General features: G+C 34.3%; 2 protein-coding genes across 2 annotated transcripts; both read right to left on the reverse strand.

The window, feature by feature from the left end:
• Window positions 1-12,381: 12,381 nt before the first annotated feature.
• LOC145691753 (chymotrypsin inhibitor-like) lies at window positions 12,382-34,230 on the reverse strand. Its single transcript, XM_081767073.1, has 4 exons — window positions 34,101-34,230; window positions 27,265-27,300; window positions 22,091-22,265; window positions 12,382-13,324 (listed from the first exon to the last, which is right to left on the reverse strand). Exons 1-3 carry the CDS (start codon window positions 34,228-34,230, stop codon window positions 22,093-22,095), a joined length of 339 nt encoding a protein of 112 aa, XP_081623199.1. The 3' UTR covers window positions 12,382-13,324; window positions 22,091-22,092.
• A 942-nt stretch (window positions 34,231-35,172) lies between these two features.
• LOC145691754 (uncharacterized) lies at window positions 35,173-112,397 on the reverse strand. Its single transcript, XM_081767075.1, has 8 exons — window positions 112,264-112,397; window positions 70,433-70,525; window positions 68,406-68,459; window positions 67,600-67,662; window positions 51,296-51,340; window positions 46,477-46,653; window positions 43,498-43,509; window positions 35,173-35,189 (listed from the first exon to the last, which is right to left on the reverse strand). Exons 2-8 carry the CDS (start codon window positions 70,500-70,502, stop codon window positions 35,173-35,175), a joined length of 438 nt encoding a protein of 145 aa, XP_081623201.1. The 5' UTR covers window positions 70,503-70,525; window positions 112,264-112,397.
• Between the last annotated feature and the right edge of the window lie 31,782 nt (window positions 112,398-144,179).

The raw sequence follows: 144,179 nt of genomic DNA on the forward strand, positions 1-144,179 counted from the left end.
TAAGTGGTTTAATTTCACTATATTTTCCAATGTAAACATTTCACTAGGACTTATTTTCCACATACAAATCTTATTATATTTCTAAGTATAAAATAGTTTACATCAAGCGAAGATATAAGTGCACCAATTTTACATTTTAATTAACTTGATGCCACTACATATTATCAATATATTTAATTTACACTGTTAATATGAAATATACCATTCAATCTTTCGTATTTAGTTTTAAATCACACATAATTAGTTGCACAACAAGTATTACTTTCAATTGCATATTTAAAATTCATGAAATGTTGTTTTATGTGTTTCATTTACGCACTCATAATTATGACTCATAAGAATTTTGTTGATTGCAATTATTCTGTTATGGCCAACAATCTTTGGTTTATCTCATGGTAAGTGAAACTGAAATTATAATGTTGTTGCTCACAAAGGTTCTTCAGAAAACAAATGAAGTAAAACAAAAGTATGAAACGTTGAATATATTCATTAAAATGTATTGTTTGCTTTGAGTGAACTAAAGCACTTGAAGAGCCTTCAAAACGTTATATGGGTACTTTACACACACAAGTAAGTAAAATTATTTCAGCATGTATTAAACTTTATGAAAAAATTAGGTAACAATTTTGGAAGAGATCTTCACATATGTTTCTGAAGATACAAGTGTGATTCTTCGTATGGGGAAGTAAAGCTGATGATGATTACTTTTGGCAAAATCTAAGGATGATAGTAAAACGCACATAGTTTTTTGATGTGTAGAACTTGTCCAGAATTGGAAATATTATCACACCTAATAATCCTGTGTTTAGAACACCTCATACTGCACATTAGTATCCTGCCAACAACCATTGTAACTTTCGTTTTGATGTTCAAATTTCTTACATAGAATATAAACTACATTGTTTCTATTGTCGCCACGAGTAAAATACACAGATTGGAAAATATAGTAGATATGTACATTATTTACAAACCATATTATGTACTTTGTTTCTTGTATTGGATGAATCTAATTTAACTGATATTTATTCGCTATACATATTTAAAAGTCTTGTAGCATCAAGTAGTTAGGATACATAAAATGACATTATATTTCCAAATATTGAGGTATAAAATTGCGTTTTTGTGTGTAGAAAAAATGAAATGAAATCTTTAAGTTTAACGTCAAACGGTTATGCCGGTTAGGCTAAAGGAGACGGTGATAATGAGAGATGAGTGAAATGGTGGAATGAAAAAAGTGGGAGGAAACGGGAGAACCCCGAGAAAACCCACGAGTACGATGTTTGTCCACCACAAAGTCCACACGGCGCGAGCAGGGATCGAACCCAGGACCCCAAGCACCGGAGGTGAACGCTTTTTGTGTGTAGATTCGACGTGGAATAAATGATAGTGGAGACGCAGTAAAGACAAAACATTTCAAATATATCATGGGTTCTAATGAGCCGAATGTCTGTTACGCCCTTTAATCCGTTGTACATTATCTTAGTTCAATTTTTTATCTGAATCTTCTAAGAAAGTGTGAATGAAAAAAACAAACAAAGTGAAATTAATATTCACCTATTTGATTGGAATCTAATAATTTGTAATCGTTATTTACGTCGTGGTTCGGAACAACTTTTATTTCTCATATATCCCCTTTTGTAATCGTGATTCCCAGTTACACCATGACGTATACGATCACTCGCCCATGCCTGCAGTTCCACCTACGATGACTGGGACATGATAAGTGGAAATGCAAGCAACGTAAAGTTTGTTGTTTAGCTACACGTATAAAGAAAATTAAGTATTAAACATATAACAAATGATAGAGTCACTTTTCAATTAAAGAAATATAATGTTACTATAAAAGCATAAATATTACATACGTTGGTATTCGCAATATATTCACCATGAACAATCTAACACTGTTTTTACGCTAGTGGCTTTGTTTTAATAATAGACGAAGAGGTGGCATTAAAGGGTAATTAACTCACGTGTCTCTTCGGCTAGCCTGTTGATGCTGCGTCTTTGGGGTCCTGCACTACTCCTGAAGCTGAAATTTTAGGAATGAGTCCCACTCATGTCTCCTCCACTAATTATTCCGAATGACGCTGTGTGTTTGTTGTCAACTTTATGACCTCAATCAAGTCGTATTTTAAAGCTCCGCTTACGTTCACAATAATAAAGGATTTCACTTGACTAATAACATAACAAACGTTTAATTTTTAACACTGATGTATGAATTATTAAACTGATAGTTCAGGCTTCTTTGTCATAAACAAGCTACGACTCGAAACGAACGGGCTACATTCTAAGCAGCAGGGTACGCTGCTCTTGGGAGGAGGGCGCGCTACGGCGCGGAAACCGAGAGTAAGAAGGCTCCCTCAAACTGTCCACTGCAGACTGAGAGCTTTGTCCAGTTCGCTATCATATACATGTTTTTGGGTGTGGAGCTCTACGATGATGACGCATAATAACAAGTTCACACTCTTTGGCTAAAAGAGTGCGGACATTTTAAATAATCAAATCAACGTTGAGCATCGTCAAGAAGTAAAGTGTCTTTGCGATTTCCCCGTTCCTTTCGGGACTGAGAGCGTTCACAAAGGAAACCACTGTCTCTGCAACGCATGTCCATATAAGGTTACGAAATCTAACGGAAGTCTACTAACACAGATGAAAAGACACACCAAAGCGATGACAAAAGAGTTTCTAGAACAGTTGGATCTATACGAGGGTTGGTTATTAAAATTCAGGATAGGTTTATTTTTTCTATATTTCTTTTAAATTCGACAAAAATGAGCTGTAGGACGGTGACAACCTATTGGGGCCCGAGCAGTGTCCAAGCAAATTGTTTCAATTTGTGAAGAGAACCCTGGCCGTTGAAGGGTTAACGGTCCATACTGGAATATCACTCAAGGGTTATTGCATTTTGGAACGTCCTGTATATAAGTCAACTGTCACTAAGAGTTCACCATAAAGACTCGATATATCGGGAGTGTACTGTAGATAACGTACTTCACTAGTGTACTGAAGGGTTACTAAAAATCACTATATTATGGAACACACTGTATAGGAATCGAAGATCATTGGGGACTCACTGTGAAAATTCGACATATTGGGACTGCACTGTGTCTTTCGCACTTCACTTATTAACTGTGAGGTTGTTCACTCTGTATGACGACAAGCTACCTTTGCTAAATCCACCTATTATGTTCTTTAAAGCCACCTTTTATTTATATAAAGCCACCTGTAAGTCCGAATTAAGCCACTTTTAAGTTTTAGTTAAGCCACCTTTTGTTTAAACAAAGCCACCTTTGTGCCACCATTAATAAGTTGTTCATTTTTAATTTATTGATGTTTTTCAGTTTATAGTTCCTGTTATTTGTTTGTTCATTTTTTTTTTCTTTAACATTGGTTTCTCACCATAATTCGATGTACTTTAGTTTATCTTTCAATTATTTGTTATTGTTTTGCACTAAACACATAATATTTTCAAATATATTAAACCAAATAGATATACAAATAAACATTAATACAGAAAATACTTAACTACTAAACAATAATAAAATATGTATACCGATTTCGAAAGTGTAGCCTAACAACGGAATGAACGGTAATATCGAAATTCCTAATATGTAGTTTGTGTAGTGTAATGTGTGTATATGCACCTTTTACAACAAACTTAATTAATACTTAACTTTTCTAAAATAATATCAAAATAACTATATCAATATCAATAACAGTGTATATTCATAAATGCAAAATATTGATAATTCCAAAAATTTCAAAACAAGAATTCACAAAATGGTCATGACAGGAATCACATACTAGTTATTCGAGACACTACTTTCTCAATTTACTAAAATCAAAACTACTAAAAGAATGCAAAATCAAATATACTATCAAGTCTCAATAATTGTATTGCTCAAACGACAAACAAGAGATTCATCAAATTGTTTCAAATAATTTTGGGATTCACATGTCAACTCACTTTTTCTTTCTTTCTTAATTATCAGCATTACTCACAACAAACGTAAACTTTTATTTTACTTATTTATTTATTGCAATAAGTATGTGAGCATCACCACTAATGCACGAAACTTGTGTAACATTGGCGAACATACGACCTTTGGCTGATACAATCATTTTCTACTCTCATTTTCAACAAACATCTTATTGGCAAAGGCATATTACAACTCTATTTTATGGGCATTAATCACAAACGCATATCACATAATAAGAGGAATATACAATCCACCTCTAAACACATTAAACACTTTCCCTACTCATCTAGGAGCAATCTAGGTATTCAGGAAGTAACATCTCTGAACGTGAGTCGCCCTCTTAATGGCCTTTGACATCACGTTAAAATGCACGTACATAGTAACAATAAATTCATATAAGAATGCCGCTCTATACAGCCTTTGGCATCTCAAAATAGCCCTAACTTATTTGTAACGCTCAATTGCCATTCGATTGAAAAACGTATACAGCTCAAAGTACTTTGCACACAATCATTTTGTTCGCTCGATGATCATTATTAACATCAACGTGACTAACAGATTTAAACTTGATTTCCTCAACATACTATAAACGATGGAATCTATCAATTACTGTTAAATTGTACAACAAACCAAATTCTTTCCATTATTATTATTATTACTGTTATTTTCAAATTCTCAACTCTCAAATTCAAATTCAATCTAAAATTTGTTATAGTTGTGTGAGTTTATTGACAAGTGCTGATTCAAAACGATGTTCTCTCCTTTCGAACTTTTGAACATGAAAATAATCAGATAAACAACAAAGTAATTCGTTAATCATGATTCAAATGAAATATGTAGCGAAAGCTTTAACTAACACTTTCCTCATATTGACATAGATAAAAACTCTAATAAAGTGAATTAAACTAAACTTTTCCACCTGTATGAATTATTTAAAACAAACAAAACATAATTAGGTATTCTTTCCTTTGTGTGAGTCGTTGAGCAATAGATAAACTTGTAAAAAACTATAAAAGCAAACTTTTTTTTTTTTTTTTTTTTTTTTTTTTAAATATGTTTTCCACATTGAAACTACTTCTTCGTTTTAAATATCTGTTTTCCAGAATAATGATTGGAATATACGAACACAATATGTATAAACATAATACGATATATGAACGAAATCCGAATTCTGATTACATTTGTTCACTAAATATGCAAAATCTATTCATAAACTAATAAAGTTCAAAACTAAACAAGTCCTGCCTATACACTAATATTTTTACGGATTATATCATAATATGCAAAATAGTTAAAACATCAATCTATATACTTGCATTACATAACCGAACTAGTAAACCTTAAAACATTTTAATATATACATAAGTTAAACGGCAGTTAGGCCTTTCGAAGCGCCATCCTGCGTGCCATTGATTGACAAAGCAGGTCGTAAGTCATATATTAAACAAAATAGGTTAATGAGTTGATCCCGAAGATCAATGAGCGCTGACTTACTATTTTCCTCTTACAGCTCGAAGTATGCGGGATCGCCAAATTTCCCGACGATTTAGATAAAATCGCTTCTGCATGAAATCCTAATCCCTCCCAGCTAGATGCTTTATGCATCGTAGCTATGTCATAACCGGGTAAAATTTTCCAACCCCAATTGGGCTGCCAGTATCTAGACCTACAGAAGGTATTGAAAAAAAAAATATGAAAAGGACAAGAAGAATACCCTGGGGGAGGAGAGTTCGATACTACAGCCCTGTATCTTAGTACCATTAATCACTCATTAATTATTAATTATTTTAGGCCCGCTCCTACCTACAAAATTAGTAGGTTTACAAAGTGTTCTTCCACTAGCAAAGCGCTGGCCGATTCTAAATGTGCGGCCTACTGGCAAATATGCACTTATCAACATCAGTAATGTCGTCACATCCGGTATTAAGTCACAATCGGGAATAAGTCAATACATTTAGCCATATCGGGTGGTGATCATATCACTTACAATCAGAATGTTGTATTCGTTATTCAATTAATTTTACTTTAATAATTATTATTTACGTTCCCTCAATTTCTAAAATATGCTTATTTCAAAATTTAAAACAATATTTATCAAACTTTGTCTACAATTAAACCAATAATGTTAATGAATTCAAAGCTAATGATAAATTCAATTATCAAATTTCCATAATGTTTATAACTTGTTCATTAAACATTAATACAATTTAGCATCTGCTGTTACTTAATAAAGTTGATGTATTCTCATAACGTAAATTTAATTCTGAAAAAACATTGCTTGAAATCCCAACTTAACATCTTAAGTTTATTTATTTGCCTTAACCTGGCTATAATAATTTATCAACAACAATTTTGTGATGGACGTTTAATGGCAACTAACTGGGTTATGGGCACTTGCAACACTGGGCTAAAATAATTCATATTGCGGTTGTCTTTAAAAAGACACTTTACACAACATAGGGAGGATAAATTCACCTCAAAACATGGGCGTTTCTTAGAAATTTCTTCTGAGCATTCACAACATCACACATAAAGGGATATACATATCAACCTTATGGACCATTATCATCTAGTAGTATAAACACACAAAATATAGGCTTCTTGCCTCCTCCAGCACCCTTGGCTGGGAACTTAACAACGATAACGAGGGAAAAATCGACCTCGAAAAACACAGATGCGGCCTTTCATTGCCCTTTGCATCGTATATACTTTGTAATATACATAATTCATGGTCCTCAGTACAAGCGTTTGTCTCTCCATAGGCCTTATACGCTATGATCGCCTTGTATGCGAATATTATCGCTAATATCCTGAAACGCAACATCGGTGTCGCTCTTCAAAATAGCCTTTGACACCGGCATTAACCCGCAACATGGAACTGCTTATTAGCTTAATCCATTTTCGCCCAAATAAGTTCTTAAATTATCACTATTTTTTCGCCTTACATATCTCAGTTACTCACTGCCACTATACGTTCTTTTTTTTTTTTTTTTTTTTTTTTTTTCATCTCAAAGCATTTCAAATTGAACAAAACTAATTACCAAATCGTTTCGCTAAACTGAAATTGGTTTCTGATACAAACTTAAACAAATAACGAGAATACTTCAACATTGGATTCTTTACGATGCAAAATATTATTCATTTTTTTTTTTTTCATTTCCGAGAATAAATTTATTTTCAAAATTAAAACAACACTTATCAAATTTCGTTCAAAATTACCGATATTAATGAATTTCAAGGTTGATAATGCTTTTGATTATTCAGTTTCCATAATATTTTACGACCAATCTATATATATATATATATTATATATTTTCTCTTTTTATAAGCCAATTTTATCACAATTCCAATTTTACAATCCAAATTTATTATAGGTAATTGCTACCTAATTAAAAGAAAACATTTTATACTTCGATACCAAATTGTATCGGTGATCATTGGTAGTACAATTTTCCCGAAACATTATTATAAATACACGTAATATTTCGCGAAAAGAGTACTACAGGAAGAAAAGAAGAGAAATTATTTACCAAAAACCCAAATGAACGCAATTTATGATCTCTTTTTCGTCAATTAAAATGAATATCTAATAAAATGTGAAATTTTAAGCGTCAAATTAAATGTCTTGTTCTTAAATAAATAGATTTAGAATGTCATAAGCCGAAAAAGGAATTTAGAAGTGTGTGTGTATCAGCCAAATCACACACTAGCTGAGGCCCAACCGGATGCCAAGCCGATTTCGTCACTGTAATTTTGAAAGAAAGTAGTGACGCCTCTAAGGGTTGAATTATAATTTTCAACCTTTTTCCTCTTCTTAACTTGTAAAACAGTCTTTGTAATTAAATTCAATTAAGTTTCAAATTTCATTAATGTCGTAACAAATACCCATTGGCTTTACATAACGAACATTATACGTGAATAAATCCGTAGACAGATTTCTTAAATTCAACATTATTTCCAATTACTTTCAAAATCATAGTAAATAATATTTAGTTTTCAATGTTTCGACGCCTAACAAATTTTATATTACAAAACTCATTATACTTTTGCACATGCTTCATGACAAAGTCAGATGAAAAGATTCATTAACCAAGGAACACTTCTTTTTTTTTTTTTTTTTTTTTTTTTTTTCAAAATCCAAATTTCATAATTAATTATAACATTCGACAGTATTTCTCTAATTGAATTTTAAATATCTCTAATTGCCTAACATTTCTCTAAGTGCCTAATGTTATGGGGACAGCTAAATGTTTATGATCATGTAAGGTAAATGAATAAAAACTCAAAAGAAAATGGAATGGTAAAACTTTATTAATGGCATTTGGTTCCCAAAAGGCACCTGAAAAGAAATAAGACATACAAAACATAAACATCCTAACAAAAATTTGATACAGAAGTTCTGTATCCAAAACGGGATGACCATAGTTTTCAAAAGTGGTGGGGCCTTGTTAAAATTTTCAAAGTCCGAGATCGCGATCTAAATTGATTACCTATTTAAAATTTCCAATACTGTCCTTCCTCTGGTTTTCCTTTCATCTTTCATCTCCAAAAACTGTAAAGAAAGAATAAAACATGGTATTTAAATAAACGTACCTGATTATGAATGGATACTAGTGGTTCCTCTGGCTGGGCGCGTCGGTGACAGTGTGCACACACTTGAAGCTGAAAAACAAATTCCTAACTTTTCGAGATTCGAGGGGAAATAATTCAAATAAAAGAGTAACAATCTTTATTGTCATTCTCTATGAAAGCTTAAAAATCATATTCGGTATTCAATTTTGCGTTTCTTCCGGGATTTAATCCAAGTTCGGGCAAAGTTCGCGCTTTGGTTACGCTACAACTTTCATTTTCCACCGATGCCAATTGCACTTGTACGCCGTTAATTTCATACGCTTACGAGTACTCTTCCAGTTACTTCTTATGACTTGAGGGGTTTTTCTCTTCGCAGTGCATCTACTGAACTTCCACATAGTAACGCGTTTTCGTTTACGCCGCTTAAACTTAGGATCATGCACAACTTTTCTTTTAAGTTTACACTTACTATCAATGTATTTACCATATAACTTGCTGCACGAGGCTCGTACGTATCTGCGCTTGCGCCTTTTAGCATTCTTCGGAGCCGACATACACTTTTTTCGCGTTTTGGCTTTCTCACAAGTTTGTTGATACGCCGCTAACTTCGATTTGCACTTAAATTTCTTTCTCCCACGATTACTTTGTGCCAACTTTCGTTTTCGAGAACACTTTTGTTTTACTTTTGCCCTGCTATTCGCTGCATACTTAATGCAGGATTGTGCGCGCTGTTGAAGTTGACGAGCATGAACATGATCACAAACGATCAGCTGTTTTCGAGTAGATTTACGTTTGAACCTTCGTTTTCTACACTTTCGCAATGGTGACGTACTAGCTTGATAAAAGGTGACCATACTAGGATCTAATTTACGCCCTTCTACAGCATGTTTATTATTGATGCGCATTGGGACCGAATTCAGGTAAACTACCGAATTAACAAAATTCAACTGGTTATTGTGGACTATCTCACTGTTGTTCTTGACCTCGGTATTACATTTTAACTTTTTCACGGGTGACAATTTCCCTTTATCTGCATGCACTTGAGTAAGAATGTTACTTTTAAGCTCAACTACCGTAAACGTTTCTGACAAGTCATCCACAAATAAAGCGCTTAGCACGTAAAACACAATTCGCTGGATAGGCCTACACTTCAAATTATCAATCTGGAGTTGTCTCTTACTGCCGTATTCAAAGTTAGTAAAGTCGGAATGGATCTGCAGTATAAAAATGCAATTCACGTTGGCCATGTATGGTACTAAAGACAAATTTGAATCTGTTAAGTCGCGCAAGACCACTTGCCCGCGACGTAAAAACGACAACACTGTAACTACATCTTCACACAAAAACAACAATTCAACTCGCAAGCCTTCACTGGCTTCTTGGCGAGGGTGGGTACGCGTATTCCCAACGCTACCATTCATTGTGTGTGAGCCATCGGCATCCCTAGCCGGTAAATCAATAACGCTAAGTATACTAGAATCACAATTGTCTACGAATACACATAACAAGCTTTTGTTTACCGCTACCTCCACACTACGTATTTCCTTTTCCTGACTAGAACTAACTCTCTGACTTATGAGGCATCTATCTTCCGCAATGGGAGCCTGCGCGAATTCAAAAGTATTTAAGATTTCACTTTCGCCTTGCACTTTTTTGCATTCAAGTCGCGTCGTCTGCATGCATTCATGAAACTCAACGAGACTTTCCTTACATTTTGCTACACTATTTTTAAACTCAACAGTTCCTGCTTCAACTTGATTGGTCACATCAATTAGTCCAGAATGTACCTCGATAATGGAATTATTGGTAGTTGTAATACCGGTACTTAATTGGTCGAATTTGCAATCAAACTTATTTCCTAGTTCTGACTTATTCTTCGTGCACTCATTTGCCAATTCCTCTATTCGCTCGTTAGTACTATCAATTTTATGCTCTAATTTCTCAGACTGTTTCTCTAATAATGCTTGAATTTGTTCTAATGTAATACTACTCTCCATGTTTACTTAACTTACGAGTAACTAAATCACAATATAAAGCATGCAGCAACAAACACTTGAAGTAAATAACAATGTAAACAAACACTTTTCTAAAACCAGTATAATTTCAATTACACAACACTTACTTTAAATTTCCAGTAAATGAGATGTTTCACTAAAGGATTACACAAACATAAACAAATATCTTACACAAGATACGTTTTTTCATTCTTTACTCATGAAAGGTGCATATGTGACTACAACTGTGTGTGTATGTGTGTGTGTATGTGTAATCAGCTGTTCTGTGCTTCCATACTGTGAAAAGTTAGCGGAATAAAAGTTCGCGAATAGACAAAACGTTTTAATCTTGCATGAAACAAATGATGCTACTAATATTTCTGTGGTAATTGAATTTACTTTCTGTTTTCCTTTTTTTTTTCAAATCCTATTTATTATTTTCTTTCCTCTTGCTCTTTTCTTTTCACATGTTAAAACAATCTACGCATGATTCTGCGCCCGGTTGGCTGCTTGCAACTACGTAATTCAAATGTTTACTATTTTCGTATTTTAATAAATGAACTCTGAAATAATTAGATGTAGTTCTATCCGAAGATTAAAGTACGTCCTGTCACGGTCGCCATTTCGGGTGTAATCGTTATTTACGTCGTGGTTCGGAACAACTTTTATTTCTCATATATCCCCTTTTGTAATCGTGATTCCCAGTTACACCATGACGTATACGATCACTCGCCCATGCCTGCAGTTCCACCTACGATGACTGGGACATGATAAGTGGAAATGCAAGCAACGTAAAGTTTGTTGTTTAGCTACACGTATAAAGAAAATTAAGTATTAAACATATAACAAATGATAGAGTCACTTTTCAATTAAAGAAATATAATGTTACTATAAAAGCATAAATATTACATACGTTGGTATTCGCAATATATTCACCATGAACAATCTAACACTGTTTTTACGCTAGTGGCTTTGTTTTAATAATAGACGAAGAGGTGGCATTAAAGGGTAATTAACTCACGTGTCTCTTCGGCTAGCCTGTTGATGCTGCGTCTTTGGGGTCCTGCACTACTCCTGAAGCTGAAATTTTAGGAATGAGTCCCACTCATGTCTCCTCCACTAATTATTCCGAATGACGCTGTGTGTTTGTTGTCAACTTTATGACCTCAATCAAGTCGTATTTTAAAGCTCCGCTTACGTTCACAATAATAAAGGATTTCACTTGACTAATAACATAACAAACGTTTAATTTTTAACACTGATGTATGAATTATTAAACTGATAGTTCAGGCTTCTTTGTCATAAACAAGCTACGACTCGAAACGAACGGGCTACATTCTAAGCAGCAGGGTACGCTGCTCTTGGGAGGAGGGCGCGCTACGGCGCGGAAACCGAGAGTAAGAAGGCTCCCTCAAACTGTCCACTGCAGACTGAGAGCTTTGTCCAGTTCGCTATCATATACATGTTTTTGGGTGTGGAGCTCTACGATGATGACGCATAATAACAAGTTCACACTCTTTGGCTAAAAGAGTGCGGACATTTTAAATAATCAAATCAACGTTGAGCATCGTCAAGAAGTAAAGTGTCTTTGCGATTTCCCCGTTCCTTTCGGGACTGAGAGCGTTCACAAAGGAAACCACTGTCTCTGCAACGCATGTCCATATAAGGTTACGAAATCTAACGGAAGTCTACTAACACAGATGAAAAGACACACCAAAGCGATGACAAAAGAGTTTCTAGAACAGTTGGATCTATACGAGGGTTGGTTATTAAAATTCAGGATAGGTTTATTTTTTCTATATTTCTTTTAAATTCGACAAAAATGAGCTGTAGGACGGTGACAAATTTCTTCAAAATGATTGATTTTACACACTTTCTTTTTCATTTCACGCATTTTTAGACCTCTGAAAGTGTAAAAATAAGAATAAACGTGATGAGCAAAAATCACAACATGGCAGGAAATTTTATTTCACACATTAGGATGGCAACGGTCAGTCGAATAGATGCATGAGGTACAGTACAAAACTAGGTGTTGAATCATGGTAGTTTTGAAAACATACGGAAATAACATTCTGAAGTTTTGGTAAGAATGTTTAGTCTCCAAATCTCTGTTTCTGGATTTTCACAATGCTATGATAGTTGTTAAAATGGAATCTCTATGCTGATCTATTAAACGTCAAAAGTGCTCATACATATTTGTGATTTGCATTAATCAGTTAATTTCTATTACAATTTCCACATACTATTTCCATTGTACACAGAGCATATGAGATGTTTGTTTAATATTTCTTAAATCAACTACATATTTTATGTTCTTCATGAATCGTTTAGTCTCATGTTGAAAATCTCCATGGTCTAACAAAGTTCGTGTTTAGTATCATCACCACATTTTCTTTCAGTAACAAATTTAAAGAAAATTCTGTTTCCTTAGAATTCCAACAGCATCATGTCTTCTGCTTAAATTATCAGCAACATATCTAACATCATGAAATGATATAAAATATAATTTAATGTTTGATTTCCATTTAGCATATAGTGCTACAACTTGTATTGTAATTTGATCATTGTCCCACCTTTGCTATTATTTCTTTTATTATACCTGACACACCACCACATGGAATTTCCCCTTACTTTTGATGAAAAAATAAGATATTTCAATTTCATACATTTTTCAATGTTTGTATTTACTGCTGGAGACGTCATAAAATCAACATTTCCTTTGGGTGATATTAAAAATGTCCTTAAGGTGACATAGGCTGACAGTTGGATGACAGTGTTCTGAAAAAAATAGGCTGTTATAATTATGTGGTTCAAACTGTCACAATTATATAAATGGTGACTGCTGTCTGCTGTTGTGTGCAAGCAGAAAGAAAACATGCAAGAAACAATTATAAAGTATAATGTGTTGCCGACCAATGAGATTCTTAACAGCAAACTACAAAATGAAACTCAAATTTTCTGAGAAAACTCCACGAATAATATAGTGTTTGTCACGCTTCTGCTCTTAAAAATGAATAACCATCAAATTCGTCCAACAATCTCACAAACGAAATGAAATGCGGTAAAACGAAACACAATACAGTCCTTTGCGTTTCACATCCGTGTTCCTGAAATACAATGTCAATCCTAATAGAAAAACCTTAGATCAAATTTCTCCAAAATTCTTTAAGTTAGGAAATAAAAATAGCTAAAAGATTAATATGAGTAACTATTCAATTAAAAACCAATTAAATTCAATATAACAATGCATTTTCTTTAACAACATCAAGTAAAAATTAAAGGAAGAAATTATAAGGAAATTACTTTTTAATCAATCTATATATATATATATATATATATATATATATATATATATATATATATATATATATATTCTAATTCAGTATTATTCATTAAATAATATCAACAATTTCGATAATTAATTATTACTATTCTGACCAGAAACTGTTAAAAATTCTCAGTAAATGCTAGTGTGAATTAAATGCTTTCTTTACCAAACAGGAACCTGAACTACTGAAAATCTTTAATTTGAAAAAAATAAATAAATAAACACTGATGGAAAAGCCAATAATCAACTGATTAAACCAGAGTATATGTCAGAAGTCCTGTAACAAGTTGCTTCATTTAAAGTATTGCTAAACCTTTCCAATTAGTTATTAAAATCAACAAAACTTAACGTGAGGGCAAAAATTTAATCCTCGACTGGCTAACCACACCACAGTGAATTGGCTAAATTTAATTACATTAATCAGTAATCTATTTTTTAAAAAATCAACGAGTTACTTTTTCTTTCCAAAGGAAAATTCATATTAAATATTTAAATTGACGTGAGCAAAGATAAGTGAGAGGTGTTTGACTAACACTTTCAAAGGTTAGATTGTGACGCTACGTTCCAAATTAAAAAAGCCAATCAATCAAATTTCCAACCTCGAATGACTGTAAATATAAGAAAAATCACTCACCAACCTTGAACGAAGAGCAGAAATTATTAAGAATCCTTTTCATAGCAGATTATGGAGAAACCCAAAAATATGGTGCTGAATTACAAGTCAACCAGTTTAAAGGAAAACAGATTTAATCTTAGAAGACTGACAAATGCAGGATACTAAAAAAAAAAAATACAATTCTGAAGCTAACTGCTAACAAATAATTTCACCAAACAGCAATAATACTAGAGAGCTATTAAATCTCTGGTGAGAATGTAAAGACAAAATAATGTTAATTTACAAACAAACGAATAAAAACTCAAAGCCAAGAATAAAAACTCCCTATATGGCCACTAATCTGAAGCAAAATACTTAACACCAATAAAAAATACGAATCTAATGTAAACCAACAAAGACTATAAATTTCAATAAACAAATTTTAGTGGACCAATGTAACAATTACTAACTATAATCAAATTGGAACGCAAAATAACCAGCAACAACCAATAATGACACTAATGAACCGAGCAAACGTTTGCCTTAATAATTTAAATGAGTACAATAAGCTTCAACCAAAAAAAAAAAACTAACTAAAAAAGGAAAAAGCTACGACTTATAAAATATCACGGGGACGCTAAACTAATACGGAAGAAACGTTGAAACAATCAAACTAATGTGATAAAAATACTCTGAACTATAATGACTTAAGTGGGATGCAAACATAAAACAAAAGGAACCTTCAACTAACCAAACTAACAACACAAAAGTACTCGAAACCTTAACTTAAGCTGGACGCTAAAGAGAAGCCAACAACCCTTCAACAAACCAAACTGTATGCAAGTACTCCAAACTGTAACAACTTCAACAAACCAAATTAACGATGCAAAATAATTCAAAACTGTAACAACTTAAGTGAGACCCTAAAATTAAAAGAAAACAAACTTTCGACAAACCAGAAAGAAATCGAACTTTAAAATTAAAAAGAAAACGTTAAACTGAAACAACAAAAGCTAATTCATCCAACAGGATTTATACTGTAATAAGTTAACTTGAAGCAAAACTGACATAAAATCCTATTCTCTACATACACCAAACACTTGAACTGCTGACCTCGTCCACCCTTCTCATCAACGACAAGATCTTTAGGTCAAAGATACCGCTGCCTTAATATATTTAAACAGAAACAAATCATTCGAAGACTAATCGAAATATATTTAAAAATACCAAGATGTTTAACACAAATCTAAGCAATCAAGCTGTGAAAATCCACAAAATGAAAAGTGTTCAATTAGAAAGAACCCTCATTAGATTTAACACTCACTAGTGCTTACATATAGTAACCCTTTGACGTAATAAAGACAAAACGCACGATTGGGATTGCTTCAGTGCTAAAAAATAAAGTATCTCAGGCTACTTTGATTTTTTCCAAGTATCTGGCGGGAGTAACTACAGGCACAGCCATGAGAAAGAGCGCAAGGTTACTAGCGATGTCAAAACACATAATAATTACTACAGGACAACTAGATTACTTATTAAATTGTTATTTCGTTTCATTCTTTACATTTGGTGTTCATTTTCTATTATTTTCTTCTTGTTAGAAAAAATATAAAGTCCTTTATTTTCATAATAATTTCACACAAAATGTTCCATTCTACACCAGTTACTAAATGTCTCTCTTCAATCCAATAAAACTCCTTGGTTGTTGAGGCCAAACAGCAGCCTACACCAAAAGTCCGGATAAAAGAAATAGAAATCCATAGAAATTATTGTGGCGACAAGTCCAAATTCTCAAACGTTCAACATTTATGTTTCCTTCAAATGTTTTATATAGTTTGACATGTTTCAAATGTTTGCAACATCGTGACTGGTTTTCGGATCATACATTTATCAGAAATATTCACCCTTACATTATTTGCTGCATGGGTAATAGTAACTACTGCTCTTGAATGTACCAATCCACTGTTTGAATGCTGTCCTCACGAGAATCATTTAGAGGCTTGAAGAAAATTTCAGTTATTTTTTTCTAGGACTAATTTGTACATAATTGAACATACATGTTTAACGTTGAATCACTTAACATAGATGTTCGCTACTTGAGCCACTTTTGCTTTAAATTCTTTTTTTGACCTGTATTGATCCACGAAAACTCGAACGTTATTGTCATAACCTTAATATTATTTGGGTTCAGTTTTATTTACATATATTGAAAACAAAGCAAGGGGATTTTAGTAAAAAAATGGATACATGTAAGACTCGCGTTGGGCTATTTGAATCCACTTCTATATTTTCCTATAAATAACTATTGAAATCTGGTCTGGGATTAAGTAGGAATTAGGTGTTCCAAGAAAAACACATTTTATTTACTGCAAAATACAAAAACATTTTAAAAGGTACTATCAAATTAGCTATTAGATATTATCGTTAACTTGGGCTGTCGATCAAATATAACTTCAGCCAATATCGATCTGGAAGATTGTCTTTGAAAGCAATGACTGTTCGTCATGAATGGCTAAACAGGACTTCACAATAAATCTGAAATCAAGATCATCAATAAGAAATCCCAAATCATAGATTTTGTAAAGATGGCTAGCAAATTCTACTTCATCTTCTTCAGTGAATACTTTCGAATAACCCGAATTTTGCCTGTTCTGTTTTTCAATCTTCCTTTTATGTTGAACAACTTATCTTGGACTACTTCAGCTTCTATTAGCGACATTTTCGCCGGCCGAATTGCTGCTAAACATTCTTCAAACAATTGTTCTGTAAAATCAGCATTGTTTCGACTTCCAGGGAATCTTTCATAATGATGTACCATTATATACCAGTATCTGTAGGAAAACAATGAAAAATGGGAAGTAAAAAAAATGCATTGTATATGGGAGGTCAAAGAAAAGTTGATATGGGTCCAAGTAGCCCGCAGTCACGGTAAATAAGTGACACTGGATTAATACTTAGCAGTAATGTCGATAAATGAGATTCAAATTCTGATGTTCTAAACATACGAACATATGCGTACTCTACTCATGGATTTCCAGCTAGTATATATCATTTAGGGCATACTTCACTGCACTTTAAAAATCTAATATTGTATTCTGGATAACTTTCTTTGAATGATGCATGAAGTTTACTTAAGTAGGTTAGAATTAATTCTATTTATTTGTACACCTTTCCAGTATCTTTATACACGGTCATACTATGTCTTCTCAGTTGGCGAATACGTATCGTAACATCCTCATAAAATATCTAAACTAGATAAGATATACCAAGGTAAAGTTTTCCTTTACTTTTGGCAAAATATTAGGGACCTAAGACGTATTTTGTTATTATCTATATCAGAAATACGTCATCTATAAAACCAGAAAACATCCGTAGTTATTGATAGAATATTGAAGCACCGCACGACTATATTTTGTTAGCAAGATATTATTCTCTACACATCATTATTATCGGGAGCCAGGAGGATTGATTATGGCCATGTTCCACTTCTCAAAATTTTGTCCTTGTATTAAAGTTGCAATCCAATCTTTGCTCCAGTAATCCAGCAAGTATTTCACTTTTCAAAAATTACACTTACGCTATCAATCACAATCAACAAGATTCGTCTTTAATTGTCGTAAACTTCCAGTTCATTTATTTTCCGCATATAGTTAAATGCACTTTCCAGTGAGTTTACTGTACGTCTCGTAACTTCTACTCCTAAAAGAACACTTCAGATTTTTAATAACTCCTTAAATACATATGTATAGCCATTCATTCGCTAAGGATGGAAACGGCTTGATGTATGTATTCATACTTTCGTTTCCTTGATCTGACTTTGTTTGTAATTTTAATGTCCTATGTGATTGTTAATGTTTTCTTTTCAACTTCACATACCATGATTTACATTTCAGGTATTTTTGGTCATGATCTGAATATATTATACTTCTAATCATTTGCCCAATTCACGTGAGTGACTGCATTTAATCTATAATGTAACCAGAAAACTGCATTTATCATAATTCGAATAAATTGTAGGTTTCGTCACGACATATATTTAAAAATCAAAGGCATTAATGATGTTGAACTATGCAATCTAAGTTGCACATGTTATATAACTGGTAGCTTACAATGAATCTGTATTGAAATGTAATGTTCACGATGATTTAAAGTTGTCTTTTAAAATCAAACTAGTAGCATTGTTCCTAGTGCATATAAAATCTAGATATGAGTATTGATTGCTAATGACCATTCTATATTATTATTAATCAATATATAAATGAAATCCTCACAGTTAATTCCAATTATTTATGCACTGAAACATCAAAATTTCAGTGCAAGCGCACCGCAATTTGAATTTGTGTCTCTCATATATTTATATATCTCTCATATATATATATATATATATGAGAGATATAAATTCAAATTGCGGTGCGCATGCACTGAAATTTTGATTTTTTAGTGCATAAATAGTTGGAATTAACTGTGACGATTTCATTTATATATTGATTATTAATAATATAGAATGGTCATTAGCAATCAATACTCATATATAGATTTTATATGCACTAGGAACAATGCTACTAGTTTGATTTTAAAAGACAGCTTAATTACAGTCATTTTAAAGTCTTTTGTTTGTGTAATGTAGCAAGATCGTACAAAGGTTAAAAATATCCTTTAAATCTTCAGAACATGATATCCTATAAAATGTAAAAACGACGTAAAATAAAATCCATGCAAATAGTACTTGCTATAACACAATAACTTAATCTACTACTGTATTAACCCAGTACTGCATCTTCTTCCGTACTGTTTTTGTTTAATTCCATCTAGGGAGGAAAGTGCTTTCTTGCCTGAATGCATACATTAATATACATGAGTCATTCCTACTGGAATGTGATATGTGCTGTCAAGTAGTGGTGAATTGTGGAGATTTCTGCGCACAAAAATTCCGTTGTTCCGCTGCGAGCGCTCTGTCCTTTTATGTACATTATTAGAATTTTTTAAACGCTTAACTTATATATTTTTTTTCGCAAAAGTCGTTCCAAATTATATATTTTTTATTTTCTATTTTTGTTGTCCGTTGAAGGTAGAAGTACGTGAAAGCAAACATTACTAAAACTTTCTAAAATTTAGGCCAGAATTAGGCACTTGAAAATCACCGATTTTAAAACCACGAGTATATTCGTTCGTAATAAAAGCAGATGTATCTTATTCTTAGTCTTATTTTTTGGAACACTTTCTGTGTACATGAAGCGACAAGTAATCACATTGTTTTATTCAGTTCTTTCAATTTATTTGAACTTCAAGCTGATCAAAATTGAGATTTAAATTTTCCCGCAAGAAATATTAAAATTCCGAATATGTACGATGCACAATAAATATTACCAAATTACACTAGTATCTTGAGAAAACGAAAGAGTGAGGAAAATGAGTACAGTATAAGTAGATATGCTATTCAAGCTACTACGAATTTTTGTATTCTTTTTTTGCGAAAAATACCATTATTTCAAACAGAAATAACAGACAAACGATTTCTCGGTACAGTGTATATATGCTATTTCAGTTCTCTCATTTCGTCAATAAGCATTGGCCTCCAATGCAAAATATTAGCCGAAAATAGTTAAATGAATCTTACCCAAGGTCGCCGAACCTGGGGGGCCGGGCCCTCCCAAAGTTCAGGTAGGCTCCCGTAGTGTATTTATTATATACAATATTTGGCATAATTTGAATGCAATTTGTCTTAACATCCTCATATATACACCTTCTGTGTCTGGGTGGAGGCTCCCAAAAATTTACAGAGAAATCGGCGCCCTTTATATTACTCACATCTAGCGGACACCCATATACTTAGCTGCGTATGGCGAACGTAAGAAATCTCAATTTAAATTTATATTCAGATCTCTTTTCTTTGCACGAATATATTCGCGATCATAATTTTAGGGCAAAAAAAATAAATAAATAAATAAACCGTAATAATTCGTGGTTTTAAGTCAAGCGGTTAATTTGGCAACTGTGGACTGGTACTAAGAGTAAGATTATTAGCTTGAATAGTGAATACTGTTGAATTAGTTCCGAGTCCTTGTGTAAGTAATATTGATTATATAAACTGCTCATGTGACTTAATTGGTTTGTTCCATTTTTGTCACACTATGTAATTAGCATTTATTAAAAAACGACGAACATGGACCTACATACATTTTATGGACATAGAAGTGTTTTCATGCGAACGTTGGAAACGATATTCCTAGAAACGAGGATATGCTGGAGAATGATCAACTAGAAAGAAACGTAGCCAGTGAGGGACCTGTTGGTGAACGGAGTGACCTGGGTGACTCAGAACATTCCCGGTCTGAAGAAAGAAGACACATTTTGTGGAAACACAAAAATCTTCAGAAACAACCCAGTGAAACAGAATTTTCCGGTGCTACACAATTGTCTGAATCTATCAGTGAACCTAGAAGTCCTTTTGATTTTTTGTATTTTACACCTGAATGTAATGAGTGAAAAGGATCTCAAGAAGAAAGACAGGAGTTCGTATGAAGCCACTGCAGTGATAGATGGAAAACAAATTCCATGTGTACGTTGGTTCGACATCAAACCTGTAAATTTGAGTCAACCCGTAGGAGACTGTAGATGATTTCTTGAGAGAAGACGTTCAAAGGGATTAATTGTCCCAGCCCTGTGCTGGTTTACAACAGCATATGAGAATAGGTTGATTTACTAGATCCAGTACTGTTGTAGTTGTCGAAAATAAGAATTCGTTCAAGGAAATGATTTTTTCGATTTTTTACGCACACGCTAGATTTTTCCGTAGTTTTTGAATGTCTTTCGTAATGCCGGGTTATGATTCAGCAACGCAAACTCTTAAGTCGAATGCTGAAATTATTCAGTTCAGAACAGAAATTGCAGTGTCTTGTAATTTATAGGAAGACAAACTGAAAGAAAGGCCCAATCGTCCAAGTATAGGCACTGACGCACAGTTGGAAGCAAAGAGACACAAAGGACCAGCAGTAAGAGCACCAGTCTGAGATGTAAGGCTCGATACCATTGGACATCGGCTTGAAATAAGTGATGAACGTCAAAATTACAAGAAATCATCTGTTGTTCTGGAAAATCATCTGTTCGATATATGAGGCGTGCCGTGCAGCTGCCTTTGAACAAAAAAAAAAAAAAAAAAAAAAAAACAATTGGTTCTTAGAGTTTCACACTACATAGCGACTATTCTGAATTCTATTTGACTAGTGAATGAGTGATTAGTGCTTCTTATATTTCACTATGTAGCACTTACTGTGTATAAACACAATTGACATATATGGCTAAAATTTTCACACTATTTATCGTTTATGGAAGGTACAAGTTTCTGTTTAATATACAGTAGTTTTGAGGTACTTATTGCATATTGTCCCATATATGTCACATACTCTTAACTTGAATTCAAAAATATAAAAATTAGTTTCAGTGTAAATTCCTCGATCTCCACTGGAAAAGTGAATAAAATTTCGTAGTAAGTATTTTTTTGATTTCATTTTGGTAAGTCATGCAGTACCGGGTTAACACCGGTTATATAGTTCAAGTTCATAATGTCAGTAGATAGAAATGATCGACTACAAGTTCTATTATTAAATAAATACAAAAATACCTCTAACGACATTCACTTGTTTTAATGCATTGGTATGAACTCTCGTGTCGAACGTATCCTTCTATGCAAATACATCCAGCTATGCACATTCTAACGCAAGGTACACCGTCGGGGTGACTACATGTTCCCTGACAATGAGCTCTGCAGAGATCAAATTCTTCATTACGTCCACATTCTGAAATTTGAGGAACAAAAATGTATTACGAACATAACGCAACATTTATAGTGTCCGAATATTATTTTGTTACATATACTATAACTAACAAACATATATGTAGCATGTAGGTAGAAATATACGTGTTAAATGCTTTAATAGCTGCTATTCCAGTCGTGCATATTTTTGAATACTGTATTTATTATTTTCTATATTAGTATATTTTCAAGAGCTATAAGAACAGCAAATTACATATTGCTCATAACGATTACTACATGTTGCTCGTATTGACATTGCAAGGATAATCTCATAGACTATTTCTATATAGTTTCTCTACTGAACACAATAATAAGAAACGACAAATTAATTTTATTGTATTAAGATAACCAAACTATACCCTGTCACATAAAGTTTGAGTGATTAACTGTTACAAATATATTGTACAGGTAATTATCGATATCTATATTGCCTGTGCAACGGCATTCTACTATTCCGAAATTAACTTTCGCATATTAAGTTTATGTTCTGTTAATATTTTTTCATAGATAAATGTTACTCTTTAACGCATATGTATTAGTATTTCTTTATAACTGAATCGTTTTTTTATAAAACAACGCACATCAGAAAAAAAACAAGTTTTGAGAAAAATGAGAAAACCTATATTTTATGGTATAGTTTCTCCAAAATCAACTATTTTTTTATAATATACCAAATGTAAGCAACAGTTTGACAGTTGCAGATATCTCGTAAAATATGTATCTACGAATAGCAAACAGAATAGAACAGGAGCAGAAAATATATTCAATAAATGTTCTACTATAATTAAAATAATAAGTATTTCCGTTTGGATTGGATGCAGACATTTCTACAACAAGTTCCCATCTGTTAATCAAATATGTATTCTTTGACACTGGTTGCTGTTTCAAGTTTTTGTATCTGTCGAGTTTTGTGAGTGCAGGACAACATTGAACTAACGACAATACCTAATTCTAAGTGTGGATATAGAAGGCTTTAGTGTAGCTTTTAAAGAACTGTAGTTAAAAAGAAAATAATCTAAATATAATATACACAATAACATAATCAACAAAACATACAGACCACAATAACACGTAATAAGAACGTTAAATGAATGTTATAAATTTGGATTTCACGGAAAAGTGTTATAAGCTCACTAATTCCGCATTTCCCATCTATATCTGATAAATTCTTTAGGGATGCTACAATATTATATGATAACTTTCAGAATAATCAGTGTAACACTACAATTGACCATTTCAGATGATTAACATAATAGCAGTAAAATGTAATTTGTTAAATGTGATTTTGGAATGTGCAAGAAATTTAGGATCATGTTTGTCAGTAACGAATAGGAAGCTGTAAGTACTAATGACCAATAGACATTTTGTCGAGTAGAATTTTTTTAATCTACTAATAAATATATATTTGTCAATATCACCGCATATATTTGAGAAAATATATATTTAAGTAAACGCGTAAGTAATTGTGCTCTAATGAAAGCCACTGCATGGCGCGCTTTTCTCAGTTGAACTAACGAGTCTAAAATTTTGACATTCATTTCTGTCCAGGGAATAACTATGATGCAGATGCATTGTTGTAGGTCTTGAGAGCAGAACAATAACATCTAACAAAAAGACGTAATTACTAAATGTACTTTTCCCGGAGTTGGGAGTTCCATATTAATCATGCACACCTGAAGGTGATACTTAAATTCGCAATGAGAGAGGGACGGAATTTTAGAGTAAATGAATACCCTGTAACCTATAAACTTGAAAAAAATATCTGTTCTGGTTATTTGTATTTCTGATTTTCAAAGCTGAAAAGAACGAAATGTTTATCTTTTATCTAATATTACACATCGACCAGACCTAAACATTGGAGCTCATACTGAACCCAATTAAATAATATTTTTAGGCTAAAATTTACTTAACATTTTATATATTCTCTACTTTTTATACTATAACGATTCTCCATGGTTTTGCAAATTAACAGTCTTCTGAAGCACTATTTCCCAGGTGGAAACAACACATATAATCGCTTATCAGTTCAAGGGAAAAAGAAATTAAGAGATTTACGATTTGTGCCCCATTGTGAATGTAGCTTCGAATATCATATTGCATTACAGGTTCATTTATCATATACCTTCTTAGTCAAAAAATAAAGTAAACTCTGACCAAGTAATCAACTGCAACTAGTACTAATTCACCTATGAATTATAACAATACATTAAAAGGTCTTTATTCGCGCTTCCTTCATTCGCGTTTTCACTATTCGCGGATTAAAAAAATGCGACCCAATTCCTATGTTCGCGGCTAAAGATTTCTTTATTCGCGGATCTAATCAGTACGTACACACACAATAATAAAAAGAATTCCAGTAGGTATCCAACCCAATATCCTTTGTAAATGACGTCAAATGGACTAATAAAATGTAAAATAGACCTTATTACAACTTTGTCTAAAGTATGTTGTTAAATGATATCGCCGCTGTATTTTTTCGGACTTTGACATAAGCCGCCTTCGCCGCGATTGATGTTTTTGAGAATGTAAACAAACAGAATGAAAGCAACCTTATTACTCAATGAATAAAGTATATTTTTAAATGCCGCCACATTATTAGACGTTCCTTTCTTTGGTAAGAACCGCTTTGCGTGTTTTATTGTTTCGTCTTTCCATTCGTTACAAAAATTGTGATCGAGTAACACGTCTTTACCGTTGTCTTCCTAATTTATACAGTAATGTCAACTAAAAAAAAATGAGAAACGAGTTTCGAAACGAAAACAATCTGTGTTACCGCTTAAAGTGAAAATGGAAATGCTTGATCGTTTACACCTTGAAGAGTCGTTTGCATCCACATCACGCTCATTCAATGTCAACGAGTCAATTGTACGATCGGTAAAAAAATCCGAAGATAAAATAAGGTCATCTGTAGCTTCAACTTCACTGTCAGCAAGGAGGCGCGGTGGCTCAGTGATAGAGTGTTCACCTCTGGTGTTTGGGTTCGATCCGAGCCCCCGCCAAGTGAACATTGTGGTGGACAAACACCGTGCTCGTGAGTTTTCTTGGGGTTCTCCCGTTTCCTCCCACTTTCTTCATTCCACCATTTCACTCATCTCTCATCACCGTATCCTTGAGCCTAACCGGCATAACCGAGGGACGTAAAACTTACAGAGTTACAGAGTTCACTGTCAGCGAAAATTGTTCGTGATCCAGGAATAGAAGAAATGGAAGTGGCGTTGTCATTATAGATCGAAGACCGCAACCAAAAAAGGGTGCCCCTAAGTGGTCCAATGGTCCTGACGAAGGCAGAGCTACTTTACGCTCATTTTAAAGAACCTGATGGTAGTTGTAGTGGTGAATGTACAGATGGAGGATTTCATCATTGGAAGGTTGGTTCAATAAATTTAAGGTGAGACAATCATTGCATAACGTCAAAATCGTTGGAGAAGCTGCATCTGCAGACACTGTTGCAGCAGAACGATATACAGAAGAATTTGCAAACTTAGTAGCTGATGGAGGATACAAACCTGAGCAAGTATTTAATGCAGATGAAACTGCACTGTTTTGGAAGAGAATGCCAAATAAAACATTCATTTCTAAAAGCGAAACGTCTCCTCCTGGATTTAAGGCAGCAAAGGGTAGAGTTACACTGCTGCTATATTCTAATGCATCTGGAGATTGTGTCGTTAAACCACTGATGCTTTACAGATCGTTAAATCCTCGGGCTTTAAAAATCAAAACAAGGACCTCCTGCCAGTGTTTTGGCGTACTAATAAGAAAGCGTGGGTTACAAGCACTATTTTTTGTGACTGGTTCCCGAACTGTCTGTTTCCGAAGTTGAAACTTATTTTCAAAAACAGAATTTATACTTATAGCAGTTCAAGTTTTGGGCAATGCACCAGGTCATCCTCGTGAACTTGAAACTTTGCATTCAAATATAAAAGTGACATTTTTACCTCCCAACATGACGGCTTTGCTTCAACCTAGGGACGAAGCAATAATCCAGGTCTTTAAGATCTATTACATTAGACGAACCTTCAAAGTCACATTGGATAATATGGAATGTAATCCATATATGAATTTCATTGAATGCTGGAAGAAAAATGACGTAGCAAAATGCATCGTAAACATAAAAGAATCATGGGAAGAACTGAAGACACACACATTGAAGCCATGCTGGAAAAAACTGTGTCCTTCTCTGACTGCGGAAAATGACGAACAATGTGTGCAAATTAAAACTTTGACTGCAAACATAGCCGAAATTGCGAATGGAATAGGACGAGATGTGTTTGAACAGATAGAATCAAGTGACATCCAGGAATTGCTTGAATCGCAAGATGAAGATTTGACTGAAACCGACTTGGAGGAAATGTTAAATTCACAGCCCATTGAAGAAGAGGCTTCAACAAGCACTGGAAACGTGACATTTAATTTGAAAAATCTTAGTGAAGGATTAAGAATGGCAAATGAGCTTTGTGATTTCTTTATGAAAATTGATCCGTCTATGGAACGATGTCTTATTTTTGAGAGGCAAATTGCTAATGCCACTGCTGAACATCAGTCTGAATTGAAGGAGCTTTTAAAGACTGCCAAGCAAGAAAAAATTACAAAATTCTTCAAACCATTGCCTAAGCCTGAAGATAATAATTAATCAATATGGTCAAAAATTTCAATTATAATAGTAAATTGATTTTTATATATGTATTTGTTTTTTATTTTGTCACCTAATAACGTATCCGATATAATCCCATATAAATTACCATTCCGTATTCACGATTTCTGTATTCGCGGCATATTTATGGAACATATACCCCGCGAATAAAGAGCTTTCACTGTACATTAAATTTTTATAAATAAAACAGGAATTAATTTTAAATGCACTAGAAATTGAATGATGAGGTTGTATGAAAACATAAGCTAAATTATATACAACCTTAAAATATACATATTACAAACTACAAAGGAACATTCAATACGAGAAATTCAAAGAAAGTTGTACTTACGTACGTCGGATTCTGTTGTAAAAGTTAAAATAAAAACTCAAAAGGAACCAAATCAAAACAGTAGCTCGCTAAATAATATTATGTAAAATACAGTATGCATTACATTTAAAATAGTTACGCAATAGAGAACAAGATATTACAAAATTAACAACTGCGGAAATATATATTCCGAGATTGACGTTTATTTTCAAATTCTATATGTAATTTTAAAATTATAGTATACTGTTATGTTATTTTTCCTTAAAGGTTAACCTTCTCCTAAGAATGCGAAAATAGTGTCGCTTTTCATGTACATTAACTACTATTTTAATATTAACTGTACTAAAACAGTTTTAACACGAAGTAAACGAAACACTAAAAATATCAAGATCCAATTACATGGTGAGCTTGCAAAGAGTGGGAATATAAATGATAGAAGTCAAACTAGAAAATTACTTCACAATTTATTAATTTTCAATGATTGCTATTGATATGCACTTACAATATTTAAACTAATAGAAAGAAACGCGTAAATTGTTTACCTTGCAAATACCAGTAAGACGAAATTGTTTGAAATACTATGTAATGTCGTCAAATGAACAGTATTACCAACCGATCATGAATTCATATATCTTGATAAGACACGACAGCAGGTTACATATTTGAAATGTGCATGCTAAACGGTAAACTACTATATTAGAATTACTTTTTGTTGAAAGGTACAAAAGCCAAAGTATCATAAATGTGATCATTTGGGCCACTAAGGCGAAAGGACAATGCAACCATGATGATGAAATGACAGATAAAGAGGAAGATAGTAATGAAGAGCTAAAAATTTTTCTTTCAAAAAGCTTCGTTTTCAAAACTCGCTTAGATAGGTACCTGATGCAAATAAGTAGCTTTTTTAAAATATATGTGAAGATTGTGGTGCCCATTACAACAATTTTGTTCACGATTCCATTCTAGGAATACGGTAAATAGTGATCAAATTTGCTGCACTTCTTAAATTTATACTTTTCCGAAAATTATTATAATTATACCTACTAAGTATTTTTGTAATTTTAATAGTAGCCAAGAGAATCTAAATCTTTTTTCAAAGTTTTCAACAAGTATACGATTTTAACCCCCGGACGGATACCGTTTTTATCTTACACTTTTACTTATGTGCGGTGAATTTGACCATATGCAATTTTACATTGAAATGAGTACGACAGAGTGTACAGACTAATTTAAATTTGGTTAATTTAGGTTTAGTTATATCTAGTTAAGTTATTCTAGGATTTTTAGTTAGGTTAGGTTATATTTTAGGTTACGTTAAGTAAGTTGGGGGTAGGTTAAGTTACTATATGTCAGGTTATATTAAGCAAATATACAGTTTAGCTTAACATGTTTTATTTATCAATATGCTAAAAGTATAAAACAACTATAAATTACTTTTATATATGTTAATTGGTTTCACCTTCTGACAACACAGCTCAAAGCATTTCAGTATTTATCATACTAATATTTATTTCCAGTTCACTTTCAATAATCCAAACTGGAATTCAACACAATATAATTACTGGAGAAAAAAAAAACTTCTAAAGCAAGGCAAAATAACACTAAACATATAAAAATGCCTGTGTTTCTGCTCTGTCATACAAATACACTTCACTCACACTAGGAGTACACCACTAACGCACTGCTGTGAACTTTAAACACATACTTCTGACATCTGTTTCAACGTTGTGATTTCTTCCTGTCGTATTCTCTTGTGCAGATCTTACATCTTGTTCGAAGATGTATGGTCTGATACCTTTGTTTTCCTCTCGACACCGAAAGTTTCATTAATTAATTACTGGTTTCTTCAGATTCAGATTTCGGCATCTCAACGATGAACCTCAACGTGTGGCGATGAATTCGAAATATGGTTATCTTTGGCCTTATTTGAGTGCAGTTGAAAATTTGGATTAATAGACATTTTTCTCCTCTTGGTTGCTTCTGGGGTAGCAACAAAAGAAGAGAAATACACAAAACAATGAAAATAACTGATATTGGCATTACTGCACAATTTTTTTTAGGAAGTTTACTCAGTGAAGGTTATTGATGGTAAGCAAACAGGATACCCAATACTCAATCTTAACTTCAACAACGCAATAATGAGAGGAACGTTAATCAGTATTTAGACGTTAGAACCGCCTGTTACGCTTACAATACTGCGAGACACGAACGCCATCCTTATTCCGCTTTTGAATTGGCGTTTGGTAGAAAAGCTGTGTTAGGTATCGAACTCGAGACATCATGTCGAACCCCGTATGTGAAACTAGTGAAAAAGAATCTTAGTCGTATAAGAAAACTGGCTGAAAAGGCCTTAATTAATCAACAACAAAACAGAAGACCAAAATCGATAAACATAGGAAGGCCCATACTTTTAAAAACGATTTAGTTCTCATTAGAAATTTGGCAACTAAACCTTGATTATCTCCTAAATTAGTAAGAGCTCGATATGTAGGGCCATATAGAATTATACGCGTAAATCCGAAAAATGTGTTCGCAGTACAGAAGGTAAATGGAAAAGATCAGCCAAAGAAGGTTAATGTTGAACGAATGAAGTGATATTATCTAAGTTCTATGCTTCTATACCGGATCAATTTTGTTCGACTATCTCACACTGCAAGGTCTACTTAAAATAAGATTTACAATAATTTATTTTGATAGGCGTAGGAACTTCTAACGTGAAATTCAATTAAAAATCAGGCTTTATGAAAGAAATAATAGATTAATACATAAATAAGTAAATGCATAAAGAAGTAAATAAGTATATAAATAAGTAAATATATATATATATATATATACGTATAGAAGGAATAAATACTGAAGCGTTGTTGTGATAAGTACAATTTGTTGCGATAAGTTTTTTAATCCATATATGGTCGGAAACCCTGCTACAACAAATAAAAAAACTGATGGATATATACAACTAAGGAAGTTATTTCATTTCCTTAAGAAGGTATTACAATCGTGGTGTAGACAAACAGACCAATAGACAGACAGACTGACAGACAGAAAAAAGAACACTAAGTGAAAAAGAGGGTAGATAGAGAATTGCAGAGTTAAAAGATGAACAAAAAGATTCCGTTAGAGATGAGCAGCGTTAATGATAATTAAAACAGAATACGCCTTTCGTATTTGGTCCAGATAGGGTCAATAATATATCTGGCTACTTCTATCCTGCTGTCAAAGGAGCCAACAGCATTAGAAGTCCCATTAGGACGCGAAGTAAGTGTGATAAGCAGTGTTTGGAAAATCATTTTCCTTCTATTTCTCCCTTAAAAAGTAGAGCGCCTACTATAAAAGCTGAAGAAAAAACTAAAGTACGTTCAGAAATGGCTGGGTAACAGTAAATAATAAATTACCCTATACCACCATTCCCCCTTTTGTGGGAAATTACATGAGGACATATCTCAATTCCTTGACGCGTACAAAACTTGCGGGAATCTCTACCATTGGTCAGATAAAGAACAACGGAAATACTTGCCCGCGAACTTGCAAGGGAGTGCTGCTGATTGGTAACATATGAAGAAGGAGTCGCTATTGACTCCGACAAAATTTGAAGATCTGGAAGGTCAACTAGGAAACTCAGTCAGAAAGATATGGCGTTTGTGACTTTTCTAATTACTTGGCTCAGACCCGCTTTCAGATCCCGTATCTAAAAATTAAAACCGGAGCAGGTTATCGTCCTAGCTATTTCTTTTATATTTATTTATTTATTTATTTTGATATCCATTATTGTATTGTAAAATGGAAGACTAAACGGGGAAGAGAAGTAAAGGAAACAAAGAGCACAATAAAAATAAACTATGAAAAATAAAACGAAAACATTTCTAACCTAGTGCTATACTCATTTGACCTTCACTCCTAACTTCCTAACTAGTTCTGTCTACCTAATTACAGTAAACACCTGTCCTTATAATAAAATTACTATAAATCTATTCTAACCTAAAATAATCTTGTCTTATTTCATATATCGCAGTTAACCTAATCCTATTCCTTACACCTAATCTAATCTATTTTGAAACATTATATTGTTTAACACACTAGCTATTTATTTATTCTTCTGTTTATTAATATTTTATAGTGATCATTATCTGACTTATTGATATTTGTGATTATGGTTCTTAATTAATTTGTATCTTTGATTTTTACATAATTATTTGCATCAGTTCCTTGATTTATTAGTCCTATATATTATTTTACAATTCCTTCTTGATTAATTATTTGCAACTTCATTTATTTTTTATTTAATTTTAATAATTTTTATTTGTTTATTTATTTTCAATTTATTATTAGTTTTGATAATTTCTTTGATGAATGTCGAACTCGTCTTTTTTGGTTTTTCTATGTATGATCTTCTGGTTTCCCCTGTATGATTTTGGTTTCTCTCCTATGTTAAGTTATGCACTAACACTGACACTGATTAATCATATTACTGCACAAGTTTACATTTCGCATTATGTTGTTCTTCCACTGTTTGACGCACACTGTAATAGACATCCATGATAATTCATGATTTATATGGTCTCAAATGTACCTCGTTTCACCTGTTTTTTGCGGAAGTTCTCAGTTGAGTGTCCATATCGTATATCTCAGTGAGGATCAGGGCCCAATCAGAGCACTTAGTGCAAGTGGAGCCCTTGTGTCCTTCCACCTATCCCGGTCTGATCGACTGGACATGATCCTGTTCTGGCCTTTATGGCGAGAAATTCACAGTTGAGATAACAATTATAACGGACGACACTACGAGCAAGAAACGAGCACAACATCTCACTCACACGCACACACAAGTGACCAGCGTATTCGGAGTTCCGATCCAGATCATAAAGCCCGGGAATCCACTGGTTCTTCGACACGGCCTCCCGGGTAAAGCACGGTAATCTGGCGCCATCCTGAAGATACGAATCTTGAGGCCAAGGAAGGTTCACATTCATGAATCAATCATTCCTGAATTCATATTCTTTTGTCCTGTATTTCCAACTGTAGACACTATTCTTTCTGTTTTGCGAGTATGTGTTTGCAAATTTTCTAAGATTGAAATAGTAGTTCTCATTTCTTAGTATCTCATTCATCGTTTTTGCTCTTATATTATCTCTTTCTGGAAGTGTGCCTCCCATTAGTGGGTATGGGCACCAAAGTATATGATGTTCCAAAGTCCCTAACACACATTTCCTCTTCTACAAAATACTGTTGAATAAGGGATGTTACTATGTTTTCGTCTTTTACATCTGCAGGTTTTCCATAAATGATCATGAGGGGAATGCTTGTTTCTTTTTTCCTCAAATTTAAAGACATTTCATCTGTTCTTCTGCCACTATTTTATGTATGTCCTCCTTAGAGTCTGTTTCTAGGACGACATATCTTTTCTACTTCGCACAGTCATTATTTTTAATTTATCCTTTCTCGGGTCTATTGTCTCCGTTAATCTTCTTGCTGTTTGTTTAGAAGTTTCGCCCTCATTGGGTCTGAAGATAAGCACAGTTTCGCTTTTTGCCATGACTTCCATTATTTTTCTCTCTCTCTCTCTCTCGAGACCCGGGTTCGATTCCCGGCGGGAGCTCATGTGGTTCGGATTCCACGTTAATCAGTAGGTCCACGTCTCATATAGCCTCGCTGCTGAAAGGGACGCTAAACTAAAACTCAACTCAACTCCTTTGTGGCCGGACATCATTTCCATCTCGGTCACTAACTTTTCCTTCTGCAAAGTATCATATCCTTCCTGCTTCCTCATGTTAATTTTTTCGAGTTGTTCCAATCTTCCCATTAGTAGAGAACGCTCTTTCACCCAGACCACGATCATCTTTTTTTTTAGCTTTTCCTGGTGACCGCCATATTTCCTTCCAGTTTAAGAAATTTTCTGTATACGCCATTTCCTTATCCAATTGGCCCATTTTATCAAAGCCTACGTCTTCTGTTATTGCTCTCTTCAGTTGTTGGTTTGGAGAAAAAGGAAAACACGTTTCCTCTGTACGTTGCTTTCATCCATCTTGGTTTGTCGTACAGTTGGAGACTAACCCCTCGACGAAGTACCCAGTGGGGTTTATACAATGCCATGATTAGCTTTCAAACGTATAGTTATAAAGCTTAGTATGGTTATGTCACAAATCGTGGTATTTTTGTGCACCGGCAAAGAGTTCCAATAGGTAATCTTTTTTATTTCTAACGCAATATGACTAAAATTTTGGATTGACACTTAGGATATTCTTCCCGATCGAAGGGATCAGAGAGGGGTAAGTTGTTGTGGGACAGGAGGGAAGGAGACGGGGAGGAGAGGAGATCACCAATATTCTTCCAAAAATGGGGTCAAAGAACGAGACCTACCCCATTCTTGGTCAAATATAACTTAAGAGTGTGAGGGGAGAGGGAGGGCTCATGGGTAAGAAGTGGGGGGTAGATGACTGACCTACAAGGTTTCGGGCCCTGGTCCCCTCGGTCCAGGTGCCATAGTGTCCCAAAGTTGGTTTAAAAACCCATGCTGCACCACATATTGACCGTTGAAAAATTTTCCAACTTCGAAATAATAGAAATAATAGTTCTTACTCACTAATATATGATGGTTCAGTCGCACTTGAACAGTTTAAAAGTTCATTCACTGGGTTAACTGATGAATAGATAGGAAATGCTGATGTTGTAGCTATTACTTTTCAGAAAGGAAAAAATCTTCACTTATTCCATTTATATATGATTACAATGTATTTAAATGGACATATTTCGTTCCGGTTTTACTTTATATTTTTGGAACCACTGCACGGTGTTGTGCGAAGCAGTTTGGTAAGTGTTTGATGCTTTGCTTTTCCATTCAATTCCGTTCTTTGATATCATACTGAAAGGCGCTTGCCCATCCGTTGCATCCTCCTCTTCGTCATCTTCATTACTAGTATCGATTTCAAAATCACTGCCTTTGTTCGGATTTTCCTCATCTTCTGAAAAACCATTAGCTTTCAACAGCAGCATTATCATCGTCTTCTAGCAGTTCGTTTATTTCATTCGGAGATAATCCTCTTCTTCTCATAATTTAGTCAATGTCACTATCACTCTAATAAATAGGTTTTTGTAGAAGCACGTAAATATACGTTCACGTCAATAAAAGCGCACTTGTTCAAAGTATAATACGTCGTCCTACTATACACAGTCTCCAAATGTTTTCATAACACAAAGAAACGTGAGACCGGAGTACTGAGAAAATGCCCTCCGACTCTACACGGCACCTGTTACACTACAACTTGTTGCAGTGTAGTCAGGTTACAGAGGAAAACAATTACTTGAAAGTAAAGTATGGCCCAGTTTTATTCGCAAGAATTCTTTACCCTAATTGATGTACACGTTGTCTCATAAAGCTTGGCCGCATTCTTTATTGCTATTTTGACGAATTTCAACTCCGGGTATCTTCGGGAAAGACGTAAACCAGGTTTAAGGCTCCAAGCCAAGCTTTGCAATCGGGAAATTTTGCAAATGTGGTTTACTTCTTTTAAACAAAATAAGATGTGTTACCAAGTATAGAAAAAAGCAACACCGATTGAAATATTTAATGATACAGTATTTAGAAACCATGTATTAATGTCAGCAAATGCTTGCTTATCATTTAGTTCTCCATATGCAAAAGGATATTTCTTTTCGGAATGTAAAGAAATATCTCTTTATGTAAACGAATAGAGTTGAGAGATAATGCTCAAAGTTAAGAGATAGAACATAATTATCGCTTGAAGTACTAAAATAAAAGTCAAAGTAGAACAAAAACAGCGTTTGGAGGGGATATGAATGTTATAGTTATCTTGAGAGCCCGTTACACATAGCTAGAAGCAAGTTTCGAAGAATATTTGTGTTAGCTCAGTGGCAACAAGTTGGATTTCAGAACGTAAGCTCGTGAGTTCGATTCCTATCTGGGTCAATGCTTTTTTATGAAATTCTATCTTCTGCAATGCAAGAGAAAATATATAAAATAATTATATTAAAATACATCAGTTATATATAAAACATCTAATCATTAGAGAACATAGTAATTATTATGTTTAAAATATAATCTCTGAGATAATTGTTCACATTACGTAGATATTCTATATGTGAATGTTAAATACAAATTAAGAAAATAACATCATCACAATAAATAGCTTATATAGTGTATTTATTTGCATCCATCTGTCATAAGGAGGGTACTTCTCAATATTCTCATTACAGCAAGTGATTTACGTTCTTGAAAGGTAAAGAGAATGTACGTTTATAAACAGAAATTATTATACAAACTCGAATCTTGGTTCCAGACACAAAACTGAAGAACCCCAAAACCATGTAAACAGGAAATCTACGAACACGAAGTCATGTCTGAGAGATTTTTTGTACTTTAGAAAGAAGAGAGAACAGGATTTTTTCCGAAAGGTTTCGCAATGCTTTTGTGTATGGAAGTGGTTTCTTTCTCTCCGCCTCTTATATATATATGTGTGTTATATGTGTGATAATTATGTGTTTTGGTGGGGGATATACGTATATCATATATATATATATATATATATATATATATATATATATATATATATATATATATATATACATATATATATAGTAAAAGCGATTGATGTTACTGTTGGTTACATAGTTCTTGTTGTTGCAGATAATAATAATTACATCTCGTATAGAGTTAAAGTCCAAATTTAACTAGCACCGTAAACCTTTGTGGCTAAGCCTATTAGGTACACGCTTTCGGCATGGGAGACCCAGGTTCGGACAGTAGCGAGAGCTCATGTAGTTCGGATTCTACGTTAATTAGTAGGCCTACGTCTCATATAACCTCACTGCTGAACGTGACGTTCAACTCAAAATCAAATCAATTGATTCAAACCCCATCGTCATGGTGGGCGATAAAGGATGAAAAATTAAGTGTCTGAAGTGACTGAGATTAGTTTGAAATCCATAGTTAGGGTTCGTCAAACTATTACAATCGCAATGGCATTTAATGCCACATTTTCACATGATCGACTGTCACTGGATTTTGAATTTACAGGGACAATATGAAAAACGTTGCTCATACACCTCTAAATATTTTAATGTATGTATGATTGTATATATTCCCGTGAAAATCTGGAATGTCTGCGGCAAAATTTTGCCAAGAGTGGGACACATTATTTTCAGGCTAAGAAAAAAATATTGTGGAAGTCAGATACACCAAGGCATGGAAGTTGGGAGGTATGACATGTAAAAGCTGTGTAGAACTACTGATCGTAGAGTGTTATCCATTGTTTTCTGTGTCGTTGAGATGAATAGCGAGGCACCTATTGACATTAACGTCCAAACTCATCCCATCTTCTCTGGATGAGGGGCTCGGAAATATAATCAATAAAATGTAAAAACTTACTTAAATATTGATAGTTTTCTGGGGCTGAGAAAGTGTTTCTAGTTAATTTCGAATATAGTTTGTACCCACTTCAAGATGGACTTTTTAATCGAATCAATTTCTCATTTTAAGAAGAAATAACCATTTCAACTAGTATATGTATCAAGCCAGATTTCGCAATCATTAAACAATTGTGTAGATGAATGTTTGGCCTTCAAATGTTATAATACATGTTAAAGTCAGAGATTGAGTGGGACAATGGGTCAAATGGGTGAAAATTTCTGAATATGTCAGTGGATCGTAGGTCAACGAAACGTGGCCCACTGCGAAACACTACTCAGTGTGACTTACACTGACCCACCGACTCATTCTGCTCAGTACCTCGCAGACACCATTTTCTAAACACTGCTCAGTTTGTCTACGTTTTACTTTCAAGATCTCCAATTTCCTTCTTTTCTCATTTGGTTTTAATCAAAGAAGTTCAGGCTCCTTTGGATTCAGCCTATGAATTTTTAGAGGTGCTGACTAGTGGAAAATATTGGTTTATTACAAATATACCCTTTGTAGTCTGTAGAGAGAATGGCATGGATCATGGATCAAAGTTAATGATGATGTATTTTTGTGGGTCGGAGATGGTCACAATTGTTCACAGTTGTTTATAATTGGTGGTGGGTTAGAATGGGTGATGGTGTGTCAATGGGTCACGTTTTGGTGGTGAGTCATTGTGGATCATGGTGAGTAGTATGTCACGATATGTGGTGGGTCAATGAGTTGGGAATCAAGGTTTCATTAAGCAGCGCCATCTCTAGTTAATATTGTATTAAAAAGGAGTGCCTCCGAATGTGTGCGTCGGCGATTTTCTCAAATTTTGCACATATGTAGTACCCAACCAGAAAGCAATAAAGCTCGAAACGGTTCACAGTCCCATCTTACAGAACTCGAGATAGAGGGATTTGTTTGATTGGCTAAATTAAGAACTCAACAATTTATCCTTCTACAAGGGAGATTTACTTCATCGTTTCCGTTGTGAAGTCCGAAAAATATGCGGCTAGTAAACTTAAGGTTGAATGTTCGCGCCCACCTCTGGGTATTTGCTTTTTCCTAGTGTTTTCTACACTGACCTGAATATAAACAAATCAGGCATATAGGCGATTTAACACATTTTAGGTTAGTAATTCAGTTGTTTGTTAGCGTTTTGTCGAGTCTCTGCTGCTGGGGTATAATTTTCAAAACGGAAGTGGGGCCACCACGAATCTCTGCTGCGGGATCACCAACTTTTGGCGAGAGATCGTCAGTTGCCGATCGGTGGTCCAATGATGCTTACGGCATGGGGGTTTGTATCTGAAAACTAACAGAATAAAGAAGCGTGATATCCATGAAGCCCGTTGGCACTCCTAAAAGTCTTAAACGATGAAACAGATGTCAAAACCGGAAACACTAATTTCTAAGGTACTCCGTATCGAGGTAAAAGCTTTGCACCAAGGTCACCCGGAGGGTATCAAAAGGGGTGCACATTTGAAAATGGCAAGGGAATCAAGTAGTATATAATTTAGAAGTATTACTAAAATTTGAAGTAAGATGGGAAGAGTCTCGATTATTTATGGTAAACTTGTGAAAATAGAGAGCGTTCAAGATGATAATAAATCCATCACTGAAACTCCGTGACTATCTCTAGAAATGTGAAACTGTGAAACTGATATCAGAAGAGGTCAACACTTGTCTTACCATTACAAAAGTATAATGCGCCAAGGTAAAACAAGAAATGCTCCATTATGGGTTTATTACATTACTAATATTAAATTCTACGATCCACGGTTGTGTTTTTAGACTAAGGCAGGGTGATTGTGAATTATGAAATCAATAGTAGAATACAGAAATGAAAGGAATGTCGTGCTCAGAATCAATCTTGCTGGGGCTAGCTCCTAGGAAAAAGCAAACCAAACAAAAACAAACTGTGGATTTTGTCAAAGTTTATGACGAACTGTCAACTTTATTTGTAACTAAATGTCATCTGGCCCATTATTATTTCCATTTCTATATTCTAGCATGAATTACATGATCCATAATCACTTGTCCTTAAGCCTAAAGGACATAACCGTGGAACATAGAATTCAACATTACTCATACAATAAAACTACAATGTGGCACTGTTTGTTCTACATTGGTGCATTATACTTTGCAATGATAATACAAGTGTTAACATCGTCTGATATCGGTTTCAGAGTTTCACATTTATGGAGGTGGCCACGAGGTTTTCAATGAAGGATTTATTACCATCTTGAACACTCGCCATTTTGCACAAATTTAGCATAGGGACTCGAGACTTATAAAATATTTCTTCTTCTAGCAATATTTTCAAATAATGTACTACTTAATTCCCCTTGCCATCTTGAAATTTTGAGTTGGACTTCTCCTGGGACAATCCGGGGGGCCATCGGCAAAGGTTTTTACCTCGACAGGGGATACCTTTGAAAATATTAAATATGTGTTTTCCGGTTTGAACATTTGTTTCACCGTTTCAGACTTTTAAAGGTGCAAACAGACTTCACGGATACTATGCTTTAAGCGTCGTTGGACCACCAATGGGCAACTAACAACCTCTGGTCAAAAATGGAAGGTCACTCACCGACGATCTTCGATTGCTCCACTTCCGTTTGACAATTATAACACCAGCGGCAGAGACACAACGGAACGCCAACGAACCACAACTTTACATCCCCAAAATACGTTTAATTGCCTATATGCATGAATTGTTTATATTTAATTGAGTCGAGAAAAAACTAAAAGAAATACCCCGGGGTGGGCGCGAACTATCAACGTTACGATTACTAGACACATGTTTTTTTGACTTCCCCACGGAAACAATGATAAAAAGGTTGCTTGTTGAAGGATCAATCATTGAGGGCTTCATATAGCCAATCTGACATATCTTGTGTTCTAGGAGATGTTACCGTGAACCGTTTCGGATTTATTGCTTTCTGGTGGGGAAAATTTGAGCATAATTTGAGCATAATCGCCTACGTACACATTCGGTGCCTCTTCTCCTTAGTACAATTTCAAAAAGAAATGTGTGGGTCAATGAAAATTTTATCCACGACCCACCATGACCCACTATCACCCGCCACCCAAATGACCCATTGACCCATTGAGACCTACCACCCATCGTGATCCACTCTGACCCACCACCAACTATTAACCACTCTAAACCATTGTGACCAACTCCGACCCACCAAAACCTATGAACTCTGATCCACGTGCTCCTCTCCATTGACTAAAGATGTTACTCTTGTAATAAAACAAGACTGTGAAATTGAATTTCTACCGTCAATCTCTCAAGCACCCCTCTGTTACAATACCGATGGAATTGACCTTTACGATATACAATGCTAAAATGTTTCTGATCTTAAGAATTAAAATGAATTTAAATTTATCATATATAATTATTTCTCTTTTCGCTTACTGATACATTGCAGTAAAAGATAGGATGAAATTTGAGGTTTCAAATCAAGGTAAAGTAGACCAACGTAAAAAAGAAAAACTAGTTTTCTGTATAATTAAGCATGCCGTACTAATGGAAAATACCCATATAATTAAGCTTGCAATACAAACTTTATGGGTATTTTTCTCACAATTTTAGAGCTTGATTGCCTTATGCTCTGAACGCTCCATATATTAAACACCAGCTTCAGGAATTATTGTAATAGGAAGCAGTAGGTATAAAATGCGAAGAACTGTAGTTTTAATTTCTCAATTTGTGTCTCAACAAATATCGATCGTTTTCGATTATTTTTACAAATGAACCCACTATGAATTTAAAATATATATAGATTTCCCCCAGCTCATAAAATATCACTTTAAAAAATGTCAGGGCATGTTCTGTTAATTTTTAATAAATAGTTATGTACCGAATTTCAGTTCTCTAGGTTGAGCGGCTTCTGAGATACTCAATGTTTCGCAAAAATTCGGACCCCTACTTCCCCTAAGGATATGTATTATAATGAATGTGATACGCGTATGATAACTTCCCAGTTGGGATTGGGGCCTGACTATATACCAAACGTCATTTCATTTCACCTTTCAATTTAACCGTGATGATCACGCAGACTTGGTTACTTTCAATATTTTATGTAATAGCTCATATCTTACAGGTGACTCAAAAGTATTTTTCCAACAGTTAGCTCCTCTAAAAGCTCACATGCTGCATCTAAAAATCAAACTCCTATCGTTATTGCCACTCTTACTATTGCAAAATCAAAATACAAAACCGACTGAACTTTTTCATTAGAAACAAATGAAAAAGAAGAAGTAATGGAGATCTTGAAAGTAAATCGTAAACAACGTCACCAGTGTTCAGAAGATGCTGTTTACAATGCACTAAACAGAATGTGTAGGTGAGTCAGTGCGAGTCACGATCAGTTGTGAGTGAAGTAAGTCACGTCGTTTTGACCCACGATCCACTGACCCACTCAAAAATCTTGACCCATTTCACCTACTTAGCATCCGACCCATTGACCCATCTAATTAGTGAATTTATTACAGTTAAATACCACTCAGTAGATGGTACAACCAAGCAACTAAAATAGCAGATGGGAAACATGTTCTAAATTATTTTGATATTTCTTACACTATCATTAAACATATTAGAATAGTAAAAGAGGATTGTTCATATAATAGTATATTTGGTCTTGATTTTTTAAGTTTCACACAAAAAATTAAAATATTATTTAATTTTTAAACTTTCCACTCTTCAAATATGTTGCCACTAGGCACGGGTCTAGTTGGACTAAATGATTTGACTCTAATATCGGTTGATTTCTATATTTTTAAGTCGCTACGTAACCACCTAAGTGCTAATGGGGGCTTAATTGGACTTGAATTGAAAGGAGAACTATTTACCTAAGCGACCACGAAACTATGGATTCGATACTAATATCCGTCATTTTCTAGCATTTTCGAAATGCATCCCGACAGCACTCTTTTCCAGACGTAAGAAATATGGTTGAAATTGCTCTTGACGTACCAGAATTATATTGAAACACACACATACATCCACTTTTATATATATGAATACAGAATGATCGAGACAGCGAGTGAGCGAGAGAGGGAGAGAGAGAGAGACTCAAGGCATAGCCACGTCCACATTGCAAAAGCATATATCAGGTATTGAATTGAAAATCTATCTAAAGACTTTCTGCTGTGGCATGCTTCACAAGAACAATCCCAGGCTGGTTACGTAACATTTGGGGTTCATAAATTTCTTGCGACTTTGGATTATCTGTTTATACCCTCTCTTTATGCCTCGGATAATCTTTCAAGAACATAAATGACATGCGGTAATATGAATGTTGAGAAGTAACCTCTACATGACAAATAGTTGCAAATAAATACACTCCATAATTTATTTATTGCTATTAAACGGTTTTCTTAATTTGTATTTAACATTCTCATATATAATACCAACGTACTGTGAACACCTATCTCAGATGTTATATTTTAAACATAATAATTATTAATAACACATATGCACTCGCTAAATTACACAGGCCTGCATTATTTCGATAATGTCATGTTTTTCGACATTGGACGATGGATTCCTATGTATCCTGGTGTAGTCAATCCAAAAATGATCTCAGTTCTGTCCATCACGTTAGAATTGTTTGCAAATCGCAAGTGTCACAATGTGTTATATGTCTAAAACCATCACAAATATGAGACGTATGTACAGATATCAGGACATAGGAAATGTTGTCATTTGTTTGTTTGTGATAACAACGAATCGTTTGTGACATAAACTGGCAGATGCAGCACTTCAATCATTAAACGTGGTGCACACTGCAACTGTTAATTCTGGTGCAACCATATATCTTGCGTATTTCGGTGTACAAGTATGACATCAAGACAAAATTTGGGCACCCCACTATGTTTGCTATACATGTGTTGAAGACGGTGGTTAAAAGGAGAACAACAGGCTTTCAGATTTCGCGCTCAGATGGTCTGGCGCGAGGCACAAAATCACAGTCCTGATTGTGATGTTTGTTCAACCAATGTTTACGGTTTCAATATCAAGACTAAAAGGAACATCGTCTATCCAAAGTGCCATCGGCGTCATGTCCTGTCCCTCATGGTCCAGACGTGTCCGTGCTAGTGCAACCAGAACGTTTGTCGAATAGTTCCGAAAATGACGGTCGTGAAGTCACCGACGAGAACAACGAGGCTTTGGAACCTGGCACGTCTGCACCACAACCATTTACATAATCGGAACTGAACGATGTAATTCGTGACTTACATCTCACCAAACAAAGGACAGAACTACTTGGTTCCAAGCCAAAAGAAAAAAACTGTTCGCAACTGGCACTTCGTTGTTCTGGTCCAGACACAAAAACAACAATTTCTTCCAGACTTGTCGGAAGGAGGAGACTTAGCAATCTGGTATGATGTGTGTAAACTGTTTCAGACATTTAACATTCCATACGAAAGCACTGATTGTAGGGTACTCATTTATTCCTAGAAACAAAGCCTAGCAGTTGGCCTGCTTCACAACGAAACCAGTTATGCATTAATACCCATAAAACATTCTGTACACTTAGAAGATCGTTACGAAAATTTACCATTTATGCTTCAGGAAATGAAGTAGGACGATCATTAATGGGTCATGTGTGGTGATTTTAAGTTAATATCGATTATACAACTACGTCATTAAGTCGCAATTTGTGATAGTATTTCGACATATACTACATTTGGTGCATTGCGATTTACAAATGTTGAAAAATATAACCATTGCAAGCTAGTGTTATTTGATACTTGAGTTAATAAATAACAGTATTTCAAATAAATGAAAACTGAGAAATATATTCCAGCGTTATTTCTATTTTTGCTTGCTTTAATGTTCAACTTACCTGTTATATTACCTGCAAAATAAATTTGAAAATAAATATTAAAAGGAATACCAAACACTAAAGAAAAATGGTGATCTATTTTATGTTACGAACACGATTTAAAAATGGTACATATTCTGTTAAATTTCCGTTGCGAATAATGCAAGTAACATAAGAACAATGAGGTATATATCAAGAGTTCTCTATTATCATTTAAGTTAATATTTCCCATTGTAGGTCTGTAACAACTCAAATCATTTCTGTAAAATTTTAGGAAGTATATATTGCTTTATTTCACACTTAAAATTACATACCAATACAAAATCGCATACAGATTTTAAAAGCTTATACTTGTGTATTATATTCAAGAAATCAGTTCTTTTATGTAATGCCAAATTTTTGTAAATAACCTTGGGATTATATACATCGATAAGATAAAAGAGGTGAAATATTTCATTTTTCCATAGTTAACTTAAATCTTAAACTGCAACCACCTGTAAATGTATGTATTATAAGTTAACTTGATTCCTTGCCGCACAGAAGTTATCACAAATGACTTACAACCTCTAGTTATGCTTTCTCCTATCACTTTGTATACAAATTTTTAATTGTAGTTTGAGTGTTGTACTAAACTGAGTATGCTGAGCTTTGTTCGCTTTAAACCTACTACGTTCTTTTATGTGCCCCTCCTAACAAGTGTAAATTTTCCGCATGCAAAACTTACGCGCTGCTCTTAATAGGTACTTGTCGATACTTGCTATAGCGACATGCGGTTCCTAATAAGAACACGTCATAAATAATTGTTACTAATATTAACTTTAGATATGGAAGGCAGAAAAATATGGAAGGTCATGAAAGTAGAATAAATTATGGCGGAACTATAACACCCGATCTCTTCTTTGAGAGAAAATAAAGGAAGTCCTCGTCATTCGGTCTGATGAAGAGTTGGTCGTGAGTGCGTTTTGCAATGATGATAATGACGCTGTTTATGCTCCATCTGACATTAATAAAAGTTGTATTTGTTTATGTTTCCTTCAAAAGCAACCCATGAATATTTACCTCCAAGAAATTATACCGAATGGCAATATTATAAACATTTCAATACAATTATTAAAATGTGGTTTGATTTTAAGAAACATCTGCACTAAATGTGGATTATTCCTGCAGATTTAGGTGCTAAATCAGAGATTTAATGCGATAATAAACATTGATTTTTAATTTCCTTATAAGACAGTTGTTGAGTTTTGGGAAGTGGAAGACAGCATGAGTATAGAATTGCTATCAGACTTACTACGTGTACGCATGAAAACCACTATTCATTTCACGTTTTGATACATGTAATTAAAGCGAATAATCCATAATAAGATTTAATTACTTTTACTCACATAAATTCATGTCTGTGAGCCACAAATCCCGCATACTTGAAATATTATGTCTTTATGCCGTCCTTTGAATAATATTATTAATCGGAGGCGCGGTGGCTAAGTGGTGCCGGTGGGTGTAGCCGAGCGGTCTGAGGCGTTAGGCTGATGATCGTGAGGTGAAGCCCATTGGGGGTTCGAGTCCCTCTGTAGTAGCAAGGGTGGAATTTTAACTGTCCTCGATGTTTCTGTGTTCGTATCCCTGTTGTGTCTAGTAGTCCTGAAAAGTGGTTGAAGTAGAAAATAAGTCAGGAAGTTTTTATAAAAAAAAGTGGTAGAGCTTTCATCTCCGGTGCTTGGGGTCCCTGGTTCGATCCCAGCACGCGCCGTGTGGACTTTGTTGTGTACACACACCGTGCTCGTGGCTTTTCTCGGGGTTCTCCCGTTTCCTCCTACTTTCTTCATTCCGCCATTTCACTCATTTCTCACCATCACCGTCTCCGTTAGGCTAACCGGCATAATCGTTGGACGTAAAACTTAAAGATTTCATTTCATTTTCATATTATTAACCATTATATGATAGCAATCGTTTCAATAATAGAAAATATTACGTTTGTTCTTGTGTATGATACTTTCATAGTAAACCGTTATGTAACTTTGGAAACAACAATAGATCTTCTTTGACTAAAGATGAAACATGTTACAAAAATATATTAATGACATGATAATATCTGTAAAATGCCATTAAAATTACCTGATATTCGTATACATTCGAAGCAATGTACTATAACAAATATATATTTTTCTTTAATCTTAAAAATAACAATGTAAGATAACCAAAGTATATTTAATCCACATTAGAAATTTCCTTCTCAAGTTGCTTCCATATAATTTTTTACTTGAGTAGTGTAGACTGCTTGTACACTCGTTAAGTTTTAAAGTTAACAAAAGATATTGAAAAATAGATTTTCGAATTAAGGTTACCTAATGTATATTTTTAGCTGTTTCCCGAAACTATAAAATTTAAACTATAAGATTTTACATGTTTTGAAATATTTACCAAAAGATAACGGTTTCATTTTTCTCGATATATTTTATCCAGATTCGTTATTGGAATGATATAACTGTCATCATAAAACACAAGGATTTAGAAGTTTACTAACTTGAGAGAAATGAACTATTATAATCTGAAACTAAGAAAAATTAGGAATGTATGGTTAGTTTTATATATATGCATTTTATGACGTGTAGTATATACGATTTCTAACCGTAAATTTGAACAGCTTATAATAGTATCCTGTGGCTGCTAAATGCATGTCCAAATGTTAATTCTCCAACCATAGTACTATTGTATTTATCTGTTACTTCACAATAATGATTTTATGAAACGACTTAAGTGAGCCCTCCCAACTTTCAGTTATCAAATACACGCTATCTGATGTATAAATACAAAATTTATCTTCCGTCCAACAATAATACTACGGTCCCCAATTACTTGAATTATTGAATAAAATAAGAGGCGAACACAAATTTTGATGAAGTAATGGAAATTAGCAACCAAGAATTCAAAAATTCTAATACTTTATGACTTTATAAATTACACATACAAAACATAGTATTTATAAGTTTAATCACTTACGGCGGAAAGGGCAATAATGTTCTTCAATGCAGTTGTGAGTAAACTCACTTCGAACGTATCCTTGTTTGCAAATACACCCATCTGCGCAAATTTTAAGACAGTTGAAATGTTCTCCACTCCCACAGGTTCTCTGACACATAGCACCGCAAGGATCATAGCGTTCGGTACTTCCGCACTCTATAAGAGTTATGATTATACAAATAATGTATGCCCAATTATCTACTTAATATTATATGCATTATTTACATTATATGAACAGTTAGACAATTATTGAATAGCAACTTTCTTAGCTCAATGAGCTATACAGACCAACTCTAATGTGTTGTTTCTAACATCAAAACAAGAATGAAAAGTGGGGTAGTGACCCTGTTCGGAAATGTACTTACCTTCACATCTAGGGCTGACCAAAATTGTCATAAAACTAAACTTCAACACTTACTATTTCGCAATCGAGACATCGTGGGATGTCGGTCAATATCGTAAATCAAGTCATACATGCACAAGCCAATGAGTCATATGTCATTAAACAGTGATGGATGTACTGGAGATTCAACACAGGTTATAATTTCAGATATACTCCAACATATTTTTAGTTTTACTCTGATTTTCAGATGGATCCAAAGTAGGACAAAAATGAGACATAGGCAGAAAACACAGAGTGCTTCAACGACAAAGCTGCATCTGTAACTAACCACCAGCACCATGGTTTCTACTGATCGAACTAAAGAGAGTTCTTCTTTTTATTTTTTTGTTTCACCCTTATAAGTGAAAAATTGAAAATTACCGTATCAAAATTCACCGTAACTTGCTTTATTACGAACAGAAGGAACCTAAAGGTGGCCCTTTCTAACACTTCCTACACTTCATTCCGTGTCCCTGACCCACCTTGAAATAAAAGGTATATCTGGAAATATAGTTGAAAGAATACCTAATAAATTTCCCTTTGGGGAATTTCCTGCAAATACATTGGACATCGTTCAACTATGTATCTTTGGATTCCAAATGCACAATTTCTTTTGTTTTGCAATAGGCTGCAATTCCACAGTTCGTCAAGTTTGAATTAGCACGTGTTGAAATGTAGCTTTTCTAAGATTTTTGTACACATTTAAATATGAAACTACGAAATTTTCCCCACAGGTGCATTACAACTTATTATTTAATTTTGATCAGACGAATCACTTCTTACAGTTTGTTGGTATAGTTCGTAAACATTATATATAAGACATATCATCGATTAATAATTACATAATATTGTTAATTATTAATTACAGAATACATATTATATATATATATATATATATATATATATATATATATAATACATAATATTAATTAACTCTTCTATCGAACTTGTAATATGCTATATTCTTTTGTAATTACACTTGAAATGATGACAACTAATATTCGTTTAAAACAAAATACAGTATTTAGAACATTTCAATTTATTACTTCTATCAAAACTCATGTTTCAATAGGTAAATCTGAAATGTTTAATGTCCCCATTTAAAATATCACTTCACTAAATAATTCGTATTAGTTTTTCAATCTAAAATAACGAACTAGAAAAATAAATCACAGAACAAAGCCACGTTTGTTTTAAAAAAGTAACTCTGTGACAGTTTTTCCAACGAACGGAACATATTGGTTTCATCACACACTGTCGTTCCCATGTGACCATAGAAACTTCAGTATGATGAGATATGGATCGTTTCGGCAAAAAGTAACTTTATGAAATAGGCAGAAAACTGTAAGTTAACGTTGTCACATGAAATTTCGTATATGTATAGTCCCTTTAGAACAATTGTTAAAAATTTCATTGTATATACATAGCAAAATACTTTAAAGTGGTATTACAGCTCTGTAGAAAATCGTATTTAAATGAAATTGATCACATTTGAAAGAAAAGCTCATATATTTTTGTGCCTGTAAACAAAGAACAAAAATGGACAAAACAATGCCAATAATGGAAAGAATCTAAAACAGAAAAAGTAAGTTCACTCGTGTTTACTTTGAGCTCAATAATTAGAGAGCACACTTGTGTTTTTATGCTCACTAATATGTTATTTCCACAATTGGAAGAAGCAGAAGGCAATGGCTTTATTATTCATCAAGTTGGAACACTTCCTCACTAGCACTTATATGGTCGGGAACACTGGAATGAGCGCATTTCAGGAAGATGGATTAAACGTGCCGGAAATGATAATAATATCTTCTAGAAGTGGCAGCCGAGGTCGCCTGACTTGCAATTATGTGATTTCTTTTTATGTAGTTACGTCAAGAATTGTAATGTACTCCCATTGCCTCAAAACCTGCAAGAAGTGCAAGTTCGTATCAGTGCTGTCATCCAGTCTGTTTCGTCAGGTATGTGTATGTCTATCTGTTGGAGAGTGTGTGACATGAATAGGAATATCGTCTTGATGCCTGCATCGCCACTAATGGGGCCTACATTCAATGTCTATGATGTATAGTAAAACCTATATGAAATTTTCTTTCAAATTAGACAAATTTCATTTAAATAAGATTATCTGAAGACACGTAATACCACTTTAAACTATGATACTATCTTATGGACACTCTGTATTTTTAATACTGTTCAAAATTAACTTGTCACAAATTAACAAATTTTAAGCCCTATGCGCAAACTGTAAATGCACCGTTGTGATTTTAAACATGTTTTGTCATCAATATAAAGTAAAAATAAAATAATTTCATATTATTAGGAGGGAAGAACAATACTTTACAATATAGGCGAAATTGGAGGTTTTGTTCATTTTTTCAGATGTTAGGGCATTTTGTAAATGAAGAATAAATATATGACTTATTCAATATGTTTCCTTTACAAGGAAGATAATACGCAAATTTAAACACTTGTACAAATCACTATTCTCAAATTTAATTACTTAAACCATTTTACCGCAACGCACTTTGAAATTTATTTAAACATTGTAGGGAAATATCATTTTACATATATTCGTTTCTGACATCGGAATATAAAAAAGAAAAAAGAACAATGTTATAAATGTATTATTTGCTCACACAAGTTTGTGATAAATTTGTTTATATTACTCTATTAGTGCCTACATTTATATTGTCTCCACATGTGTATTTCCTAGTTAGCAATATGCAAATTTTCCAATTGTTTCATTTATAAAACAGAGTCGGGACCAACTTTGATGCAACTATGGTTCAGGGTATTCTTATATTTTAGCGCTTTTATTAGCGAGTACTTTGTACACAACAACATGACACTTACAATCTATGATACACTAAACGAAATAACCAATATCTGTGGTGGATAATTTTTCATCATAGAAAATATTTTGACTCTTATAATTTAAAACAGTGTTAAATGTCTTGTTTAATGATTATGTTATACTTTACCGGAAAAACTGGAATTTCTATGTTTTCGTACGTGAATAATCATTAAAAACTACTTATCAATAGAGTGGTTCCTTAGAAACAATGCACTTACTCAGAAGAACGAGTAAGGCTTTCACGAATTATGAATTAATATTTAGTTAGATATGCTATTCTGAACTTTTAAATACAAAAACCTCCAGGATGATTCTTTTGAGTGAAAAAAAAACAATGACTAGTATCAATGTTGTTCCTCAGCTACACCTCCACCTCAACATGCCCCGTTGTCAATATACTATTCATAGTGTAAAGAGGTTTGTGCAAAATTATCTTCAAAATACAGAAAGCTAAAGCAAATGTTAACAGTGGGATTTCTTCCTAAAGTTGTTAGTGCTTTTAAGATGGTGATATGTGCTATTTTGGATTATTTATTATTTTTCTTGTTTGTATTCTTCACCTTACAAGATTACTTGCTTACCGTGCGAATTAGCTTTTTTCTGCACCTCGTATAACGCTAGACTATGTCGGATACACTCTGTTAGCGTTCAACGGATTTCAACTTGATGATGCAGAAATGATCTATTTCATTCCGAAGAATGATCTATAGTTGCGTAGTCCTTACCTTAAATATATATATTATTTAAAATGTAAATTGAAATCAATTTATATAAAGAAAAGAAGAATTGTAATTCTTCTGGACACACTCTGACAGGCTGTGACATAATACACTTATCAAATGCTGAATTAGGATATACCAAGAAATTTTAGCTAGGTATCAGCTACTACTCACAATTTCTCGATAGATAATTCACTCTTAAAATGTAGAATAAAACTTCAAATGGTGGGTTCGGATATTTGTGTGGAGCATCATTCGTTATTGATTTCGGAAATTATAAGAGATACACGTAATTATTTTCATATGAGTTAAAATATTTCGCATTATTTCCTTCCGCCTATCAAAAACATAATTTTTATATACTCAAATTATTATGCCAAAGGAAAAATTCACATAATGCTAGATAGTTAAGTTACTTGGTACTGTCTATTAACGACGAATACTTTACTTTTAAAAATGTGCCACCTACTTGAGAGAACGGTATATGTTTAAATAAGGTATGTAAATTTATTACATTAGGAGAGTTTAGTGGAAGTATACACGTGTCTTAAGAGTCAAGGAGTATATTTCTATCCAATTATTCTTTTCAAAATCCCTCAAATTTCAATTCAGTGCTTACTGAATTCAATTTTGACTAAATTCCTTTACTAAAATGAATGCTACTATATTGAAAAAAAAATCCCTTTACTATTGATAAAAATATATCACATCAGAACACTTGTCAGATTTTTAGTGTGTTCCATTTTGTAGAAAATACAATAATAGTAGAATTTTACTTAAGAAAATGAAAGTAATATTATTGCAGTGATGCGTACTTGCTATATTACAAAATATTAACTAACTTACCTTGATTTCCAAACTTGCTTCTGAACTTACTTCCAGTATAAGCATCTGTTTCGTAGTTGTCACCAGAACAATTCAATTAATAAACAAGAGTTGGTATTCTTATATAAGTGTTGAGTCGTTTATATTAAAAAGATCTTATAACTTATAAACTAATAGGCACATATTGCTGAAATTTCCATAAAAATAATAAAAATAACTCTATCCATCAGGACTCTGGACCTCACTAAAGAAAAAAATAAGCACTTCTGACCAGAGTATATACACTTGTTTATTAAAAAGTAAATCACAGTGTAACGGTTTCGACAACTTAACGTTGTCTTCATCAGACACTAATTTAAAGAAATATCTTAGAGCATAGATATTTATACTAAAATGAAAGTACTCAAATTCCTTGTATGCATAGGAAGCCACCTGAGTCGTACTTCCCCGGGCGTCATCTGTCGGCCACCTGCATTGACTTAATTATCCTCCCACCTGTGTTTATCTTTTCCAGACATCTGTGGCACACCTGTAATCTATAATTGACCAGTTGCCTTAAAACTTTCTCTTAATCTTCCTTTGATGTCTATTAGATATAAATAACAGACTATACTACATACAACCTTTTATAAAGACAGCAATATAAATATATATATAGATATTAAAAATAAACTATAAAATATAACAATATATAAAATTCCATGTAAGTATAATATTCTTCTCAAAAATGTAGGCGGAAGAAAAGTAGGTAACAAAGTGTTGAATACTGAAAAGTTGAAAAACGAGGAAATAAGAAATCTTTTCGTTGAAAAATTCGAAGAAAAATGTTCAAACGAGGAAAGGATAGGCGCAGGTAGAAACGCACGGTGGGAACATATTAAACGTTGCTTACAGCAGGCTGCAGGAGAAGCAATAGGTTACCGCGAACACAAAACTGCTAAGAAACCATGGGTTACAGAGTAAATGTTGCAGTAAAAGATAGAGAGGAAGATGTGGAAACAGGTTAATAAAGAAGAGGGCAGAAAGATGTACGGAAAGTTAAATAATAAATTACGAACAGAAGCAGACAGAGCGAGGGAAGAGTTTTGCAAAATAAAATGCGAGGACATAGAATGCGAGGAAATGGGAAACAAGGAGGTATTATGATGGCAGTAGAAAATAAGAATGGGAAGGTAGTCAGCGAGAGAAATGAAGTCATAGGAAGGTGAAAAGAATACGTTGAAAACTTATATGAGAGTAGAGATAGACTGTGTAGCCTAAATGTTGAAGTAGAAAATGAACTAGGCGAGAATGATAAAGGATCTAGTATTCTTCGGGATGAGTTTGAAAAGGCTATCCGAGATTAGGAATGGAAAGGCAACCGGAATAGATAACATACCAATCGAATTCATTAAAAATATAGGACACAAGTGAAAGAAAGAATTATTGCGACTCTGCAATGAAATATATGAAACAGGTGAATGGCCAAAAGCCTTTCTGATAACGATCATGATACCGATGGCTAAGAAATCGAACCCAAAGAGATGCGAGGATTATAGAACTATTAATCTCATATCTCATGCAGCTAAAATTCTGCTCCGAATACTGAAGAGGAGGTTATTTGAAAGAACAAATAAAGATGTTGAGTAGGAGCAGTTCGGGTTCAGAAGAGGTAAGGGTACAAGAGATGCAATCGGATTATTAAGGGCGATCGGTGGAAGATTTATAGAAAAAGGGAAAGAGGTGTATGTAGTATTTATTGATCTAGAAAAGGCTTTTGACCGCGTGAATTGGGAATTGTTGTTGGGAGTTCTAACGAAGATAGAGTTGGAATGGAAAGATAGAAAACTCATAAGAAACTTATACAGGAACCAACAATTAAGTGTTAGGATAGGTGAAGGACTGACGGAAGAGAGTGCAATTGGAATTGGAGGTCGACAAGGATGCTGACTCTCGCCAACACTATTTAATGTCTATCGAGAAGAAATAGTGAAAAAGAGCCTACATAATGATGATGGCATTTCGGTAGGAGGTAGAATGATTAGATGCACAAGCTCTGCAGTCGATATGGCGCTTCTTGGAGAATCTGAAAAGAAATCAATAAGATGTTAGAAAAAAATGAGAAAAGGCTTTGAGGAATATGGAATGAAAATAAGTGTTAGAAACACAGAAGCCATGGTGATTGGAACGAAGGGATGTGTGTCAAATATAAAAGTAGGAGGGGAGAAAATAGAACAAGTAAATAGTTTTCGATATCTGGGTAGTATTCGCAGTAATAACATGAAGTGCGAACGTGAAATAAAAGCAAGGACAGGAATGGCGAAGGAAGCCTTTAGGAGGAAGAAAAGTCTGTTTTGTGGGACCTTGAACAAAGAGTTGAGAAAAAGACTCATAAAATGCTTCGTGTGGAGTGTTGTACTGTATGAGGGGAAACGTGAACATTACGTAAAGGTGACGAAAATCGACTGGAAGCCTTCGAAATGTGGGTGTGGAGAAGAATGGAAAGAATTAGTTGGGTCGAGCGGAAAACGAATGAGAGAGTGTTAGAAATGGTGGGTGAGAAAAGAACACTTTTAGATATTATTAGGAAGAGGAAAAGAAACTGGTTGGGACATTGCCTAAGAAGAGATTGTATTATGAGGGACGCCCTAGAGGGTTAGCGGGAAAGAAAGGGAGGGAGCGAAGGAGACTACAATTAATGGATAACATTAAAACAGCAAGATCATACGCGAAGACGAAGAGATTAGCGGAGGATAGTAAAGCATGGAAGCTTCTCAGCTGCGGCAAGTGACCTGCGAATAAAGGCAAAATACCTATGATGATGATGATGATGATATAACTATATACAATATTAAACTATATATAATATTACATAAATGAATATAAATTACATATAAATATGTTCAATCTTCTTCTTTTATTCACTTTGATCCAATAATTTATCCCATAGATTATGAATTAACAGTCCACTTGTCCAGTTCATTAATTTTCCATTTTTCTCTTACTTTACTTTCGTGCTTCCTTCCATTTCCTTATCATTTGTCTATTCTCCTTTTCTATCCTCCTTTAAACCTTCCCAATCTAGATCATGCCCCGTTTCTTTAACATGTTTATATATGGCATTAATTTGTCTTAAACTCACATCATCCCAATTCTGTTTAATTCTATCCTTAAGTTTTTTCACTGTTTCCCGTATGTATATCACATCACAATCCTTACACGTCACTTTATACACTACACATTCATCTTTCTCACATATTTCCTTCGTTCTAATTTTTGCATTCTTAATCACTTCCAAAATTGTTCTTCCTCCTTTTCTTATGTCTTTACACCACCACTTCTAAGTAAGATCTTTAGTGCTTCTGTCTTCTTCCTGATGTTCTCTATCCCGTGCCATTTGTTGTCCTCCTCTTCCTTTCTCTCCTTTCTCCTTCCTTTATTTCTTTGCTCTTCAATTCTGTTCTTCCTTGACTTCTCTTTGTTGTACCCCTTCTGCTCTGGTAGGTTGTGGAACTTCTCTTGGTTCTCCTTCGTTTTCTCTTTTTCAGTATCTATTTCTTCTATTCTTCTCTCCATATTCCTTATGAAGTTTTTTTTCGTGCTATAATCCACATCACTTCTTTCCTGACAGTAAACTCCTCCCGCACATTCTTTCCTATTCCTATTCTAGTGATCAAGAAAGGTGTGCATTTTGATTCAGTGAAATACAAAAAAAAACTGGTTAGGAAGTTAGAAAAAGATTTGGTGTGGGAAGTGATAAGAAAAAAAGAACTAAGAAAAGTAAAGAGAGTGACAAAGTGACCAAAAGAATGTGGTCCGAGATAGTGGATAGACTATCAGCGTTTGTAAGAGAAAGAGTTGTAAAGAAGTTGGAAGAATAGGAAAATAATTTTAGGGAAAAGGAGAGACTAACGTTAAGGAGGAAAAGAGAAAGATTAGGCTGAGAGAAAGAGAATAAGACAGAGGGTGAATAGAACAGAATGGTAATTATTGAAAATGTGGATCTTACGGAGAAACGAAGAAAGTTCCTAAAAGTGGGATACCAATTTAAAGTGAAAACGAAAGTGAATATCAAAGAAGTATGTTTTCAGTAGAAGGAGCTATCATGGAGTGAAAGACAATGAAGATAGATAGATAGAGAGAGAGAGAGAAGAAGAAGAAGAAGAAGAAGAACGGTGGCAATAGTGAAACAGAATGCTTACGTTAGAAAGAGGGACCTTAGGAAAGAAGAAAGCGAGGGCTTAGAAAGACTGAGGAAGAGGAAAAACGTGGTTATTGAATAAGCGGACAAAGGAGGTGGAGTGGTAGTGATGCAGGAAGAATGGTATGAAAGAAAATTGGATGATCTTTGTGATGAAACTTATGAAGTCGTAGGAGAGAAGAATATCGTAGATGTGGTTTTCAAGGAAGTGGTTCAAAACCGAAGAAGAAAAGTTTTTAAAAAGTGGGTGAAAGAAGAAGAAAGGATTCGAAAGATGAAAGGATTCCCAAAGATTCACAATTAAGAGATTAAGCTAAGGCCAGTTTTGGACTGTAGACGAAACTGTCTAGAACCATTAGAAGAAAAATTAAGAAAAATAGCAGAACACATGGGGATAGGTGAAGAGAGTCATTTAGTAAAGAATATGGAGGAAGTGAAAAGAATGTTAGCGCCTATAGGAAATAAGAAGGAGAAAACAATTATGTTTAGTATTGACGTTAAAGCAATGTTTCCGAGTATAGAGATGGAAGTAAAAGGGAAAGAAATAAGAGACTAGAAGAAAGAGAAAATACCTGCCTTGAGAGTAATATGGGACAATAATTTTTACAATAGGGAACAGACTAGTCAAGATTAAGAAAGGACTGAGTATAGGTTCAAGATTAAGTCCAGTGTTGTCAGAACTTGTGATGAACAGATGGGAGAAGAAAGTGATAGAAGAAAGTGGAAACAACCTAATATTGTTTTGCAGATACTTGGATGACTGTTCACGGATATAGAGAGAAACAAAGAGACAACCGGAAAAATTCGTAAAGGAGGTTGAAGATAAATAAAAAGGAATAAGATTGGAAATGGAATTGGAGAAGAACAACATTATAAACTTCTTGGACATGACTATAGAGAGAAAAGATGGACGATTTACAACATGATGGTATAGAAAATAATTTGCGGCAGGAGTTTACTGTTACGAAAGTTGTGATGTGGATTACAGCACCAAAAGAAACTTCATAGCGAATATGGAGAGAAGAATAGTAGAAATAGATACTGAATAAGACAAAAAAGTAGGAGGACATAGAGAAGTTCCACAACCTACTAGAGCAGAACGGGTACAACAGAGAGAAATCAAGGAAGAACATAATTGAAGAGGAAAGAAATAAAGGAAGGAGAAAAGGTTAGAAAGGAATAGGAGAACAACAAATGGCACGGGATAGAGAACATCGGGGAGAAGACAGAAGTACTAAAGAGCTGACTTAAAAGAGGAGCTGTGAAGACATACAGAAAAGGAGGAAGAAGAGTTTTGGAAGTGATTAAGAAAGCGAAAACTAGAACGAAGGAAATACGTGAGAAAGATGAAGGTGTAGTGTATAAATTGACGTGTAAGGATTGTGATGTGATATAAATACGGGAAACGGTGAGAAAACTTAAAGAGAGAATTAAACAGCATTTTGCTGATGTGAGCTATGAAAGATATTAATGCCATATATAAACATGTTTAAGAAACGTGGCATGATCTAGATTGGGAAGGTTTAAAGGGGCTAGAAAGGGAGAATAGACCTATGATAAAGAAATGGAAGGAAGCACGAAGGATAAAGAAAGAGAAAAGTAGAAAATTAATGAACTGGACAAGTGGACTGTTAATACATGATCTATAGGATAAATTAATATTGTATATTGTTATACTTATATATAGTTTTATATATTATATTTTATAGTTAACTTTTAATGTCTATATATATTTTTATATTGCTATATTTATAATAAGTTGTATGTAGTATAGTCTGTTATTTATATCCAATAGACATCAAAGAAAGATAAGGAGGGAATTTTAAGGCAACTGGTCAATTATAAATAACAAGTGTGTCACAGATGTCTGGAAAAGATTAATACAGATGGGAAGGTAATTAACCCTGGAATACACAGAGAGGTGCTGGAGCACCCCAGACGTTATACTCATCGCCATTGTGGCTCTCTTCTCAGGCACATTGGTTGGTGCTTCCGTGTATTCCGTGCTTCCGTGTATTCCGTGTATTCTCATTTTGGAGCATGACATTCACGGTGGTGGGTGTGAAGCAAAATGTCTGGTTTTAGAAGAGAATATATTCAAGGGGTGGGGTTCTCCAGCACCCCACCTGTGCATTTACGTATGTGAAATTCAAATTTTGACGGAATTCGTTTTAGATACTTTGTGTGCATATTTATTTATTTGCATGATGGCGAAAGTGTGTGCAAGTTCAAGCAAGTTTACACACTTTTTACTGAACACATTAGAAGAAGATTATGATTCTGAAGGTAAATTCACAGAGTCCGATGACAATATTGAAGTATAATCGGAAGTCGATTATGAAATTAGTGGAAGTGACACGAGTGACACTGAGGGTAACAACGAAAATGATCCAGCTATAATGGGAGCCTCTATATTAGGAATCAACGGTCATAAATGGAATTCTCAGCCATCCGTTCGGAGTTTTCTAAAAAAAACTTGGGTTGCAGTTAGCTAGACCCTACATGCTGGAGAGCCTCAAGAAGAATCTTCCGACTAATTTGTCTATGTGTATTAGAAATATCATTGGAATTCCAAAGGACCTGTCACCTGTAATTGATTCAACATCTAGTCTTCCAAAGCAAGCACGATGTCATATGTGCCCTAGTAATAAGGACAGTAAAACGAAATCTTTTTGTTTCAGATGCAAAGAGGCTGTCTGTGCTGAGCACAGAAAAGAAGTCTGCATTTCGTGCAGTAAGGAATAGCTGTGTATGTTCAAAAATACGTACAAACTCTTATTGTGTATTCATGTAAATGATAAAGTAAAATAAATATATTTAAGTTCGTGTATTATAATTTTAGTAGCGTCCAATTGTATGGGGTGCGCTGACACCACCTCTGTATTTCAGGTAAGCTTTTTTGTCTGTGTATTTCAGGGTTAAGTGAAGGCAATAGGCCGGCAGATGAAGCCCGGGGAAGTACGATTCAGGTGGCTTCCTATGCATACAAAAAATTTTAGTACTTTCACTATTAGTATAAATATCTATGCTCTAAGATATCTCTTTCAGTTAGTGTCTGATGAAGACAAAGTTAAGTTGTCGAAACCGTTACACTATGAAATAGTTTGTAATAAACAAGTGTATATACTCTGGTCAGAAATGTTTATTATTTCTTTAAAAATAACTGCATGACATATTCTGTAATATAACCAGCGTATAGTGTTCCAATATCAATATGAACTTACAGGTTTTCAAATATCAGTACTTCAGGTTATTACATGTTTTGGATAGGCACATTGAACGATATCTTGAAATGTTCGCACTTATTATTCGGTATTGTATGTACAATTGTTACAGTATCACGAATATCGAATACTTCCAAAGACTTGTATATCAGTAATACAGTAAGTGAGAAGGACGAGGTAATGCACATCTGAAGTACTTTAGTTTCTAATACCACAGTTTCTTGTAACATATTATGTACGAGTAAAATCAAAGTTCTAAATAATTGAAACATGGATATGTTAAATGATTTTATTTCAAAAAATATAAAAACGTTTAGGTAGGTACCATATAAATCTACGCAGATCGTTTTCAACGTAGAAAAAGACAGTAATATCAATTTGATATATAAAATAACTACGGAAATATTACAAATATTGCAAGGTACGTTATATTGCTTAAAATGATATACATGTACGAATGTTCGGAATGATACTTTATTTGTCGAAACGGTTGACAAGATGCACAAAGTGAAGCTACTCAAATTGCCTATCATTGTATCCCTGAATATGCTTGTATTGCCCCATATCTACTGAACTTTCCCAGTGGTGTGATATGTCTCAACCAGCTAAATGCCACCAACGAGCAGATTAAATCAAAGCTGGCTGACCAACTTGCTGTAAAGGTATTTCGTATCAAAAGTAAGAAGTTAGGTGAACTCCTTGCTACTCAATCACTAATTGGTATTCTAATTGGTACCATTTCTGGTTTAAGAGAAAGCTTGTTATTAGCAACTTTAGGTTGTTTCCTATATTGCTAATCCCACGCGCTGTTTCAAATGTCAATATTCCTGGCACACCAACTCGTCCTGTAATGCTAGTGCTCCTTCTTGTGCGAACTGTGGCCAGGGTAGTCACGGTGATGAGCCCTATTCATCCACTGAGCCCTTTAGAGTTAAGTACAAGTGAAACCAGTCGGTTTGGTCTTGGGACTGTTCAAAATTTCAGCATGACGAATGTATCCGCGAACTAACGATTACTCAGAATATTGCGCTGGAGATGGTAAGCTTCGCTTAAAAGAAAGCATACTTTCCTAGCTTTATTTGGTTCCGCTAAGACCAGAAATTCTGCATCCAGTTGCATCGACGTGCTAGCTTCCCCAAAACACCATGTTTTTTATTAGTTGTGCCGAACCTAATCTTGTTTCGACAGCAATACAGAAATTTAGACTACCGTATTTTAAAGTAGCAAACCCCGAAGACGTGCGATTCTTAAAGTTGTGGTCTTGTGAGCCACCTAAAATTTAGTAACTATATACGCGAGCTCAACAACACTGTTCTTTTTCAGAAGAGAACAAAAACAGCACGTTTTTTGTAATGAATCTCTAGTTTCTTGGAAATATGACATAGTGGAAGACGATCTAATGGATAGTGCAGTGATGATAGTCGGCCCAGATTAAAAAGTTCATCTTAAAGAATGATTTCTAACCTTTTGTTGTGTTTTACTATATTTAGTGTTAAATATTTTCTCCATTATTGCTAATTATTAATATTTATTGGAATTGTTATTTATTTTTTATTGGAATTGTTATTGTTGTTGGCATATATTTGGTAATCTCATTGGTTTCTATTTCGCAGTAGTTTTATCTTGTGTTTGAATATTTTCTTTTCTAAATTGTATTTGGAGCAGTCTGTATTTCAACATCGTGTTTTTCGTGGCAGAAGCAAATAGCTTCGATGCTGATAACATCATTAAAATTCAATCCATCAACCAATGACTTTACTAATTAACAAATCACTACGTAAGTTGATAACGTAAGTATCTAAGAAGTTTTCCGAAATAAATGCTTTATAAATAGTTCAATTTTCAATCAATTTTAACTTTGTAGCTATTCAACTTAAATACCCGAAATTACGACCATAGTATTAGCTAGTAAGTACCTGGGATGCGTACCACCCCCATACGCATCACTTGCGTTTTTACTTTGGTACAGGTTATCAAACTTATGATATTCGTGTTACACAGCAAGCGTTATATAGTATTTTTACTTAATATGTAGATATAAAATGTGTAATACCGTAACGTAACAACGTTTGAAACAATCTAACTTCATTTAGTGTTTAAAACATAATAGTGGTAACATCGAATATGCTTACAATGTTCCCCGCTTGATATTTGGATGTTAGTAAATATAAATATTTCTTAACTTAAAACTTGGAAGGGCATATCAACATTAATGAACCACTCTATATGTGCTATATGTTCTGAAAATCACACGCTAATACTAAAGTGTTTGGTAAGTCCTGAAACTATTATTAACTCTATCACATAAATAACACACAAGAACACACACACACACACATATATATATATATATATATATATATATATATATATATATATATATATATATATATATATATATATATATATACATGGGTCATTTGTATATACTGTATATTTGCTGAAAAGAATACTCTGTAAATCTACATGTCATGTGCATATTTACATTTTGTTAATATGCAGGGTTAGCGTTGCTTGGGGGAAAATATTCATTGAGATTCAAAGATAAATGTCATTAAACATTTTGTACAAATTGCTTACAAGTAGACCTCACCACTTCGCCGTTGCGTTAGCAAAAGGAAACAACTACTGTCCTAGAGTAGGGTTGAATATAAGATATTGACAAAAATTTTAGCTGCTAATGAGCACTAGAAATATGGGAAAACGAAATAGAAACACGAATGTGGGAAAGCCAAGTACAATACAATTTGATAGTTGCAAGACCGATATTTTCTCGAAATACATGGAGGAGCAACAGTTATGACCTCAACTATGTAAATCGAGTTAGGAGGGATGTTTTTATGGCATTCCAGATCATGACCGCCATCTTGAAATCCGTCATATTGGATCAACGTCAACTTTTTCAAATGGAAAGAGGGCCATGTGAGGTATCAAACAACAATGATTTTTTCCACCCAATCTCATACACTAATTAGTTTGTCCATATCTGGAAAGGTTTACAACTTACAAGTCTTTCAATGTGGAAAAATTCGTTATAACAGATAACTATAGTGACAATGAATATAGCTCTAGAGATAGCATTTTTACTGGACAAAATTACGTCAATGCAAGAAATGAAAGTCCTCAGCATTCATAAAATGGTCAAGACAGAATTTTGCAGAGTACCATGAGCACCTAATGAAAAATGAAGCATCAGAAATATCACAAAAGTTAATGCCGGGAATATTGAAAGCGTGCTTCTTCGGCACTTCGAACCATTCGATCGGCTCATCAATATATACTGATTTACAAAATGCTTATTGAATCATTCCTGTGAAGCGAGGAGACTGAAATTGATTGTACACAATGGAATGCAGAGTGACAATAGTATCTCTGTCATGCAGTTTTGAATGGAAGTATTCGTCCTTTATTGCATAATCACATATAGTACGCCAATGTTTTGTATTGTCTAAAAAAAATACATTCAAAGGTTGAAATATGCCGGTGGTACCTTTTGGAATTTGTCACACTTCCACTGATTTCCCAGTGGAACTATTGTACTTCGCACCTCTTCATTATTAAATAATTCTCAGGTATCCAGCATAAGTGAATTCCTGCTCCCTGTATTCGACCAATAGCAATTCACATACCGTTCCGCTTCCACACCAGCTTCTTGATTGTTTATCTCATGATGTGCCACCTCTAGAATATCCAGATTGTATTCCATTTCGAATTCCAAGTCTTAATCCGCTAGGAATCTAATTATGTCATCTGCGATTACTCTTTCCTGTTCTGATATATTTTGTTGCATTGTGCTTGAACCGTAATGTCTGTAACTGCTGCAGGAGGTACATAGCAATGTTTTCCTTATTTAACGCCAAGGTGTGTCGTTTTTTAGACTATAATTGTTGCTTGCACACACTCTCCCTAACACACACACACGCACGCACCTCACAGAATTACAGGCTTAATGCAATAAACGAAATAACTATTTCTCAAGCACTTCCAAGTTCACGGGTAGAACTCGGAGTGAGAATAATATATTTTCTGCACTTGTCTCCTTACAAAGAGTTTGTCGCTGTAGAACGGTACACGATGCACGTAAGCTTCTACATTATACCGTAGCTACTACGACCAGGAATGCCATTGACAACCCATATTGCTATTCTCTTCATCGTGCTGCCCCAACTGCTTATAGTTTCAGTTTGAATCTACAAATGCACACACGCAGTGGCGAGATCGGAACCACTTTATGAATGCTGAGGACTTTCATTTTTTGCATTGCCGTAATTTTGTTCTGTAAGAATGCTGTCTCTGGAGCTATGTTCATTGCCACTGTACTTATCTGTTATCTGCTACAAACAACGAATTTTTCCACATTGAAAGAACTGTAAGTTGTAAACCGTTCCAGATATGGACAAACTAATTAGTGTATGAGATTGGGTGGAAAAAATCATTGTTGTTTGATACCTCACATGGTCCTCTTTCCGTTTGAAAAAGTTGACGTCGATCCAATATGGCGGATTTCAAGATGGCGGCCATGATCTGGAATGCCATAAAAACATCCCTCCTAACTCGATTTACATAATTGAGGTCATAACTGTTGCTCCTCCATGTATTTCGAAAAAATATCGGTCTTGCAACTATCAAATTATATTCTACTTGGCTTTCCCACTTTCGTGTTTCTATTTCGTTCTCCCATATTTCTAGTGCTCATTAGCAGCTAAAATTTTTGTCAATATCTTATATTCAACCCTACTCTAGGACAGTAGTTGTTTCCTTTTGCTAACGCAACGGCGAAGTGGCGAGGTCTACTTGTTAGATTCAGAGTTACAGAATATCCAAAGCATGTGAAAATTAATTTTAACAATGAATATCTCAAAGAATACTAGTCATTGAGGTGACATGGCAGGTTATCATTTTAAACTTGCTGCACATGTATTCAATAGTGCTTAATTTCTAATCCTTCAGTAACGGCTGAAGAAATTCCTCGAAAGTTGTGATGGATTTACGAATATTATGTTAGAATAGGTAAGTACTATTCATTATGTACGCAATGAGGTCACATCTTGTAAAAGAAATTTTTACAAAAAATCGATATCTTGATCAGAATGATGATGTCGAAGGTTTCTTGTGTTTTGTGTGGTTTCATAAGTACAGGCGAGGATGGTTTTAGTTAATAAATGAAATTAAATAAAATATCAAGCTTAATGTTTAACGATCATACCCCATGTAAAAGTTAATTGAGGACGGTGTGCGAGAAAATTGGAGTATCTCTTAAGACGAAAACACCTACAATATGTTATATCACCACATTCACACTTGACCTGAGATTCAAAGTATATGCATCATTCTCCTCTCGTCTATGTAGAGAAGATGTATTGGTGTGCACCGGAGATGGTAATACATGAAAGAAACAAAGCTGATTATTTAACAGAAAGTAAACTGAACTATTAACTGGATAAACTCTCCAGAAGGCTGGTGGATATATTTTTTCATATACACACTGGCAAAGACGACTACAGAATAGGCTGAGGAGCGGCTACATAGAAACAATATAATCTGTTGAGTACACAAAGTGTTGCCTGCAAAATGTATTATGGGGCACTACCGAATGGCTCCTTGGGATTCTACTTCTTACAAACGTCTGAATTATAGTTTAAAGTTGTATACTTGTATAATCAAGATGAAATGAGAAACACCTCAGAGACTGAGAAGAACCTGTAACATCACTAGTCTGACTGAATTAAGTACAGTGAAACACGTTTGACATATTGAGATCAACACGTTAAACTAAACCACATGGAAATGAAGCTCTCGCATGCTGCGATAGGTGTAGAGCGCAATCTGGTTACCCTACACAAAATATTAACTAAGTCGGGCAAGCATTTTGACCAATGAGCCAATCTTACCAGTACCAATTTAACTGTCTACGGATAATTGATTTAGTAAATTCCAGACATCAACATAAAATCATTCAGATACGTCGTATAACGGACCCAATCTGGTTGTCCTGGGAAAGACCTATTCTGACGTTGTTTGTAAAATTTGGAATCTAAATTTCAACATACACATGTGAAGTTTGAACTGATGAACATATCTCTTATCTGTTGAACTACTAAATATTACATAGTCGATCAACAACACCTGAGTTGGATAGTCCATAAAAGAGATCCTTTGCAGTATAAACTATTACCAAAATACTTGCGGATGAGGAAATTTTATAGTCGGAAAATATTCTGAAGCTCATAACGTGAATGGAGACATGACTTCCTTATTGAGATTACGCCTAACATTCCCATAGTGAATGCTGAGCAGCTGGTCTATAGCACTTGTGCTAGTATCGGGTGGTACCATTATCATAGCAAATTTATTATTTTAAAAGTTATTCTTGAGTACTGAATGAGTTTATCCATGTCACAGTGTAAAATTTCCTTCGATTGCTGGCTAATATCATGTTAACAAATAGAGCTTGTGATGTTATATTCAGTCTCACAAAGAGTTCACCATATGTATTTTTTTAAATTCCGGTGGTACCTCGTGCTACTTCATGAATGAGGTGCATGCCTGCCGTATCAGGCATTTAGTAGCCCAATATCCTAACAACAATAGATGTTCATAATTTACAACAGAAACTCAGACATGTGAATCACTGTCTAATTAGCATAAGCTCGTTAACTTACTAGTTTCCTTTCCCTACAAGCCGATCGACGCCACTAAACCACCATTACAAGAATCTCTTTCTCTGACGTTTGAGTGGAGAATACAAGTGTATTTAAATGCGAATGGCGTAAATTTAATACAAATGTGAATTTAATACATTTATATTAAATCCAAATGTATGAAATTCACTACTAGTATCATCATTGTACACTTAAAATGTTCCTACTGAATGGTCTACGCACCGCATGTACAGCAAAGAATAAGGCGTAATACTCCTTCCTTTTCCTTATCCACGAAGGACACAGTTGTTTTAAGGATCACATTTCTGAATGATTAATGTGAAAATGGTTTAAACGAGTTCTTTCCCTGTCCTGCATGCTTGACTTAGCCGTCTCCGAGTATTATGTATTGTTACACAGAGTCATGACAGTCTATTCCATAGAGTCATGGCTCTATCGTTACACGTGGAGGCTATTCTACAGAGTCATATGTAGTCAAGATAGACCGGATCTTGTAACACTATATTCTAGTACAGTCGGTCTTTATTTCTTTGTCGGCCGCCTGTCACTATCATACTGTAGTATTTTAGTATGTGCTATTATCAATCTCGAAGGTTTATTTACTCATAGCCATAATCTAATGTTGGCTTTGAACCTCTTGTAACCGGTAGAAATTGAACCCACCGTCCTTTTTTACAGGAGTCCCGTGATATACAAAGACACTCTCAGTATTGTGAATGTCTGGGAATAGCGTGTGTCCAATTTCATTTTACTACCTTCAACGTGGTGCAGATAGCCAAGGAATTATCATGTTATTCACTGATGTCTTTCCGGGAGTGTCATTAGTTTTAATCGCGGTTTTCGTCTTGTCTTCAATATTCTCATTCCTTCAACTATTTGCACCTTTCTTTAATAATCCAACTCCTTTAGCCGAACATAAAACACAACACTCTGAATGTTAATTTTTTTTAAAAGCAATTTTGGGAGGATAAGTTACAAACTCTTCTTTAGATATCTATTTCCTTATGACGACTTTTCCCCCTTTTTCGTATATAACTATTACTACTATTTTTAGTGTCATCACCTCCCATATGTTGTCAACAATATGTAGCTTGCTCCATGGTTGGAAGAAAAGGGGTGCATGATAATACAGCGGTAGTGTAAATCTATATGGCACGGGAACCCACTTTATACCCACGAGCAAATGAACCTGTGATTAAGGATTTTGTATCTTATTTTGTATTTTGTATTTTTTAATTTTCTGTGGAAGATATTCCCACTTTTTGCCAAACCCTCATTGTATCGCTTCTTTGAAACTCATTACGTTTTATTAATATTTGTCTCCTTTACCCCACGGTTCATGATTCTGAGTCAGATACCTATAGATGTAGTGATTTAATTTTATTTTATTCACTGCATTCAGTCCTTCTTGTAATTATTCAACCACGCACAACACAAGAAATATCCGCCATATTTTGAATCTGTTCAAAATGTTCAAAATATTGATGGTCTGTTAACGACCTTTCTTTACATGCTGATACATTGGTCCATCTCTCATGAATCAGACTCCTTTCAATATCCGGTGGCAACTATTGAACAATTCAGAATAATGCATATTTGGATCCACTAGATTACAAGTCTAAAACAATAACAAGTCGCCTCAGCTCAATACCTAATCGTTTTAGAGATATCCACCCTAAAGTTCATTCTCCCGCGATTATGCACAGCTGCAGCTCTGAAAGTGTGCACGTTAGACCACACGTTCATATGAACTATTGTTCTTATTTTGATGTGAGGAATCGCCTATTTCAATTTTCAATCTAGTTCGTTTACACCCAGTATACTCTTATCTAGAATAATCTTGTTTATTTCTTCTGACTCATATCAAAATGCATAAGATGTGTGTTAGGAGTAAACTATACGAGTAATGTTTCCTGTTTGATAAAAATTTGCAATAGATATTATGGAAATATAATTTATAAATAATTTTTAAGGTTTTCTTCTTACGTTTTCAATATAAATAATTCAGTAAAAGTAAAATAAATAATTTATACTGAGAGTCTTAGTTTTCATACAGGAATTGGAAATCTTACAGATGAAGGAGATTAATAAAGAATGAGATAATTGCACCATTTTATACTTGTCTACATTGATTAGTAATATTTGAGAGGAAACCATATAATCAATTGCCTTCTAAATAGGGTAACTTATACTAGTAAGGAAAAAAATGTTACATACAAAACAATTGAAAAATTCCTACAACACAATTTAAGTATGTACCTTTAGGTTTCTCCTGGCGTTCTTTTCCAATTCCAAATAACACACCGACCATTAACTGTAGATCTATATGGAAAAGAAAGAATTGAGTTGGTTCTTCATTCAATCAGTTGTCAATCTTTTCATCCTCTAATTTCAATAATTAGGAAATAGTTAGTGTAGTTGATTAAAAATAACAAAAAATGCAAGTAAATAATCTGAGTTCCTATATAATTATGCTCAAAGTAAACTATAACTTTCATTGTCTCTCAGGACTAATGTCTTCGAGATGATTATGTACTAATAATATGAAAAAATGTAACGTGTTTTATCTATTAACAAAGTAATGTTCAGTTTCTCAGAAGTCTTTTTTCTTTCAAGTTAGCTGCGGTCGGATATTGGGATAGCTGTCTTCCAAATCTCTTTATCTTCTGTCATATCGACTGCGACATATCGACTGTATCTAATTCTTAACGCAGTCTTCCCTAGGTTTCTGTTTCTTGCTATCCATTTGGTTATTAAATGATATCTTGTTCAGAGTTGATTATTTACAAAAGAAATAAATGTATGATCTAAAGCACTAACACCATGTAATATGTTATTTTAGATGGTTAGACTCGTAGTATTTTTTATTAAGTTGTATTACAAGTTTTACGTACCCATTTTATCTGTTAATTTTTACTAATAAAATATATGTTTTTGATACATCGTACTTAATAAGTAAGATAATAAACATCTTTCAAATGATATATTTTTGCATTGATGCAGGTGAACATTTTTAATATACTTTTGAAACTTATTTTCTTATATTTATAAATCTAAAGAAATACCTTCATCACTCGAATCTGGCATGTTTCTTAATGTCTTGGAAGTACGTTCATATCCTGCGTGAATAAAGAATGGAAATATGATTTTTCTCTAGAGAATGGACAAAACGCATTGTAAAATTTAATAAATAGATTCACTGTAAACATTCACTTTTGCATAGTAATTTCAAATTACGTACAAGGTAATAGTATTATAGCTAGGAAATTTCAACAACTCTACAATAAATGCTAAAGACGTGTTTAACAATGGGTTAGGCTTTGGTGATCTTTAGGAAATGCTCATATTATTCGGAAACAACATGGACAATATGTGGAACAATTTATCACACATAACTCGATAAGTAAACACTATAAGCAAGATGAGTTACACTATACGCCTCTTTGACACTAGGAATAAAATTAACTCAGTACAAACTAAAAAGCAAAAACAAACATGATCAAACCAATTAAAAAGATAACATGCGAATAGAATGTTGCATTAATTAAGATAAACTATGATTCCTACTTCCTTTACACAAAAGTACCCTTTATACACACCTGTACATAGTGCAGAATGGCATTTAAATATTCTATCTCCCTATGGAACAGAATTTCTTTAAAGAAACATCAATGTTGACTCTTACCCCTTTCGACTGGTGCATAACTCATAATCTAAAAAATGTGTTGATTATAAAAGTTTCAATGAATTAGCAGCTTTGTAACTGCTATTATTATATTAGCATTTGAGTGTTCAAAACAACCATTATTTTAACCATTTCTGTAATCACAATATTAGAGAATGTATACGTATCAATGTCTTTTACGGTGTTAAATTGTGAAATATTTAACATGAAGCTTAAAATTATAACATTCTTTCATATTTGTTAGTGGAAGTTGTGGAAAATTATAATTTACATTAACATTCATCCTAAAGATAAGTTATTATCATGTCTTGAATTTAACCTCACTTGAGATTCGTACCCAACTAGCTATTATGGGTTTTTACAGAAGAAGTGTGGCTTCGGTTATATAATATGAAATACTCACCATAGCCTCTCTAAAAATTATTGCGGATGTATCACAGGATTCTGAAACTTGGTGAAACTTTCGATAGAGAACATAATAGTTTCTAAGTGAAGTCTTGACCCTAGGACGGTAGGTCTCATAATTTTAGAGCTATACTTTCAAGTTTCATTGTTTCACGTTTTCTGCAGCCTACAACTCCGAAAGAAGAATTTATGCATCCAGGTTGGTATTTTTTGTTTTATTTTTTTGTCAGGAATCACCTCCCAAACGTTGTCCGTGTTGTTTCCAAACACCCTGTATACATTTGTTTTTCACGGTATTGCTAGTAGAGTTTATCATAATACGATGTTGTTTCTTTTTTAAATTTATTTTACTTTTTACGTATTGCACAAATAATTCTTTCTTTGCAAAATTATGAACTGTTCACGTTTAGAGGAACACTGGAATTGTGACACACTTTGTAAACTTTTTCTTTATATATATCACAAACATCATTCTTCAAAACAACTCTCCCTTTTATTGGGTACTGATCAATTCTATTGATTTAAAATCCTATAGCGAAGATTTGAATTTCTTTCAGTTAAGCTAAACTGGCCAAGTTTATGAAAAAATAGAAAAAATACATGAGCTGATGCTGTTTCAAACCAGACAGCATCTTAATCTTTTATTTGATATTTGTTAATTAACATTCAATCCATTATGTGCATGCATGGGGTAGCAGCAACTTTACTGTAAGCAGCATATAGATAGCTTCTTTAACCTGTAGAGTTAATATTTAAGAAAGTAATATTTGTAGGAAAGCAATACATGTAGAATGCATGGATTTGTGTTTTAGTTGTAACAACCTGTTGACAAATAAATTTGGTTCTTTTACGTAATATTGTAATTCCTAAACTTCATACCAATAAAATTATCAACAAATACAAATTATTAAGTTTATATATGCATAACCGAGAAATGAATATGCCTCTTAATACATTATTTTTCAAGACTACTGAAACTTCCTATTCTTCTGATTTACTTACTTGTAGCATAACTTGAACAAATTTTCCACTTGAGTAAAATGATGATACAGATTATACGCCTCAGGATCATTCCAAACAACTGATCTCAGCTTTCTAAATGTTTCAACCGAAATAAAGTAAAAAAGTAATTTACAAATTAAGAAAAATTACAGTATCATTATTGTTATTATTGATCTTTAAATTAATTTGTTTCCGAAGATTAATTTAAACAACATTCATTAACAATTAAATTTATAATATAGATCTTCAGACAATAACTTGGAAAATTTATTCATTAATCGCAGTATCCAGTATGGCGTTTGCTACAAAAAGGATATAATACTACACAGATAAACGATAGGAGTTCTACAAAACTCTACACACACAAAAAAGAAAACATAGTAAATTAGCGGTAGTTAGGTAAACCCGTTCTCATATTTTGTGCAGCCTTCAATAACATACCGCTTCACTCGATGTTGAATCACTGCTCGAAAAATGCTTTCTTATTGGAGATGAAAGATGTTTCTTCTGCTTCCCAGAATATTTATGCTGTGTCAGGTGCCCATACGAGTCCTGCCAGTTCAATGTGTGGTATTCTTCCTACTCTCACACTACCGTCTTTACATGGGGCAAAATATTCCATGAGACAAATATTCTAGAACATAACCCCGCACTACCTAGGAGCGACCGATCGTTGTTGTTTTTTTTAATATATTTGTAGATGAAATCACGAAAAGTTATGCCAATATCATCCACTGGAAGATTAAGTGATAGAGCTGGTATGTAACAGCTGGTATGTTGATCGGTACGGGAAGTTATTTTTTTCTCATCTTAATCATTCACAAAATTAATTGATACAGACAATCCTTTCGCGCTTTATTTTTATTTTTCGATGAGCTTTTACATATTGTATAGCGGGCAAACGTACAATACAAACAGTAACTTCAAACGTACAAAATAAACAAATACTGAATCCATTCTAGTCTATCAGAAGATGGAAATTAGGTACTTAAAATCTTAATTTTCTTCAAGTGAGTAAACAACTTTGACGACACACTGTTTAACTACTTGCTTTACTCATGCACTTACGAAATTGCCTACCTCATGCTTATTGCAAGAAAAAACAGACCGTAACTTTCTTGTTTATTTAAACTAACTAACTAACTCTATGTCCTATGGAACCCGGAGGTTCAGTGCCGCGTTCACAAAAGCTCTCCACTGACTTCTATCCTTAGCTAATTGGATCCAGTTTCTACTTTGTATTCCTATCTCTGCGAGATCCATCTTAATATTATCCTCCCATCTGCGCCTAGGTCTTCCTAATGGTCGTTTTCCTATGGGTCTACCAGTCAAGACTTTGAGAGCGTTTCTACTTTCTTCCATTCTAGCTACATGACCTGCCCACCTAAGCCTCCTAGACTTGACGACCCTAACAATGTTGGGTAAACCGTATAAACTATCTAGTTCCTCGTTATGAAGCTTCCGCCATTCCCCATTCTCGTTCCTCTTGGGTCCGAATATTCTTCTCAGGATCCTGTTCTCAAATACTTTCAGTCTATGTTCTTCCCTCAGAGTAAGCGAACATATTTCGTAAGCATACAGAACAACAGGCATGATTATCGTTTTATATATTTTAAGCTTTAAATTCATCGACAGAATTCGCGACGACAAGAGATTTTGAACCGAATAGTAACACGAATTCCCTGCTTTTAGTCGACATTTAATTTCTTCGTGAATATGATTTTCGCCTGTTAATATTGATCCTAAATATTTGAAAGTATCCACTTTATCAAAAGTATTATTTAATATTTTAACGCCTCCACAATTTGCCGTATTACGGTCCCGACGCAGTTCCATGTATTTAGTTTTCTCTGCATTTACTTCTAAACCCATGTCCCTGCAAGCGTTTAATAATATCTCTGCATTTATTTCTACTGTTCTCCTATCATCCCCTATTAAATTTACATCATCAGCATATGCCATAACCTGGTGAATGCCGTTCAACTCTAGGCCCTGGTTGCTATCTTTGATTTTCCTTATGGCGTATTCCAGCACAAAGTTAAATAATAATGGCGACAGCGCATCTCCTTGTTTCAGGCCATTTTCGACGTGGAAGCTCGTGGACAAAAATTTTCCTACCCGGACTTTACTTTGGGATTCACTTAAACATATCTTAATTAATCTAATTAGCTTTCTCGGTATTCCAAGTTCTGTAAGAACGTTGTATAATGTTTCTCTCCTAACCGAATCGTAAGCCTTTCTAAAATCAATAAATAGTTGATGTACCGGGGTATTGTATTCCCACTTCTTTTCGAGTATTTGGCGAATGGTAAATATTTGGTCGATAGTTGATCGATTTCGTCTAAATCCGCACTGATAATCTCCAATAATTTCATCTGCGTATGGGGTCAATCTTGCTAACAGAATATTTGAAACTATTTTATAGGATGTTGACAGAAGAGAAATGCCTCGATAATTATTACAGTCAGTTTTGTCGCCTTTCTTGTGAATTGGAACAATGATTTATTCATTCCACTCTTGTGGCAATTCCTCCTTGTTCCAGATATGGAGAATGAGTTTGTGTATCTTGTTCCACAATTTTTCGCCTCCAGCTAAAATTAACTCAGCCGGAATTTCATCTACACCCGGAGATTTGTGTTTCTTTAATTTCTTTATAGCGGCTTCCACTTCTATTCGATTGGGTTATGGAATATACGGTTCTGCGGTGTGTATCTCCTTTTCTCCACGCACATTAGTTTTTGGCTGCGTGTTCAGCAAATCGTCCAAGAAATCTTTCCATCTATTTAAGAGGCTATTCGTATCAGTGAGAACTGTCCCATCAGATTTCTTTAATATATAAGCACGAGGTTGATAGCTTTTCTTAAATTCGCTGATCCCCTTATACATGTGTCGAATATTTTTATTTTTACTATTATTTTCAAGTTCCTTAATTTTAGCTTTCAAAAAGTCCCGTTTCTTTGTTCTAAAAGTTTTGGCAGTTTCCCGCCTGATATCTGCGAAATTTTGTGTAGTTATTTCATTAGGATTTTGTAGCCACCGTAATTTTGCCTGTTTTCTCTTCTCTACTAGTTTAATGCATTCTTGGTCGAACCATGGTTTGTTCCTATGTATTTCCACGTGTCCCAATTTTTCTATTGCTGAACTTTTAATGCTATCTCTAATTTCAATCCAAGTATCCTCAACACTAGTACACTCCGAGTCTTCTAAAACCGAGAATCTATTCGAAACTTCAATCTGGTATTCCTCTTTTACCTGGCTCTCCTCTAATTTCTTTAAATTAAATCTCTCCTTTTCGGACATTGAGTATTACATTTATTCAACGATAATCTCTCCCGTATTATCGCTGCTACTAGGTAGTGATCAGTGTCACAATCAACCCCTCTAAACGACCGGACGTCAATTATGCTAGATTGTCTTCTTCTATCTACTAAAACGTGATCAATTTGATTATGTGTTTTCCCGTCTGGTGACGGCCAAGTGTATTTATGAACGTCGCGATGTGGGAATTTTGTACTCTTTACGATTAGGTTTTTGGATATTGCAAAGTTCACGAGTCTAACACCGTTGTCATTACTTTCCTTATGCAAACTTTCGTTCCCTATAATCGGTTTGAAAATATCCTCTCGTCCTACCTTCGCATTGAAATCCCCTAATAGAATCTTCATATGGTATCGCGGGAGTTGGTCAAATATCCGTTCCACTTCTTCGTAAAAACTATCTTTTATATCGTCACCCTTATCTTCAGTTGGAGCATGTACATTTAAAACAATAATATCACACCACCGTCCCTTAAGAGTAATAAAAGAAAGTCTGTCAGTAACAAATTCCACCCGTTTAATTGCTGGTAATATTCGTTTTGAACGAAAAAACCTGTTCCTAACTGGTGAATTTATTTCCTTCTCCGTAAAAGAACGTAAAATTTCCGGAATTCTCAGATCCATTTCCTTCACACCTAACTTCCTGAACTCCTACTAAGTCCATCCTGTATTTCTCTAACTCACTCGTTACATATTTTAACGCGCCTGCCCTATAAAGACTTCTAATATTCCATGTACCAAATCTCATGTCCATTTTCTTTTGCTGATGTCGTGCCAAGTTATCAGTCCTTGTCCGAGGCTTTTGTGAATGTTTCTGAACAAGTACCTTTTTTTACAGGATGAGGGTGTTAGCCTTACCCAAACTCCCAAGCTGGAGGACCACTCCTAGTCGTCTGTCCGCGACTGCTTATTCAGTATATTCGCAGCTAACATCTATATCTAGAGGCCTTCTCCTCGATCCGCAACCTGAGGACGCGCCATGCCGTGGTGACAGGAACCCACGTGAGCGCTTCATACAAGCAAAAAATTAATTTCATTTTTGATTAAATGTGCAAGATATTTAATGAAGTTCGTATATTCTAAATGCGTTGCAGTATGATAATGTTTCTCATAAACCATATCTTCTTGAAATCGCCTCTTCTGGCTATCAGATCTTCTGGTTACCCTGACAATCACTGATCCTTGATGATTGGAACCTCCTCTTGACGCTCAGGAGTACATAATGTATTTTAGATATTGTTTCTAAATTAACGTATTTTACTTCGTGGAATAAAGATGCTGAGTGAACGATAAAGAATTGCGCTTACAGTTCGAGATTATTTAGCTTATGAGGTGTTATATTTTTTCATTTTTGTATAGTGCCGGACAGAAATCTTTGATCAGCTAATGGGGACTGCTCTCAAACAAATGCAGAGTATGAGAATTAAATCTGTCATATCTGTAGTTTGGCGTGGAGAAGAAACAAAGTTGTGAACGAAAGGTGTAAGAAAAACCCAAGTCATTAATATAAACTTTGCCGAAGATTATTCACTTATATCATCATAAAAGAAATATGAAAGACTTTTTGAAACAAAGAGAAATAACATACAACTTTGCAAAAGGAGGCAAAGAAACATAACGTAACCAGAATAAATACGAATCATTTGCAGCGTTGTGATCGTGGTTGAGTAGTCAAAGCGCTCTGCCAATGAGCTGGAGGTTCTTGGATCGAATCCACGTCGGGCATTTTTTACTTTAGGATTTTTGGTGGCGATTGACACGCGATGAAGTACGCTTTATTATAGTAAGATATTTGAATAATTAGATGTTTCAATATTTGAACCATCAAATCTCCAGGAATAATAATAGTAATAATAATAAACTAATATGTTTTATTGTTACTCCGTAGAAGAAAATATTAGAAACTTATCATTGCTCAGGTGATACTATTGCAAGCTGAAACGTTATATTTGCCAAAAAAAAATGTTTTGTTTAGTGTTGCCCATAAGAAGAGGTATTTCGTTTCTCTATTTTAAAACAAAACAAACAAAATCGGGATGAGAATCAACATTTTACATTCGAGACAGGACAAAGATAACTCAAATTATCATCTCGCTTTGAAGATGAGAATCTATAGGAGGGGAAAAGTATCGTAAACATTTCAAGTCTTACCTAGATTCTCGAAACAGTGTATGTCCATTTTTTAAGTAACAATTGCTATTTAGACGGAATCTTATACGCTATTTTGTTGCTTGTATTTTAGAGCTCACTCAATTATGATCTGTGTATATATATTTGTAGCAAAGCTTTTATAATTACATCTGTATATTCTACAAATTAATTTATTACATGCCTTACTGTTCAATGATATTTAGTTACATTTTATTACCGTTATTTTTCTTAAAACGTACAGTAGAATACTTTCTACATGACACTTTTGGGAAACGCTTTTGTTTAAAATTTTGGTAGTCGCAGAGGTGTGTCTGGAAGGTACGGAACCAATTCCCCGATATCCCTACATTTAAGTAAGCTTAGCCAAATATTAGGGCAACTTTAAAGCTTTTTATATTATTATTATTATTATTATTATTACTGAAGTCTTGTGAATTTATTAGCTCACCATGTTCTACCCAACTCCCGCCTAGTAGCCTGGACACACGCAGTATGTGTAGGAATGAATGCAGAGAGTATGTCGTGATGGTTCTGACACTTGTTTCAAATCTCGACAATTTTGTAACTTTCGCCTAACGCTAGGGGTGATTTTACATATTTTAATACAATCCGTCCTTATACGGATTTTGTCTTCTATATTATTATTATTATTATTATTATTATTATTATTATTATTATTATTATTATTATTATTATTATTATTATTACTGAATATTTGAGACCTCAATATAAAGTTCTATTACAATGCAAATAAGCATTCTGAAGTTAAGAAAAATGAAAATAAATTGTTTGACCTTCTATAAGGATGAATTGCCTTACAAGAGATACTTTGAAACGAAAAGAAGGAGAAACGAAGATGTCAGCTACTGGACTTTATGAAAATCGAACCTTCGGATGCCTTACCAGAACCTTAGTAGGATTTGTCTTCATCACGATACATGCCTTTTCTTTGGAAAAAAGATATTGGATTATGTATGCGTTATATTGATATTTTAACAACATATGAATACAAATATAAAAAGGAATAGTTCATATTTACAAATTTTCGTTGAAAATATATATCGAACGTGTTGAACATAGTGTGTTTCGCAAACAATACATGAATACAAAAGGGTCATCTATAGGGTTTAGTAAGAATCATAACTTTGTCTGAAACGTTATTGTGGAGTGGTTTTTAACTCCTTGCATTCTTACTGGAAATAAAATTAATATTTTCGTACGCTAAGTTTTCAGACTGTTGGAATCGATATTGTAGATTTTGACGTCACTTGTTAGTTTCTCCTCTGTGAAGAAAGTCGTTTAAACTCTAACATGTAGGAAAGAGAGAAATTGACTGTTTTCATGTTATGATACATCGGAAATATCAACCTTGTAAAGGATAAAGTTTCCTTCATTTCCTCAGAGGGAATCGAAAAGCAGATTCATAAATTACGAAACGAATTCTCAAACCTCTACCCTAAGACTGCTCTGTTATGTAAGAGTCAAGAAACAGTCGTGTATGTAGCAAATTAAACACCTTTACGATTCCAATATTTTGATAACGATGAAACAATGTTTCCGGTCATGATTAAATACTATAGTGCAGAGAATTAAAATTTAAATTTAAGAAAGGCGTGCAAACACGAAAGAACATAAAGGAGAAACTGGTATTAAGAGTGATTCGAACCTTTAACTGGAACCTGGTGTCGCAGACCATATTTCTTTGATTCACGAAATTATCTCCGTAACATATCTCTTTTATACTTGGTTATTATCATTTTACAGTTACTTCCAGTAACACTGAACGACAGAGACATGAAAACAGATGCATCGAGGACATGTGACATTTCAAAGCTTTCCCACCGGAAATACAATCTGAGAAGAACCGTACTGAGCTATCTGATCGGTAGGATACCTGGTTCTTTCTCAAGGCAAGTAAGCATGAGACGGACAAGATCGTGCTCGTGGGTTTTCTCGGGACACTCCCAATTTCTCATTCCACCAATTCGTACATCATAATTCACTTGTTTTAATAATAGTATTCCTCAACCGAGCATACATAATCCTGGGACATTGAACGTAAAGATTTCATTTTCAATCCCTTAACCCAAACTAATCCGAACCGAAAAACAGTTGTAATTTCTATTGCTCATTAACGTATTTTCAAAAAAAAAATGTGTAGAGGAAAAGCAATGCGGTATCGTAATTCCACTCGAAAGTGAAAGAGCAAACTCATAATACCTTAACCTAAAACGAAACAATTACATATTGTTGGAACGTTTCCAAAATATGATATTCTGAAAAGTTCCAGGGTTTGAGTGGGTCAGTGGGTCAAGTGGTTCGAGATTTCTGAGTGCGTCAGTGGATCGTGAGTCAACAGCATGTGACCCACTGCGGGTGACCCAACACCTTGTGCCAGATTAGTGCCGAATCAACTGACTTCAGAACAGAAAGCAAGGCGCATAGGGTCAACATTGATATTCTTGCAATGATATAGCTCACGATGGACTTCAATCGGCGCTATGCCCTGTTCGTTCGAAAACTTTGTCACTGCCTGCATTCCACATGCTGTTGATATTTTTTGTTGTTACAGCTAACGGTGTATTTCAGCCGGCGCTATGCCCTGTGGGTTCTTAATCTTCGTCACTGCCGGCACTTCACACGCTGAGCGATCTGTAATAGGAACGTCCAGCTTCAACCATTGCCACTAACGTACTGAGAGCATTATTGAATTTCTGCTTACGTGGATATTAAGCATTTAAATGTAATATATTTACATGTCATATACAGGGTGGTTCAGTAATGTTGGACAGCCCTGAATAAATCGAAAACCAGAAGAGATATTAGCAAAATGGGCACTTTTCCTCCTATAGCAACTGCAAAATTTTCAATGTTTCCCCCTTTACTGTGGCAACCCTGTTACTCACTGAATGCTGTGTGTTCTTTGGTTTACTCTTTCGGTTACTCCTTTTCATTCCGTAGTATTATTTTTCTTCCCTTTTTGCTAGTTTTGCTCTACGGATACTTTAATTTCTTGATCTTTGAAGCTTTATAACTTCCTTATTTGGCAACACTGACAGATGCGGTTTCGCTTGTTGGTATTCACATTTTGTACTAGTTCTTTTGATGCCATAAAGGTCTATATGTTTTATTTAAAAAAATACAACTTTGTACTGAGCTGGCAACACTGTTGACCTGGTAACATTGTGTGGTACCTCAAAAGACGTCCCCTTCCACAAGTATCTGGATCCACCACACTCTTGCTAATATCTCTTCTGGTTTCCGATTTATTCAGGGCTGTCCAACAATACTGAACTACCCTGTATATACTTCATAATTTCAAAAATAATACTTATCTTTATTAGTCAATCTTATAGTGGTGAAAATATTTAAAACATATATTAAACAAGCATTACATATTCAACCATTATAACGTTTAGATATGGTAAATTAGTTAAAACTGTTTCAGAGCCTTGGTAATATCAAGCAGATGGAGTAGTCACGTACAAAATTGTACGTGTATAACAATTGATTAAATAAAATTAATTATTATTATTATTATTATTATTATTTGAATCCTGAGCGAGTAGACAAGAAATTTTTGCTAGTCTAAAGAAAAACAATGGTCACAAAAATGGAAAGTAACGTTAGTGAAAAATTATTTTCGAGATAGTTTTCAAAGCGAAGTAATCAATCGTGACAAAATTAACATTATTATTTTATATTGTGTATTAAACGACATGAGCACAGAAAACTATAAATTATATTTCGACCTAAAATATTTTTTAAATACATTAATACTCGAAATCATGATTATTATAAGAATTTTCCTGTAAGCAATAATACATAGCCAAACAAGAATGCTAAATTTTCCTGTATCAAAATTATTTATAACCAAAACATTTTTTTGAAGTCACAAAAATCAAACACATATTCATGTGGAGTTAATTTTTGTTACATGAGATTGGGAAAAATGACAATCTGCCTTTAATCTTCTTGACCGAAGACCTTCCTTAGTAAAATAAATAATAAGACATTTTAAAAAACTGTGATTCAATATGCAAGTATAATAATCGATTTCATATTACATTTTGTAGCTTAAAATTAACTAAAGGTATTAGTTATTAATTCATTAGGAATATAAATTTTAGTGTTACAAATATAAACTTCTTCACAACTTTCTTTATTGGAATATATGTATTCTTTCTATATTAGAATTATTATACTTTACAATAATACCTGCCAATAACAAAAAAAAAATTCTAAAATCTTAATTAAAATGAGTCACTCACTACTTAAATTACGTCGATTTATACGGTTTAAAAGGTTGTGTAATGATGACCAACGTTCAATTTAATTTGTATTTGTTATTACAAAACAACATACACATATCCAACCACAATAGAAATGTAATGTAAACAAAAGAATAGTCTCAGTAAAATATTGTGAAAACATGAATAGCATAGCATTAGACATACAACATAGAATGAAACAATGTTTTACTGCTTTATATTGACTGTTTATTGAAGGTGAGAGAAGAAAAACATTTGCTGAAACATTAGAGTATTTTTTTCAATTTAATATTACATGTAACTGCACTTTTTGTTATTTTACTCTAATAAAATATCTAAGGTGGTTATTTTATGAAAGAACGCCCTTAATTGATAGGTGAATAATAAATGTAGTTCAAAGCAGATTTGTGTCAACATATTCACACACAAAAAGTGCAACTATCGTAATCAACACTGAACAACAATTAGGAAAAGAAAAAGTCACTCTTTGTGATAAGAATTGTTAAAGGGAGCAAAGAATGAGCAGTGCAATCAACACACACCATATACGTAACCAATGTAAGTTAACAATCACATACAGAATCTTGCGAAATAATTTAACATACAAGTTTTCTAAGAAGAGAAATATAGCGTTACTAGTACAGCTTAAGCGTGATGCTCAAATACGGACCAGACAGCTACTGGGTTCAAATTTTTTAAATCCAGTATGCTGATTTTAATTGTACTCTAAAAATTCAAATAAAACACTGGCCGATGTAGTATATGTTATATAATGTTTAGAAATTAAAAATTTAATATATTCATTTCCCCGTTTTGTACAGGAAACAAATTTTCTGTGCTTCCCCGATGTTGGAAAATTTTAATAAGGATTACAACTGGTCAAATAGTGTTTAAATACAAACGATATGTTAGTTACTTTACAACCTGATGCTGAAACTTAGTAGTCTGCTTACTCCTAGAGGTGATGACAATTGCGCGTTTCCAAAGCAAGAGGAACTGCTCAGCAGAGATGTCTCAGTATTAGCCTAGTCCACATCGAAAATTACTGTGATAGTAATGATGAACTCATCTAGATCAAAGGTGGCTCTTCAGCCTGGAGGAAATGTATTGCTTGAAAATAGTTGAGCGTATTTTTTTGCGGCTTTAAGAATATTACCACACTCAGCCACACAGGTCTGGTCCATTGATTTTGTGCACGGAAACGGTGACATTAGAGCATCGTTAACTTCACAGGTCAGTGTCCAGGAAAAGTTTATATGTACTTCAAATGGATACCATGTCACAAAACAATGGTATTAGCTGATTTCTTCACCAATGGGGTGCAGGTAATTGACTAGCTTATGAAATACTTTGTCCACATAAGTACAGCGGATAAAAAATGATTTTAAAATTCAAGAGACGCCGAATTGCTTGTAAATCATTTCCAAATTTGTTTGTAGTTGATAATAAGTATCCTAGGTGATTGCGGAGAAAATCTCGTGCGTTGCTATTTTCAGAAATTGCATTATGTTATATGCGTTCTAGTTTTTCTTTATTAATACTTAAAGAAAGGTGATATATTAGACTATAAACTTAATTATATTAAAATCGAATAATATATATATATATATATATATATATATATATATATATATATATATATATATATATATATATATATATATATAATATTCAATTTTAATATAATTAAGTTATATTCTAATAATTACATATTATGAGTGTCGTTAATTTTAATATACCATACAAAATTTTAATACTAAGTAAATGTGGGGAAACAATGACAAGTTTCAAGTAAAATAACCTGATGCAAATTGTGGAAACTGGAAGCAACTAATGTACAGAGTATTTTCCGCTTTGCATGTAAATGGATTTGTAATACTGCTGTAACTTGTGCAGTGTGGTACGAGATATAAAACATTATATGTCATTGTAAGTTTCTGTCTCAGCTGGCGGATAGTTCAGTGCTCTGTAAGTGCTAGTAAAGACGTTACAATGTTTATTATATTTTATTAACTATAAGATGTGTATGTAAGATGGCCGGAACCTGGATGATATAATTTGGTTATTTTTTGTACCACTTTTGTTTGTATTGGGTTGTCCCGTTGGGGAAATTTCGTGTTGTCAGTAAAAGTACGAAAGCAAACAATGTAATTATATTCAATTTTTCTTTTAAGGGCAAATCTTTTAAAAATTCGTAGCTACATAGGTGTAATTTAGTAATATGGCTGTTTATTTTTACTGTATTTTTTGTTTATTAAAATAATATGATTTTGTAACACAACAAATGTGCCAGCGTAGACACTACTATTGTGTCGTACTTAGTCAAACATTATTTTTATATGAAATGTATTCACGACTCCAAAAGTGCATTACCACCTGCAATTCTCCCTTTCCTGCAATAGCAGGCAACCCAAAAAGCTCAGCGCTTGGGTTGGTTGCACATTCGAAAGGCGTTGGACCAAACCTCAATTTTGTTACAAATATATCAGTGTGGCAAACTGCAAATAAAAGAATAAAATAAATTGTTAAGACTTACCATTTTAGTATCGTGATGGCAATGGATGACATAAAAGTTACAAAATCATCTTACCTAAGCAGTTCAAACAAGGTGAATGGTAAGAAACACACATAAGAGGAAAGCAGTTTCTTTCCTTTTCCAAAAGAAAATCTCGTAAAAAAGAAAAAGATTAGATAATGTAAAGGTTTAATATAAAAACCTAATACCCCAAAACAAACATCCACACGACACAGAAAGAGAGAGAAACACAGAATAAGGACCACCAATGACTTAGCTGACTAGCGGGCCTCTCATACAAGATAAAGAGATGGGACCCTAGTTGTAAACCTAATTGTTATAATAATAATAATAATAATAATAATAATAATTATTATTATTATTATTATTAAAAATCGTCTACTTTCCCAATCTCTGACCTACCTAAGATCATGTCTGTATATAGCGGTCATGTGAGTACCTTTTGTCAACGAATGGCCCTAAAGGTAAAAGGGATGCAAATCTCTGAGAGAGAGGAACAAAAAACTTTCTTATAATAAATTCTAGTTGAAAGTTCGAGGAATTGCTTTTGACGGGTGCTTTCTTGTTTTCGGTGACAGAAAATTGTATGGGCTAAGAAATTACAGTATATAATATTGCAAATTTGCAAGTGCATTTATTTACAATGCAATTTGAGGTAATAAACAAATTGAGGACTTCGGGACAAACGACTTGTCAAGTCCAAAAAGTGAAACTATAAAGGAGATAGCTTCACAAGGATTTCTATCCATCTGATTTTCTTCAAACTTGGCACATATATACTAGACCGAAAATAAATGCACATATGTTTTTTTTGTGTCTTTCGGAGAACAGGTTAAAGGAGGCAAAGGGTCCCTTTTAAAAGAGGGTACCTTTGATTTAAAAGGACCAAATTAAAGGAACGATACTCTGCCGATGCAAAGATGACTTCAAAGTACAAAATACGGGTTTTGAAGTTTTTCACAGAGAAGTCTTGCAGAGGCAATACTCCTTCGTAATGAGAAAGGACCCCGAACAATCTTTATGGAAATTGGATTTCGGTGGAATTGCTTGGAACCGTGTTATGTTGAGGCCACTTTCTTAAAGAAAAGCCGAAGAATACACATTCGAGATTTTGGACAAAAATACTAAAACCGTGATGTTGTAGATATTGTGATTCCGAAAAGGTCCTAATGGTCATAACCACCAAACACCGATATTTGGCCACTACAGGGCTACTTTTTTCAAAACAGCAAAACATAGTGATATTCTGGCTTTCAATGAAAATCAGTAAAACTGTGATGGATTGTAGATGTTGTGATCTTAAGAAAAAGTCTCAATAAGCACAACCACCAATCGCTGACCGTTTGGTAACTACAGAGCCACATTTTTGCCAACAGCAGAACTTAACGTTATTTTGGATTTCATAGCAATTGCTTGAAACGGTGATATATTGTAGATATTGTGATTCTGGGAAAAGGTCTTAATGAGCACAACCACTAATCACTGATCGTTTGGCCACTACGGGGACACTGTTTTGAAAGTAACCGAAGATGGCGATGTTCTTGATTTCGGTAAAAATGACTAAAACTGTGATATGTTGTAGATATTGAGATTCTGAGAAAAGGTCTTAATGGGCACAAACACTAATCAATGACCGTTTGGCCACAACGAGGCCACTTTCTTGAAAGTAACCGAAGATGGCCATGTTCTGGATTTCGGTAAAATCACTGAAACTGTGATATTTTGTAGATATTGTGATTCTGAAAAAAGGTCTTAATGAGCACAACCACTAATCACTGATCGTTTGGCCACCACGTGACCACTATTTTGAAAGTAACCGAAGATAGCCACTTTCTGGATTTCAGTAAAATGACTGAAACTGTTTGATGTTGTAGATGTGGTAATTCTGAGAAAAGGTCTTAATGGGCACAAACACTAATCAATGACCGTTTGGCCACAACGAGGCCACTTTCTTGAAAGTAACCGAAGATGGCCATGTTCTGGATTTCGGTAAAATCACTGAAACTGTGATATTTTGTAGATAGTGTGATTCTGAGAAAAGGTCTTAATGAGCACAACCACTAATCACTGATCGTTTGGCCACCACGAGGCCACTATTTTGAAAGTAACCGAAGATGGCTATGTTCTTGATTTCCGTAAAAATGACTAAAACTGTGATATGTTGTAGATATTGTGATTCTGAGAAAATGTCCTAATGGGCACAACCAATAATTACTGACCGTTAGGCCACTTTTTTGAAAGTAACGGAACCTGGTGATGTTCTGGATTTCGCTAAAAATGACTGAAACTGTGATATGTTGTAGATGTGGTGATTCTAAGAAAAAGTCTTAATAGGCACAACCATTAATCATTGACCTTTGGCCACTACAGGGCGACTTTTTTGAATGTAACGGAACATGGTGATGTTCTGGATTTCGGTAAAAATGACTGAAACTGTGATATGTTGTAGATGTGGTGATTCTAAAAAAGGTCTTAATAGGCACAACCATTAGTCACTGACCTTTGGCCACAACGAGGCCACTTTCTTGAAAGTAACCGAAAATATTGATGGCCTGTATTTCGGTAAAATTGACTGAAATTGCGATATGTTGTAACCATTGTGATTGTGAGAAAAAGTCTCAATGGGCACAGTCAATAATTATAATCACTGGCCGTTTGGACACTACGAGGGCACTTTTTTGAAAGTAACGGAACATGGTGATGTTCTGGATTTCGGTAAAAATGACTGAAACTGTGATATGTTGTAGATCTTCTGATTCCACGAAAAGGTCTCCATGGGCACACAAACTAATCACTGACCTTTGGCCACAACCAGGCCACTTTCTTGAAAGTAACCGAAGATGGTGATGTTCTGGATTTCGGTAAAAATGACTGAAACTGTGATGTTGTAGATCTTGTGATTCTGAGAAAAGGACACAACCACTAATCACTGACCGTTTGGCCACTACAGGGCCACTTTTGGAAAGTAATCCAAAATATTGATTTTCTGGTTTTTATTAAAAATGACTGAAACTGTGATATGTTGTAGATCTTGTGATTCCGAGAAAAGGTCTCAATGGTCACACATACTACTCAGTTTCCGTTTGGCCACAACCAGGCCACTTTCTTGAAAGTAAGCGAGGATGGTGATGTTCTGGATTTCGGTAAAAATGACTGAAACTGTGATATGTTGTAGATCTTGTAATTCTGAGAAAATGGTACAACACCTAATCAGTAACCGTTTGGCCACTACAGGGCCACTTTTTGGATAGTAATTGAAAATGTTGATGTTCTGGATTTCGGTAAAAATGACTGGAACTGTGATATCTTGTAGATCTTGTGATTCCGAGAAAAGGTTTGAATGGGCATACCCACTAATCACTGACAGTTTGGCCATTACAGGGCCACTTTTTTAAAGTAACGGAACATGGTGAAGTTCTGGATTTAGGTAAAAATGACTGAAAAGTGATATGTTTTAGATCTTGTAAGGTCTCCATGGGCACACAAACTAATCACTGACCTTTGGCCACAACCAGGCCACTTCCTTGAAAGTAATCAAAGATGATGTTCTGGATTTCGAAAAAATAAAACTGTGATATGTTGTAGATCTTGTGATTCTGAGAAAAAGGCACAACCACTAATCACTCAACGTTTGGCCACTACAGGGCCACTTTTTGGAAAGTAATCGAATATGTTGATTTTCTGGATTTCATTAAAAATGACTGAAACTGTGATATGTTTTAGATATTGTGATTCTGAGAAAATGTCCTAATGGGCACAACTAATAATTACTGACCATTTGGCCACTACCGGGCTACTTTCTTGAAACTAACGGAACATGGCGATGTTCTGGATTTCGACAGAAGTGACTGAAACTGTGATATGTTGTAAATCTTGTGATTCCGAGAAAAGGTCTTAATGGGCACACACACTAATCAATTTCCGTTTGGCCATTACAGGCCACTTTCTTGAAAGTAACCGAAAATGTTGATGTCCTGGATTTCGGTAAAAATGACTGAAACTGTGATATGTTGTAGATACTGTGATTCTGAGGGAAAGTCTTAATGTGCACAGCCAAATCACTGGCCGTTTGGACACTACGAGATGACTTTTGTGAAAGTAAGCTAAAATGGTGATGTTCTGCATTTAGGTAAAAATGACTGAAACTGTGATACGTTGTAGATATTGTGATTCTGAGAAAATGGGTACAACCAATAATTACTGACCGTTTGGCCACAACCAGGCCACTTGAAAGTAACCAAAGATGGTGATATTTTGGATTTCGGTAAAAATGACTGAAACTGTGATATGTTGTAGATATTGTGATTCTGGGAAAAGGATTTAATAGGCACAACCACTACTCACTGACCGTTTCGCCACTACAGGGCCAATTTTGGAAAGTAATCGAAAATGTTGATGTTCTGGATTTCGGTAAAAATGACTGAAATAATGGAGTGTCAGTGGGTCAATTGGATTAAGATTTTTAAGTGGGTTGTGGGTCAACAGCATATGACTCACTGCGACACACAACCCACGGTGACGCACATTGACCAAACAATCCGTTCTGACCCACGCTGACCCACCGAACTACTGTGACTCACCAACCCATTTTACTCAGTGCATTGCAGACAGCTTCTTCTGAGCACTGGTGAATTTGTCTACGTTTTACTTTCAAGGCCTTCTTTTTTCTTCTTTTTCATTTGTTTCTATTGAAGAAAGAACTTCAGGCACTCTTGCAGAACTTTAGGAAATTGATCATATTTGCAATTGTAATAATAGCAATAGGACTTACTTCTTGACTTTTCAGACACAGCCTAAGAGTTTTTAGAGGAGCTAACTACTTGTTTTATTTTGAATCACCTATAATGTATGAATTATTATATAAAAAGATAATATAACTATGTATGTGTGATCATCAACATCAATGTCAACTGAAATTACATTTGGCATATACATAGTTAGGCCCTAATCTCAATATCATTTTTTAAAACTCCCTTTTGTTGGGGGGGGGGGCATTTTCTATATAGAGGATTGATTTCTAAAAATAATCGAAAACGATCGATATTAGTTGACTGCCTAATATTGATATTAGGCAGTCCTTGATATGAACCACCGTGACTGCCATGATATAAATTTAACTTCAACTGCATCTTCAATGTTCTTCTTCTCTTTAGTTTTTACTTTCTATGGCTAGAGTCGAGGGTGAAAAAAAATATGCTGTTCAGAAAATGCTGTTTACAATGCAGTGAGCAGAGTGGGTCATGGTGGGTGATGGGTCGCAGTGGGTCACATGCTGTTGACCTACGTCCTACTCAGAAAACTCGACCCACCGACCAACTGACCCACTCACCCACTCCAACTCTGGTTAACGTTTCGGCATCTGGAGTAAACAAGTTCTGCCAGGGGAACATTTTTCTTTCAAAATATATTTTTATATGTTCATATTTATTATTATTATTAATTACTTTCTTGTATTTTTCCTACATTATCTTAGACTAGTGACCGCGGTTTGGGATAGATTACGTAAACTCAAATACGGTTATGTATGTTTACATTTTCGTTTCTTTCTTTCAAAATGCACTCCTATCTGTTCACGTAGTCCAAACGTAGGCATACACCTCTGTATTGATCAACTATAACATTCTTGTGTATGAGTTTATTTGCTTCGGCTCTTCTGAGCTTAAGATGTAAGTAAAAACATATTAAGAACAAATAATAAAGAAACTAAGTCTACCTGATGGATAAAAATAAGAAATTATATAAAATGCAATGAGCTGATCAGTACGGTACTGTATACGTACTTTTGGGCCACCCTGTATATTATTAATAATTTATTTCTTGCATTTAATAATAACTAGCTGAAAATAACCACTTTTCGCATGGGTCAGATAAAATATCTATGTAAAGAAACTGAACAACGAAACGAAAATATATTGGTAATTTTCTACTACTTTTACATATCGCGGGAAACGCCCCTTGAGACCCCCTGGTTCAAAATTTAAAAAGAACGCCTCTGGCTCCCAAGCGATGGGAGCTGTATTTAGAATTCAACGCCTCTGGAAGAATCACCATTCATCTCAGCGACCGTGAAAACTAAGGATTTGATACTAATATAGGTCATTTTGGATTATTTTTACGTGTTTCTGTACATCTCCCCCCTCCCGGTGACCCCGGCCCGCACGCAATGTTAGCTGATTTTGAAAGTCATCGCTAATTGAAGTGTCACCATTGATCTCAGTGACGGTGAAAACTATGAATTCGACACAAATATCGGCAATTTTCTAATATTATTACATGTCTCGGTAAACGTCCCCCTCCCCTGAGACCCCTGGTTCGATTTTTTTAAAATAAAAACCACTTGGTCCTGGTCTGGGGCCTGGACAAAAGGATCCGTTATTAAAATTTAGTAACTTTTTGTCAACTCGTCTGATCCCCAGGCCGCACACAGAGACACACAAGCAAACTCGAACAGATAAAACAAACAGCGTTCTTTCGCATAGAATGTTGTTGCTTCCACCCAGCCTAAGTGCCGGAGGGCTTCTTTTATACGTAAACACGTCTATTGAATCTGCCTCTTCTATCGAAGGAATGGGTCGCGTGTAGTGCTAGTATTAGCTATTATTGACCTTGAAGAACTAACAAATGGTTTCACATCAAGTCACAAGTCGCTTTTGTCCGTGAAGTTGATATACAGTAGAAATGACCTATGCATTACTCACCCGTTGTGAAATAGAAATATTATGTTGGTTTTATCTGAACACCCACAAATCTGTTATAGCAAGAGGCCTTTCCATAACTACTTCCAATCTAGATTAAATTTCACGGCTAACTTTTTGAATCATACACAAGAGTATCATTGATATGTTAGTGTTAATAATATTTATGGAACCAAAGACAGGTTTTAAACTACCAAACTGTGCTGTGCATAAAGTCGGAAATCTTATAGAGTGGTTTCATCCGTGTGTCTGTTGACACATACCAAAGCAAAGACAGAAAGTGATATAGAGACAGGGGCGGATCCAAGGGGGGGCGATCGGGGCGATGCCCCCCCCAGAAGAGGAAACTTTCTTATTTTTTATATATAAATAAAATCCATCCCAGAGTTTGGAACCCTTAAAAGTAGCATTATGACAACCCACCGCCCTCCCCAGAAGTCGGTCCTGGATCCCCCCTGTATAGAGAAATGGTTTTCTGCTATTGATTCTTCATCCAATGAATAGAATAGGTTCCATCTCATCCGTTATATTGAACCCAGAAGTGGTTCAAATTAGCAATTTCCGGTTCTAACATTTAACCCATAGATGAAAACGGTAACATACATGAAAACTTTTTTTTTTGTAAACGATTGCGCGTGTATAGGCAACATATCATGGTCATTCACAATCTCTACTAAAATTGAAAATGGTTTAAATTTATTATTACTTCCGGTTTCAACAACAGTTTCAACTTTCATCGTCATAGCATAAAACGGTAACATAGCGAGAACTGATTTTTGAAAACGAGTTACCATCTAGAGTCAACATCATGGGTACACAAAATATTCTACCGAAATTATAAATGGTTGAAATTTACTATTACTTCCGGTTTCAATTTCCAATTTCCGCCTAATAGAAATAGTAAATGGATCAAGATGTGGTCTTTTGCAATTAATTCAGTATTCAAAGAATATATTTTATTTCCTCCGTTAACCTTCTACTCAAACCGGAATTGCTTCAAATTAGCCATTTCCGATTTTAACGTTTGTCGATATATAAAGAAAATGATAACGGATAGTGAGAAGTGGTTTCTGCAAACGATTTAGAGTCTAAAGACAAATATCTACAATACTAAATTCGGCTGTAGTTAGAATTTATTATAACTTCTGGTTTCAATAACGGTTTCAACGTTTATCGCTATAGAATGAAAACGGCAGCAGATAGCTAGAAACAGTTTTAAGCAAACGATTCAGCCTCTCAACAAACATATGGTTACTATCCATAAAACTCTACTAAAACTGGAAATTGTTCAAATTTACTAGTACTTCCTGTTCCAATACTGATTTCCGTAGAGCAAAAATGGTAAAAGATATTAAAAAGTGGCTTTTTGCAATCGATTCATCGTCTCAAAAATAGCCTCCTCCATTTCCGTGGCAGCTTTGATCAAAGCAGAATTTGTTAAAATTAGCCATATTATGTTTGAACGTTCCTCGCCATAGAACGAAAACAGTAACAGATAGCGAGAATATCTTTGTCCAAACGATTTACCGTCTCTAGGCAACATACCATAATCATTGTCAACACCCTACCGGAACAGGAAGTGGTTCAAATTAACTATTACTTCCTATTTCAATTCTTTTTTCCATATATCAAAACAATAGGACATATCAGGATACGGCTTTTTTTTACGATCAACAGGAAGTGGTTCTAATTAACTATCATTCCCTATTTCAATTCTTGTTTCCAGGAATCAAAACAATAGGAGATATCAAGATACGGATTTTTTAAATATATCAGAGTCGTAAGGAAATGTTCCTCCAAGAATTCAGCATCCCAAGAATACTTTCCACCAATTCCTATTCAAAAAAGAAGTAGATGAAGTTAGCCAAGCTCGGTTTCAACGTGTATTGCTACATTTTTAATCTATGACGAAGAGTTTCAAATTGATGCATATATTAGAGGAGTTACCAGTACCAATACCAAACTAAAAAAAGTGAGTATCGTTTCACAGTATGAAACGAAGATTTCCAAACAATATGAATTCAATAGTGAAACTTGAAGTAGTGTTATAATCTGTCACAAAAGAAAATGTACGTTTTTCGCGGGATAGTATGTTTCTATCACCTCTCGATTTAATTAAATGTTTTAAAGGACCAATCCCTAACCATAAATCGATAAACGTATTACCTCTCGTTTTGCAGCTCAGACAAGATACGATAGAAATATCGTAAACCTTAATAGAAAGACAAAACAGCTACGTTCTTTTACAAGTTTGAAACTTTACGAATATTAGCAGTATATATTTACAGAGTAGGGAGTTTCTGCTACGTTATTCCGTAGTTCATTGGATCCGTACAGAACTACCACCCAGATGCTATGTGAGCTTTGTGGTGGACAAATACCGTGTGCGTGGGAGTTTCCGGGATGGTCCCGCTTCCTCCCACTGTTTTCATTCCACCAATCCATCCCATCATCATCCATACAGCCTGAGCCGTAGTTACCTAAAGAACGTATGACAAAGTCAAGTATTTGACCTACTAAGTAGAATTTGGTACGCTACCTTTAGACCACGGAGGCCAAAACCGTGAACTGGCGTGCTCATAAAATCAGTGCAATTTGTAGTTATGTCCAATTAGCAAGCCAAATACCAAATGATGTTACATGTTCCTGTATTCTTTATATCATAGTATGATACTACAAATATAACAAAATATTATGATAAAATAAATCACCAAGATGCCAGGGCGGATTAGGTGTTCCTGGAACGGTGGCTCAGTGATTGAGCGTTCACCACTGGTGGATGGGGTCCCTGGTTCGATCCCAGGTCTCGCCAAATGAAATTTGTGGTGGACAAACACTGTATGTGGGGGTTCTCGACGTTCTCCCGTTTCCTCCCACTTTATCAATTCCACCATTTCATTTCATTTATTCCACCATCATCACCGTCTCCTTTAGCCTAGCCGGCATAACTGTGGGACGTAAAACTCAAAGATTTCATTTGCATTGTTTTGTTTTCGTATTACTAGTAATAGCAGTAGTGGTATTCGCTGTCGTATTAGTATAGTAATAAGTAGTAGCAGTAGTTGTAATAGTAACAGTAGTAGCAGTGGCAGCAATAGTGGAATTAACACTAGCATTCGTAATCGTAATAATAGTATTAGCAGTAGTAGTTGTAGTATTAGTATCACATACGGTGTAGAAGTTTTACATATCGTCTCTGTTACTTGTAATGCATTAATGAGTGTAGTATAAGAGATTTACGTCCATGAGCTGTATTATTGTATAATAAACATGTCTGGACAGAGCAAGCACAAATAACAAATAGACAGACAGTATAGGGATATAGAAAACAAACCTTTGGTAACTTTTCACACGATTTTCATATTTGCGAAGGACAAATAGACAGTGCAATATTATGACGACATATTTCTCATTTTCCATTACATATTGAAGGATTGACTTGATTTATCAACTTGGTGGTTCTCAGACCGGTTACGCCCGGCCCGTTTAGAGCCCGGCTCCTTTGTGCCCGGCCAGTTTAGAGTCCTGCCCATTCTCTGCCCGGCTCGAGATTCTGGCCGGATCGGGTCGAGACGGACAGAATACAGATCCATCCGGGCCATCTTCGGGCCTGGCTTTGCAGGGCTCTGGTCTACAGACACACGGATAAAACCGTTTTATAAGACTTCCAGCATTTATGCACAGCATAGGTTTGAAGATCATTTCTATATTAACTTCATGAATTAAAGGGAACTTGTATTCCTCGAAAGGCATTTGTTGGTCCTTCAAGGTCAATCGAACAATGAAAAAACTGATACTAGGAGTATTTTAACACGCCACTCACTACAACGATATAACAGAATGCTGCCTCCGGCTGTTAATAAAAGGCTTAACTAGCTGAAACTCGCTAACACAGGAGCAACGTTATATGCCAAGCAACGTTGTACTGTGTAAGAAATGCTAGTGGTTGTTCTGTCTATCTGCGCCGCCTCCTTGGTGTTCCCTGGATAAAGCACTCACACAAATAATCTTGTCAGGGCGCTGCAGGCAATATTTTTAGTTTCTAACATAATGAACATAATAAAATAAATATTTCTCTCTTGACACTATTAAAAAATAAACAATTAAAACATAGAGATGGGAGTTAAAATTTCTAACCTCTAAAACATAATTGATTGTTTCAAATGTGTTTTTGCAAAGGCAACCAAGGAACACACTAAGTTAGTCACTATATACTTTATGTCCACAACAAAATCCTTGCAGGGGGCGCGGTGGCTCAGTGGTAGAATATTCACCTCTGGTGCTTGGGGTCCCGGGTTCGATCACAGTCCCCGCCAAGTGAACCTTGTGGTGGACAAACACCGTGCTCGTGGGTTTTCTCGGGGCACTCCCGTTTCCTACCACTTTCTTCATTCCACCATTTCATTCATCTCTCATCATCACCGTCTTCTTTAGCCTAACCGGCATAACCGTGGGACGCAAGACTCAAAGATTTCATTTTCAAAATCCTTGCAAGTTCTTTTTGCAATACCATTAATATTATTTTCTTTTATGATGATATTTTCATTTTAATTCGTATGAATGTAGTATTTTCTTTTAGTAATGTTTGATAATATCACTGCCTCTTGCACTCATTGTGCATCATGTAAGTTGTTGAAAATATACACTAAATACCACGATTATATATGTTGGGAATATGCATTACAGGAATTAAACTTGAACCCGGGTTTCAACCTGTTTCTTTACGTTTAAGTCAGCCGTGTTACCGACTGAGCTAGAACAGTCCCAACTTATCCTTATATTACCGGTATATTTTACTTTATCACAGCACAGCCCTTTATGACAGTGTTCATAAAAGTAGGGATGGTACCGAGACCGAGACTAATCTCGGTCTCGTCTCAAATTATCGAGACGAGACCGAGACGGACTTTTATATACCGAGACGAGACCGAGACTGAGACGGACTTTTAAATACCGAGACGAGACCGAGACCGAGACAGGCCTCTATAAATCGAGACGAGACCGAGACGAGACTTAGGTCAGTCTCGAGTCTCGGTCTCGTCTCGAAGATTGATATTGACATATACTAAAATTGCCTTCACTCAAAATTTGTTTCGTTGTTGTGTTAGGTAATATGAGAACGGTTGGCTGATGTACAGTGGCGTATTTAAGGGGTGATTATCAGGCTCAAACCCCTCCCGAAATAAATTTGTGATCATTTTTTGCATTGCACGTACAACCCAAATGTTTCTTACTCGTCCCTCAGGCCTCTCCCGAAACAAAGTCCACTGCTGATGCAAATAGAACTCTCTCTCTCTCTCTCTCTCTCTCTCTCTCTCTATATATATATATATATATATATATATATATATATATATATATATATATATATATATAATATGGTCTCGGTGCCACCCAGGGCCGCCCTGCATGGGTTCCCGGGGCCCAACTTTAATTTTAAATGGAAGTAAGGGGCGAGTGGTACGTCGTTCGATATATCTTTAAAAACTAAAATGCGTTCTGGCAAAAGATCTTTCATATCGGGCACTGTATTCAAAATGACCGCCAAGACATGTTGCCTCTACCAGATACAGTAAAACGTGCAGTACCACTAATATGAAAACGGTTGAACATAAATGAACCGATCAACAACTCAAATAGAAAATGTCATGTGGCACATCGATTGATATTGTCGCGGAGGTTCCCAGGGCCACCCTTCATGCGGGCCCAGGGTGCAAAGAGTGCTATTACAAGAGATTGTTCATATGAGTCACCGTTTTCAAAATGACCACCAAGACATGGTACCTGCATCAGATAAAACATCCAGTATCACTAATATGAAAACACCAGAAAAAATATTCGCATAGAAAATCACAGAGGGTATTTATCATTCTATATCTCGGGAATGTTGCAACAGTCAAAAAGATGATTAGAGTGAAAGTGCCTAATGGAAAGGAAGAAATCTAACCCCTAGAAAATTATAGCTTCAACCTCACTCTGTACGTGAGTGAAGCTGGAAGGATTGGTGGAATTGCAGATGAGAGCCTTAGTTTTTGCAAATTGTATCTACGAAACAAAGTTATTTGAAATGTGTTTTTATAAGAGATAAATGTCTCTGTAATGGGATAAAGTATGTAAAATTCTTGTTAAATGGTATCTTCCATTTTGATTGCAGGCAATGGTTTGATGCAAAAATGAATCAACTGAAATGCGAAATAAATTTGTCGAACAATGCAATTTTAGAACAATATTTACAAACGTTGGTTTTGTTCAACAGTCGTCTGCATGATATTGGTTCGTTTCTTTTCCTTCTGTCTTCTTGCATGTGATAGAATGTGAGTTTCACTGAGATGTCCATAGTTACATTCCGAATAACTTGGTAATTTCATTTGTGTTCCTTAGTAACGAAACGGTACATACTGATGCAGATATGTCCCAAAAATCCTGCACGCATTGCGTTAAATTATCAGGGGCGGAGGGGCGGGCAAAATGTTAAACTTGAATTTCACCTTATTTTTATTCACCTTATTTCACTTTATTTTTATTCATTATAGTACCAGTCATTTGTACACACAAGTGTTTCAGACAAACCATATCTATTGCAAATAAAAGTGAGTTCTCAGTGAGATTTTACCATTCATTCGCGCTTCACCTACTTACGGACAGAGATCGGAAAGATAATTTTCTATCATTTATTCTTTTGCATCATGTCAATTATACTTTAATAATCTTTTTTCCGTTGCATCTAATTACACCCTAATTACATTTCACTTCCTTTAGTTTGACCACCGACCACCTCAAACTCGATCCATACCATATAGCTATATGCAGTTATTCAAGGACTTATAGTTAGTAATACACAGTGTTCATTTTTGTTTTGTTTTGTTTCACTTGAAGTCCCACAGTTATGCTAGGGCGGCTAAAGCAGACGTGGAGCTAATGATTATAGTGGAATCCGAACCACTTCGGTCGTTCAACATTACCCCTACCGGAAATCGAACACGGGACCACGCGAACCGAAATCAAGAGTGCTAGCCGCTAGACCAAATGGGGGTCCTCACATTGTGTTGATTTAAATCATTCAGTCATGTTGCCAGATCCGAGGATTAAAAAGTAGCGTGTCTGTACTCCGAAAGTAGCGAATTCGAACTATTTGTAGTCCAAATATATAGAAATGAATACTGATGGGGCTAATGAAATAATTTAATATGAGCTGGAAAATGTGCCGGACGTATTGCAAGAAGAAATTATGACCGACGGATGAAAACAATTCTAGACTGGATACCACGAGACAAAAACAGCCTAGGAAACCTCCGCATACAAGAAGGTGTGACGAAATCAAGAACCACTGAGGAGTAACCTGGAAAAGAATTGCCCAAGTTAGATAGTCGTGGAGAAGACTTGGAAAGACCTTCATCCAGCAGTGGATTGATAATGGTTCATCATGATGATGGTGATGATTTTATTATATCTGGACCTCGGAGGTAAACTAAATCAAGTCATAATTTCGTAATTTTACTGAAGCGAAAAACCGGTTCCTCAACTAAGACCTATAGTACTGTTTTTCAAACTTACTAAGTAGTTACAAAGTAGTAGGATGCTTTCAAGCTTATATTATTACACCACTAGAAAGAACATAGTCTATTAAAAAAGCATTCTTAACTCAATTTCGACGAAAAAGTGACAGTATACTTTTACTAGGTAAGGTAGGGTAAAAATGGATCCAAAATTTAATGAAAGTCGTAGAGCGAAAATATATTTTTGAGTATTCAATCCATCATGTTGCGGCAAAACTACGAAAATTAATCTATATATATAAAAGAGAACGCACAAATCCTTTGTTACCTCATCACGCTAATACGGCTGAACCAATTTATTTTATTTTTGGGGGGTTATTAGGATTTGGACCCTAGATGGTTTTTATCATATCACTTTAATTTTTTATTACCAGTGTCTTGAGATAATTGACCATTCAAGTGTCCATAACGTACAAATCCTTTGTTAGTTCATCATAGGTAAAAATAAACGTATTTATATGCAACCCGCATGACCGTGTCACTCGGCGGGTTAACATAAATGACAGGCGATATAATGTTAACATTTACTGCAATCTACTATGGTTTTTATCATATCACTTGAAAGCGAAAACTTCCGGGGTGACCGCAGCGAAGCGGGGCGGGTTAACATAAATGACAGGCGATATAATGTTAACATTTAATGCAATCTTCTATGGTTTTTATCATATCACTTGAAAGCGAAAAAGTAAAAATTATCTAAGTAACAAAGTTTATTGCGTTCCGGGGTGACCGCAGCGAAGCGGGGTGAACGCTGCTAGTACAAAATAAAACTGGAAAATTAAGAATCACTTGTTTTTGCGAGTGAGAAAAAAAACAGATACAGGTAACTCGAATTACCTATATACTTATATAATATGTATGTCCATGTTTCGCAAATAATTTTCAATCAATATAACATTTCAACGTAATGAACACACGATTAATTTTCTCGAATAAAGATTGCATTCACCGCTGAGAGCTCAGGAATAAGATTAATCTATGTTACGGCCCTGAATATGTGCTTATGTATTGCATTACGATCTTATGAACTTGTATAAGAAACAGAATGCACTTAAAATGAGACGCGAACTATGCGAAACTTCGGACTTTTTATCTAACTTGTTTTGTGATCCAACTCGAGACCTCACATAGCAAAGATGAGTGTAGTAGCTCCCACCACAAGGTTCAGGACGTTCGTGTTATAAAGTGTCAATTAAATAAGGAAATGTAAAACGGTAATAAAGCATTTCATCAATTTGAAACAAAATACGTATATTGTAGTAATAATTTACCCTATTTGTTAAGATAAGAACGTTATATTCTGTTTTGAAAATGAGTCAAAGCAGAATGTATTGAATAATAAATGAGAAATTGTAAAGTTTCAATTTCGGTACGATAAAATACATTCGTGATGGTATGTGTTGCGTTATCCGTTAGGAGGTATTGAACAATTCTGATTCAAAGGTAGGAAATAAACTACTGTATAGTACTGGAGTTAATTTGATAGAGTTTAATTGTATACGCAATTCTGAGGCTATATGAGACAAAGTCTATTGCTGAAAATGAAATATGGGTTACTATTAGGGTTTTAGGGTGATATATCCACTGATCATTGATCCTGGAATACACGCATGAAAACATTAGCACTAGCAAATTAGCTATGAAGAGGTACAACATACTATAATTCTAAGTCAAAAATGAAAGGAAAAAATAAGCGGAAACGACAGACTATACGAGTATAATATTTTCACTATTTTAATTTCACACTATTTATTTCGAGACTTTCGAGACTTTCGAGACGAGACCGAGACTTGGTATTCGAGACCGAGACCGAGATCGAGACAAGCATCTGTTGACCGAGACGAGACCGAGACCGAGACGGTGATTTTTTAGTCGAGACGAGACCGAGACCGAGACCGTTATTTATCAACCGAGACGAGACCGAGACTGTACAAAGTCTCGTCTCGTCTCGTCTCGATACCATCCCTACATAAAAGATTTTAACTAAAAAGAAATCAATCAAAAAAATCGAGACCCCTGAAAACATATAACTCGTCCCGCCATTTATATGCACCCACATACATTTTGGAAAGTTGGCGCCGTTGGTTCTATCTGTTGTGTTTGAAATCAGTGTTTCTTTCAGAAACTATGTTCCGGGGGGGTCACACTTCGTATTCCGGGGGCACTATCGATAACTTTCTATTTTTTATTATATTATAGATGTATTATTTTGGCCTCTTCCGGGGGGCACTCTCAGAGCTCCGGGCGGGCAGTACCCCTAAAAGCACTTCTGGAAGAAGCACTGTTTGAAATACACCTAATCTGATATAAATAAAATAAAAAGTTTGTTTGTGTGTCTGTCTGTCTGTATGCATGTATCTGTGTGCTGCCTGGAGACAGACAAGAGGACCGAGAGTTACCAAATTTTGATCTTGGGTACCTTGGCCCAGGTTCCGGATCAAGACGAAGCGTTTTTTTTTTTTTTTTTAATCGAACCAGGAAGTCTCAGGAGACGTTTACAGGGACATGTAAAAGTAGTAGAAGATAACCGATATTAGTGTCGAATTCAAAGTTTTGGCGGTCGCTGAGATCAATGGTGAAACTCCGATTGCATTAACTTCCAAATTAACCCCACTTAGATGAGGGTCAGGGTACCGGAGATGATAACTGACATGTAAAAATAATCCAAAATGGCCGATATTAATGTCAAATCCAAAGTTTTCGCACTCGCTGAAATCAACGGTGATACTATAGAGGCGTTGACTTCCAAATACAACCACCATGCGAATAATGGGTTTTTCTGATAGTTATTAATAAATACAAGAAATAAATTATTAATAATAAATGGGAACAGATAGGAATGCATTTTGAAAGAAAGAAACGAAATTGTAAACATACATAACCTTGTCTGACTTTACATAATCTATCCTAAACCACGATCACTAATCTAACAAGAAGAAAGTAGACTTTGGTAAATTAACTTCGGGGTCATTTTTCGCGAGGTAGTATTGCACATTTAAAATATGAATATTTAGGGATGCGCACGAGTCGAGACATGTCTCGAATCTGGACTGAAATTCGCGTTGACATACTTTGTAAAATTCGAGACGAGTCAAGACAAATTTATTTCTCGACTTCCGAGCCGAGACACGAGTCGAGTCGAGACTTTTCGTAAAAATCTCGACTCGACTCGAATGTGTCGAAAATCTTTCTATAATTTTTAATATTATTTTGAAGGAAGTATTCAGTCAGAAACAGCCTTGAAAAAAATTCCACTATTTATTACTTTAGAAAGGTACAGAACGCATAAACTTAATGTTTAATCTTTCGAAATCAAGATTTAATTTTCAGCTCAATTCCGTTAATTAAAACTAATAATTAATGTCGTGATATTTGATTGTACTTCAAATATAATAATAATAATAATAATAATAATAATAATAATAATAATGATAAAATAATAATAAAATAATAATAATAATAATAATAATAATAATAATAATAATAATAATAATAATAATAATTACAATAATAATAATAATAATGCTCTGGGGGACATACACGTGAGCATGTATCTAGTATAGCTCGAGCAACGCACAATGACGGCCGACGCGTATTGCACACTGCTTGCAGACTACGTACACCCCTTGATGACGACCATGTTTCCCAACGGTAGTGGCATTTTTCGACAAAATAATGCACCATGTCACAAGGCCAGGAGTGTGATGAAGTGGTTCAAGAAATGTTCAACAATGTTCTATATCTGTTGACTATGTGCGAATTACAAGGGGGATGAGGGAAATCCACATTGGTAATACTATATGCTCCTATAGCCAAAGGAGATTTCCCTCCATGTCAAAGAACTATTTGCTGTGTAATTAAAATGTACGAGTTGTTTTATCTGTTGTGTGTATGAAATAAATTATTAAAAAATGCAACAAATAAATTATTAACAATACATGTGATCAGATAGGAATGTATTTTGAAAAAAAGAAAAGAAACGGTAAACATACGTAACCGTATTTAACTATACATAATGTGACTAAACTAACCGATGGTAACTAATCTAGAATAATGTAGGAAAGATGCAAGAAAGCAATTAATAATAATAAATATCAATATATAGAAATATATTTTGAAAGAACAATGTTTCCCAGAAGTAACTTTGTAAATTTAGGATTTAGGATTTAGATTTCTGGGCTTTCGGCATCTGAGACCATATAACCCGTCACGTTCGAGGGATGACATCTCTAGGCGAACACACTTTCCGGGGAAAGGGAAGGAAGAAAGGATTGGGGAAGAAAGGAAGTGATCTGAAACCTAAGGTTTCACCCTGGCATCTTCCTGGTGTCAATGTGGAAAACCAAGGAAAATCTCATGCAAGGTGACTGGTCTGAAAAACTTTTAAATTTTTCGACCGAGTGACCCCACCAGGAATCGAACACGGGACCGCCTTCATGTAACCATATAAACGTATGTTTGTCTATTCCATTACATTGCGAATAGGCGAAATTGGAACAATGTTGCATCGGAGTCAGTCAATTAGTTCGAATAAAATCTGTTATTCATAGCACAATCCCTTCGAGGACATTTCCAAGATCGAGGCAGTAACCCACATGGTCGAAAGTAGTGTTTCCACAAGATGAGACGAGAGAAGACTTCAAGCTGTCTAGTCTCGTGAGACGAGACACGACAAATGTCTGCTCTCGTGGCAACACTAGAGCGGAAGAGGCCCACAAAAAGGAGCTGTTATACAAAGTGGTTAAAATTACAGCTTTTAACCACTTTTGTTTGGTCATCAACATAACACACAACACGACTACAATCTTCCAATCAGTGTTTCTTTCAGAAAAAATGTTCCTAGGAGGGTATATTTAGGATTCTGGGGGTACTGCTGGTATTATTCTATTATAGATGTATTATTTTGGTCTCCCCGTGGGGGGTACTCTTAGAGTTCCAGGGGGCAGCACCCCAAAAACATGTCTGGAAGAAACACTGCTTAAAACAACGACTACTTAGTTTCGACCACGGGCGCCCGAAGGGAGGGGGAAGGGGCCCGGCCGCCCTTGCTCACGAAAATATATGTGTAATATAGCAAACTACGTATATTAAATATCAGGCGTAATATAGTAATCAAGGAGATGACCCCCTTAAAAATTCTTCGGGCGCCAATGGTTTCCAGTAATGAATTATTACGACAGGAATATTTGTCAATATCGTCGGTACAGTCGAAAGGCAAGCCTTCCCCACTTATTCTGAAATCCTTTTTTTCAAAACCTCTGGCGCCACTTCAAAATATAAGAAGGTCCATGTGACTTTCTGATTTCAAAAATGACTTTGGTTCAAATAACATCATAAAACAATAAAACGAAACTAAATTTTATTGTCAAACCAGCATCCTTTTAAACTCAGTACAGGAAAAGGCCTACACGTTTCTGTCTTTGTTCGAAACGACGAGAAAACTCATGAACAATGGTTAGTTGCTGATGAAACTGGCATTAAGAGAACTTGTATTTCTATAAAGGATTTTTATACATAGATATAACCACCAGCCCTCGGAATGAAATATTCTGAAACACTGATATCAAAGAATGGTTTAACATTTTACTTGAATCTGGAACAGTATCACTAAATATTTAAACTTGAATCGGTTGGAAAATAGAAATGAAAGCTGTTTGTAAGAATCATTTAAAAATAACTTTAGGTCTTCCTTGCTCTTTTAGGATAGTCCTCATTTGAAATAATAAACGCTGGTATACTTTCGAAGGCAATAATTTATTCCGAGTTAATAAATTTTTAAACAATTTTAAAAACTGTCTTTTCATTTTTGAGATATGAGACGTTACAAAGCATTTCAAGAGACGTCTCGTCTCGTCTCGGAAACGAGACGGGACAAGTAGTCTGTCTCGTCTTGTGTCTCGTATCAAAGGTTTCTGTCTGGTCTCGTGGCAACACTAGTTGAAAGAAAGAAACTAATGAAATCTTTGGATTTTACGTCCCATGATTATGCCGGTTAGGCTAAAGGAGACGGTGATGATGAGTAATGAATGAAATGGTGGACTGAACAAAGCGGGAGAACCCCGAGAAAACCACCGCACACGGTGTTTGTCCACCACAAAGTTCACTTGTCGGGAACTGGGATCGAACCCGGACCCCAAGCACCAAAGTTGAACGCTCTACCACTGAGCCGCCGCGGACCCAAAAAAGAAACAAATATGTAAAGATACATATATGAGTACACACACACGGATAAAGTAGTCATACATGTATTTTAATCTTCTGACTACTTAACCCCGACTAATTTAAGATTGCAAGAAAGTAATTATTAAGAAGAAATATAAACATATAGACACGTATTTTGAAAGGGAAAAAAAGCAAACCGAACCAGCCGTGATATGAATCTGGGTTGCCCACTCAACAAGCAGACACCTTACCGAATTATCTTCGGCAGAACTTGCAATTTGTGGTTTTGAAGCTTTATTTATACTGTGTGTGTTACGTAACGACGCTACGGGATGTCATTACTAGTGCGACCACCTCATTCAAGACCCTTTTTGTAAATTGTTTGAGGAAAAAAGAGTGATTTCGTAAATCAAGAAAACGGATCTTGTATATAGAGGGTGTAACTAAACGGTACGACAAAACTTCATGGGTGGATTCCTTATTGGTAGACAAGCAAAAACGTTCCGATGACCACATGTCGGGAAATGCATCGTTCCAGAATTACGGCCTTTGAGCCGACTACTGGTGTGAAATCGTCACTTTCAGGTCGCTCCTTAATTTGTCTCAATTTAAACCTCAATATATCAAACTCTGATTAAGATAGGAAGGTAATTTTAGTAGCAACGTGTTCTGCAAAAATTAAGCTTTCCGCTGATATGCATTTTATGAGTGTATCCCCAAGGAATGCCATCTCCAAAATGCTGATGCAAAAATCAAACAAAAAACAAGTAATTACACTCCCATGTCCACCGTGGTACTCCCACACATACATAAAATATACAGGGTGAGTCAAAAGTCCTTGGACACCTGCATAAGTGAAAATCGACGGGAAAAGTAAGAAGTAATGATGGGAACAGAGGTTTGATGAGGGGCCGCAACTTTTGAAGTGTACGTCATCTTGAAATCCGCCATTTTGGATTCACGTCATTTTTTTTAAATGGGAAGGTGGTGTATGACCCATCAAATAACACTAGCTTGAGCTCAGGAATTTAGTGGTGTAATTTGTTTTTCCTATCTAGTACAGTTTAGAAGTTATTCATGTTCAAAGGTGAGAAATTACCTTGATACTGAATGCTACAATACATGTTCTGCGTGTTGTCCATTTCGTGCAATGCACAACTGTAGTCCCTGCAACCACTCTGACTGGAGTCTCACACGGAGGAGATGTCTCCTGAAGTTTGGTCACAGGCTTGTTGGATGCGTTCCTCCAGGTGTCTCAAATCACGGATTGGTTCAGCATACACCATCTGCTTAAGATGTCCCCATAGATAAAAATCAAGGGGCGTTAAGACAGGGGATATGGGCGGGCACTCCACGGGACCTCGGCGACCAATCCACTTCCCTGTCAGTTGTTCATCTAACCATTCACGGGCCCCAAATCTATAGTGTGGAGGGGTCCATGGTGCTGAAAATAAGATGAGAATATGCCGTCAGCGTTCAGTGTGGCAGGGAACACAAAGTCCTGCAACAGCATCAGATACTGTGGTGCAGCTAAGGTGTTGTAACTGAAAAAGGGCCCAATGATGCGGGTGTCCCATATGCCACACCAAACCATCACCTTCGCTTGACTATGTTCTCGACTCGGGTCAACCCAGATCGGATTTGATTCACACCAGTGTCGACAATTATGTCGATTAACCTCCCCGTTCAAAGTGAGATACGCCTCGTCACTGAACAGTATGCCCTTGACAAACGCAGGATCCAGTTTGTGTTGTTCAGTAGCCTACATGCAGAACTCCAACCGGCGATCAGGGTCATCCTCGTTCAGTTTATGTTGCATGTGCAGCTTGTAAGGATGCCACTGATTGGTGTGCAATATCCGGATAACGGAGGATTGACTTATTGGACATGCTAGGGACACAGGACGGGTACTTCGTGTGGGACTTTTCACAAACGACGCAACAACCGCCGTTGCAGTTTCGTCATTGGTGGCAGTCTTTGGTCGCCCACTACGTGCTCTATCTTGAACAGAGCCCGTCTCTCGGAATTTGGTGATCACGTGAGCCACCGTGCTGTGCGATACCGGTTCTCTGTCTGAGTGCCGTCGGTTGTAGTCAGCTGCGTTCCACTGATATAAGGATGATTTCGATCTTCTGTTCACGTGTCAGACCTATTTTAGATCACCTGGAACAGAGAGAACTGGGTCAGTATCAAGGTAATTTCCCACTTTTGAACATTAATAACTTCTAAACTGTGCAAGATAGAAAAAAACAAATTACACCACTAAATTTCTTAGCTCAAGCTAGTGTTATTTGATGTGACATACACTTTCTCATTTTAAAAAAAACTTTGAATCCAAAATGGCGGACTTCGAGATGGCGGCCATAAATGACATACACTGCAAAAGTTGCAGCCCCTCATTAGACCTCTTTTTCCATCATCACTTTTTACTTTTCCCGTCGATTTTAACTTATGCAGGTGTCCAGGACTTTTGACTCACCCTATATATATAGGCGGAAAGCATCGTCCTTTAGAAATCCATAGATATCAAAAATATCTTCCTAGGTTATTTAGGGTCTCAGTTATTGAGGTTTAAATTGAGTCACATTAAGGAGCGACCAGAATATGACTATTTCCACCATTAGTCGGCTCAATGGCCGTAACTCTGTAATGATACATTTCCCGACATATGGTCATATGAACGATTTTGCTTGTCTACCCATAAAGAATCCACCTCTGAAATTTTGCCGTACATTTTTGTTACACCCTGTATATATGTGTGTTGGTGCAACAGTAAGTTCCCAAGAATATAGATTAATTCATTTTTGATTTTAATCTACACAATAAATGCTTTTTATGAAAGCAAGGAGCCTGCGAGTTAAAGATGGTTAAAGACTGTAAATAAAATTGAAGATCTGAATTGCAGAACATCCGAAGTCTACCGGAGTACTTTTTTTGTTTTTAGAAGAAAGACAAGAAGATTATACTTGGAATGCTATTCTTTTTAGCTGAAATTATTTTGATTTTTTTTAAAGTTTTGACTTGAACTTACGTATTATGCAAGTGAATATCCCTGAAACATAGATGCTAACATAAAAAACAGAAAACGAAAAATACGAAGAAAAAGAGTGGACTTGGGATGTTTTGTAATTCAGGTTTTCAATTCAAACTTCAAATGGAACTGGGGTAACTCGCAGACAATGGCTGACTTAACACTTTGATAATACCTGGTGTAATGGCTGGTTGAGAACACAATTGATATGGCCTCTGTAGCTAAGTAGACTCCCACCCTTCCCCCTCAACATTGGATACGGAAATGAAAAACTTATTTAGAATTTGATTGTTGATTCCAGTATATTTCAAGCATCACTTCTCTGAATCTGGGCCTGTGGTATGTCGATATATCGCTATCATCGATATCTATATTATCATATATCAACATTCGATATCGCAAATATATGGACATGAATATAATCATTCTAAATTTTCGATATCGATATTCGGGGAGTGGGGATGCGAGGTATAAAGGTCCCCTAAGACTTGCGATGGATGAAGAAATTAAACTTACTTTTTGCAAGATTGTTTTCTAATCATAATATCTTTATTACCAAACATTGCAATGTAAATACATCCACTTGCAAATTTGCAATATTATATGATGTAATTTCTTAGGAGCTAGAACTTTTTTGTTACCTGAAGAAAGAAACAAAAAATCACGTGGAAAAGCAAGTACTTCGAACTTTGAACTAGAATTTAACGTAAGAAAGTTTTTTTGTTTCTCTTCCTTGGAGATTTCCATCCCTTTTGGCCTTTGGGACCGCTAATTGACAAAAGGTGCACACATGATCGCTATATGCATTTATGCTCTGAGGCAGAGTTAGAGATTTAGAAAAGGAAACGACTTTTTAATAATAATAATAATAATAATAATAATAATAATAATAATAATAATAATAATAATAATAACAATGGGGTTTACAACTAGGGTCTTGTATCTTTATTTTGCACGCGAAGGCCGCAAGTCTGCTACGCCACTGGTGTCCCCTATTCTGTGTTTGTCTCTTTTTCGTTTCGTGTAGATATTTGTTTTTGTACTGTTAGGCTTTTATATGAAACTTTTATATTATGTAACTTTTTGTTTTTATGAGTTTCTTTTTTGGGTGGGGCGGGGGGAAAGAGAGAAATGATTTCTTATGACATCTGTTTCTTACCATTCATCTTGTTTGAACTGCTTAAGTAAGTCATTTTGTAACTTTTGATGTCATCCAACTCCATCACAATAATAAAATTGTCATTCTTAACAATTTGTTTTATTCCCTTATTTGCAGTTTGCCACACTGATATATTTGTGACAAAATTGGGGTTTTGTTCAACGCCTTTCGAATTCGCAACCAACCCAACCGCCGAGCTTTTTGGGTTGCCTGCTATTGCAGGAAAAGGAGAATTGCAGGTGGTAATGTACTTTTGGAGTCGTGTATACAAGGACACAATATGTATGCCTAGATTTCATAGTACTCATAAAATGAGTAAAATATTCACAAAACAAAATATTCACAAACTTTTACACCAATGAATTCAATGCAAAACCAAATAGATACTTTTTGTATTATTTATAATATAATTTTGCATTTACAAATGCCGAACTTTTTTCTTTCATTGCAAGTAAGATCGTTAAATGCAATGTACTTTAATCAATTTGATATAAAATCAGCTATCTCTAACATATTTACTAAATGTTGTGTTATATATTTTGCTACAATAAATATATTAAATTATTTAATTTTTGTATCCATGCTTTATTTAGTATTGACACTACTTAAAGATGAAATCAATTTCATATATCTTTAAGAGAAGCATCAAGGTTAGAAATTAGGTAAAGTTATTTAAATAGTTAAATAAACTCTCTTTAGTGTAGTATAGTAACTGAGTAGAATTGTAATACAGTTGTGTATGTTATTTTTCTAACATTTTATTTTTCTTATTCATACCTCATTTTGTTCGAAAATGGTACTAGTGTAATACTGAGTAATATGTTAACAAACTCATTCCTAATACACATTTTATTTAATAATGCAGAATGTCACATGATTGGATTCTAATAGGAATCGTGCTCGTGTTTCATTTCGAAAAGCAGTACATGTACTGTTTTATAACGCAGTTGCTAAAACAAACACACTATTATATTATTATATTTTATTATAATATTATATTATTATTAATTGTTAACTATCACATATGTTTTATTCTAAACATGATTTAGATAACGTGTGATATTTAGATGGCATACAGTGAATTGTCGTAATATATATTTTCTGACTCTATGATCCCTTGAATTTAGTTTATTACAGGATTCTTAGGATACCTACTTTCTTTATATTAATGATAGAAAGAAACTGTAATCGATAAAGAAAATGCCTTATTAAAAAGTGCTTGTGATTGTTAAACTAGTTTGCAAAGAAAAAACAAGTTATTTATTTCACGATCACCAAAAACAGCTCAGAGGCCACTTTATACTGAATATTTAACAACAGTAACAATGAAAATGAGTTGGGGAGGTATCGGTCAGAGTCTGTTTAGTAGATATCATCCCGTAGTTTGCCTGGTAGGACTGAGGAAAACACTAGAAAACCCCAGTAAGAATTGTCGGCAGGCAATGGGTAACGAACCTAAGATCTCCCGAAAGCGAACGCAATGCTCTTTTGTAATAATGAGAATTTAGCATACAGACTCAAAATATAAATTCCTGTCCGAAAATTGAAGTACTAACTTTATCCTTTTAGTTCAGTTACGTAGTATTCAGCAGTGAATTAATTAGTTTACACTAATTGCCGAATATGTTATGACTTTCTTGATCATTACTATCCAGAAAAAATTAATTGAACTTTAAGATTGAAAATTTTCTAAAAGGAAACTGATACGTCAAACAAATGTAGCTACTTGATCGTAGCCCATTTATTTCTTCTGTAGGCAAAAACGTGTAATTTGATTAGTCATATCATTTTTTCAATAAAACAGTATATAAGGATGGCGGTTTGTAGATCGTTACATTAAGGGTGTGAGAAATATAAAATATTCTGACAACATAGGAGCTTCAAAAATACCTGAATTACATGGAAAGAATTCGACATTAAAAATAATCAAACATACATTACCGATTTATTAATTCAGTACCAAACACATAGAAATTTGAGAAAAATGGAATTATTAATAATTTGAATATGTGGAAATTCCATTAACTCCTAACTCAATATAATCGTGGTTGTACTTTTATATTTGAAAAATTTTGACCATATTCCACGAAGTGAAACACTTCCTTTAATATTAATATTAATTTATTTTTTGTAAAAACAATGTAAAAATATGCTTACGTTGGTGCATTGGGATTAATTTTTGAGAACAAATATAAAAACATCTTTATAATTTAAAAATATCCTGCTTTTCTATGCATTGAAAATGTGATATGATTGTTATAGAGATTTGGTGGTAAAGATTAGATGAATTGTGAGCTGGGTAGAGTAATACATTTTAGTCTTTTAACTGAACTTATAGAACACTTTTTTACTGTTTCATAAATTTCTCAATTTTGTATAGAGATGTGGTAAAGTATATATTTTTAGACATTGAAATGAACCTTCGCTGTCTCATAAGCAGGGCCAAAGAAAGATAATTTGGAAATAATTAATACAGTCAGCATTGCTCTTGAATGGTATACAATAACACTTTATCATTTATATTTAAATGTTTGTTCTAAGTTAAATGGAAGGTGGTCAACAGTCGGAACAAATTAAGTATTTTCTGTTTTAAGATATTATTCGAATATGAACCTCTTACTAAAAGAAATTACATATTTTCGGAAGCTATAATTCAAAGAATCCTAACTGGGAAGGATAAAGATGGATGTATAGAACCAAATGGGAATATCACTTAGGTAGGTGTAGCTCTCAATATTAACTTTCGTATTCAGTGCATTGACGGATAAATTGACCGTTATCAAAGGTGTCGCTCTTAAAAGGCACCCTAGAGAACTTAAAATGTATTCTAATTTCTCTTCTATTCACAACTCAGCCATACTGATAAACTAATTGACTTATTTAAAATAAAATTGTTAGTAAATTTTGGAAACATATCACCATTGGTTTCTATAATTTATGTATTCTAAGGCAGTCAGTTCTTAACCTTTTTAAAAAGAAAACAGCATCTTTACGATCTGAACGCATTATTAAATTTCCATTTATTATTATAATTATTAGCTGCTAATTCATAGACGTGTAGTAAAGGAGAAAATATTATATAAAGCTATCCTCAAAGTATTTTTCGTAATTTTTTCTCGTCCGAAGAACTGGCATTAAAACTAGTATGGAACACAACGACTAATTTCGAACTATTTCAAACATGTGAATTGCGAATACTGACGAAATGTAACACATTAGAGTTGTTTCCAATATTTATCATTATACCTTCGAATATTTATAAATGTTAAAATATTACTGAAACGAAATATTATTTAATTGATATACTTGCAACAAAGAGAAACAGAATATCTCTAATGGCAACATATTCTTACTGATAACGATAACGTATTAATGGAGATTAGAAAAAATACATAAATTTCATTAGGCTTTAGGAGTTTACGCCGACAACCATGCCAAAAGTAAATCATTTAATGTGATTTTCGGTGTAGAGTTTGTAACTCGGTCAACACTAGACGTAATGATTGTGGGCTTATAATAGAAATGTAAAGTTCTTAAAAGAGGAGAATAAAGCTAAGTACATTGGGTAAAATTAACTTTATCTGAGGGCATTTCTTAATCTTGAAATCCACATTATTTTTGTGAATGAGGAAAATGTTTTTTACACAGTCCAAACAAGACTATACACAAATAGGAAACTTTTTACGAATATTAAAAACCCCACAAGTTTTCTTCCTTTCTAATTATATTTCATGTATATTTCAGAGTTACAGAGAATACGTCAGTCGTTTTTCCTTTGAAACTATAGTCATAATAATTCGAAGCATAATCTGTTTCTGGCTTAAAGTTCGATACAAGTTTGTACCAAATAACAAAAACTTTAATCAAGTAGACATGGTAAAACTCCATCTTGCTGTATATAAGAACTGTGCTACAGAAATTATTAACAAATGGTTTAGTCGTTTTCCTAGTCACAAAAATGGTGTATTAGATCATAATATAGATCGTGTTTGTTATTTTAAATTCACTCCTCCTCACCTATCATACTCATGCAAGATGAAGTGCACGAAAGTACGATGAAGAGTATCAGTACAAAACTTATGGATTCTAAAAACTATGAATTATACTCTGTAATAGGCGTTTTTAGTATCTTTACGTGTTATTCCATCCCGACTCTACCAAGAAGGTGCTAGAGTTATTTTACCCACAATCAGGGCTGAACTTGGAAATAACAACATTGAGATTGTATGTATTCACTTCCGTACTCATGTATACTATGGATTTGACATTATAGCTGTTCTTTTTTACTATTTCTACGCCTTACTCCTTTCTAGTCCCACTGCTAGTAAAGTTATGTGTGTCATACTTCACAACTATTTTTCCAGATTTTATAACATTCGTGTACCAAGAATGATTCAAATAAATCAACTGGTGGTAAAACACACATACACGCATATATACATAAACAAATCTTTTTGACGTGTTCCTTTTACAAATTAAGATATCAATATAATAAATAATGACTGACAACACCTTCGACGTAGACCCCGTAAATTCTCAGGCCACCTGTCATTCCGTCGTGTGTCTAAACTTGGGCTAAAGTATAATCAAGATTTTAGTCTACCGACAGATACACATTACTAGACGATGAACAGTGGTATATTCGAAAGCAATCTGGGTCATCATATGCGTTTTATTTGTTAAATCTTCTTCCGGGTTACCGATGTGGATATAATGTTTATTTAACAGTGTTAGAAGTGTGACTACTCATCTCTGTGACTCTCGAAGCAGTGGATTTGACTTTATGATTCATTGCATGCATTCTTCTCACTTTGGGTGTGCTAATAAAAGCTGAATGTGACCTTAAACGCCATTGGACGTGTTTGTATTGATCACTGTGACCCTGAAAACTACGGATTAATTACTACTTGTACTTAACCTTCATTCATTAAACACGTTCTCCATTCCGCATACCTCTAGGCGAACTAGCGCTCAACGTGGACTTAGATGGCATCTGGATTATCACAATTCCCTTCAGCGACTCTCAAAACAATGTTTTTTCTTCTTAGTAATATCGACTTCTCCAAAGCAATGTCAATCTCATAATGTTTTCTATTAACACTCATTTTCTTTTCCTTTGTAAAACATGTTTGTATGTACAATTGGCACAGTGACAGATCGTGACAGGTTTTTCTCTTTCATAATAAGCATTATATTGCCTATGTTTTGAAATACGTAATCTCATTTACATATCTTCTGAATGTTCTATTGTTTCTACAGAACAGAGCTTAAAAAATAACTTGCACACATTGTAGATTACTCCCATGTGGACTAAGCTCGTATCAGTTTGATTGTTCCATATGTTCACTTGATTTGTTTCCATGATTGTTCAACGACATACGGTGGTAGTTTTGATGCTATAGGAAATGCATTAGAAACATTTTAAAACCGCGTAATGTATCATAATAAATAACATTAAACTTACGCTTCAGCTTAATTGTCACTGCCGAATAAATTATTGATGACCATAATATCTTCTTACCAGCCACAATATTGATATATTTGAATTGTACTTGCCCCGTAGGACACCATTTCTTATTCCAAAAGTGGTACTTGTAATAACTTCACCTCTTCAACATAAGGTAAAATTTGATTAAATTTAGTATTCCTCGGACATAACTAAGTAGCAGGTTATTCGTATATTTTGAACATGGAAATTTCAATCATGGTTTTGCGATTGAGGTGAATAGGTTATAGAATATACGGGAAATATGTAAATTGTATGATAGTGTATTAACTTACTTCTATTATAACTACGCTTGCATTAACACTTTAGTTGTAACATTCTGTTGACAAATAAATACATTTTTAATAAGATGTTTATAGCTAAAATTGATACAACAAAAATTATGAACAGATACAAACATCTAAGTATATTTCTGCATGGCCGAGAAATGAATAAGTATAATAATACATTATTTATCAACAATACTGGTGCCTGTTATTTTCTGATTTACTTACATGTAGCATAACTTGAACAAGTTTTCCACTTCAATAAAATGATAATGCAGCTTATGGGCGACAGAAGAATTTGAAACAACTGTTCTCAACTTCCTAAAATGTTCAAACGAAATACAGTAAATATACTTAGTAAGATAATTGACGCACTCAGAATCAGAAGTTGTTAAGTCAAGTTTAGGAAAAATTTGTTAAGTGCACGAATAACATCCTGCAATACAGGTCTACACCAGTATTAAATGTTAAATAAATCAGACGACGTTAAGTTGTTTAAATGACACACCCGCCCTTGAGAATGGAGTGTGAATTTTGGAAAATAAGTTTTTAAGTCCATGTTTGGGGATATGTTGTTAAGTCAAATTCATTCTGCATCTGTTCTACGAGAGGCGCTGCTGCGTTCCAGAGAAAGGCTTGCCACATAGTGAAAAGATGGCTGACGGCGAGAAAGATTCGAGTGATGATGCCACCAATCTATGTTTATCTGAAGATAATGGTTCTGAATATACCCCTTCTTGTGACTTCATATATGTGAGGAAGTTAAGACCAACAAGTAGCAGGGACAGTGATAGTGAGGGTGCACCTTTCTCATCAGCTACAGATTATTCCAAGTCTATTCCGACACCAGGGCATTCTGGAAGGCATCTGCGTTTTGGCTGCGTTTTGCTGGCTGTTATATGGTTCCAATCGTGTGCACTCCTCGCATATGCTTGTTATATTGTCGTCAGGATAGATTGGGTAAAATGAACAGTTTCTTCAGCCCCAATCTACCGCTTAGTTGCGAGAGAGAATGAGTTGTTTCATGGTTAAATAATATCCTCATACAGATGTTATCGTTCCAGGTAACAGACAAAATTTCATTATGTAAATCACATCTATCTGCAAATGTTCCACGTTCTTTTTATTTCATTTCCGTGAAAGGTGAAATAGATCAATTGTTATTTCTGTTGAATCGAACAGTTCTCTTGCTCTGACATCAATATCTCGCAAATATTTTATCAGGGAAGGTTGCTTGAAAACATTGACAAAGTTTGTGAGGCTCTAGTATATCTAAAGTAAAAATCATTATAAGGACAGCAGATAACCCAAGTTCGGACACGTCTGTCATTATTCCCAGGATACTTTGAATTGGATTGATACGCCTTCATCTGGCAAGAACATAACTTGTTTCCGGGCAGCATATCACCCATTATTTGAACCCAAAATTGACGTTCTTATCACGAATAAATTGTTTGAAATTTTAATTCTCGTAATATAGAACCATTTGTAATTATTAATGATACAGTGATGTGTACAACAACGAGTTTATCCCTCCTGTAGCGCAGTGAATTTCAATATGTCCTTGAACATATGATGGCTCTTTATATCATTGTCAATAATATGATTGACATATGATTGTCAATAATACTCTGTTCGATATTGTCATTGTCAGATATTTAATCGACCCGTGCTGGAGGAAGTTCCCCAATATATATGTATATAGAATCATTTTAATCATTTTCATTGTCAGAATTCGAGAATCTGTTGGATTTAACGATATTATCAAGTTTTATAAAGAAAGAAGATTTTATTGAGCTATTCCCGGTACAATGAATTTACAAAATATTTTATGAAATCCCAGTCAGCGTTGATCGTGATTTCGAAATTAAATTTATGTGTTTATGTTCTATACCCACACAAAGTTGTCTGATATGAAGAAGGTGTAGGCACTATCGTAATCAACGCGCGCCAGCAATTAAGGAAAAGTCAACCCGTTTAAAATTAAGTTATATCTTCCGCCGATCTATCTTAAAACCTCAAGTATTGTTTTGTGGTGAGAAGAGCTGAGGAGAGCAGGCAAAATAAGCACTGTAATCAACAAACAACACATACGTGATCAATCTAGGTCACCTACTACAGCACCATCATGCGTAAGAAATAAAGGCTATATTTTCTCCGAGAGGGGCAGATAGTATTAAATGGAGAGTTAAAGTTGGATGCCTTAATGTGGATAACTAGAGCTAAGGGTTAAAGATTCACGAATTAAGATGCTGATTTTAATTCTACTATAAGAATTAAAATAAACAGTATCCGATATAGTATATATTAAATAATGGTTAATAAATTAAAAACTAGAAATATTCATTTCCACTTTTTCAGCAGGAGAATAATTATCGATGCCTTCTCGATGTTGTGCAAAATATTAACTGGGCTCACAGATGGTAATACTGTATTTAAGTACAAACAACATATTAGCGATTGTATCTTCTGATGCTAAAACTTAGAAGCCTTTCTACTAGCAGAGGTGGTTACTGCCTACCGACAATTGTGTTTTTGGAAAACAGTGGTTACTGCTCAACAGTGTATTCTCGATATCAACTTAGTCCACATCAGAAATTATTGTGGCGCTGGTGATGAACTTCGCCTAATTCTAAGATGCTTTTTCATGTTGGAGGGAACATCTTGGTCAATTCGTGGAGTTGTTTACTTCTTAGACAAAATATCCTAAAACAACACGACTGCTACGCTCAATTGATTTAGTGCACGGTAATAGTGACGTCACTGTACCATTACCTTTAGAGGCCATTGTCCTGGGAAGATTGAGGTAAAGTTCAAATGGATAAAATTGCGTCAGAACAAGGTTCTTTACTGGTAGTTTTATCTGCTTACTTGAACAGTGTATTGCAATTAATAGAAAAACTTACAACATAATTATGCCACATGAGTACAGCAGCTGCAATGATTTTAAAATTAGAGAAAAAATTGGAGGGATAATAAGACATTTTAAATTGATTTGTAATTTACAATAAATAACGAACCTTTATTTCTGCATTATTAATACTAAATGTAACGTGGACTTTACATAACTTATTCGATTTAATATAATTCACATTACATTTTAATTGTTATATAATATGCGTGTTATCACTTTCAATATTTTTCTATTTATTTTACTCCAATAGAACTTCACTAAAACTGGAAGAGAATCCTTTTGTCAAATTTCGAAACATTTTTCTGACAAATGTATTTATTTAATATATGTGTACACAGCCTCTCTCTCTCTCTCTCTCTCTCTCTCTCTATATATATATATATATATATATATATATATATATATATATATATATAGATATAGATAGATAGATAGATAGATAGATAGATAGATATAAATAGATAGATAGATTCATCTGTCAATTGAAATTTCAAAAGTTTGAATATATATATATATATATATATATATATATATATACAAAGTGTTGATGAACTACACCGACAAACTGTAAGAGGTGATTCCTTACATCGAAATAAGAAAAAAAGTTCTTATAAACCTGCGGGGAAAAATACATAGTTTCAGAGCTAGGGCTGTCAAAAATCGCGAAAAATTCAAATTTCAACCGGCATTATTACGAATTCCAGAAACTGTGGGTAATGGTTCTTATCAGGGTAAAGGGAGTCAAGCATACGCAATCCAAAAACGAATATTCCATTAATTTTCAGTATGTGTACAGAGTATTCCATAACGTTTGAAATTCCCAGACATGCTATCAACCGTTTTTTGAGATATGCTCTGAGTTTATGATTGGTCCAAAGTAGGCATGTGATAAGCCTCTATAGCAGTGAACACAGAATACTTTGGGTTGTTGCATGTTAAAATAAAGGTCAAACAAATGTTATAAATGTTCAAGTGTTGATAACCCTGATAATTTAGTAACTATGCCATCTAGTGACAGTTTTGAACGTGAAATTCTGTAGATACGGTTTACGTCAGAATTCAGGGAAAATTGAAACTGGTCGGACCTTTTGACCAAGTGTTGTTAAAGTTATAATAATGGTGTATAATATTCATCCGTTATTATCAACTAATTATTGTGTATTCCGGAATATAACTTTGAGTTAAACATCAAAAATTGGGTGAGTTTGTTCCATGATTTTGCTAATTTGAGTTAATTATATCTTTAGAATCTGTTATAGACCGTCATTCTATTAAATTGACAACTGTAACCTGAAGGTTAAATTGCTTAACAACTTGTAAATTCAGCTTTTGTCTTAAAATTTAAATATATATATTTCAAAATTTCGATATTTCATGAGCCTAAAATTAATATTAGAAATTGTTATATTAATTCTAGAAATTTCATGAATTATAGTTTGAGCTCTTGGGGTAGTTGAATACTGGAACCATTATTGAATGTTACATTTTTGAAAGTTGTTGTTCCTATTTCTTGTTCAATTCGAAAATAATAATTATTTACCTTAAATTCAGAAACTTGTTATTCAACCTAATTGATTATAGATATTTGAACACTCGTTACTATTTTTGGTACGTGGAATTGAGAAGTTGAAATTAACTGACTTGATAGAGTCTATGCAGATTAATAGCGTAAATTATAAAGTGAATGCTTATACATTTTATATACTCTTTTAAAATTTTGTGCTGATTACTCTCTATTATAATATTGGGGGTGGCGTATTGTGACCCTGACCAGAGACGATGCGATATTACTATTTCAATTCAATTTTTTGAACGCACGTTACACATGATTTTCCCTGAATTCTCTCCTGCCAAAGAATTGCATTTGTTGAAAATTAAAATTTTGTCTATAATTGTAGTTATTTATTTGATATGTTTGAAATTGTGAATGGTAGGATAATCTAAGTAGGGAGTATCAGTGTGGAACTACGACTCACCGTATTAGTTACATAGGTTTTGACTAGAAATATTACTTAACAAAAGCGATTCATTTTGGCATAAGTTGTATCTTATAACTTATATTATCTAAATTGTAAGAATGTAGGTTAACCGAGATTATCCGATTAGGCAGCAATTGCATTTAAATTCTTTCCCAAATGGCGATGGAGGGATAGTGGAACCTTATAATCCCCTTGATTGGGATTTATCATTTCTTGAAAATAGAGGAAATGTTTCCATAAACGCTACCTTACATAGCACAAACCCATTTTTATCTTCAACTTCGTATAACGAAATACGAAGAGAAAGGCATTCGTCTTTGACTGATAATACCAATAGATTACGTGTCGTTGATAACCATTTGGTTGGTCAAGGTCAGTTACCTGTGCAAACAGGTGTTCAGGGCGAATACTCAAACCCGTTCTTCGATACTCAGGAAGAAAAAGAAAGCAAAGGTGCTATTGTTCCACCAGCTGGTTGTGCTGGATTAATTTTACGTACAAGTCTATCAAAGGTGACTCAGTCAGCTGCAAATGTTAGCTTTTTAGAAGCAATTAAAGGTATTCCACAGTGTGATGGTTCACGTTATGAAGAATTATTTAAATTTTTGAAGGCAATATATTATATTAAATCCACTGAGTTATATCCCGACGAGGCCTTATATTTTTCTGCTCTATCTCGGACTTCGGGTAAGTTGCATTCGAAGTTGATAAGCGAGTTTTCAATTACAAACGATTGGTTAGTTGTTTGTGTTCATATACTTAATGACATGGTTTCGGTGCTGGGTAAACGAGAATTACGAAATAAGTTTATTGATCGGCTACAATATCCTAATGAAAGTGCTTCTGAATATATTAGGAGAATACGCCTTTGTTATGAGTTGCTGGAAGGTAAATGTGCAATGGATAATATAGCTATTCTTCGGCAAGTTTATTATGGTTTAAATCCGCAACTTAGGTACGATCTATTTCGCGATAAAGAACCGGAAAATTGGCATACATTATTGAATGCAGTAGATCAATATGAACTTTACAAAAACGATTTGTTGGTTTATAAAGGGCTGACATCCGCTTCAAGTGTTAAAGAAAAGAAGCAGTTACAGTGTTATGTTTGTGGTGGTGCGCATTTTTATAAATACTGTAATGTAAGGCGGTCAGTTGGCGTGAAAACAAACATGGGCGTGAGTGATCGGCATCGCTCCACTACTCGTAATGTGCATTCCTCTTATCAATCCCGGCCTACTAATAGTGATCTGATGTGTGAAACTGGTTCTGTAAATAATGGTCGTGGGGAAGGAACTTCTACTAAAAACTGTTCAACCAGAATAAAAACTTCAAAAAAGGGGCAATTTATGTCTGAGCATAACACGGAAAAACAACGTAATATGATATGTATGGAGCCCACGAAAGTGAAATCCCGGTGTGATTCAAGTGTTGAGGAATTTATGAAACCTTCAAGTTCCGAAATTAATAAACAGTATCCAGTTACCACTTTACGTCAAAAACATATCGTTGCTGTTTTTGTTCAGGCTTTTGTTATGGGACAAAAATATTACGGTGGTTTAGATAGCTGCAGTACTATTTCAATGGTAAATAAAGAGCAATTTGAACGTTGGAACTCATGCATAACAAAACCTATAACTGTGAAAAGTGAAACTTTTACTGGTGTTGGTGTGGATAATAAAACTTTGACATTAAGTTCATATGTGGTATTACCTATAACTTTCCGTAGAAGGGTCTATAATTTAAAGTTTTTTCTTGTGCCTAATTTGAGTCCAGTTTTTATTGTGGGCATAAGGGAACTTAAGCAAATTCAGGCAAACTTGGATTTGGTTGCGAACAAACTGTGGTTGAAATTAGAAGGACAATTTGCACCTTTAACTTATTCGCCGGTAGATTCAATGAGAGGTTGGGGGTCAGAAATTTCTCCTACTTATCCAAGGAAAGACAACGATGATGCTGGTGATTGTTTTGGTTTTTCCAGCCAATTTCCGAAGGGGTCCTTGTCCAGATGGTTTGTTGGAGAGTCAACATCCAATGTGAGTGGCCCAATGAGTAGCAGAGTTGCCAACTGTACGGAAGGAAAAGTACCAAATTCTTTACTGCAGAGCGGTCTTGGGGAGAATAGATGTACAAATCCTCTGATGGTAGATCCAGTATTATTGGAACAAGACAATATATTGCAAGGGTATGTAGATGAACTTGTTAATAATTATACTGACGTGTTTTGTAAGAAAATAGGGAAGGTGAAAGGTGTTGAATATCAAATACGTGTTGATAATGAAACACCAATTAGGAAAAAGGCTTATCCATTAAGTAAACAAGATAAGAAGCATATGGATATTATTCTAGATGAATTGTTAAAAGAGGGCGTGATTGAAAAATCAGATAGTGAATGGTGTTTTCCAAGTTTTCTGGTTAATAATAAATCGGGGGACAAAAGATTAATAGTTAATTATCAGGATTTAAATTCTCGGTTATATTTAAATCCTCAATACACTCCTAGGATGGAGGATATATTAGCTGAGATATCTAAAGGTAAAATAAGATCAAATCTTGATGTCCGGAGGGCGTATCTACAAATTCCTCTCACTGAAAATTCTAGCAAATACACTGCTTTCATGACTCATAGGGGGCTGTTTCAGTGGCGTGTTTTGCCATTTGGTTTGGCAGCAGGTTCCCATATGTTATCAAAAATTATGACAGAAATATTGTATCCAATAAAACATTTAGGAATTGAGTGGTTCTTCGATGATATAATAATTTTTCAAGATACTATAGATGAACATAAGCGTGTATTAGAATTGGTATTGCAGAAATTCAGAGAAGCAGGGATAACGTTATCTTTAAGTAAGTCAACCTTATTTCAGACTAAGGTATCGTACCTTGGATATGTTATTGATGGAAATGATTTGTATTTAGATCCCTCTAGACTTGAAATTATTAAGAATTTGCCTCCCCCCCAAAATCGAAGAGGTTTGTTAGCTTTAACAGCGTTTTTGCAATATTATTCCAAATTTATTCCACATTTTCAGGAAATTCTGGAACCCATTAACCGATTAAGGTCAGCAAAAGTTGAATTTATATGGGGTCCTGAGCAGCAAGCAGCACTTGATAAATTAAAAGATTTATTCGAGACTCATATTGTATTATGTTTACCTAATTTAAATGGTAAGTTTGTAATTAGTTCGGATGCATCAACAAAATCCTTAGGGGGATGTCTCGAAGAATATGATAGTGATGGGGTGTTACGGCCTATTGCTTATTTTAGTCGAAAACTTCGTCCTTATGATTTAAATAAGCCTATATATTTATTGGAATTAATGGCCTTGGTTGAATGTATGGAACTATTTAAAACATATTTACATAATAAATTCGAGGTACGAGTTGATCACCAAGGATTGGCATATGCCTTACGAAATTTAAAGAAAGTAAAGAACTATGGAAGTTTATTATATCGGCTATTAGGGTTTGATTTTGAAGTCAAACATGTACCTAGTGTGTTAAACACGCCTTCAGATTTTATTTCCAGGGTCCATGACACGCAGATGTTCGAGTCAGTTGATTTAGAACCTACTTGGAAAGATGAGGTAACTAATATGTGCAAAATTAATTTGTGGTTAATGCCTTTTGCGTCTCAGGCTGTGTTTACACATCAGAGAAGGGATGAAGAATTGATGAAAATAATTGAACAATTAGAAAATAATTTAAACGTAGATGGATATAAATTGGTTAAAGGTATATTATGTAAAAAGACGAAAGCTATTAAACATCCCTATAAAATTTGTATTCCTAAGAGTTTGATAACATCTATAATTGATTATTATCATAATAATATATTACCGGGTGCTCATGCTGGGACGCAGAAAAGTATCTCTAAAATCTGTGCAAGATACACGAGGAATGGAATAATTAGGGACATTAGGGATTATATTTCAAGGTGCAAGGAATGCCAACTAAATAAAAGTACTAATAGACAGTCTATGGGACATCTTATTTCTCAATATGAGAAAATTCCGAACGCCCTATGGTATTTTGATGTATGTGGGCCATTATGTGAATCAAAATCTGGCAAGTACTGTCTCATTGTTGTAGATTCTTGTACTAAATTTATGTGGTTAGAGCCTTTTAGAACTTTAAGTGCTAAAACGGTACGAGATAAGCTGTATAAAATTATGTGCCGATTCGGATTTCCCCATTCGGTTTCCCATGATAATTCGAGTCTCTTTGTTTCATCTTTATTTAAAGATTTTCTGTACGGACAAGGAATTAGGGATATTTGTATATCTCCGTACCATGCTGCTTCGAACGCATCGGAGCGTTATTTGCGTGTCTTGAAGGATTGTCTGAAAATTTATTTCCGGAATAAACAAACTAAGTGGGATCAGGGTCTCCATGAAATTGAATTTTCTATAAACTCAGCAGAACATACTGAATCAAAATGTTCTCCAATGGAGCTAGTGTATAATTATAATGTATGCGATCCCCTAGATGTGAAATGGGAAATTGACAACTATGAAATCAGACAAAAGGACAAAAATTTATGGGTAACAGCTTTAGAGAATTTAGAAAAAGCTTGGTACCGTAAGAAGAGAGAATATGACAGGAAAAGATCTCCTGTAACATATCAAGTTAATGATAAGGTTTTAATAAAGTCCCAATTTAAATCTAGTCTAGCTGATAAGGTGACTAAATCATTATGTCCTAGGTGGCTTGGCCCATTCCTTGAGATTACTTACAAGAAATACGTTACAAGTTAGATCAATTGAGAATCCTAATGATGTAAGAAAAGTACACGTTTCAATGACAAAAATTTATCGTGAACCTAGATTAACTGTTAATAATTAAGATCAAACCAACTGTAACTTCGTTTCTGTGGATCAACTGTTTCTAGTCAGAATCTTGAATTAAGTAAATTGAATTTAAGATAGAATTACACTATTTTACAACTTGGTCAACATTTATTTTAAATATTGTATGTATGTGATGTTAATATATTTTTTTATTCCAGGCCTGGAATGAATGTCGTGTGACTGTCCTTTACAATATGTACTTCGTGTATTCAATTTGGATTGTAACCTGTTTGCTGTACGCATGTTTTGTTGTCCTGGTAAATTATTCATTTGATGTTGTTCTGAAACTACCCGAGCTGCTGTAATGTAAGTCATTGTTTTCATTTTTATTATAAAATTCTGTTATTACTTCAGAAAATTAATAATTATAAAAATATCGAAGGACTTCTATTAATGGAAATTATTTATAATTGGAAATATTATTTATGTAAATCACTATTTCGGTCATTATTGGAATTGTTATTATAAATTATTTTTGATTATTTACTCATGACCTTATATTACTAATACAGGGATATGCTAGTTTGGGTGAGTCTGATGGATGCTTCTTAATTGAATGAGATTTTGGGGGATTTTTTTTAGTTTTTACTTTTATTTGGTGGTGCATGAGAGAATGAGTCTGGTATTAGTAGTTGGTGGTGGAGTAGGTGTTGATATTCTAACCAAATTGACACAAGACTGCTATAATCAAAATAATTTATAAAATAAAAGTACAACTTTTATTTTATGGGGGCCTCTCGATGTTGTTGCATGTTAAAAAAAGTCAAACAAATGTTATAAATGTTCAAGTGTTGGTAACCCTGATAAATTAGTAACTATGCCATCTAGTGACAGTTTTGAACGTGAAATTCTGTAGATACGGTTTACGTCAGAATTCAGGGAAAATTGAAACTGGTCGGACCTTTTGACCAAGTGTTGTTAAAGTTATAATAATGGTGTATAATATTCATCCGTTATTATCAACTAATTATTGTGTATTCCGGAATATAACTTTGAGTTAAACATCAAAAATTGGGTGAGTTTGTTCCATGATTTTGCTAATTTGAGTTAATTATATCTTTAGAATCTGTTATAGACCGTCATTCTATTAAATTGACAACTGTAACCTGAAGGTTAAATTGCTTAACAACTTGTAAATTCAGCTTTTGTCTTAAAATTTAAATATATATATTTCAAAATTTCGATATTTCATGAGCCTAAAATTAATATTAGAAATTGTTATATTAATTCTAGAAATTTCATGAATTATAGTTTGAGCTCTTGGGGTAGTTGAATACTGGAACCATTATTGAATGTTACATTTTTGAAAGTTGTTGTTCCTATTTCTTGTTCAATTCGAAAATAATAATTATTTACATTAAATTCAGAAACTTGTTATTCAACCTAATTGATTATAGATATTTGAACACTCGTTACTATTTTTGGTACGTGGAATTGAGAAGTTGAAATTAACTGACTTGATAGAGTCTATGCAGATTAATAGCGTAAATTATAAAGTGAATGCTTATACATTTTATATACTCTTTTAAAATTTTGTGCTGATTACTCTCTATTATAATATTGGGGGTGGCGTATTGTGACCCTGACCAGAGACGATGCGATATTACTATTTCAATTCAATTTTTTGAACGCACGTTACACATGATTTTCCCTGAATTCTCTCCTGCCAAAGAATTGCATTTGTTGAAAATTAAAATTTTGTCTATAATTGTAGTTATTTATTTGATATGTTTGAAATTGTGAATGGTAGGATAATCTAAGTAGGGAGTATCAGTGTGGAACTACGACTCACCGTATTAGTTACATAGGTTTTGACTAGAAATATTACTTAACAAAAGCGATTCATTTTGGCATAAGTTGTATCTTATAACTTATATTATCTAAATTGTAAGAATGTAGGTTAACCGAGATTATCCGATTAGGCAGCAATTGCATTTAAATTCTTTCCCAAATGGCGATGGAGGGATAGTGGAACCTTATAATCCCCTTGATTGGGATTTATCATTTCTTGAAAATAGAGGAAATGTTTCCATAAACGCTACCTTACATAGCACAAACCCATTTTTATCTTCAACTTCGTATAACGAAATACGAAGAGAAAGGCATTCGTCTTTGACTGATAATACCAATAGATTACGTGTCGTTGATAACCATTTGGTTGGTCAAGGTCAGTTACCTGTGCAAACAGGTGTTCAGGGCGAATACTCAAACCCGTTCTTCGATACTCAGGAAGAAAAAGAAAGCAAAGGTGCTATTGTTCCACCAGCTGGTTGTGCTGGATTAATTTTACGTACAAGTCTATCAAAGGTGACTCAGTCAGCTGCAAATGTTAGCTTTTTAGAAGCAATTAAAGGTATTCCACAGTGTGATGGTTCACGTTATGAAGAATTATTTAAATTTTTGAAGGCAATATATTATATTAAATCCACTGAGTTATATCCCGACGAGGCCTTATATTTTTCTGCTCTATCTCGGACTTCGGGTAAGTTGCATTCGAAGTTGATAAGCGAGTTTTCAATTACAAACGATTGGTTAGTTGTTTGTGTTCATATACTTAATGACATGGTTTCGGTGCTGGGTAAACGAGAATTACGAAATAAGTTTATTGATCGGCTACAATATCCTAATGAAAGTGCTTCTGAATATATTAGGAGAATACGCCTTTGTTATGAGTTGCTGGAAGGTAAATGTGCAATGGATAATATAGCTATTCTTCGGCAAGTTTATTATGGTTTAAATCCGCAACTTAGGTACGATCTATTTCGCGATAAAGAACCGGAAAATTGGCATACATTATTGAATGCAGTAGATCAATATGAACTTTACAAAAACGATTTGTTGGTTTATAAAGGGCTGACATCCGCTTCAAGTGTTAAAGAAAAGAAGCAGTTACAGTGTTATGTTTGTGGTGGTGCGCATTTTTATAAATACTGTAATGTAAGGCGGTCAGTTGGCGTGAAAACAAACATGGGCGTGAGTGATCGGCATCGCTCCACTACTCGTAATGTGCATTCCTCTTATCAATCCCGGCCTACTAATAGTGATCTGATGTGTGAAACTGGTTCTGTAAATAATGGTCGTGGGGAAGGAACTTCTACTAAAAACTGTTCAACCAGAATAAAAACTTCAAAAAAGGGGCAATTTATGTCTGAGCATAACACGGAAAAACAACGTAATATGATATGTATGGAGCCCACGAAAGTGAAATCCCGGTGTGATTCAAGTGTTGAGGAATTTATGAAACCTTCAAGTTCCGAAATTAATAAACAGTATCCAGTTACCACTTTACGTCAAAAACATATCGTTGCTGTTTTTGTTCAGGCTTTTGTTATGGGACAAAAATATTACGGTGGTTTAGATAGCTGCAGTACTATTTCAATGGTAAATAAAGAGCAATTTGAACGTTGGAACTCATGCATAACAAAACCTATAACTGTGAAAAGTGAAACTTTTACTGGTGTTGGTGTGGATAATAAAACTTTGACATTAAGTTCATATGTGGTATTACCTATAACTTTCCGTAGAAGGGTCTATAATTTAAAGTTTTTTCTTGTGCCTAATTTGAGTCCAGTTTTTATTGTGGGCATAAGGGAACTTAAGCAAATTCAGGCAAACTTGGATTTGGTTGCGAACAAACTGTGGTTGAAATTAGAAGGACAATTTGCACCTTTAACTTATTCGCCGGTAGATTCAATGAGAGGTTGGGGGTCAGAAATTTCTCCTACTTATCCAAGGAAAGACAACGATGATGCTGGTGATTGTTTTGGTTTTTCCAGCCAATTTCCGAAGGGGTCCTTGTCCAGATGGTTTGTTGGAGAGTCAACATCCAATGTGAGTGGCCCAATGAGTAGCAGAGTTGCCAACTGTACGGAAGGAAAAGTACCAAATTCTTTACTGCAGAGCGGTCTTGGGGAGAATAGATGTACAAATCCTCTGATGGTAGATCCAGTATTATTGGAACAAGACAATATATTGCAAGGGTATGTAGATGAACTTGTTAATAATTATACTGACGTGTTTTGTAAGAAAATAGGGAAGGTGAAAGGTGTTGAATATCAAATACGTGTTGATAATGAAACACCAATTAGGAAAAAGGCTTATCCATTAAGTAAACAAGATAAGAAGCATATGGATATTATTCTAGATGAATTGTTAAAAGAGGGCGTGATTGAAAAATCAGATAGTGAATGGTGTTTTCCAAGTTTTCTGGTTAATAATAAATCGGGGGACAAAAGATTAATAGTTAATTATCAGGATTTAAATTCTCGGTTATATTTAAATCCTCAATACACTCCTAGGATGGAGGATATATTAGCTGAGATATCTAAAGGTAAAATAAGATCAAATCTTGATGTCCGGAGGGCGTATCTACAAATTCCTCTCACTGAAAATTCTAGCAAATACACTGCTTTCATGACTCATAGGGGGCTGTTTCAGTGGCGTGTTTTGCCATTTGGTTTGGCAGCAGGTTCCCATATGTTATCAAAAATTATGACAGAAATATTGTATCCAATAAAACATTTAGGAATTGAGTGGTTCTTCGATGATATAATAATTTTTCAAGATACTATAGATGAACATAAGCGTGTATTAGAATTGGTATTGCAGAAATTCAGAGAAGCAGGGATAACGTTATCTTTAAGTAAGTCAACCTTATTTCAGACTAAGGTATCGTACCTTGGATATGTTATTGATGGAAATGATTTGTATTTAGATCCCTCTAGACTTGAAATTATTAAGAATTTGCCTCCCCCCCAAAATCGAAGAGGTTTGTTAGCTTTAACAGCGTTTTTGCAATATTATTCCAAATTTATTCCACATTTTCAGGAAATTCTGGAACCCATTAACCGATTAAGGTCAGCAAAAGTTGAATTTATATGGGGTCCTGAGCAGCAAGCAGCACTTGATAAATTAAAAGATTTATTCGAGACTCATATTGTATTATGTTTACCTAATTTAAATGGTAAGTTTGTAATTAGTTCGGATGCATCAACAAAATCCTTAGGGGGATGTCTCGAAGAATATGATAGTGATGGGGTGTTACGGCCTATTGCTTATTTTAGTCGAAAACTTCGTCCTTATGATTTAAATAAGCCTATATATTTATTGGAATTAATGGCCTTGGTTGAATGTATGGAACTATTTAAAACATATTTACATAATAAATTCGAGGTACGAGTTGATCACCAAGGATTGGCATATGCCTTACGAAATTTAAAGAAAGTAAAGAACTATGGAAGTTTATTATATCGGCTATTAGGGTTTGATTTTGAAGTCAAACATGTACCTAGTGTGTTAAACACGCCTTCAGATTTTATTTCCAGGGTCCATGACACGCAGATGTTCGAGTCAGTTGATTTAGAACCTACTTGGAAAGATGAGGTAACTAATATGTGCAAAATTAATTTGTGGTTAATGCCTTTTGCGTCTCAGGCTGTGTTTACACATCAGAGAAGGGATGAAGAATTGATGAAAATAATTGAACAATTAGAAAATAATTTAAACGTAGATGGATATAAATTGGTTAAAGGTATATTATGTAAAAAGACGAAAGCTATTAAACATCCCTATAAAATTTGTATTCCTAAGAGTTTGATAACATCTATAATTGATTATTATCATAATAATATATTACCGGGTGCTCATGCTGGGACGCAGAAAAGTATCTCTAAAATCTGTGCAAGATACACGAGGAATGGAATAATTAGGGACATTAGGGATTATATTTCAAGGTGCAAGGAATGCCAACTAAATAAAAGTACTAATAGACAGTCTATGGGACATCTTATTTCTCAATATGAGAAAATTCCGAACGCCCTATGGTATTTTGATGTATGTGGGCCATTATGTGAATCAAAATCTGGCAAGTACTGTCTCATTGTTGTAGATTCTTGTACTAAATTTATGTGGTTAGAGCCTTTTAGAACTTTAAGTGCTAAAACGGTACGAGATAAGCTGTATAAAATTATGTGCCGATTCGGATTTCCCCATTCGGTTTCCCATGATAATTCGAGTCTCTTTGTTTCATCTTTATTTAAAGATTTTCTGTACGGACAAGGAATTAGGGATATTTGTATATCTCCGTACCATGCTGCTTCGAACGCATCGGAGCGTTATTTGCGTGTCTTGAAGGATTGTCTGAAAATTTATTTCCGGAATAAACAAACTAAGTGGGATCAGGGTCTCCATGAAATTGAATTTTCTATAAACTCAGCAGAACATACTGAATCAAAATGTTCTCCAATGGAGCTAGTGTATAATTATAATGTATGCGATCCCCTAGATGTGAAATGGGAAATTGACAACTATGAAATCAGACAAAAGGACAAAAATTTATGGGTAACAGCTTTAGAGAATTTAGAAAAAGCTTGGTACCGTAAGAAGAGAGAATATGACAGGAAAAGATCTCCTGTAACATATCAAGTTAATGATAAGGTTTTAATAAAGTCCCAATTTAAATCTAGTCTAGCTGATAAGGTGACTAAATCATTATGTCCTAGGTGGCTTGGCCCATTCCTTGAGATTACTTACAAGAAATACGTTACAAGTTAGATCAATTGAGAATCCTAATGATGTAAGAAAAGTACACGTTTCAATGACAAAAATTTATCGTGAACCTAGATTAACTGTTAATAATTAAGATCAAACCAACTGTAACTTCGTTTCTGTGGATCAACTGTTTCTAGTCAGAATCTTGAATTAAGTAAATTGAATTTAAGATAGAATTACACTATTTTACAACTTGGTCAACATTTATTTTAAATATTGTATGTATGTGATGTTAATATATTTTTTTATTCCAGGCCTGGAATGAATGTCGTGTGACTGTCCTTTACAATATGTACTTCGTGTATTCAATTTGGATTGTAACCTGTTTGCTGTACGCATGTTTTGTTGTCCTGGTAAATTATTCATTTGATGTTGTTCTGAAACTACCCGAGCTGCTGTAATGTAAGTCATTGTTTTCATTTTTATTATAAAATTCTGTTATTACTTCAGAAAATTAATAATTATAAAAATATCGAAGGACTTCTATTAATGGAAATTATTTATAATTGGAAATATTATTTATGTAAATCACTATTTCGGTCATTATTGGAATTGTTATTATAAATTATTTTTGATTATTTACTCATGACCTTATATTACTAATACAGGGATATGCTAGTTTGGGTGAGTCTGATGGATGCTTCTTAATTGAATGAGATTTTGGGGGATTTTTTTTAGTTTTTACTTTTATTTGGTGGTGCATGAGAGAATGAGTCTGGTATTAGTAGTTGGTGGTGGAGTAGGTGTTGATATTCTAACCAAATTGACACAAGACTGCTATAATCAAAATAATTTATAAAATAAAAGTACAACTTTTATTTTATGGGGGCCTCTCGATGTTGTTGCATGTTAAAAAAAGTCAAACAAATGTTATAAATGTTCAAGTGTTGGTAACCCTGATAAATTAGTAACTATGCCATCTAGTGACAGTTTTGAACGTGAAATTCTGTAGATACGGTTTACGTCAGAATTCAGGGAAAATTGAAACTGGTCGGACCTTTTGACCAAGTGTTGTTAAAGTTATAATAATGGTGTATAATATTCATCCGTTATTATCAACTAATTATTGTGTATTCCGGAATATAACTTTGAGTTAAACATCAAAAATTGGGTGAGTTTGTTCCATGATTTTGCTAATTTGAGTTAATTATATCTTTAGAATCTGTTATAGACCGTCATTCTATTAAATTGACAACTGTAACCTGAAGGTTAAATTGCTTAACAACTTGTAAATTCAGCTTTTGTCTTAAAATTTAAATATATATATTTCAAAATTTCGATATTTCATGAGCCTAAAATTAATATTAGAAATTGTTATATTAATTCTAGAAATTTCATGAATTATAGTTTGAGCTCTTCGGGTAGTTGAATACTGGAACCATTATTGAATGTTACATTTTTGAAAGTTGTTGTTCCTATTTCTTGTTCAATTCGAAAATAATAATTATTTACATTAAATTCAGAAACTTGTTATTCAACCTAATTGATTATAGATATTTGAACACTCGTTACTATTTTTGGTACGTGGAATTGAGAAGTTGAAATTAACTGACTTGATAGAGTCTATGCAGATTAATAGCGTAAATTATAAAGTGAATGCTTATACATGTTATATACTCTTTTAAAATTTTGTGCTGATTACTCTCTATTATAATATTGGGGGTGGCGTATTGTGACACTGACCAGACCCGATGCGATATAACTATTACAATATTTTTTTTACGCACGTTACACAGGGTAAAGGGAGTCAAGCATACGCAATCCAAAAACGAATATTCCATTAATTTTCAGTATGTGTACAGAGTATTCCATAACGTTGGAAATTCCCAGACATGCTATCAACCGTTTTTTGAGATATGCTCTGAGTTTATGATTGGTCCAAAGTAGGCATGTGATAAGCCTCTATAGCAGTGAACACAGAATACTTTGGGCGATTTCGGAAGTGTTAAGAATCGTCAGCCGTTTTTTTTCGTACTCAGGAAAATGCATTTTCCAATGTTTTCTTTCACTTCCGCTTTCACGCTTTCCCACCCGGAAAAAATTTTTGAAATCCATTTAGTAGTTTCTGAAAATTTTTCATATATAATGAATCAAAATATTACGACCTTACATCCAAGGGTCAATTTTGCAGGACAAAACGTGTATCGTCACTGGCAGTAGACACGCTTTCCAACAAGGCAATAATTTTTCAAGTCGGTTCAGTAGTTCTTGTATATTTATTATGTATAGCGAATCAAAAAATTTCGCCCCAGTACCCAAGGGCCCATTCTCCAGGATAAAATATACCGTAGCATCATTGGCATTAGAAAGCTTTCTAACACGGAAAGAATTTTTAAAATCGTTTCAGTAGTTTCTGAATGTTTATATTAAATGGATTTTGGCAAAAAATAACAAACCAGAGTCCGGAAGCCCATTTACCAGGATAAAATACAGCGTATCATCACTGGCTTTACACAGGCTTTCCAACATGGAAAATATTTTTGAAACCAATTCAGTAGTTTCTGTATATATCTATTAAATATATTTAAGCAAAAATAATGCCCCAAACACAGGGAGCCCATTTTCCAGGACAAAATATAGGATATCATCACTGGCATTAGATAAACTTTACCACATTGAAAGAATTTTTGAAATCAGTTCTGTAGTTTCTGAAAATTACTTATAAATAATGAATCAAAAAATGACGCCTTGAAGGAGTGGAAGTCTGGTGAAGAAACAGTTATTGTGTTGTAACTGTTACGTGATACTGTTTTTTTTTTTTACATATTATCACATAGCCTTGCTCAGTGTGTTATTGTGTATTAATACAAAATGGAAACCAGGCCTGATAGAATAGTTGTAAAATAATGTGAATAAGTAAACAAAAAAACATTAGTTTACAAACAGCTAGTGTTTCAAACTCACTCAAACATTATTTTGACTTAAAAAGTATAACAAGATATGCATGTAATGATTTTAAATGCTCAACAAATGTGTAGAATATTCATATAATACTATTAAAGTTTACAATTGAATTCAATACATGAGAAAATTGATATTTCAAATATCATTTCTATGAATTTCCTGGAATGACATATGTCGAAGTTCATCGCATTCATTGTAAGTAAGGTTGTTAAATGAAATGAAATTTAGTCATATTAAAGTCGAAATAAAATTTGGTTTAATTTTTCTAAATGAAAAGAAATTTACTACAAGAAAATTAGTTGGCATTCTATGCATCCGTAAATCATTCTGTATTAATTCGGCTTTTGGCTAGTTGTAACATACACACCATGTTATTTTACTAGAATAAAAGCATTGAATTATTTAATTTATTATTCATATTTTATTTAGTACCGACGATACTTACAGTTCATATCATTTCATTTTTTTTTACCAGAAGCATCAATGTCACAAATTAGTTACAGATTTATTTAATAGTTAAATACACTCTCTTTAGTATAATACAGCAACTGAGTAAAGTTTTAACAGAGTTATGTACTTTATTTTACTTAAATTTTCTTTATATTCATTATGTTTTGTTTTCTAAACGCTTGTCAAAATGGTAGCTAGTACTCTCATAATACGGTAAAATACAATGAATTGTTTTCGGAAATGACATTAGTGCACTAGACGATGATATTTAAAGGAACTCATTTGTCATACTCAACCCATTCAATGTGATAGAGAATGTCATATTATTGACTTCTAACAGGAACATTGATTTTCCTTCATTTCAAATAGTTGTATGACTACTACTTTATAACGCATTTCCAGCAAAAGATGACTGTTATACCCTCGACTTCTAATTTATTCCGTACTGTGTCGCAGTTTACAGTAGTTGTGTTCGCAAATGGGTCTGTGAAACCCCACTAGAGTGTAAACATATTTTTTTTTGTGACTAGTGAACATTTTTCGAGATAGTTTCTGGTACCCGTGTGTGTTATAGATTCGGAAACTCTGCTTCAATTGATGCGCAATGGCCAGGAATACGTTTTTGATGGATGATGAAATTCAATTCTGGTGGATGACGTAACTGACAGTGATGTAAGTAAGGACGAACTAAGGTCTTCGTCAGAAATGTCTGATGGTATTGTTGAATGGGATGAAGCATCAGCCTCAGAGGAAACTAAGATCAGTGAGGAAGAAGAAATATGCCTGTACATTCTACAGTTTATTTCTATGAAGAAAAAAAACGTTCAAGTGGAGCAAAACGTTCCCTACACAGGAGCGTACAATTGCCCACAACATAGTGATCAAGTTGCCAGGAGATAACGGAGCTGCAAAGAATATCCATGTCAGTGACGTATTAGACACATGACAATTATACATCGCTGAGACTATACTACAGCTTACAGTAGGGAACATGAATGAGAAAAGGGTGTTGCCAGCTGTGTCCCCGAAAAAGAGACAGAAAAACAAAATTCTCGTGTGTGCAGTGTGAAAGACTCCTTTGTTTGAAACACAGTTTACATATTTGCCTAGAATGTCCAAAGTAGCACTTTATCTGTTTCTAAGATCCACCGTATTCTAATTGACACGTATGTAACTTGAATTCCAACAAAAAATAAATATTTGAATTAACATATGATTTTCTTGTGATGTCGTCTCACAAACCCCACCAGAGTATTAGTGCAACTTTTTTTACCGTAGTAGTTAAGGGTTAATTATAGTTATACTAAGGTACTAACTCCCCATATATACAGTTAAACACTCAGTAATTAATTTTCATTTAACAAATATTTCTGAATTCCAACCAGATATGTTCACTGGTGAATACTCAGTAACATATATCTATGCAAATTTGTAACATTGTAAACTTGAAATTTATTTTTAACAGCTACTACATAACCTTCTCCAAGCTGATTTACATTAGTTCGTGGAATATACGTGGTGCAAATACAAAATTAAATTATCTTCTACTTAGTGCAACATACTACTAAACAGTTCGGCAACTAACCATTCTCTGACAAATCCAGTCTTCTTCATGGATAATGGGTTTTGAAACAAACTTCTGTTTGATACCTAAGTAATATGGGTAATTAAAACATTCATTGAAATATAATAAATGGAATTCAATCCTAAGTGGTTTAATTTCACTATATTTTCCAATGTTAACATTTCTTTTGGACTTATTTTCTACATACAAATGTTATTATATTTCTAAGTATAAAATAGTTTACACCAAGCAAAGATATTTTAAGTGCACCAGTTTTACATTTTACCTAACTTGATGCCACTACATATTATCAACATATTTAATTTACGCTGTTATGGTAAAATGTACCATTCAATCTTTGGTATTTAGTTTAAAATCACACATCATTAATCCCACAAGTATTACTTACAATTGCATCCTTAAAATTCGTGAAATATTGTTGTTTTATGTTTCATTTACACACTCATAATTATGACTCATAAGAATTTGGTTTATTGCAATTATTCTGTTATAGCCAACAATCTTTAATCTATCTCATGGTAAGTGAAACTGAAATTATAATGTTGTTGCTCAAAAAGGTTCTTCAGGAAACAAATGAAGTAAAACAAAGGTATGAACCATTGAATATATTCATTAAAATGTATTGTTTGCTTCGGGTGAACTAAAGCACTTGACGTGGCTTTAAAACTTTGTATGGCTTCTTTACACGCAAAGTGAGTAAAATTATTGCAACATGTATTAAACTTTATGATTATAGAACAACCGTAAAATAAGGAAATAATAGATAACAATTTTGGAAGAAATTTTCACATATGTTTCAGAAGATACAACTGTGATTCCTCGTATGGGGAAGCAACGTCTAATGGTGATTTCCTTTGGCAAAATCTAAGGATTATACTAAAACGCAAATAGTTTCTTGAAGTGTGGAACTTGTCCAGAATTGGAAATATTATCACCCCTAATAATCCTGTGTTTAGAACACCTCATAATGCACATTAGTTCCTGCCAACAACCAATGTCAATTTCGTTTTGATGCTCAAATTTCTTTTATGAATACAAATTACATTTTTTCTATTGTCGCAACGAGTAAAATACACAGCTTGGAAAATGTAATAGATATGTACATTATTTACATACGATATTATGTACTTTGTTTCTTGTATTGGATCAATCTAATTTAACTGATATTTATTCGCTATACATATTTAAAAGTCTTGTACCATCAAGTAGTTAGGATGCACAAAATGACATTATATATCCAAATATTGAGGTATAAAATTGCGTTTTTGTGTGTAGATTTGACGTGGAATGAATGATAGTGGAGACACAGTAAAGACAAAATGAAATATTTCAAAAACATCATTGGTCCTAATGAGCCGTACCTCTGTTACACCCTTTAATCCGTCGTACATTATCTTCTAAGAAAGTGTGAATGAACAAAGCAAACAAAGTGAAATTAATATTCACCTATTTGAATGGAAAGTAATACTTTCTTCAAAATGATTAGTTTCATACACTTTCTTTTTCATTCCATGCATTAGTCCTCTGAAAGTGTAAAAATAAGAATAAACGTGACGAGCAAAAATCACAGGATGACAGGAAATTTTATCTTCACACATTATGATGTCAACGGTCAGTCGAATAGATGCATGAGGTACAGTACAAAACTAGGTGTTGAATCATGATAGTTTTGAAAACGTACGGAAATAACATTCTGGAGTTTTTGGTAAGAGAGGATAATCTCCAAATCCCTGTTTCTGGATTTTCCCAATGCTATGATAGTGGTTCAAATCGAATCTCTATGGTGAACTATTTGAACTTCAAAACTGCTCATACATATTTGTGATTTGCATTACTCCGTTAATTTCTATTACAATATACACATACTATTTCCATCATACACAGAGCATATGCGATGTTTGTTTAATATTTCTTAAATAAACTACATATTTTATGTTCTGAATTAATCGTTTAGTCTCATGTTGAAAATCTTCATAATCTAACAAAGTTAGTGTGCAGTGTAATCACCACATTTTCTTTCAGTAGAAACAAACTTGAAGAAAATTGTGTTTCCTTAGAATTCTAACAACATGATATCTTCTGCCTAAATTATGAGCAACATATGTAACATCATGGAATGACACAAAATATAATTTAATGTTTGATTTCCATTTAGCACATACTGCTACAACTCTTGTATTGTAATCATCCCACCTTTGATCATTATCCCACCTTTGCTATTATTTCTTTTATCATACCTGACACACCACCACATGGAATTTCTCGTTACATTTGATGAAAAAATAAGATATTTTAATTTCGTGTCTTTTGTATTCGTTGTATTTACTGCTAGAGCCGTCATAAAATCAATATTTCCTTTGGCTGATATTAAAAATGTGCCTAAGGTGACATAGACTGACAGTTGGATGACAGTGTTCTGAAAAACATAGGCTATTATAATTGTGTGGTTCAAACTATCATAATTATATAAATGCTGACTGCTGTTTGTTGTTGTGCAAGACCAGAAGGAAAACGTGCAACAAACAACTGTAAAGTTGAATGTGTTGCCGATCAATGGGATTCCTAATTAATAAACTGCAGAATGAAACTCAAATTTTCTGAGAAAACTCCACGAATAATGTATTGTTTGTCACGCTCACGTTCTTAAAAATTAATAACCATCAAATTAGTCCAACAATCTCACAAACAAAACAAAAAAATCCGGTAAAACGAAATATCAGTAAGGACGATTCGCCCAAACACAATACAGCGCTTTGAGTTTCACATCCGTGTTCCTGAAATACAAAGTCAATCCTAATAGGAAAACCTTAGATCAAATTTCTCCAAAATTCTTTAAGTTAGGAAATAAAAAATAGCTAAGGATTAATATGAGTAAATATTCAATTCAAAACCAATCAAATTCAATATAACAAAGTATTTTCTTTAACAACATCAAGCAAAAATTAAAGGAAGAAATTATAAGGAAATTTACTTTATAAATATATATATTCCAATTCACTCCTATTCATTAAATAATATGAAAAATGTTGATAATTAATTATTACTAGTCTGACCAGAAACTGTTAAAAATTCTCAGTAAATGCTAGTATGAATTAAATACTTTCTTTAGCAAACAGGAACCTCAACTACTGAAAATCTTTAATTTGAAAAAAAAAAAAACACTGATGGAAAAGCCAATAGTCAACTGATTAAACCAGATTATTTCTCAAAAGTCCGGTAACAAGTTGCTTAATTTGAAGTATTGCTAAACCTGTCCAATCAGTTACTAAATTCAACAAAAATAACGTGAGCGCAAAAATTTAAATCCTCCACTGACTAACCACACCACAGTGAATTGGCTAAATTTTATTATGGTAATCAGTAATCTATTTTTTCTTTTAACATTAGAAGGAACAAATTTTTTTCCTCCGTAGAAGTACCGAGCAGTCATTTTCACGTCTACTTAATTGCAAGAGATATATATCTTTGTTTTTTATATATGTGTTATTTTAATTTTAATTTAATGTGTTTAGTCGACTAGTATATGTTTCAAGTAAGTTGTTCTTGTGATATAATACAGAGTGAGCCACTAAACTCCATCAATATATTAAATAAAATATTAATATCGTAAGTTCTCTTTCAGAAGAATGACATGAAGATTTAAAATAAAGGAATAATGCGTATATTCTACAGATGAAATCCTTTTTTTTACCAGTCAAGTCATCACCCTACCTAACCCTGCAGACATTGGCTGGGCTACTTTTTTTTATAGCAGACCGTGTCTATCATACACAACATATTTCTATTTCAAACATTCTAATACATAAAATTGAATTTACATTTTGAATACATATTTATTTCAACTTGTATTCACTGAACTCAAGACAACAACACTTTTCTCGCGCTTACACTTATGTACTGTGAGTATATTCCCTGATTTATTTCATATACGTTTGTAGTGAACTAATCCTTTTTCTTTCTGATTCAAACTTGTTTTGGGAAGTTATCTTCTATTTAGAAGCATACTACAAATCAAAGTCGTCTGTTTCTTTTTCAAAGATACGACTAATTTTTAACTTGGGAGAAAAGTTATCGCAAGTAACATTCAGTCCTGTGTTGAGAAAATAATCCATGGTATTCAGAGCAATGTATTCGCATAACTGTAAGTTCCGACGTCGTCCTTGGTCCTTTCACAGGTAGACAATGCTATTTAGTACATATCTTGACTTTACATCTGCAAGGAGCCAAATTTTAATCCAGATTTGTCAGCCATATATTATTTGAATTTGCATCGCATCATACTAGGAAATAAGAGTTTATCTACACAAATTATTTTGTGGGTTTTATACTGACAGATTCACTTCTCAATGAATAACTTCCACTCAGATGATGAATCAAACTTGTCGGCTTTCAGCCTTGAATTGCTAGGGCACTTTTCCGCGAATCGAAGGTACTTCATTATTTCAAGAAACCTTGTTCTTCCCATAATCTTTCTGTAAAAGACGGGAAAGCTTTCGTTTCATAGTCCATTTACGGATATATCTGAAGCTACACGAAATATCAGTATTGCTAGAAATGACACGGGCTCAGCAATTGACAGAACCAAAGAGAATCTTGACGCTGTCTATGAGCCTCAATGACGGTGCATTTCAGAATGTTTCTCAACATTGTTTCGTCTCTGAACAAGCGAAAATCACTTAGAAAATCACCATTTGCAATATGATGTAACGTATAATGTATTTAAAAAACAGGTTTCTCGCGAAGGATGTAATATGAGGCAATACGCCATTGTTCTGTCTTTCCATTTTTATCCAGCATGTCCTGTGAGCTGCTATAAAGATATTTCATCGATTACTTCTGGAAGCTTCTGTATTTGTTTCCTTCCTTTTATCCAAAGAAGGAGCTTCAGACACTGCATTCTCGCCACTACCGGTGCATTCATCGAAGTAATATCACTGTTCTCAAAAAGAAATTCATTCACTCAGAATCTCAGAAATCAGGTGACATTTTATCAGGTCTCATGTTAGTTTTGTAATTATTCGTATGAACCTTTAAGAAAATCTTTATTTCTACAGAGAACAGTATTACCAAAGAGATAGATTATTATTAAAGAAGAACACCATTCAAAGAAGTGCAATATACTTTACCATAACAGCAATGGAAAGCAGAAATAAATAATATATAAAATAGCAGACTCATTGGAAAAATAATGTAAACTATTTCGAAATTTATTATTTCCATCCTAGATAATACAATAGAGCCTACAACCTATAAAACTGTCCACATGAATAACAAAACATAGATTTTTAATTGAGTCAGTCAAATTGACGGTTTGCTTCTTCTAGGGGTATGCAACAAATATACATAGTTATTTATAACAGACAGTCAAAGTTTGTACGTTATATCAAACTTTTCCTTAAAATAATAAAAGTCCTAAAGTTTGGTAAAAAGAAAAAATGGGTCTATGTAAGACCCGCGTTGGACTATTTGAATCCACTTCTATATTTTAATATAAAAAACTATTGAAATCTGGTCTGGGATTAAGTAGGAATTAGGTGTTCCAAGAAAAACACATTTTATTTACTGCAAAATACAAAAACATTTTAAGAGGTACTATCAAATTAATTATTAGATATATTGTCGTTAACTGGGAGTGTCAATCAAATATAACTTCAGCCAATATCGACCTGGAAGATTGTATTTGAAAGGAATGGCAGTTCGTCATGAATGGCTAAACAGGACTTCACAATAAATCTGAAATCAAGATCATCAGTAAGAAATCCCAAATCATAGATTTTGTAAAGATGACTAGCAAATGCTACTTCATCTTCTTCAGCGAACACTTTCGAGTAACAAGAATTCGGCCTTTTCTGTCCTTCAATTTTACTTTTATGTTGGAACAACTTATCTTAGACTACTTCAGCTTCTACTAGTAACATTTTCCCGGGCCGAATTGCTGCTAAACATTCTTCAAACCATTGTTCTGTAAAATCAGCATTGTTTCGACTTCCAGGGAATCTTTCATATTGATGAACTATTATATACCGGTATCTGTAAGAAAACAATTAAAATGGGAAGTCAAAAAATTTGTATTGTATATGGGAGGTCAATGAAAAGTTGACATGGGTCCAAGAAGCCCGCAGTCAGGGTAAATAAGTGACACTGGATTAATACTCGGCAGTAATGTCGATAAATGAGTTTCAAATTTTGATGTTGTAAACATATGGACATATACGTACTCTACTCATGAATTTCCAGATAGTATATATCATTTAGGGCATACTTGACAGCATTTTAAAAATCTAATATTGTATTCTGGATAACTTTCTGGAATGATGCATGAAGTATACTTAAGTTAGTTAGAATTAATTCTATTTATTTGTACATCTTTCCAGTATCTCAATACACGGTAATACTATGTCTTCTCACTTGGCGAATACATTTAGCAACATCATCATAAAATATCTAAACTAGATAAGATATACCAAGGTAAGGTTTTCCTTTACTTTTGGCAAAACATTAGGGACCTACGACGTATTTTGTTATTATCTATATCACAAATACGTCATCTATAAAATCAGAAAACATCCGTAGTTATTGATAGATTATTGAGGCACAGTACGAATATATTGTTAACAAGATTTTATCCTCCACACATGATTATTATTATCGGAAGCCAGCAGGATTGATTTTGGCCATGTTCCGTTTCTCAAAATTCTATCCTTGTATTATACTTACAACCCAACCTTTGCTCCAGTAATCCAGCAAATATTTCACTTTTCAAAAATTGCACTTACTCTGTCAATCACACATCAATAAGATTCGTCCTTAATTGTCGTAAACGTCTAGTTTACGTATTTTCCGCATATAGTTAAATGCACTTTCCAGTGAGTTTACTATACGTCTCGTAACTTCTACTCCTAAAGGAATACATTAGATTTCTAATGACTTCTTAAATACATGCGTATATCCATTCATTCGCTTAGGATGGGAATGGTTTGATGGATGTATTCATACTTTCCTCTCCTTGATCTGACTTCATTTGTAATTTTAATGTCCTATATGATTGTTAATGTTTTCTTTTCAACTTCACATACCATGAGTTACATTTCAGATATTTTTGGTCATGATCTGAGTAGGTTATACTTCTAATCATTTGCCCAGTTCACGTGAAGTGACTGCATTTAATCTATAATCAAAACGGAAAACTACATTTTCCATAATTCGAATAAATTATAGGTTTCGTCACGACATACTTTTAAAAATCGAGGGCATTAATGATGTTGAACTATGCAGTCTAAGTTGCACATGTTATATAACTGTTAGTTTACAATGTACCTATATTGAAATGTAATATTCACGCTGATTTAAAGCAGAAAGTATTTTAAAATCAACTTAGTAGCATTGTTCCTAGTGCATATAAAATTTAGATATGAGTATTGAGTGCTAATGATTATTCTATATTATTAATAATCAATATATAAATGTAATTCTCATAGTTAATTACAACTATTTATGCACTAAAAATCTTAATATCAGTGCTACAGTACCATAGTTTGATTTTTATATCTCTGTACAGTCATTTGTTTATGTAATATAGTAGGATCGTTCAAAGCTTAAAAATATCCTGTAAATCTTCAGAATATGAAATAAAATGTAAAAACGTCGTAAAATAAAATGCATGGGAATAGTACTTGGTATAACATAATAACTTAATCTACTACTGTATTAATCCGGTACTGCATCTTCTTGTATATGTGGGACATGCTGTTTTTGTTTAATTCCACACAGGGAGACAAGTGGTTTTTCCCGCTGATTGCATACTTTATATACATGGGTCATTCCTACTGGGCTGTGGTATGTGCTGTCAAGTAGTGGTCAATCGTGGATATTTCTGCGGAAAAAAGTTTCATTGTTCCGTTGCGAGCGCTGTTTCAATTTGTATACATGTTTAGCATTTTTAAATTTTGTCAACTGTTTTGTGTACTGGTACTAAAAGTAAGATTATTGGCTTGAATAGTAAACGCTGTTGAATTATTTCCGAGTCATTGTGTAAGTAATATTCATCACATAAACTGCTCAAGTGACTTGGTTCCCCATTTTTGGTTTGTCCCATTTTTGTCACACTATGCAATTTGCATTTATTTTAAAAATGGCAAACATGGGCCTACATACATTTCATAGAGGTAAAAGTATTTTCCCGAGAACGATGGAAACGATATTTCTACAAACGATGATATGCTGGACAATGATCAACTAGAAGGAGACATAACCAGTTAGGGACCTGTTGTTGAACAGAGCGATATGGGTGACTCAGAACATTGCCCGTCTGAAAAAAGAACATTGCCCGCATTTCGTGGGAACACAAAAATCTTAACAAATAACCCAATGAATCAGATTTTTCTGGCTTTGCATAACTGTCTGAATCTGTTAGAGAACCAAATAGTCCCTTTGATTTTTGTCTATTTTACACTTGAATCTAATGAGTTAGAAGGATCTCAAGATGAAAGATAGCAGTTCATATGAAGCCACTGCAGTGATAGATGGAAAACAAATTCCATGTGTACGTTGGCACGACAACAAACCAGTAAATTTGAGTCAACCCGTAGGACAGTGCAGATGGTTTCTTCAGAGAAGACGTTCAAAGAGATTCATTGTTCCAGCATAGTGCTGGTTTACAACAAGCATATGGGAATGGGTTGATTTACTGGGTCCAGTATTGTTGTTGTACAAATTAAGAATTCGTTCAAGGAAATTATATTTTCGATTTTTCGTGCACACGCTAGATTTCGAAGTAGTTTTTGAATGTCTTTCGTAACGCCAGGTAATGATTCAGCAAGGTAAACCCTTAAGTTAAATCCTGAACCTACTTTAGTTCAGAACAGAAATTCAAGAGTGCCTTGTACTTTATATGAAGACGAACGGAAAGGAACGTCCAGTCGTCCAAGTAGAGACATTGAAACACAGTTGGAAGCAAAGAGACACAAAGGACCAGCAGTAAGAGTACCAGTCTGAAATGTAAGGCTCAATACCATTTGACATCAATTGAGCCTCAAATAAGTGATGAACGATAAAAGTACAAGAAACCATCTGTTGTTCTGGAAAATCATCTGTTCGATGTATGAACTATGCCGTTCATCTGTCTTTGAACAAAAAGAACGATTGCTTCTTAGAGCTTCACACTACATAGTGATTATTCTGAATTCTATTTCACTAGTGAATGTGTGGCTAGTGCTTCTTATATTTCACTATGTAACATTTACTGTGTGTAAACACAATTGACATATATAGCTAAAATTTTCACATTATTTATCGTTTACGGAAGGTAAAAGTTTCTGTTGAATATACAGTAGTTTTCAGGTACTTATTGCATACTGTCCCATACATGACACATACGGGTAACTTGAGTTCAAAATACACAAATTAGTTTCAGTGTAATTTCCTTTATCTCCACTGCAAAAGCGAATAAAATTTCATAGTAGATAATTTTTTGATTTTATTTTCGGAATTCATGCAGTACGGGTTAACGCCACTAATATAGTGCAAGTTCATAATAATATCAGAAGATAGAAATGATCGATTACAATTCAGTTATTAAATAAGTACAAAAAATACCTCTAAGGACATTGACTTTTTTCAATGCATTTGTGTGTACGCTCGTCTCGAACGTATCCATCTATGCAACTACATCCAGCTATGCACATTTTAACGCAAGCTACACCGTCGGGGCGACTACATGTTCCCTGACAATGAGCTCTGCAGGGATCAAATTCTTCATTTGGTCCACATTCTGAAATTTGAGGAACAAAAATGTATTTCGGACATAATGCAACATTTATAGTGTACGAATATACTATACGTAACACACATACATGTAGCATGTAAAT

The sequence above is a fragment of the Thermobia domestica genome, chromosome 8 (assembly GCF_964235325.1).
Source record: "Thermobia domestica chromosome 8, izTheDome1.hap1.1, whole genome shotgun sequence".
Lineage (NCBI taxonomy): Eukaryota > Metazoa > Arthropoda > Insecta > Zygentoma > Lepismatidae > Thermobia > Thermobia domestica.

Excerpts from the sequence above, each read along its gene's own strand:
- LOC145691753 (XM_081767073.1), bottom strand. The coding sequence starts at position 34,230 with ATGCTGCTGTTGAAAGCTAATGGTTTTTCAGAAGATGAGGAAAATCCG. Across the intron at positions 27,301-34,100 it reads GGATGGGCAAGCGCCTTTCA|TTTTTATTTTAACTTTTACA; the intron begins GTATGATATCAA and ends GTTCCTTTTGAG. Across the intron at positions 22,266-27,264 it reads TACAACAGAATCCGACGTAC|AATGTGGACGTAATGAAGAA; the intron begins GTAAGTACAACT and ends CTCAAATTTCAG.
- LOC145691754 (XM_081767075.1), bottom strand. The coding sequence starts at position 70,502 with ATGATCCTGAGGCGTATAATCTGTATCATCATTTTACTCAAGTGGAAA. Across the intron at positions 67,663-68,405 it reads GCCAGATTCGAGTGATGAAG|ATCTACAGTTAATGGTCGGT; the intron begins GTATTTCTTTAG and ends TTTTCCATATAG. Across the intron at positions 46,654-51,295 it reads AAGCAAGTTTGGAAATCAAG|AGTGCGGAAGTACCGAACGC; the intron begins GTAAGTTAGTTA and ends TAACTCTTATAG.